The sequence below is a fragment of the Pinus tabuliformis genome, chromosome 8, assembly GCF_031772625.1.
Source record: "Pinus tabuliformis cultivar Carrire ecotype Pingquan chromosome 8, CPIR1, whole genome shotgun sequence".
In the NCBI taxonomy this organism is placed as follows: domain Eukaryota; kingdom Viridiplantae; phylum Streptophyta; class Pinopsida; order Pinales; family Pinaceae; genus Pinus; species Pinus tabuliformis.
In genome coordinates, this window is record NC_142294.1 from 51,847,962 (window position 1) to 51,992,140 (window position 144,179).

Below are 144,179 nucleotides of genomic sequence, written 5' to 3' on the forward strand. Positions count from 1 at the left end.
ATGGAGTTGTTTATGGAAGGTATAAATTAATTCAGATGGTAGATTTCTCGCTAGAATTTTATTAAAAAAAAATTCAGATTATTGGAATGTTTGAATTTTTTTTTTCATGGTTGAAATGGATTTGGTATTATCAAGAACTTTTGAGGCACCCAAAATCTTGAAATTTGACAATCATAATCTAGATTTTAAAAAATTTATGTGGGATTTTGTCATAATCTTGCCAGAATTTTCATTCTTTTCCGGGCTAATTTGTGGCGTCTTTAGACTACACTAATATAAAATGGTGTCTTGCCGGAATTTCCATTATTTTCCGGGCTAGTTTGTGGCATCTTAAGACTACATTAATCTAAATGGTGTTGTTTATCGAGGCCACAAACTTGCATGGACGGTAGATTTCTTGCCAGAAAATCAAAAATCATAATGTTGCAGTATTTCAAAAATTGGTAGTGGTTCCTATTCAATATTTTCTTGGAATGTGTCTTTTTGCTAAAGTTAAATTGGTATTGGTTGAAATTGGTTATTATATTTACTAGCAATTGCCCCAAAAGGTGCAAAGCGAGGCCCATAGATTTTTTAAATTGGAAAAATAATATAGAATTTGGAAAAATGATACAAATGTATGCCCTATACCATATATATTGGCAAAGTTAAATCTTATACAAATATTATAAAAAATGATATTTTAATTTTATGAATGTTTATTATATGAAATAAGTTGTATATATATATATATATATATATATATATATATATATATATATATAACTAGAAACAATAATTTATATACTTATAACAAAATATTAAAATAGAAAATATTAGAAACCATCATTTTAATCATTTTAATATTAAAAATAGAGTGTTAAAAATCACCATTTAAATTTAATTAAAATAATTAGATTATATTATTATATTATTAATTAATATTTTTTTAAATTGATTAAAATTTATTTATAATTGTTTTTAAATGTATATCTCGATTGCAGTTTTTCCTCATCAAACTCCTTCATTACAAAACTATAATATATCATCTATAATATATCATCATTATTGATGTAGTTAAACTCCTCCATCACAAAACTATAATATATCATCATTATTGATATAGTTAAACTCCTCCATCACAAAACTATAATATATCATCGTTATTGATATAGTTAAAATTATTGCTTACTTATTTTCAATTATATATATCATAATTACTAATTTAAAATAATAATAATAATAATAATAAATAAATAAAATCAAAAATCAAAACTTTAAAAACTCTTATATTATAGCGATTGCAGTGGCTGTTTTTAGAAATGCTATTCATTATAAAAGTTCACACTTGTTTTTAGAAATGTTGTTCATTATAAAAATTCATACACCTTGAAACTTCGTTGTTATCTATGTTTACACACCTTGAAACTCCATTGTTATCTAATTGAAATGAACTACATCCTATATTGCTTTCCAATTCCATCCTAGATTGCTTTCCAATATTTTGGTACACTAATTATATTTCAAAAGTTATTCAATGCTTGTGCTCAAGATATTTAAAAGCTATTCAATGCTTCTACTTAAGATATTTATAGTTTTGTTGCAGCCATATTTTTCAAAAGCTATTCAATGCTTGTGCTCAAGATATTTAAAATCTATTCAATGCTTCTACTCAGGATATTTATAATTTTGCTCCAGTCTATCTATCAAGTGATTTTACATATGATGTCTTAGTATAAATTACCTATATATTTGCAGCATAAATTATAATGTTACTTTGTTTATTTATTGTGGATCCCTGAAATATTATAAGCTTTATTGGACAGGGTGGAAATGAGATTTGAATTGGTGGTTCTAAACTTGTATAGATTACAAGTATATATATATATCTTAAAAATCAGAATTTTCACATTTTTATCTTAGTAATGCACATGCAATTAATAGGAACAAATATATTAATGGATTACCACAATTCACATATTTTGGTGATAATTTATTTAGGATGTTGTATGCATAACTATAAGACAAATCTTGACAAGAATTCACATATTTTGATGATAATTCATTTAAAATGTTATATGCATAACTATAAGACAAATCTTACACACCTTCAATGTATCTTTACACTTTTAAAAACAATTACTAATTTTTACTATTTTGAATTTGAACTATACCCTAACATACACGCCCATTAGAAATGAGATTTGAAGTGGTGGTTCTAAACTTGTATAGATTACAAGTATATATATCTTAAAAATCAGGATTTTCACATTTTTATCTTAGTAATGCACATGCAATTAATAGGAACAAATATATTAATGGATTACTACAATTCACATATTTTGGTGATAATTTATTTAGGATGTTGTATGCATAACTATAAGACAAATCTTCCCAAACCTTAACAAGAATTCACATATTTTGAAGATAATTCATTTAAAATGTTATATGCATGACTATAAGACAAATCTTCCACACCTTCAATGTATCTTTACACTTTTAAAAACAATTGCTAATTTTTACTATTTTGAATTTGAATTGTACCCTAACATACACGCTCATAAATCCAGTAACTAGAATCCACTTATTACAATTATTGCTTGAAAAGTTATCTACAATTCACTTATTACAATTATTGCTTGAAAAGTTATCTACAGAATTGCCACTACGCAGTTTTAAGAATAGATACAAAATTACCATAGAATAATAATAATAATAAAGTGCTAGATAAAATCTAGCTGAGTTGCTGGGTCGAGTCTCCCGTTTGAGCTTTCCTGTTGTCCGTGCAAATTGTTGCTGAGTCCAACTCATGTGATATTGTTTTCACATTGTGGTTATGGTTCTGTAGAAGGGCATAATTGTATATGTTCGCCCATTATGTAATGGCTTCTGTTACTCATTGGTGTTTTCAATTCATTGACATTTGAAGATGGCACATGTATGGTGCAGAGAATGGCTAAAGAGATTTTTGTTGTCCTCCTCCAAGTAAACAATAAAGCGCTTCCGGAAGGAATGGTAGTTCCAGCGTTGTTCAATGACCTAGTTGCTGAAATGAGAGCTCATCATTATGATCCCATGACATTTGCCTTAAAGTTGAAGGCCATGGTATGTTCTTGTTAAATTCAGTCTTGGACATTTCCACCAGTATTTCATATGCTATTTTCGGTTTTTGTTTTTTGTTTCGACTCCCAAGTAGAATAATGAGATTGAGATAGATATAACAGATATATCAATGCAAATACAATCTGCAAAACTGTAGGAGGTAACGTTCTGATAATGTCTCAGACTCTCAATTGTATCTAAGACCAATGCATTACAAGATATACTTAAAACGTTTAATTGAAATCATTCCATAATTCACTGAAAATTTATGCGCTGTCCTTCAGACTAGTTCATGGTTACTTGCAGTTTGTACAAGTTGTCATTTTTTCAACAACACAAGATAAATTTCATTCATCTCACAAGAATGTCACATGGCCTGTGGCCATAACTGTGTGGAAATCAGAGCAACCATAATTGTGGGGCAATCAGAGCTGATCTTTTCAAAGCATTTTGATTTAATTTCTTTTTTCTATTTTACTTCCTCTACCTCTAATTTGCTTTAGCTTTTTCCTCACTGTACCATGGTAAGTTGTTGCAATGCTGATATATTTACTTAACTTGGCATGGTTACAAAAGGTTGTATGCTTTACAACTGAAAATGACTTTAAAGGTGACCATAGTGTTGGCAATTCCTGTGTTGTATATCCCATAAGAACAAAATTGTACAACCTAGCCACACATTAAGAAATAACAAAGTGAAAAGAGTCTGCATGAACTGGAGTCTGTGGATCGAAGGTTGCATGTTGGGATTGTTGAAGGCTAAGTGCTGGGAAGGCTGTTTTTGTTCAATTATTGTTTTCTCAGCTATCCATGCCCTAATTTTCCATAACGAATACCGTTTCTCCCCTTTGACGTTCCACCAGTGTCATGATTTAGAGTTCATTCTTCGATGAGTGCTGCAGAACTGCAAATGTTTCACAGGACCTAAGGTAGGCGTTGTTATAGTACTCCTCTTCATTAGTCACATGTTGCCCTGTTACAAGGCCGACAGATTGAGCCTCTGCAAAGCATAAAATAAGTATTGGGGACACTCTCACAAGTCACAACCAAGTAGATTGCACCTGCAAATCTGATTCTAATGGAGGAAGAGATATCTGAGAGAAACTTTGTTGATTAAACATCTGAAATAAAATTTACAAAAACCACTATTTATGCAAAAAAGAGAATGAAGCCCTAACTTAGATATGTTTCTGAATTGAAGCAGTTATGTTTCTGAACTGAAGCATTGAAGGATCTGCTGGAGTCCTTTTTTCAACTTGCTAGAAACGTTGGGTTGGCTGATCCTCCAAAGAAAATCATTTAGGTTAAAATCACATGAAAAAACATAAAATAAAAAATAAAATAGTCAAAGTGTGGGACCTTAAAACACTATCTTTTGCGTATAAAGTACCCCCCTCCCCATCCTAAAGTACACAATCAATGTTTCTCATTGCAGTTCGTATTTTTTAGATTTGTGAGAGTGATTTGGAGCAAAATAGATAAAAGAAATATGAATTCTCTATGTTTCTGGTCCAAGTGTCTATTTTTCTTAATATTTAGGTTTCTCATAAATTGTTTCCCCATATTCAGATCCAAACTTGTCAAAAAATTTGGTGGATCCATCTCTGTTTGCATTCAACTTAGGACCAAAATAAATCAATAGGATTGAGATGATTTTGTCGTCTGTTGCCGCCATTTAGGTTCTTGAGCCATGGTTCAAAAGGCTGGAGCCGTGTATCTTGATGTGTTCTGAAGTAATGGGCGGGCAAGATTGAGGCGAGCTCCCAGGCGTTGGCTTGGACGAGAAAGCTCCTTCCTTCGGCTATGTTCTTGGTAACGCCGTAACCGTCCTGCAGGCAGTGGCCGAGCTCTCGCAAGGCGTTCACGTGGCCAAGAAATGCTAACCTGGCGCACAAGGCTTCCCCGGCTTTGAAATTCTTGTCTTTCTTTGTGCCTCCATTTCCGTTGAATTGAATGATGGCTAGGGAGTATAGGGCTGCGGCGTGTGATGAAATGTGATGAAATGGTGGCCTTGGCCATCAATGACGCTCCGCCGCCTCGGTTTTCAAGATAGTAGAATCGGATCTGCACATGAAGGGGAGTAAATTAAGGTGGCTCTCTGGAATCGTAAACGTTTAAATAAAGTAATCTCATGGGCTACTACGCGGACTTTTATTAAAAAATCGGCGCGCTTACCATGCCGAGAGTGTAGCAGGCTTCGATGTTTCCTGCTTCGGCACATCGTTTCATAAAATTGTGCGCACCGCTTGACCAGCTGGAAGCTTTGACGGCCTAGAGTATTGAATCTCTTACATTTGCGTAAAGAAAATGAAATCTGTAAATATCAAATTTAGTTTACTTTCGAGAATCAAAATGAAATCAGCAAATCTAAAAAAATTATCAACGATATACATTGTTCTTTAAAGATTGAAAACACTATATTGAAATATGTATCTGAAATTTTTTCTCAAAATCTGCGGAAAATAATGAAGATAAACTACAGTTCGCCGGATTTAATATTGCTCTGGCGCTGAAAATATTTCTTAAATAATAATGATCCAGCTACAGCGGGCGAACCCTTGAGAACGCTCCCTGATTGAAGACTCTCAGAAAAAGAAGAAGAAAGCTACGAAATATCAGAGCCGACTGATAAGACGTTTTTTTTTCTCAGATCAAATTTGTTCAACCTATCAAAAGAGGATGCTTCTTCCAAAAGAAAAGGAGGAAAAAGAGGATTATCTTCTAAAACTACAGAAAGTTATTTACACCAGGAAAAGCAATAGAGTTCAAGCAATCCACCGGCAAGGAATTTCCTTCCAAAGGAAAACATAGTTATTTACGGTAGAAAACCCGAGAGTTTAATCAATCTACCAACCAAAAAAAGAAAATTTCCATTCTAAAGCAAATGAGGGTTATTTACAGTGGCTTTAACAACGGGTCTGTTTCCTTTTCCAGATTGTGAAAACTTTATGCCGTTTGCATTTGAGTGGCAAATACAGGCATTGATTTATTTCCTCGCCCACCGATCTTGTGGCTTAAGTCTGGCTTGAATTTGACTAAAAATCTCCCAGGATCTGTATTAAGTTTCCCTAATCGAAATTGCCGGAGATTAAAGCTCTGCAAAAGAAACAGATTACCCGCTATTCTTTCTTGACTAAGAAGCACTCAAAGCAAAAACTAACTCTATAATGAATTCAAACTGATTCTTCTGTAAGTTCGGCGGTGCGCACAAATGTCAATAGAAATTTGTGTATAGATGTCAAAAAGAAATCTGTGTACAGATGTCACAAAGATATGAGATATTTAACTTGAACAGATGTCAATCAGATCACATAAACACAGGCCAGATGTCAATTAAACCAGATGCACCAGATGTCTATCTGAGAATCAAAAGGTCAACGAAAAGCTCTTTCAAAGGAAGGCCTATCGGCCTAATTAAGTAAACTTATTATCCAATAGACTCGGCATTAATGATGTTGCAATACTTCTCTGCAATTCAAATCTCATTCTTGTATAATTTTTTTGAAGATATAATGTTTTTTTCAAAGTTTAAAGTTATTATGTCATTGCCTAAGCAATGACATATACCATTTAGTTTATGTATTAGTTTTGGTCACTGTACAAAATATGTCGTTGAGTTTCTAATGTAGGCATTGGGGTTTTGGTTTCCCAAGGTGGTGATGTATGTCCGCCACCACCACCAGTGATCCAAAGCCCAAGGTGATGTGTCACATGTCCTGCAAAACATTAAACATACAACCGAGAAATAGTCATACAAAAACCTCATGATAAATGTTAGGGATAAATGCACAAAGCATTAACATTATGGTTTGAGTTGCAGTGTAATGGTTCTCGGTACTACAGTGTAATGGTTGCAATAATGGCCATAGAGAATCACATAACCTATGCATGTTTGCCATATGTTTTTAATAGATTCATAGTACCAGGTTATAAATGTATCATAGTGCTACACAGGGAAAGCTATGTTAATTTGGGAGTTGTCATGCCAATGCATTATGTGTCTGGAGTTGAGGGCAGTCATTGCACTGTTGTTAGGTCGTGTATCTGGAGTTGGGACCATCATATATCTTCAGTTGAGGCGCATTGTTGTATTGTTGTTGGGGCAGTAAGTTTGAATATGTTTGTCTCATTCCGACAACTTTATTAAAAAAATGTTTCAGACATTGTGATTTAGGGTAATTTCTTGTGTCTTCTACTTGTTCGAACTTGGAATTGTTAGCTTTGCATTTTTGTCTACATTATTAGCTTGACATTTGCTTTGAACATTGTGATTTAGGGCAATGTCCCTGTGTCTTCTAGTTGTTCGAAGTTCAAATTGTTGGCTTTGCATTTCTAAGGTGTTTGCACAACCATACGTTCAAGGTCGACGACTTCAAGTAACACATATCTCCATAAGGCGGAGGGACTGCAACTGTTATGGTGTCGACAGAACCCCAGAAAGCCTGCTTGTTCTCCTTCCAATTTGTGTAGAAGGTCTACAACCTTTTACATAACATATCTAGGTTGGAGCATTCCCATTCCTGGATTCTGCCATGTTTTCAACCAAATCCCTAACACATAAATAGTTTTGACTCCCCTAGGCTTTGAAGCGAGGATTTTGAGAACCTTTGACGACATGGATTTCTATGGATATATGAACTGCCAATGGAATATAATTTATGGGTTGGCAGAGGAATAAATGTTGAAATGATCGAGGAGGATATTGGTGGCCATCTGCCTATTCCACCTAGACCTCTAGCTAGTTTCATTAGTTTCCTTGATTATAGCAATGTTTACTATTTTTAGCAGTTTTTTTATTCTTGGGCTTCCAGAGCTGTTTTGACCCCCTAAACGATTTTTTTTTGAGGTCCGCAGCAGTCCGTAGTCATAGGCAAGGGCCTGACGCGAATCCTATAGTAATTAGAGATATCTTTCCAACGAGGTATTGTACGTGCCAAACGAAGATCATATGACCTACGACTCGGGGTAGTTGGCTGCCCAACGAGGCCCACAAACTCTTGGCATTCCATCTCCTAGAATTAGAGTTTGGGTTGTTTAGGGTTTTTCCTTGTTGTTCAATAATAAAAACGCCCCTGAGCCTCATTGTAACACATTTCAGAGGCATGTAACTGCTACATCTCTTCTCAATGATAAGCTACAATCGTCCGAGTTAGTTTATTTCCATTTTGTATGTAAGCATATCTCAATGCTTTGATATTAATAAAATGAATTTTTATTTCTGTTGCATCTATGTGTTTATGTTTGTATATGTATTCGATTGCATTTTTGTATAATTCGAGATCATTAGTATCAGAGCGGTCTATTATTTCTCTGTTTGTTTTTGCATATCCCCAATGAGTTCAGGGTATAAGGAGTTAGGGCTCAAACTGGTTGAACCTTTGCAAGACCAGCCTTGCAAACCCCGACGATCTCCCATGGCAGAAGAAAATAAAGATGAGGCAGCAGGAGATCCTTTCAAAATATTTAGTGAAGAAGCCCTCGAGCGACAAAGGAATGCCATGATCAATAACTTTTCCCAGATCCTTCAGTAGCTACCCACAAGCGACGCATCTTCATCCAACATCCACTCTAGAGCCGTCACTCCCTTTAAGGTACAAGTCAACTTTGACATTCTCATATTTTAAGGCAGGATAGATGCAGACATTGTAGATAGATGGTAAAATCTGTTGGAAGGATATTTTATGGTTCATGACTTTTCCAATTGGGAAAATATCACTTTTGCACTTCTCAAAGCCGCCCCCCATGTCAAGGACTGGAGGGAAACCTACTGTGAACAGAAGGATGAGAGGAAACCCTCATTATTTTTAGCTGCACCCACTTGGAATTCTTTCTGAGACACCATTAAGGAACAATATTACCCTATCAGTGTTGTTCAATCGGTGATGTTCAATTGTTGTTCAATCTTGCGTCATCTTGCGTCATTTTTAGGTGAGCCTCAAGAAACATGCCAAAGCCATGGAAAAAGTGGAAAGGTAAAGTTAAAAGAAATTTATGTATATTTCTATAATAAAGCGGATTAAGGGCAATTAACCATGGTATGATTAGTGTTGAGACCATAGTAAAATGGTATGGTTAATATGCACGGGTTTAAGAATTAATCAGAGTTTATGAGGATTGATTAAAGTTTCCACTGGAGTGATTAATTAAGCTTTAGACCATTGATTAGTTTTTGAAACATTTCCGCATGAGAATTTATTAAGAGGTCTTAAACCTTTACTAGTGAAGGTTTGACTAGGCAGGATGGAATAAACGAGATTATGCATTTTATATGCATACTGTGGGTATTTTCAGCTTAGGCTGGCATCACTTGATGTTTCAAGATAACAAAAAAACTATATCAAAGAAGCAAAAAGAGCTTAAAGAAGTCATCTGCAGCAAAGACAGAAATTTCACGCCTCAGAGATCACCGAGAAAAACTACTTGAACAAGTCAAGAAAGTTAAAGCATCAAAGAAGGAACTCAAGGAGCGTTTGTTAGAACAAGAAGAAAAAAATTTACGTTTAAAGAGCCTTAACCAAACATTAGTAGAACAAATCAAGTGTTTAAAAGACGAGAAGTGTGAAGGCCAAAATAAAGTTGACTCAGAGAATGAGGAATGCTTACGTCTCAAAAATCATAATCAAAATCTGCTCAAACAGATTAAAAAACTTAAGGATGAAAAGAAATCATTGACAAATAGGTTCAAAGAACTTGTCGCAAAGGAAGCATCAAAATCTCCAGATGTAGCAGTCCAAACTAAAGAAACAAACATCAATACCACTAATCTCGCAGTTCAGGCAAATCCAAACCCTATTGAAGTAAAAACGTACTCAGAGGTTGTCGTTCAAACAGAGGACACCCCAAATAAGGATTCAGTAGTTAATTCAACAACAACAATGCCTGGTGGAAATCAAGAAACTGCTATAAAAACGTTTAAGGAAACTCAAACAAGAAAAATTCCTTATCTACATCTGAGTCACAAGAGTAAATGCCTTAATAAATCTACAAATCTATATCACGCATAACATAAACAAACTTATGTTCTGAAGAATAATGAAATAAGCTCAATCAAGTCATACGATAACTATTCACCACACATCTCCAAGGGTCAGAAGATTTCCCAGAAAATTAATCTAGGATGGTTTGATCCGTTTTCAATACAACAATTCTGTTTATCGCTCAAAACATCATATCGTCTTGTATCAACTAAGATGAAAGCTCAGAAATAAGAAGATATTCTGATCAACAGAGGAGAACCAATCCTTCATCACTAAGCTTTGAGAACAAATCTTTTTGAAGGGGAAGGCAATGTAACAAACTAAATTTATATAAAAATAAACACAAATAATGTAAAAGACAACAAATAAGGTTAATGATTAATTAATTAGCAATTAATGAAAAGGTATGTCCCTAAGGACATAATCATTAGTGAAAGGGTACTTACCTGGCTATATATACAGGACCATCATTCTCATTTGTATCATCATATATCAATTTTTTAATGCAATATACATTTTACAATTACTGCCCTACGATGGATGTCTTTGTCGTGTATATGACTTTTGGTCGTCACACATTTCCTCCCATGAACTTCCAATCATAGTTCCTTCAACTTTGTCAACCACCTCATATTTCATATGAGGACATATTATGTTGATTTCATCTAGTCAATGTGTGAACAATGCCTTCATGCATCCTTTTACAAGAGGAGATCCTTTATTTTGATCATGCTTTTGAGGTAGAGCACCCATTCATGATATCTGCAACCATATGTCATGACTCTATTTTATCAAGTACAAGCATACATACCTCATCTCTTTATTTAGGTCATCTAGACTTCCTTCAACAACGTCCTTGATTGAAAGAACTTGAATCCCTTGACCTGCTTCACTTCGTTTGACATCATATCATCATCCCATGAATCCCATACAAGTTGGAATTATTGGCAAGACACTTGCTTTTTCCGATAGGTGAACCTTCCAATGAAGATTCCAACAGAGGATCTTGATCATCCTCATCCTGCAAATGCTCCATTTGAATGATGTATGATGAGCTCTATACTAGATGACTTTCTTTTTCCCATAAGTACTACTTATGCTTCTAATGAGGTTACCAAGAGCTACATCCTTCTATAGGTGATTGTTATAGACTTCTATTTCAACTATCTTTCATACTTTTATATGATTATGTCACGAGCTCTTGCTTTCAATTGAATGCTTCTATGACGCCATCTCCTAACATGATGCATCCTATCATGCTTCTAATGATTACTATCATGATAGTTATACTTTACAATAAAAAACATAAACTTGAAAAGAACTAGGTGAGGAAGACTTATCTCAACAATAGTAGACACCTTTTACTTCCTCCTTGGATTTCTTCTTTTCAGCTTCTTCCACTTCTTCAATGATATGGGCTTCTTCCCTTGTTTGTTGTTGGCCTTCTTGAGGCTATGACAGTCTCTCTAGTAGTTCCCATATTCATGATAGCCATAGCATTGAACCTTTGACATGTTCTTCTTCTTTCTCTGATGACCAAGCTTCCCAAACTTCTTTTTTTCTTCTAGCCATGGTAGAAAAAAAAAACTTGAGTTTCCTCGTTTGATCCTACATCGATTTTTACCTTCAGCCTAGTTTCTTTGATTTTGCACAATGACCATAGTTCATTGAATGGAGTAGCTTATTTCTTCCCATAGATTCTTGATGTGAAGTTGCCCCATTCCTCTGGAAGTGCATTGAGCACTATGGTATTCATTTCCTTGTCAGGCATTATTTCTCCCAACTCTTGGAGTTGGTCTTCTTATTTCTGACACCCTCATAAAGTATGAGGTTATTCCTTCTTCTTTTGATATCTTCATCGTGTAGACCTTGAGCTTCTTCATTCAACGGTTTGATAATTAAACCCTTAACATGACCAACGACTTCATTTTTTATGAGGATCAAATCTATCCTCTTCCATGCAAAAAAAAATTGACGACCCAACCAATTTGTTGTTTTCCTTGCAAAATGAAGTCATCTTTGATAGATAAATATAGATATAAAGATACTTACTTGTCAAGTGAAGATACACCTAGATGATGGAATCTTCAGCTTGACGCCTTCTTGATTTTGATGATGATGTAAATAATAGAAGATGTCTTCTTAGTGAAGATGTCTTCCTTCAAAAGTGATCCTTGGCTCACAGGGAGATCACATTGATTCCTTAATGATGAAAACGTTTTTTCTTGTTTGTCTTCCTTCAATTCAACGCTAGTCAAACTTGTTTCACAACCTCAAATTATCAGCCCTTCTTCATAATTTCGGCCTATTGTAGGAGGTCTACAATTTCGGCCTTTTCTGCAAAAACCCTAGGTCACACGTGTGGCTGGAATATGGATAGATTTGCCTCCTTTGACTTCGCTTGACTTTGATTCCTCTTGACAATTCAGCTTTCCAAATAGTCTTTCATTGACCCAAACTTTGGCTCCTTTGAGTGACTGCAATTTTCGGCTTGCACTGCTACAATGATGCCCTAACCTTCGCACGTGTGGAGGAGAATTAGCCCAAAACAGATCCAAAAATGCTTCTCTTCTTTATTCTTCTTTTTTTGGGTATTAGATTCCTTTCTCTTCCTTGATCAAACTCTTCTTGATGATTGATGCTCTTGATGTTTCCAAGATGATTTATTCATACTCCGCCCCTGAGTATCCTTCTTTGTGTTGCCCTTCCTTGATGTAGTCACCTTAGCTCTGATTCCATGTTGAGAAATTTAGGGCAGCTAGATTAGGTGATTTTTCTTACTTTGATAATTGTTTGTGACGTATTTTTACTACTTGATTAACTTCTTCTTTCCTTTATTATCATTAGTGTTCTCTATCATCAAACAACTATCAAATCATAAATAACAGTGAGACAATAGGACACAAAATGTAGGCAATCAATTAGGGCCAAAACCTTTCCAACTTAGAGGAAAACCCATCAGAATTGTTCTCTTCTTATCAAACTTCAATTGACGAATTCCAAGACCTATAATCCTTGACCAAGACCCTCCAAGACCAAGTCAACTTTTTCCTTGTTGAACGGCTTCCAGCAACAAACTTCGACCTTCCATCAACTTTTCCAACAACTTCGACCCCAGCAACAATTTACGAAAGTTCGACCTTGATGCAGCTTCGAACTAGCAGCTTTGGCCTCAAAGCAACTTCACAGCTTCAACCTAGAAGCAACTTCATAACTTCGACTTTGCAACTTCACAGCTTTGACCTTGCAGCTTCAGAATTTCATCTTGCCCAGTAATTGCAGAAAACCTAACAAGAGAGAGAGAGAGAGAGAGAGACCCAGCACTTCGAACTTGTTCTTCTTCTTCTTCTCCTTCTTCATATTTTTCCAGCGTCTATCTTGTGGAGATCTAACTTGTCTTTTTGAGTGTCCAAATGAGGTTGAATTCCTTCTTATTTATAGGCTTGTGAGAGGTACGAATTGTTATCTTGATGTTGACTTGTCCCTTCTGTTGATTTTTGATAGCTTGGGAGGTACTCCAATCCCTAGGGTTTGGGGTTTGGAGGTTGGAGAACCACAATAGGTCATTGTGTGTAAGGACCTGCAGTCCTTGGCACGAGCTCTCGGCATGAAGTGCGACTTGAACGAACGAGTTGTGGCAGCTCTACGACCAGCACGTGAGGAGACAAGATATGGAATGCGTAGAAGGATAGAGCGAAGTTTTTTATAGGCATGGGAGCATGGTAGGATAACCCACAGCCGACCCATACTTGGAGCAAGGCCGACCTATGTTTTAGAGGTGTTTGCGAAGTGAAGGGGTGTGTAACCATGTGGAGGACGAGTCGGCTTGGGCAACTCGACTCGCCCTTCCACTCGTATAAGTAAACATAGCGTGGATGGCATTTGAACATCACATCTTCGACCTTCAAACAAGAAGTAAGGCGCAGTTCAAGAAGATATGAGGTGCAGGTTTAGTGTGTAGTCGGATGCGCCCAAGTCTTGGGCAAGGTTGCACGGGTTAAACGCATGGAGGTATCGGGTGAACGGTGTTGGGAGAGGAGCATCCACCGGTCGAAGAGAAGGCGTGCACAGGTAAGGCGTGGGCGCCCGGTTGTGCAAGGCGTGCACGGGTGAAGGCGTGGGCACCTGGTTGTGCGAAGGCGCACGGGTGAAGGCGTGGAAGACCCGGTTGTGCGGTTGTGCGGTTGGGTGGTTGGGTGGTTGTGCACGGGTTCTTGGGCAGCTCGGGTGAGCGCCCGCCCGTCGTGCAGAGGCAAACACGAAAGGTGTGCACGGTGGAACGAAGTGAAGCCGGTTGTGCAAAGGGGGTGTCTTGGTGACTTGGTGGAGTCACCCGCCCGTCGTGCACGAAGACAAGGTTCGGTTGTGAAGTGCGGAAGGCAGCTCGTGTGAGGGTGCACCTGCCTGCCTTGGGCAAGGAAATCTTGGTTGTCACACGGTGGTGTGACAAGGTTGTAAATTTGGCTAAGTATGAAACTTGGTGTTTCCAAGTATACTTGTAAAGCTTTGTAACTTTGTAAAGATTGTATAATATATATTTCGGGCAGACTCATTGTTCAGGGAGTTGCCCCTCCCTTTATACTGTGCAATTGTGTTCTTCGTTTATAATTGTTGATGATAATGAATGTGTATGGGTGTTCATTGGTATAAAGGAAACATTAATAATACTTGGTTGCGAAACACAAACTAAGTAGGATAAGTGGTTAGGCGTAGTCCACGAACATAAGTATTGGTGAAAAGAAAGTGTTCGGTGGTGCCGCACCTCGCCAAGCGCGGTTGAAAGACTACCGCCGGCCTGGGGGCGTGACAGTTGGTATCAGAGCTAGTCTGAAGACTTGGAGGAGTCTTGCAGGAAGCTGGGTGAAGCAGGTGTGTAGACACTTGACAGTTGGTGACAGTGAAGCAGGTACTTGCAGGTGAAGGAAGCTGTTTCACATACAAGTGGAACAAGAGCTGGTTCATGGTTGCAGGGAACTTGGTAAAGCTGTTGGATGGTGGAAACTAGATCGCAAAGAAGAAGGAAATTGTTAGCAATGGCAGTTGAATCTCCGATTGGGTCTAGTCACGATGCAAAGGATGCTACTATGGAATTCATTGAAAAGGTGTTGGAAAAGATGGAGGACTTAGAGGCTTACTGGACTAAGAAGATGGACTTGGTCAAGAAAGATCAAGAGGCCAATTCGAAGATGAGGGAAGAGCTCGAGGAACTCCGGACTCAACACGAGTACATTGATCTTATGTGTACACAACTTGAAGTAAGGGTCAAGGAGATTGAAGAGGCAAGAGACCGAGGCTTGGCAGAGATCGTGGACTTGCAGAAATCTCTTGACGAAGCCAAAGATGAGATCGCGGTGTTGAAGAAGGCCATGAGGCATAACTCAGGTGGAGGAGTGCCTCATGTGAAAGTCAAAGAACCGGAATCTTATGATGGTACAAGGAGTGCAAAGACTCTTGGAAACTTTCTATGGGACATGGAGCAATACTTGGAACGCTTGGGTCTATCTGATGATGAGATGAAGGTGAAGGTAGCTGCTCAGTTCTTGACAAAGGATGCTAAGATGTGGTGGCGAAGGAGGATGGATCAGATTGCCAATGGCAGTGCTAGTGACATTACTTCGTGGGACGAGATGAAGAAGGCTTTGCAGACCCATTTCAGTCCTCAGGATGAAACGTGGGAAGCAAGGATGAAGATAAAGTTCATAAAGCAGACAAGGAACCTACAAACATATCAGCGGGAGTTTGCAAGTGCGGTTTTGGAACTTCCCAACATGGCGAAGAGGGACAAGGTGTTCAACTTCATTATTGGATTGAAGCCTTAGGCACGCAATGAAGTAAAGAGGCAGAAGATTAAAACACTTGAAGAAGCTTTTGCTGTTGTGGACAGGTTGGTGGAGCATTATGATGAGACTTCTGATGATAGGAAGAAGAAGGATGATGCTTCGAAATCGGATGATAAGTCGAAGATGAAGAAAGCCTTGAAGTGTTGGATATGTGTTGAACCACATACGGTAAAGAATTGTCCTTCTAGACCGAAAGTGGCTGCGATTGCACAATCTAATGTGAAGAATGAAGAAGCTTCTATGGGGATGATGTAGATACTTGGAGTTGTTGCTGCTACAAAGGTGATCTCTCAGAGGGATCCTGAGAGGAACAGTTTGGAGTATGTTCGGATGAAGATTGGGGGTGTCGATATACTCACTATGGTGGATGGTGGGGCTACTCACAACTTCATGAGTGAAGATACTGCAAGAAGGATTGGGTTGAAGTTTGTACCGGTGAAGGCACAAATGAAGACAGTGAATTCTCCTCCTGATTGTGTTCTTGGTGTAGCTGAAAAAGTGGACACAACACTAGGTGAGTGGACAGGGAAAGTCGACTTCACTATAGTGCGGATTGATGACTATGAAGCTGTGCTGGGGATGGAATTTTTGAAACAATTTGATGCTATGATTGGTCCACATTTGAATAAGCTATACATTTACGATGGAAGGGAAGATGTACCCATTGGTGTTCCAACCATTGGAGTGACAAAGCCTGGTTGTAAGTTGGCAGTGATGCAAATGGAGGATGAGAAGCGCATGGAAGGCATGAGTAAGTAGTTGTCTATGGTTGAGACAAAGCTTACCGAGCAGTCATTGGTCATCAGGACACTTTCTGATAGTATCTTGGATTTGTCAAGAAGGCTAGAAGTGGTTGAGGATGATGATGATGATGATGAGGCATGTGTGAGGCCGAATGTCCGGGAGGAGGATTGGGTCACTTATCTACAGAGCATGGAGATAGAGAATCCTGACAGATGGATTGAGATGATTAGTGAGGGTGAGACTTCAGGCTCTACTCCCTCCACATCTTCTTAGATGACAAAGAAGATGGGGCTCATTGTTAGTTTCTCATGGTAGTGAGTCCTTAAAACAGGTTGAGCAGGTATGACAAATGGTGCAGGGATGGCTTGGCATCAAGAATCATGACATGTTGCAGATGGGATGGAGTTTCCATGGACCTGAGCATGGATGAGATTCTTGGTGAGTCCAGGATGTGGCAGAATCCGAGATAGACTGGTGAAGGCATAAGGATGTTCACTCTCATGGCTTGAGCGTGACAGTTGGATTAGCTACCCAACTAGTTCAAACATGGGGTCCGGAAGTGTGCAGAGATATGTTGACATTAGGTTGGGCCGAAGCGATGGTTGACAGAGAGATGTTGACATCAGGCAGGCAGGAAGAATGATAGTTCACAGGATGGGATGACACATGATGGAGATGGAAGTTCTACATATGTTGCAGGGATGTTTGCAGTATGTGGAGGAGTTGACATGATGGACTGAGGATGAGACAAATATTGATGATCTTGGTGGATAGCTACCAAGGATGGTATGTTGTCGAGGACGACAACGACTTCAGGTGGAGGAGGATGTAAGGACCTGCAGTCCTTGGCACGAGCTCCCGGCATGAAGTGCAACTTGAACAAGCGAGTTGTGGCAGCTCTACGACCAGCGCGCGAGGAGACAAGATATGGAATGCGTAGAAGGATAGAGCGAAGGTTTTTATAGGCATGGGAGCATGGTAGGATAACCCACGGCCAACCCATACTTGGAGCAAGGCCGACCTATGTTTTAGAGGCGTTTGTGAAGTGAAGGGGTGTGTAACCATGTGGAGGACAAGTTGGCTTGGGCAATTCAACTCGCCCTTCCACTCGTATAAGTAAACATAGCATGGATGGCATTTGGACATCACATCTTCGACCTTCAAACAAGAAGTAAGGCGCAATTCAAGAAGACACGAGGTGCAGGTTTAGTGTGTAGCCAGATGCGCCCAAGTCTTGGGCAAGGTTTCACAGGTTAAACGCACGGAGGTATCGGGTGAACGGTTTTGGGCGAGGAGTGCCCGCCGGTCGAAGAGAAGGCGTGCACGAGTAAGGCGTGGGCCCCTGGTTGTGCAAGGCATGCACGGGTGAAGGCATGGGCGCCTGGTTGTGCGAAGGCACACGGGTGAAGGCGTGGACGACCCGGTTGTGCGGTTGTGCGGTTGTGCGGTTGGGTGGTTGCGCACAGGTTCTTGGGCAGCTCGGGTGAGTGCCCGCCCGTCGTGCAGAGGAAAACGCAGAAGGTGTGCACGGTGGAACGAAGTGAAGCCAGTGGTGCGAAGGGGGTGTCTTGGTGATTTGGTGGAGTCACCTGCCCGTCGTGCACGAAGACAAGGTTCGGTTATGAAGTGCGGAAGGCAGCTCGTGTGTGGGTGCGCCCGCCCGCCTTGCGCAAGGAAATCTTGGTTGTCACACGGTGGTGTGACAAGGTTGTATATTTGACTAAGTATGAAACTTGATGTTTCCAAGTATACTTGTAAAGCTTTGTAACTTCGTAAAGATTGTGTAATATATATTTCAGGCAGACTCATTGTTCAAGGAGTTGCCCCTCCCTTTATACTGTGCAATTGTGTTCTTCGTTTATAATTGCTGATGATAATGAATGTGTATGGGTGTTCATTGGTATAAAGAAAACATTAATAATACTTGGTTGTGAAACACAAACTAAGTAGGATAAGTGGTTAGGCGTAGTCCACGAACATAAGTATTGGTGAAAAGAAAGTGTTCGGTGGTGCCGCAGCTCGCCAAGCGTGGTTGAAAGACTATCGCTAGCTTGGGGGCGTGACATTGTGGGCTTGGAACTCAAGGTTGAGGTTTTGTACCCAAAGAGTTTGGGCCAAAACCATGGAGCATTTTAGACATGTGATGGATGGAAATGATAGAGAGCATTGAAGAGAATCCAACGCAACAAGAATTGTTGAATTTTGAGTTGTTTAGGATAAGATATAAATTTTTGAAGATAATGGTGGGTTTTTCGACAGACAAGTCATGTAGGCATGATGTAAACTTGTCCAAAAGACATGTTTATTCAAGGAATTTGTGGAGTCTGTTTTCGCACAGAATGTTTAGGCATTGCGGCAACAGCTTAGATCGAGGGTTTTCACCTTGATCCCCAATCTCTCTGTTTAAGTTGTCTCCCAACAATAGGCTAAGGGGGGTAGACCTTACAAAAATGGAATGACCTTAACAATGTAAACTTTGAAACGGGAACTATAAACTCAAAATGGGAACTCTGGCCCAAAAACCTCGAAAAAACATGAAAAACAGTGCTAAAAACGAAAAGTGTATATACTGGAATGGTGGTTTTTTCTTTTAGGGTCAATTTTGAACATGTTTTAAAAATGGCAATGAAAACGATTTTTTTATGGAAAAATTGTGCAAAAAACACCCTGAAAATGAAATGTGTTGATACTGGAATGATGGCTTTTTTTTAGATTCAATTTTCAACATTTTTAAAAAATGTTAGTAAAACCAAATTTAAAATTTAAAATTTCGATTTAATTTTTTTTAAGATTGTTAAAAAAGTGATTTTAATCAGAGCCAACATAACAATAATAATGTAAGGGCAGGATCCGCGCGCTCTGCTCCCGCGCCCTGCTGCGCTCCTGACCTGAACCCTGAGCGTGCCCGCGCCTGGCAGCTTTGCTGCTGGGCTGCAGCCTCCTGCTGCTGACCCCCCATTGCCCAGGGCCTTCTGCCCTCTCCTCTACTGGGCCTCCTGCCCTTTTACCCTTCCCGTTCGTTGGCGGAGCGCCCCTGCGCTGCACTATGGATCCACCCTCTCAGGAGCAGGCAGAACTGGAGAAAGCTTTTGCATCTCTCATTCCAGAGAACAACACGGAAAGGATCCGCCCTTCAGCCTCAAAGTTTGTCAAAAAACTTGATGCAATCCCGGAAGTATCGCTCCCCCCCGCCCTTCCAAGGAGAGCTGTTGTGGCTCTTGCTGAACGAGGCTTGGTTGGCCAGTTCACGGGGTTATGGCCTTCTCCTCGCACGGTCCAACGTTGGGTTGAACGAAACTGGAATGCAATGGTCCAAGGCAAGATCGCAATAAGGTTTTGTGGAAGGGGGTTCTTCACCTTCCTCTTTGAATCAGTGGAAGATCGTAACCTCATTTTCAGAAATGGTCCCTACTTCATGGACACCAGAGGCCTTTATCTCAACCGATGGACTCCCGACTTCGATCCAGAAATGGACGTCCCCAACGCGGTCCCCGTCTGGGTCCGCCTTCCACATCTGCCGCTCCACTGTTGGGGAGATGAATCTGTGCGAGCCATCGGGAACGCGGTAGGGAAATACATCGATAGATCGGAGCCAAAGGAGAATATGCATGCATGCGCTAGGATATGTGTAGAAGTGGATTTGGGGAAAGGATTACCGGAGGCAATCAAACTCAAAGTAGACCAGTGGACGCACATTCAGCAGGTGGACTACGAGCAGCTGCCATTCAAGTGTAAGGTATGTCATGAATACGGGCATTTTGCTAATAGGTGTAGCAAATCTAAATCAATAGATAATAGCAATGATGAAGCCCCGGAAGAAGCTTGGGAAATCGTCAAGAAAAAAAAGACAAACCCTCCCCCTGTTTCATCAGAGCCCTCCTCTGAAACCCCAATCCTCTCTTCTCAACCCTCTGGATCTGGCCCTCCCTTCCCTTCCTCCTCCAATCCTTTCGAATCCTTGGCATCAGAGGAACCCTTATCCCCCCCTCCGTCTCCCAAGGGCCCCAGGGCTTCCCCTTCTTCCCCCCTCCAGGCCTCCCCCCCTCCAACAGTGGAAAGAATTCTAACTAGAAATAAAACAAAGGAAAACATCTCAGCCACGGACCCCCCAAGAAAAGTAGGAAGGAAATCAAACAAAGAGATAAGAGATGAGAATGCAGCAAAAGAAATGGCTACAGGGACCCAACAGCCAATGGATACTTACCTTGATAAGAATAAAGGAAGCAGGGAGAAGATGAAGGAGAAGAGCGGGATCCACAACAAATCAAGTAAATGATGATTTTGGTCTCTTGGAACTGTAGGGGGATGGGCTCCTCCCTAAAATCAAATGCAGTCCGAGACCTTATTAAAGCAGAACATCCAGACTTCCTCCTACTCCAGGAGACCAAAATCAATGAACAAGAATTCCATAACAGTCTTAAAAGAAGTAGAAATTATGAAGGACTAGCCATGAGTGCAATAGGAGCCTCAGGAGGCATAGGGGCAATCTGGAATAAAAACAAATGGAAACTCACAGACAACAGGCAAAACAGATGGTGGATCAGACTAGATATGCAAAGCACAGCCAAGATGGAGGAATACACAATTTATAATGTCTATGCTCCTCCCCATTTCAGAGACAAAGCCTCTTGCTGGGATTCTCTCATCACAGATCTTGTGACTGCCCAAGGGAGGAATATTTTCCTGGGAGGAGACCTTAACTTAATAAGGAATGCAGATGAGAAAATAGGAGGGAATTTTTTGGTCGATCCCTCAAGAGACAAACTGGAAGAAATCATTCAAACACACAGTCTTATTGACATCCCTCCTCAGAATGGCCGCTACACCTGGTCAAACAAAAGAACAGGCAAAAACAATATCAAAGAGAGACTTGATCGAATTCTGGTTCAGGAGAGAATTGTTGCCAACTTCTCGAGGATTCGAAGTACAATTATACAGGGCTTCATATCAGACCACAAACCAGTGGCGCTGCATTTAGACAAAGGGGAAGACATGGGTCCGCTGCCATTCAAATACAACAGAGCATGGGATTCCAGTGAGGACTTCAGAAACGTGATAAAAGAAGCCTGGGCAACGGAGATAACAGGCTCCCCACACTTCATTTGGGAATCGAAGCTCAAACTGCTGCGGATTGCCATAAAACAGTGGGCTAGGAATCACGCGTTAGAGGAAAGGAAGGAAAAAACCGACCTGCAAATGAAATTAGAGCAATGGAATCAGGAAAAGGAAGCCGGCCAAGATACAGAAGAAGACCAAAGGAAAGAAAGTGAGCTGTATAAGGCGCTCTACAACTAGCATCGTAAAGAAGAGGACGAGCAAAGACAGAAATCAAGATGTCTCTGGCTCAATTCTGGGGACAAAAACACCTCGTTTTTCCATAACAGTCTTAAAGTAAGGAGAGCTGGAAACAACATTGAAAGGATAACATTTGAAGGCAGAGAGCTTATGGACCAAGGGGAAATCAAGGAGGCGGCATCTAGACACTTCCAAACTCTTCTTACAGCAGACCCTCACTATCAGGAAAATCCGGAATTCCTCAATATCATTGAGAGAAAGATCTCTGAAGCACAAAACTGTGAGCTGGACAAAGAAATCTCAAGGGAGGAGATTGAATGGTCAATCCATAGTATGCCCTTGGACAAAGCCCCTGGGCCTGATGGCTTCAAGGTGAGCTTTTATAAATCTCACTGGGATATCATCAAGAAAGATTACATAAGAATGGTGAAAAATTTCCACTCAAAATGTAAAATGGGCAGCAGCATCAAATCTTCACATTTAGCGCTAATCCCAAAAGAGCCCAATCCCCAATCTTTTGACAGGTTCAGACCTATTTCATTGTGCAATGTCTCTTACAAAATTATCACTAAGATCCTGGCAAATAGGTTAAAAAAAATCCTTCCCTCACTCATTTCCGAAAACCAAGGAGGATTTGTCCCCAAGAGACATATAACAGATAATGTTATTCTCATTCAGGAGGCGATACACAGCAGCTTAGCCAGAAATGAAAAGGGTATGATCATCAAGCTGGACATGGCGAACACTTTTGATAGGGTAAACCACTCTTTTCTGCAGGCAGTCCTAAAGAACTTCGGTGTCTCAGAGCTCTTCATCAGCAGGGTCATGGAATGCATCTCCTACAATTGGACAGCCCCTTTAATTAATGGTAGGCCCTGCAGCGCCTTCAAAAGTTCAAGAGGCCTGAGGCAAGGATGTCCTCTATCTCCTTTCCTCTATATCATCATGGCAGAAACACTAAGTTTGCACCTGGAAAACAAGCGAAAGCTAAAGGAAATAATAGGAGTGGACATTGTTCGTGGAACCAAGGGGATCAATCACTCCTTATTTGCAGACGACACCCTTCTAATCGGCGGTGCATCAAGCCTCATGGCCAGGAGATTCAAGAACATCCTGGACCTCTTCCTTCAAGCCTCTGGGGGAAAATTAAACAACAATAAGTGCATGGTCTATACCTGGAATGTACCAAGATACATAACTCAAAGAATCTCTATGATCATGGAAATCCCAACCCAATCAAATTGGTCCCACTTTATGTACTTAGGGCTGCCACTAGCTAAAGAATCAATCAAAAATGAAGTTTGGGTAAAGCTAATCGAGAAATTGAGAGGGAAACTGCAGAGCTGGGGGATGTATTGGCTCAACTTGGCGGGCAGAACAATACTCATCAAGGCCATTCTATTAGCTCTTCCTATCTACCAATTTGCCATCACCCTCGCCCCAGCAAGCATCCATAAGCACATGGAACTGATTATCAGAAGTTTCCTATGGAAGGGGGGAAAGCAAGACACAAAAAAATTCAGCTTGGTGAAATGGGAAAAGGTCATCCTTCCCCTAGAAAAAGGAGGACTGGGAATTAGAATTCCAAGACTGGCAAATATGGCAATGGGCTTCAAGTTAACTTGGAGAATCCTCAACGAGAAAGGGACCTGGTGGGCAGAGGCCATCAAAAGGAAATATCTGAATGGGATCAACAGAAACATCCTCTCTGAAGTCATCACTAACAGACATTGTACACCTGTTTGGAAATTGATCAAAAAAACTCTTCCCCTCTTCAAATCTAGCATATCTAAAGCCCCAGGTAACGGAAGACATATCAGCATATGGGAGGATAGAATTATGGGCACGGAAGCCAGGGAAAAGTCCACCAAATTCAGGCCCCTTCATCAGTGGATGACAGAAGCTAACCTCAAAACCCTCTTTGACATCTCCCTTTGGGACCAAAACAGCTGGATAGGATGGAAAGCACTGCATCTCCCCAATGAAATAGAGAACCTCTAGAGTGACCTTAAGCTCTCTCTCACAGGGTCAGCCCCTATAAACAGAACGACAGATGACAATTATGTTTGGGATCCAAACGGAGGCAACTACACAGTGAAAGAAGGTTACAAGGCACTCCAAAATTCAACAGCAATCAACAACTGGCATCTATATAAAGCAGCATGGAGAATTGAAAGCCTGCCGAAGATAAAACTATTCAATTGGACCCTGCTTCATGGCAAAATCCTAACAGCAGAAAACCTTAGGAAAAAGGGTATCCAGGGCCCCTCATTTTGTTTCATGTGCAGGGAGGCAGAGGAAAACATCAATCATCTTTTCATTGACTGTCCAGTAGCAAGGTCCTGTTGGAAGCTTATAACTAGTCCTCTAAATATTGGAGACCTTCCCAATCAGATTTCTCTCCTCCAGAAAGGTTGGGGGAAAAGCTTCCCTTACGCCAACAAAAACATGAATCTGGCAAAGAGGATATGGACCAGCATCCCTTCAAATCTCTGTTGGCAGTTATGGTTAGCTAGGAATGAAAGTATTTTCAAAAATACGAAACCTAGTATATCCAGCATTCTGGCCAAAACAACTGCTCTCATCACAGAAACAATAGAAGCAAATGGAATCTCTCAAGCTGACCCGGACTATACAGATGGCAGGGTGAAGGAGTGGGTTCGGAGATTCAACTATAAACCAAGAGCAAAAAATAATACAATAACAGGCCCTGGACAAAAGGATTGGAAACTGAGAGGGACAAAGGACGAAGTCAACAATTGGATCCAAAATCAAAAGAGGTTTACACTCCACTTTGACGGGGCTTCAAAAAATAATCCAGGCAGAGCTGGAGCTGGGGGAATAATTAGGGATCCTCAGGGGAAAACGATTGTCACATATGAGTGGGGCTTGGGTACCATGACGAATAACAAGGCTGAAGCTTACAGCCTTCTAATGGGGACCTCCATCGCCATGAAACTAGGCATCCAAAATCTTCTAGTACTGGGCGACTCTGCAATCATAACAGCAGCTATGAACTCTGGAAAAGACTTTAACCAAACTGCCTTAAACATAATCAAAGGCAGAATCATGGATCAGATCAGGGGCTTCAGCAAAGTGACATTCAAGCATATCCTAAGAAGCAACAACGTGGAAGCGGATGAGCAAGCAAACAATGCAACAGGAAGATCCACGGGCCAGGTAAGGGAAAACAATGAGTCTTATGAAAGGGATATTCCATAGACAGGCCTCTATCCCCTCTCTCCAGGTTATCGGTCACCTCAGGCATCCGTATCAATGCATTTGGCCCTTCCACAACTTATCTTCATCATTTCCTATCCTTCTCGACTGCCAAAACAGGTGTTACAGGACAGCATATCGCCCTCAGGATCCGAGGAACGCAGGCAGGGTATGGACTCTCTCACTGACCAGCGCAGACATTTTCAGATGGTGTGATCACGCCCATACTGGTGGCAGGCTCCTCGGGCACGTAAAAATCACCTCTAAAGATCTCACCGATACCAAGAACAGATACTCTACTACTCGAAACAAGAAAGAACAAGTCCTCACCGCTCCTATAAATGACAGTGAGCATCTCAGGACCACCACAGTTCAAGGCTATGCAAGACAGAGGCGCGGTGATTTCTACAGGCGAAGGCTTCAGTTAGCGGGCTCCTTCCAGGATCATAAGATCAGCTTTTTGTTTATGGTAAACATCAGGCTCCTCTCGGTTTTCATTAGTCAAACTAATCTTTCGTTCTGTTTTTGCAGAGGTCCAGGGATTACTTATTTCATAGTGGACTGCGCTTCTTCTCCTCCGATCCTCCCTCTCAGGATTTTTGTCCCTCCCTTTGTTCTTCTCCGCCCTGCTACCCTCCTCCACTACCACCCCTCTGTTCTTCACTCCGTTCACTGCCTCATGGAGAACCAAGACCTGATAAATGTCCATGACCCAGCCATCAGGCCAATCGACAGACTCTTCAGCAGAGACTGCACCATGTGTAAAGCTCACACAATAACGATCAACAGTTTTGTGAAGCAGTTTAAGGATTTGAAGGATGATTTCGAAACTGATAGCAGGTCGAAGAGAAAGAAGCCAGAGAAACAGAAGGAAGAGATTGAAAGTCTCAAAGGAAGGTACAGTCACCTTGAAGAAGCCATCGATCAGATTAAAGCACTCTCTCAAAGTTACCAGGCTGAAGCCTCCACCAAGGCTAGTGCAAGGAGGGATCCCAGGCCGGATGATTCGGTCACACAAAAACTCCCTAAAATCTTACATGGTTTTCAAATTCTGCTGGTTAGGCGGCACCTTTGTAAGGCAATATAGCCAATCTCTTTTTAACTTCAGTCATTATAGAGGCAGAATTGAGGAAAATGGGTATGCGTACCTAATTTTGATCCTCTTCGCTCTAATCTCTGACATCTATGTACTAGAATTTTGATCTTAGGGTTTTATAATATGAAAGTAACCGAAGTTGTTAAAAAAAAAAAAAAAAAAAGTGATTTTTATTTTAAAAACAAAAAAAAATACTCACACTACCCTATAAAAATATAAATATAATTATGATTCAAATTAAAAAATTAAAATTATTATTATTATTATTATTATTATTTTATTGATGATGATGATGATGGTTAACGTCCACTGAGACCAAATTGGTCTATCGGACCTACAATTTTCTTAATTTTTATTTGTCTAGCTCCTCGTCTTTCTTGGCGAGATTGGTGTTGTAGCTTTCTTTCTTTTCTCTACGGTCTTCCAACTTCCTTTGTCTTGCATCTCCTTCATCTCTTCTGGTTCTTGGGACATTGGTGTCTTAGCTTCGCGATCTATAGTCGGAGAAGTTTGGTTTAGGAGATCTGCTTTGCTGTTAAATGAAGATTTATTTTCTGCGGTATTCAAATCCTCATAACTGTTGATTTGTTGGGGCGGGCTTTCTCCTTGCTTGCTTTGAGAGTTGTTTCCTTCTTCCTTGATTTCTTGTGACTCAGAGTTTTCTCTAGAATATTCTTCTTTGATAACAGTGTAGTGTTCTTTTTGTGCTCCTTCCCACCATGTAGATCTGTGGTGGTTTTTTCTAGCAAAATTTTTCTCAGAGGCTTTTGGGCAATTTTTGGCTAGATGCCCCGTCTCAAAGCACGATCGACATCTGAAGAGGACACTTTCATAATCAAGCTTCTGGTTCCACACATAGTCTTTACTTGTTAGGTTTATTTCAGTTGGGAATCCGGCGCTGAAATCCATTTCCACACAGATGCGTGCATAGGTGGTTCTGGCATATTCCTCTGTTTCTGGGCACCTGCAGTAAAATTTCCCAATTGCATTTCCGATGGCTTTTAGCGAGGAGAGATTCCAGAGATGCAAGGGTAGGCTTTGCAATCTCACCCAAACTGGTGCTGAGGTTATCACTGCTGTAGAGGGATCGAATGATGGGTTCCATGGCTTCATGAATAGGCCTGATTTTTCCCAAAACCAAGGGCCGGAATCTAAAATACATTGTCTGCTTTCAGGATTTTCAAAATCTACTATAAAGAAACCTCTAGCACAGGGGTAGATATTAATTTCATCGGAAATGATAGGCTTCCATACCTCCGAGATCCAATTGTGGAGTGCTATCAGCCGCGGCCAAAAACCATTGAACCGGCAAATTAGGGCACTTTCGGAGAACTTCAAAGCTTCATCGAGTGAGTCCTGGACCACTTGGATAGTGGGAGCTGGGGCTTCACTCACGATATGGGCAGGAGATTGCCCTCCAGAGGCGGATGAGCCACCAGTTATTTTTGCGAAGCTCGGAGCCATATTTTACGCAGATCTGCACCAGATCGAAAGCCAAACCGCAGATCTGAAGAGATGAGCCGCAGCTCAAACCGCAGATCTAATTGACACGAGCAAGAATTTGCAGATCTATACCGCAGCTCAAACCGCAGATCAGATCCAACTCCCAACTCCGCAGAAACCCTTCGAACCGGATAATAGTAATACGATTATGCCATGTATAATGTTGAGTATTATATAACGTTCATAACATATTTCATTAAAAATATTAACATTATGCGTATTTTTTAAATTGAATGCTTTAGTTTATATCAATACAACATACCCATATATATATATATATATATATATATATATATATATATATATATATATATTCACTCTTTAACTAGTTTAACATATTTTAACAAATATAACTATAAAAAACTATATATATTAATAAAATATAAAACACCTAAATATTTATATTAAGGTGTAGATCTCTTAATATAAACACAGTATTAATTATTCATATTTCTTAATTTTTGGTGATGGCATTTAACAATAAAGTGTTTTATAAGTTGTTTCATTTTGTTGATAAAAATTGTCTTTATTATTTTTTTAATTTAATTAAAATATATTTAAATTAAATAACACCTACTAACTACTATATAAACTTTATTATAAATTTATCTTAATTTATATATTTAAATTCAAATTATTATATATTTATTTTTATTTGAATATGTTATACTTTAAAATTATATAAAATACTTACATTCAAATCTTTCATTCCATTTTTTTTTAATTTCATGCATGTGTAATCGAGATATTTCTATGCGTAAAATAATAAATTTTCATGGAAATTGTCGTTTAATCATTGTAATAGAATCTATATATTTAATTATTCATCGAAATTGTTGTTTAATCATTGTACCACGATCTCTATATTTAAAGTTTTATCGATAATTTTTTAATTAGAATAACAAAATTTCATCAAAACAACCGTTTAATCATTGTACTAGGATCTCAGTTTCTAAAACCGTGTAATCAATGTACTACGATCTCAATATCTAAAGGTTTTCCATTGTCAGAACATTTAATAAACATCTTTTGCAATAAACAAAATATGCCTAGATACGACAAAGGAAGAGGAAGGCTGAAGGTTTAGCTTTGTTATGTTTATCATATTTACAGTGAAGTCATTTAAGAGATAAATGACTTTTCGTCTATTCATTCACTATTAGAGTAATCACCAGAGTTATCCAGATTGTTTTCATTGGAATCATCCAAGTTGTTCTTCACTAATTGAGTAATCACCAGAGTCATCCAGATTGTTTTCATTAGAATCATCCAAATTGTTCTTGGATGATTTCTCAAAATAATGCTCATAATAGATTCCAATATATTTGATAGATATCATATACAATAATTTGAGTTCTGATAGATATAACTTACAATAATTTCAGTTCTGACCACAACATCAATATGGATTTGTTATCGTGCTATCTATGCCTTCATAATAAATTTGAAATGTTTTTAGGGAGAAAATAAATTCAAGGAACAAATAGTTTGACCGAGTAATCTCTTATCAATTACATGATATAGAAGTCCTAACTGTCTAAAAGCTGCTTCGAATCTCAGTCTAGTTGCTTTGTTATTCTAAAAGGCTTGGAGTCTTCTTTGATTTAGATTAAAAAATGATAATACTAAGTCTGTGTTTTCATATTATGACAAATCTGAATGCACCTATTCCTAGCTACCCTATCGCACGCAAGTATTTACACTAGTATTTATTCATAATGTTTTAAATTTAGGAATTTTAATTTGAATCTAATCCCTCTAAATTCCTAAATTTAAAATATATTGGCGTTGGGCGATTCTGAGAATCGCCCAACGTAAACCTGTTGGCTTTTGGGGAGAAAAGATTTGACTTTGTTATGTTGCAATTATTTTTATTTTAAAATAAAACTGGTATTTATTCATAATATTTTAAATTTAGAAATTTTAATTTGAATCTAATCCCTCTAAATTCCTAAATTTAAAATATATTGGCGTTGGGCGATTCCGAGAATCGCCCAACGTAAACCTGCTGGCTTTTGAGGAAAAAAAATTTGACTTTGTTATGTTGCAATTATTTTTATTTTAAATAAAATTGATATTTATTCATAATATTTTAAATTCAGGAATTTTAATTTGAATCTAATCCCTCTAAATTCCTAAATTTAAAATATATAGGCCTTGGGCGATTCCGAGAATCGCCCAAATCACCCAACGTGGCTTTTGAAGAGAAAATATTTGACTTTGTTATGTTGCAATTATTTTTATTTTAAAATAAAACTGGTATTTATTCATAATATTTTAAATTTAGGAATTTTAATTTGAATATAATCCCTCTAAATTCCTAAATTTAAAATATATTGGCCTTGGGCGATTCCGAGAATCGCCCAAATCACCCAACGTGACTTTTGAAGAGAAAATATTTGACTTTGTTATGTTGCAATTATTTTTATTTTAAAATAAAACTGGTATTTATTCATAAATATTTTAAGTTTATGAATTTTAATTTGAATCTAATCCTTTTAAATTCCTAAATTTAAAATATATTGGCCTTGGGCGATTAAACTTGTTGGCTTTTGGAGAGAAAAAATTTGACTTTGTTATGTTGCAATTATTTTTATTTTAAAATAAAACTGGTATTTATTCATAATATTTTAAATTTAGGAATTTTAATTTGAATCTAATCCCTCTAAATTCCTAAATATCACCCAACGTAAACCTGCTGGCTTTTGGGGAGAAAAGATTTGACTTTGTTATGTTGCAATTATTTTTATTTTAAAATAAAACTCGTATTTATTCATAATATTTTAAATTTAGGAATTTTAATTTGAATCTAATCCCTCTAAATTCCTAAATTTAAAATATATTGGCCTTAGGCGATTCCTAGAATCACCCAACATAAACTTGTTGGCTTTTGGGGAGAAAAGATTTGACTTTGTTATGTTGCAATTATTTTTATTTTAAAATAAATTGGTATTTATTCATAATATTTTAAATTTAAGAATTTTAATTTGAATCTAATCTTTCTAAATTCCTAAATTTAAAATATATTGGCCTTGGGCGATTCTCGGAATCGCCCAACGTAAACCTGCTGGTTTTTGGGGAGAAAATATTTGACTTTGTTATGTTGCAATTATTTTTATTTTAAAATAAAATTGTTATTTATTCATAATATTTTAAATTTAGGAATTTTAATTTGAATCTAATTCCTCTAATTCCTAAATTCTTGACTTTGTTATGTTGCAATTATTTTTATTTTAAAATAAAATTTGATATTTAAAAAAAAAAACGAATATTTTATTAAAAAAATACATTTAATTTTTTCATACAAATAATATTTATTTAAAAAAAAAAAAAATGTTTTTCACACAAAAGATATTGCGTCATAAAGGACGGAGGTGTGTTAGGATTTATTTTCCTTCTTGGTACAATGATCTAAAAGAACTTTGTCCTTCCATATGATTGAATACTGGAGGTGTGTTAGGATTTATTTTCCTTCTTGGTACAACGATCTAAAAGAACTTTGTCCTTCCATATGATTGAATACTTTGTTCATTGAATTATTTTATTTCAAATTAAATGTGACACACAAGATATTGGGTCATTTAGAAAGGAGAACGTGGGTTCTGCATTTGAAAATCGGTGGAAAACGGACTTGAATATTATGGAAACAGACTTGTCAGGAACCCACACAAATAGAAAAAAATGAAAGGTGTGTGCATGGAGTTCAAATGTGTTACCATGAAAATGATCTCAATGATATCTTATGCTCGGTCATTTATAGAATCTCTGGTTATATGCACGTAGCTTGTGACCTGTTGTTGTACATGATGGCATAATTCACAACTTTGAAATTCATAAAAGATTAAACTAAGAAAGTGGATGTGATTTATATCTTAAAATGTGTACGGAAAGTTCCCACGTATGCCACGTAGGCCTGGAATTTCATTCTCTCTACTTGTCAAATTTTAATGAAAATTTGATGACTTTTTTTGCATTTTTTTATGCATGTCATTTTACGTTTTAATCCAATCAAATTTGTGAGCATCTGCCTGCTTTTATTTGAAAATTTTCTTTCAACAACTCTTACAAATTTGTTTTATAATACAAAATAATTAAATTCCAGGCTAATAATAACTATTATTTATAAGCATTCATTTTAAATTTCCATCATTTACAAATATTTAATAATAATTTTTTTAAATGAATTTTTTTTCAAAAAATCAATTTTTTTTTCTAAAAAATAAATTCTTGGATTTATTCTGTCGCAGGAAAATTATGCAGCTTGAGTGATATTGTAACACCAGTGTTGTAATTAAAACTGTCGGTTTTTGTGTCTCGTTTATTATTACTAGTGGTTTAATTAGGGATTAAGACTAGTTGATTCTGGTTGGAAAATAATATTTTTTTAAATTAATAAATAAAGTTTGTTGTCTTGTTGTTGAAAATCATAATGGATGACACTAGAATAAATGATACTTTGCCGGAATTTAGAGGAATTAGATTCAAATTAAAATTCCTAAATTTAAAATATATTGGCAGCCGAGCAATTCCGGGAATCACCCAACGTAAACTAGAAAAGCTTTGACCTTGTTATGTTGCAATTATTATAATTGTAACCACTCCAAAATGATGCATGTAGATTTATTTGATTCCCTATTAATGTTTAAAAAATATCATGTTATTTGATTCCCTGTTAATGTTACTAAAGTTACTATTTTATCATTTTAACTCTTGGATTTTTAAATGAGGAATTAATAAAGTGGATTAACAACTTTAGTATCACTTAAAATATAATGATAACTGTTTTTTTTTAAATAAAAATTTTTCTTTTTAATAATGTTAAAAAAAATTAAATCGAAATTTTAAAATTTTTAATATAAAATTTAAAATATTTTTCTTTTAAATGAAAAATATGTTTTCTTTTCTTTTTTAAATTTGAAAATAAGTATTTTTTTTTTTAATTTTAAATGCCTTTTTTTTTAATTTTTTGTTTTGTTTGAAATGTTTTTAATTTTTATTTTAGTAGTTGTTAATTTTTTTTTGTTAATTTTCTATTTTTTTATTAAATCTAGTTTGTTTTTAATTTGTTTTTTTATTTTTTATTTTTTATTTTTTGTTAATGTTTTTTTAAATTTTTCTATTTTTACTTACTTAATTTCACTGTTTTTTTTTAATACATATTTTTATATTTTTTTATGTCAAAAAAAATTGACATAAAAAATTTAACGTGTCAAAAATCGTTAAATTTAGAAAATAATTATTTATATTTCATACATTAGAAAATTTAAAGTCAAAAAATAGGTCTTTAAAAAAACGACATGATGCAGAATCATCACTTTTTTAAATCAGCGTGTAAATCACTAACATTCTAAAACGTGATGTACATAAAAAAAATTAAAGTGCCAAAAACTATGCTTTAAAAAAAATGTGTGTTCTGCATCGCCCCTTTTCAAAATCATGTCACTTTTTCACTATCTCTACGAAACGGGTAACAGTATCAGTTCCCGTTTCAAAGTTTACATTGTTCCTTACAGAAATGGAATGAAGGAGAACTAGTTGGAAACCAACCAGTTCGGGAAACACAGTCAAGTGACCAAGTACTTGTTTTAGATTTAGCAAGACTTATAGGATTTGATTATATTTAAACAATTGACACTAGTGCCTTATGGAGTCAACTATCTTGCTAGGAAATTTAGGATCAAATAATTGATGAACAACTGTTGCTTGGATAAATAACTATCTTATATGAAATGCAGATCCTAAAACTAATGTGAGATGCATGAATTTTGATTAATTTTAGTTAATATCTATCTAATGTTTAACCCTTCGATCATTTATATATTAAGCTTGATTCTATAGTAAATGGCAGAGAGAATAAAGTGAAGCACACTAAGGTGTAATTCACAATACCTCTCCTGAAAATCTAACATACCCAGTTCCTTCGGCGCTACAGAGACTTGTGGCTCTGACGACAGCAAGGCCACCGTTTTAAGTACTAATAAAAACAAATTTCTCAAGCAAAGATGGATGGTACTTATCTTTCTATCAACCAAGTTTATGCTTGGAAGTAAATTTTAATTATAAAAGGCTAACTTAATATGCAAATGCACGAGATGATTAAAAAATGGAGCGAGAATGAAGTTAAATTCAAGGATTGAAAGCGCTTATGCCGCGATCTATATCTGAGTTATATATCAAAGCCCTTAATCGCCAAAATGAATGTTCACCTCACTAGATTGAAAGATAAACTTCTTAACATTATGCTTAAAATATCACAATATAATTCCCAATTAAATCACAAGCTTATCACTTCAATTTATCTAGATTCTTTCCAATGCAATTATAGCTCAAAGATAACAAAAACTTTTTCACAATTTAATATCAATGCCAATTATATAGATGCTCAAAGATACTCAGTTTAGGAAACAAAAGATATGCAATTTACCACAATTCCATGAAAGAGTATTTAAGAATTACTTGAAAAAATCTCAAAAAAATTAAGATGCAATAAATATCCAATAATTCAAGTAATCAAACCATGATCTAAGTTAATTAAATTATGAGCAATCTCAATAGATGTCGAGCATAAAAATGTTCAAAAACCCTTACCATGCAAAAGACTTGAGATATTAAATTTCGAAAATTAATTACAATGAGGAACCATGGAATTCAAATGCTAAACACTTCAAACAATTCAGAATTAAAATGATTTTTCTTAAGTGCTTCAATCCAAAAAAAACTCTTATTTTCCTATCGTGAAACTTTAGAAAATTATTTAAATGTGCCTTCACTATAGAAAAATAAAAAATAAAATAAAAATAAATAAAAAATTAACATCACAAAATTTTCCCTTTAAAAAATTTAGAAGTCTCAAACTCTTAACACAAAAACCCCAAGAAGAAAACTTTAGATAAAAAAAGTTATATTATTCCTTCGGCAAATTTAAAGTAATAAAATTTATGAATGAAGGTTAAAGCTTTTTAGTGGCAAATGTGAAAAAAATAAATAAATAAATAAATCTAATTAAATTTTTAATGGGCCAAAGGCCACATAAAAATTGAGTCAACCACGCAAAACCCTTGTTTTCGACAGCATTTGGTCATCCATAACTCACATTCAACAAAAGCTTCTCTGGAAGGAACTTCACACAATGGGGACCATTGCTTCCTAAGGAGGGAGGAATGATCCAAGTAGAAATCTGCCCATTGTAATGATCCGAATGGAAATCCGCCCATGGTATTTTCCCACCCATGTATTTACCCATGGTAATGTAACTAAAAAAATGTTATAAATAAAGAGCCTCTTTTTGTAAGAGGCGGAGGGTCCAACACAATGTAGTTGCTACTATTATTTTCTGACCTAATAAAAGTTGGTTCGTGATTTACTTTTCTGGTCTGGTTTATTTTCGTTCTTTTCTTGGTGTGGCAATTACTCAAACCTTGGGGCCATCCCCAAGATCCAGATCAACAATATACATTGAGGCTCTAGCTGAATTCTCCATCTGGATCCACCTGCAATACAGGCCAGTCAATCACATGATTAACATCATTAACATACTTCTTAAGCAATGACACATGGAAAACGTCATGGAATTTCATTGTCGAAGGCAGTGCAAGTCGATAGGCTACTGGTCTGATCCTCTCAATAATCCTTAAAGGTCCACAAAACCGAGGTGCCAGCTTGGCACATGATCCAATCCGCAAGGATCTCTTCTTCGATTTGATGCCCAAGTACACTTGTTCTCCAACCTAAAACTCCTTGAACAACCTGTTTTGATCTGCATAGATGTTCTGCCTATCTTATGCTTCTTTCAAATTCTTCTTGATTACTTGCATTCCCTGTTCCATTTCCGCCAACATGTTGGACCCAATCAACACCATGTTAATCAGATCACTCCAACTGATGGGAGTATTGCAACTCCACCCATACAATGCTTGAAACGGACTCATCTTTAAGGATTCTTGATACCCATTGTTGTAATCGAAATCTACCAGTGGAATATACTCTTCCAACTTTCGATGTTGATGCATCATGTACATCCTCAACATGTTTTCCAATATCTTGTTGACCCTCTCAGTCTGTCCATCTATCTACTGATGATAAGTTGTACTGAAGGCCAACTCTATACCCAAACCTGCAAACAACTCCTTCCAAAACTTGGAAGTGAAATTTGCGTCCCTTTGTGAGATAATCTTCTTTGGAACACCTGTGCTACATTGCTAGCTGAGAATGTAGACTTCACTGGAATGAAGTGCGCAACCTTTTTAACCTATCCACAACAACCATGATGGAATCATGTTGTCTCACTGTCATCAACAACCCTATGATAAAGTCCATGGAAATGACCTCCCATTTCCACTATGGAATCATAATCGGTTGTAGCAGTCCAACCAGATGCTTACACTCTAACTTCACCTGTTGACAATCAAAACACCTAGCCACGAATTCTGCTACATCCTTCTTCAGATTCAGCCAACAATAAAATTTCTTCACTGTCGTCAATGTCTTCTGATAGCCTGGGTGACCTGAATATAGTTTCGCATGAAACTTCCTCAAGATCACCTTCTTGAGCTCACTGTTGTCTAGCACATATATCCTATCTTTAAACCTGACCAATCCATCTGCCATGAGACAATAGTCCACATCCTATGCACTTGCACCTGTACCTGTACTTTTACTATTCCCTGTACTAGTACCTGTACTCTGTTGCAACATGTGCACAATCTCCATACACCTGATATCTTCTTCACCTGCCTGCAAGATCCTATCCTATAGATTTGTCCCATAGGAACTCATAGTTGCTATATGATTTACCTGTATTTGTCTGTTAAGAGCATCTGCGACCCTATTCTCCTTTCCTTTGATATACCTAATCTCAAAGTCGAACTCACTGATCGTGGCCAACCATCTAGCTTGCTTGGCGTTCATATTCGACTGGCCAAATAGGTACCTCAATCCACTATGATCACTCATCAATACAAACCTCCTACCAAGAAGATAGTGCCTCCACATCTTCAATGCATGTATGATCACTGCTAACTCAAGATCATGTGTCATATGTTTTTTTCATGTTAATTTAGTTTTCGCAACTCATAGCATACCACCTGTCCATCCTGCATAAGGACTCCACCAAGTCTTTTCTTGCAAGAAGATGTACATAATACAAATTCTTTGTCCGGATCTGCAATCTTCAACATTGGTGCATGTGTCAACCACTGCTTAAGCTGCTCAAAACTGGGTTCACACTCCTCTGTCCATTCGAACTTCTTACCTTTCCTCTGCGATGATGTAATAGGATAAGAAATCTGTGAGAAGTTCCTGATAAACCTCCTGTAGTAACTTACCAATCCCATGAAAGATGTCACCTCATCTACATTCCTAGGAGCTGCCAACTCCATGATAGCTCTTATCTTCTCTGGATCTAGTGTTAAGCCCTCCTTGGAGACAACATGTCCCAAGTAATGTACCTCAGTCTGAAAGAAACTACACTTGTTGAGTTTAACATACAATTGATGCTATCTCAACAATCTCAACACTGTGGCTAAATGCTCAGCATGCTCTTCTTCATTTTTTAAAAATACCAATATGTCAAAAATGAACACAATAACAAACTTGTCCAAATAGGGACACAACACACTATTCATCAAGCACATAAATGTAGTTGGAGCATTAGTCAAATTGAATGGAACTATAACAACAAACTCATAATGTCCATACCTAGTCCGAAAAGTTGTCTTGTAAATGTCTTCCTCTTTAATGTGTATCTAATGATATCCAGATCTCAGATAAATCTTCAATAACACTGTTGCTCCCTTCAGTTGATCAAACAAATCATCAATCATCAGCGATGGGTACCTGTTCTTGATGTTCACTTTGTTCAACTTCTTGTAACCAATGCATAATCTGAGAGTACCATCATTCTTCTTCACAAACAATATTGGTGCACCCCAAAATGATACACTTGGCCTAATGTATCCCTTGTCCAATATTTCTTTCAGCTGCAGCTTCAACTCTACCAAATTAGGTGTACCCGTCCTGTATGGTGCTTTTGATGTCGGAGCTGCCCCTGGTACCAACTCAATAAAAAACTCTACTTCCCTGTGAGGTGGCAACTCTGAAATATCCTCAGGAAATACATATTTAAACTGTTGTAGAACTAGGTACCTTCTCAAAACCTAAAACCACCCTTATAGAGCTTTGTTTAGGGTAGAGTAAGGCCTATGACCTACTCTTCTTTCATGCCTGAACTGCGGCCTCTTGTGCAAGAGACAAAACTCTCCTAAACCACACGAAAACCTCCTCTTCTCTGCTCAGAATTGTGGTTACCCCTGCTCAGAATTCAAACCTACATAAACATATCCTCCACCCAAATCATGCACTGATTTGTCCTCAAACAACGGTTGTTCTCATGTAGCAACCCGGTCCTCTCACACGTGCAATCTCACCATAAAACATACCCAATCATACTCTATCCTCCTCTTGAGCTCGACTGCCTCTGAGATAAATTGCCAATGAGATGATGCTCTTGGATGGTGAAAATGATTCTAACTCACCTTATATTTATACCAATATGAGGGCTATGTCGACCACTATATGTCAACAACCCCATAACGGTACACCCCTTTTTTCGCAAAAGGGATCCATCATGTTCGAGCGTCCATGCCATTCAGACTTCATCATCAACTGACAATTTTATGAATATGTCAACCCATTCTGCATATGTAAAATGTAAATAATCTCAATATGACCGCATCTGTATGTAACAACCTAGGTAAGCATAGTATTTTAGTGACGATTTCTACCCTAAGAGGTTTTTTGTCTCAATGATTCATTTGTCTCTAGACACAAATAATCGATAGAGTTTTTCCTTCCAACCTCACCTCAAAGCTGGGGAGGATTTTATCATCAAGATATTGTTTTTTATCGAGTCATTGTAAAAACAATTTGAGAATAATCCTAGCTAATTGACAAAATTATTTTATTACAAATTGCTTAGTCTACTGGATCATATTATGAGTCGCAAAATTGGGTAGATATTTGAGTCTATAACGAACGAGTGTTCGCCCTTCATGTATTAAATTGTAATAACTTGATGTAAATGATATTTAGTGCATGGTCCCTCATAATTAGACACCATGGCTAAATATTAGAGTTGGAAAAATTATTAATCCCCTCATAAGTCAATTAATTAAATTTTCTGGCAAAATTAAATTAAAATTCTAAGCCAGAAATTTAATTAATTTTGTGTCCTAGGTAAAATTAAATTCCCCAATGGTAAAATTCGTGGGTTTTAAAAAAATTAATTTTTTGAGGTCCCTGACCAAGGGAATGTTGAAGAAATTAAGAAATTTTGGACCCTTGGGCCTTGATGGTTAAATCAAAGTCAATTTTTTAATGAAATTAACTCAAAATAGTTAATTTTGAGTTAATCAAAAATCAATTAAATGAAAAATTGGATTTTTCATCAAAAAATAAATAATTTCGACAGTGATGATTAAAGATTAATTAAATCTTTATAAAAGATTAAAATTAATTTGACAGAGATCAAACCAACTAGTTGTTGGAGATTTTATCTATAATTTAGAGGTTGGTGTTAGTCTATTTTTTCATCCGATCTTTGAATCGTGTACTAAGCTCTCAAGCTCTCTTGTCTATTTTCTGGAATAAATGCAAAAGTCTTTGGGGTTTCAACTTGCGGTGGTGTTCCTCTTCATGAATTTATGGTAACATTGTTTTAATTTCTGTTTAATATTATGTGAAAACTATCAATCAATAGCTCTTTTAAAATAATCTGAATACATGTATTTTATTCAATTTGTTGGATCTAGGGTTATATTTTTTTATCTTGATTGAATTAGTAGGTATCTCTATTTTTTCATAATTTTATTGTTATTTTATTTCTCTACTTGATTTGATGGTTGATCTAGTGTTTGCAAAAGATCTCTCAGATTTTCATTGAGCGTTTGGGGATAGTCCTTAGTTGGACCAACCAACTCTCAACACATATTTTTTTGAAGAGCCTACTTCATATAAGCTTCAAGATTTATCTAATGATTAATTTTTTCTGTAGGGTATTTTTGAGCTAGTACCTCTCTAAAAGAAACCAAAATTTATCTTCTAAATATTTTGTGAAAAAATTGATAGATTTGCCTATTAAAAGCCTTAGATCTTAAGATCTGGGAGCAAAGTTAGACTCATACTCTTCAGATCTTACAGATCCACAACTCTTGTGACAGGGAGATAGTGGAAGCTAAGTCGCAGTTGTGAAGAGGCTTATGAGGCAAATTGGTAAGGCTGAAGTGGAGTTCCATTATGCCCTAACCAAACCACAAAGTTACAGCTGTATTCAGCCTAGCAAGGTATGTATTGGTTGATAAATTCATGTTGAGTTTATTGCTAGTTGGATGGTGTCCATGTGTGGAAAAATTACAGCCTGTGGAAACCAGGTGGATTGGGCTTGACTTGGTGTTTAGAATCTTTTCCTAGGAGAAGATTCTACAGCGATTGTATTATCATTGGATTGTTGGAGGGCAACATATTGGTGTCCAAGAGTAGCCCTTGACAAGCAGTCATAACAAGAGCTTGACACATGAAGTTGGGTGAAGGATTGAGCCTACTGTATAGCTCTTTGATAGACGAAAGAAGCTACTAGATTGGAAGATTGGAGCTCAAGTGTTGGCCAACCTAGAAGCGCAGATTGGATCAACTCGTGTTCATTGGAGTAGAAGTGACTTGCAGCGATGATAGGTGGCAGCCCTCTTGGAGTCTCTATGTGTTGTTTCTTAATGGACTAAGGGCTAGCTAGAGAGAAAAATGGAAGCAAATGATCGATAGGACAAGATACGACATAGAGGCTATGATTGTGCACTAGAGCAGCAAGATTGTCATTGTATCTTATATTTTTGTACTTGTGGATAATTGAGGGCCATTATCCCTTGTACAGAAGCCTTAAACAGTTGTATTACTCAGTTGGTTTAATATAACGAAGATTGGGTTGTTGTACATATTTGTACAATATTTTGTAAAAAGTTGTCGATAATTGTGCATGTGTGACTTACTGCATTATATTGTTCCGTTGTGCAAAGCAGTTTTGTTGAGATTCTTGGTTTGGTAGCGTCAGAGATTTAAGATTCTATCCTAGACCCAAAGTCATGGAAATTCAACATGGTATCAGAATGTGTCTGAGCTACTTTGAGGGACAATGAATCAGAGTGTGCACAGTGAAGTACAACTTAAGAGGGAGTTGGTCACATTGTAGGTGAAGAGCTCACTATAATGTCAAAGTTGCAAGTTGGTCTCCGGTATGAAGACAGGTTGGAAGGATTGTCCAACTATAGTCCTTTGAAGGAAAGGATCAAGTTGGTATTGCAGGTCAACAGGATATGGGAGTTTGTCGAGAAAGAGATCAAGAAGCCAACTGACCTTAAGGAGATGGAAGTGTACGAGGAATTTGATACGAGGGTGAGATTGATCATCCGTGATGGTGTGAAGGATCCCCTAATACTTCATTTTTTCGGGAAGAACACTGCACATGAGATGTGGATGGCTCTTCAAAATTATTTCCAGAAGTTGAAGTCCAACAAGATGATACGAGGTAAAGGAGTGACTTCGTATCTAACGAGGTTGTCGCAGGTCAAAGATGAGTTTGTTTCCGTCACTGTGACTATTTCAAATTCTGATATGTTGAGGATTGCTTTGAAAGGGTTCATCGAGGAATGGAAGCCCTTCATCAAGGGGATTATTTCTAGAGAAAACTTGTCAAACTGGAAGTTGTGGGACGACTTCATTCAGGGAGAGCGAGACAAGGATCTTCATTCGAGAAAGAAGGCTTTAGATGATGGCATGGCACTTATAGCACAAATGAAAGGTAAGTAGAAGAAGGACTTGAGTAAAGTCAAGTGTTTTAACTGTGGCGAGATGGGTCATTTTTCGTCGAGATGTCCGATGAAGAAAAAGACAAGAGATGACGAGAAGAAGAAAGGGAAGCAAGTCGTCAGTGTTGCCACTTCTACTAAGATAGATGCTCTCACCAAGAGGTTGGAGGAGGAGGACTTTGTTATGATCTCTCATTTCTCGCAGGGTACTATCGATGAGGATGGATGGTACGTGCATAGTTGTGCATCAAAACATATGACAGGGTCACAGGGGATATTCGAGATTCTAGCTTAGTGGGACTCAAAGTTGCACATGGTGTTGGGTGACAAGAGTCAAAAGAGGATCGATAGTTGTGCCATTCAGGATGGAGTTAGGACAAGTGATGTGGGTCCAAGATGTAATGTTTGTACCAGGACTCAGATATAGCGTGATATTTGTCTCAGTGATCGAGAAGAAGGGGTTTGAGGTCTTATTCCAGGATGGGAAGGCAAGACTCAGGCCCAGAGGCTCTAGCTTTGCAGGTATTATGCGTGGAGTTAGAGATTATGGTCTATACACGCTAACGGGCAAGCCTATAGATCATGGGAAGAAAAAGCAAGAGGACCAAGTGCAGGTTCCAGAGAAGCAGGTGCAAGAGAATGCTTCAGAGGTGCAGGTTCAGGTTCAAGAAAAGAAGGTCCAGATTCTAGAGGACCAGAGGGAGTCGAGTTCTAACAGGAGTTTGCAGGTTCAAAGGGAGACTTTACATCCCAAGAAGAGCACATGGTCAGTGGGGAGCAAGGGTGCTCCTACAACTGCCAAGAAGGAATCATGGAGAGGGTGGAAGACAATCCAGGAGAAGAAGAAGAAGCAGAATGTTTCCAACGACAGGAACACTTTCGAGAGAGGCGTAGTTCATGCTACAGGGATTGTTGCAGTTGTGAGTGCCAAGGGTTGGGCGAATGTTGCGAGTAGTGATGATGATGATGAGCTACTTCTTAGTCTTGGAAGTACCTCCCTCGCTAAGAGGGAGTGTTGATTTTTGATAGCTTGGGAGGTACTCCAAGCCTTAGGGTTCGGGGTTTGGAGGTTGGAGCACCACAATAGGTCATTGTGGGCTTGGAACCCAAGGTTGGGGTTTTGTACCCAAAGAGTTTGGGCCAAAACCATGAAGCATTTTAGACATGTGATGGATGGGGATGATAGAGGGCATTGAGGAGAATCCAACGCAACAAGAATTGTCGAATTCTGAGTTTTCTACGATGAGATATGAATTTTTGAAGATAATGGTGGATTTTTGGACAGTGAAGTCATGTAGGCTTGAGGTAAACTTGTCCAAAAGACATGTCTCTTCAAGGAATTCGTGGAGCCCTCATATTGGTATAAATATAAGGTGAGTTAGAATCATTTTCACCATCCAAAAGCATCATTGCATTGGCAATTTATCTCAGAGGTAGTCGAACTCAAGAGGAGGAGGACAGAGTATGATTGGTTTTGTTTTATGGTGAGATTGCACCTGTGAGAGGACCGAGCTGCTACAAGAAGACAGTCGTTGTTTGAGGACAAATCAGTGCATGATTTGGTTGGAGGATATGTCTTTCTAGGTCCGAATTTTGAGTAGAAAGGGAAGCCGCAATTCTGGGCAGAGAAGAGGAGGTTTTCGTGTGGTTTAGGAGAGTTTTGTCTCCTGCACAAGAGGCCACAGTTCAAGCAGGAAAGAAGAGTAGGTCGCAGACCTTACTCTGCCCTAAACAGAGCTCCGTAAGGGTGGTTTTGGGGTTGGTTATTAGCCTAAGGAGCAGCGAGTGTGGCAGGGAGATAGAGGAAGCTAGGCCGTAGTTGTGAAGAGGCTTAGGTGGCAAATTGGTACGGCTGACGTGGAGTTCCATTGTGCCCTAACCAGACCACAGAGTTACAGCAGTATTCAGCCCAGCGAGGTATGTATTGGTTGATAAACTCATGTTGAGTTTGTTGCTAGTTGGATGGTGTCCAAGTGTGGACAAATTGCAACCTGTGGAAACCAAGAGTATTGGGCTTGACTTGGTGGTTAGAAGCCTTTCCTAGGAGCATATTTTGTAGTGATTGTATTGGGCATCATTGGGTTGTTGGAGGGAAATGTGTTGGTGTCCAAGAGTAGCCCTTGACAAGCAGTCATAAAGGGAGCTTGACAGCTGAAGTTGGGTAAGTATTGAGCCTAATGTGTAGCTCTTTGATGGACGAAAAAAGCTACTAGATTGGCAAATTGGAGCTCAGGTGTTGGCCAACCAAAAAGAGCAAATTGGATCAACCCGTGTTCCATGGAGCATAAGTGACTTTCAGCAGTGATAGGTGGCAGCCCTCTTGGAGTCTCTATGTGTTGTTTCTTGATGGACTAAGGGGCAGCTAGAGAGCAGAATAGAAGCGAAGGACCGACAAGACGAGGTTATGATTGTGCACTAGAGCAGCAAGATTGTCATTGTACTTTGTATTCTTGTACTTGTGGATAATTGAGGGCCATTATCCCTTGTACGGGAGCTCTGGACATTTTGTAAAAAGTTGTCGATAGTTGTGCATGTGTGATTTACTTCATTATATTGTTCCATTTTGTTGAGATTCTTCGTTTGGTAGCGTCAAAGATTCAAGATTCTATCCTAGACCCAAGGTCGTGGAAATTCAACACCTTCATGTAGGCCGACTTGATCTTTGTGCCATGACGAGGCCTTGGAGGGTTTTTTTTACTCTATTTTGACTCAATATTTTTTTCTTTACAATATGTAACATGCCCAAATGGGTCTTCAATACATGACAATGACTCAATTGATCTAGAAGCACTCAATGGGTGCTTGACCTAAAAAGAAATTCCCTTGAGCATGAAACACATGCCTCAAGAACACAAATAATAAATTTATTTTTCTCCTTTCATTAAAGACATAAAATCACGATTACATATGCCATTATGAAGACCGAACCTAGTTACATATCTCAACATCATAGTCATGCTAGAATCATTTTTACAATAAAGGCCCGCAGGGCTGCAGAATTTGGGTTTACATGACTTGACAGAATGCTAAGAGATAATGATGATCTCTGACTGCTTGAGCATGATGGAGTGCTTTGGAAAAATGTATGCTGCTATAGGGTGATTGACACAGAGTGATCAACAGGTGGAAATCAGTTTGGATCCTATCAAAGGATTCTCATAAAACCATTATTTGCCTTTCTCATTCACATCAGATATATCCATGATAAAGGTATATATTTTATAAATCAGATTCAGATTGCTTTTGATCTTATTTTCCTATATCCGACTTGGATTTGCTCTAGAGATTTGGGATTATATGGTGAATTAACTGAGATATGGGATAGATATGTAATCAATTTATATATGGCTGGGAGCCTGGTATCACTCTATCGAAAAGTGAGACATTTTTACTTGGGATGGTAAAGCTGTTCAGGGGCAGATTTACTTGGGATGGTAAAGTTGTTCAGGGGCAGATCATTGTCAAGGAGGTCTATAGGTATATCACTCAAACACCCTAGAACATAGAGGATAGTTAGTGGTTTAGAAAATCTGGAAATAGAACTTTCCCCTAAAACTTAAATGTTTTGGGTGGCTGATCTGGCGGAATAAGATATTAACTTGGGCAAATCTTTGTAGGACAGGTTTCATTGGTCCTGGTAGATGTGTTATGTGCAAGGATGATAGTGAGGATGTTCTACATCTATTCCTCAAGTATCCATATGTGTTTTCCATTTGGACTGGTGTGCTGAACATTTTAAACATAAATGCTGGTTGGGATACTACATCCATTGATGCATGTTTGAAGGAATGGAAGTTTGTGTACAAGGAATATAAAAATCTTTCTTTTTATATTTTCTGGGGCATTTGGAGAAGTAGAAATGTATATATTTTTTATAATATCCCAGTGGGCATTAGCAGAATTTGCATAAAAATAGATTGGACCTGTGGTTCATAACATACAGCAAGTAAAGATCTGGAGTAGATATCCAGTGGGATTTTTTTTTTAACTATAACGGTTATATTAATTATTTAAAACCGGTTGGGCCGAAACCAAAACAACCATCATTACAATATTCAGAATTCCTTTTAGTTGCAGCTCTCCTTTTCCTTACATAGGTGTAGATTTACTCTAGATTACGGGATCGGGTTCCATGTAGGTTCTTCATCATTCTTGCTTAAGGCTCCTTGTGGCAAGAGGCATGCCAGGTTTGCTTTTGCGTTTGCTTCCTTATTTGAGCCACGTAGAATATGGAAAAGGAGATAGGAAGAGAAGTCTTGGAGCACGTATCTCAGCCTTTGAAGTGTCTTGTTGAGCGTCGGATTGCTAAAGTGGTCCTCCGAATTTAATATCTTTATCAAAATTTCTGAGTCCCCGAAGACTTGTATTTCCTTAATGCCTTTTTCACGTGCTATCTGACAGGCTTTTAGCAGCCCAAGGATTTATGCCTGGTTGTTGGTTCTTTGTCCAAGTCCCCAACTGAAGCTATCTTCACGAATACCCTCCGGGGAGTAGATCACTCCGCCTGCTCCTGCTGTCCCTGGATTGCCTTTGGAGGCACCATCAAAAAAGATTGTTGTTTTACCCTGTTTCCTCCACCAAGCTTGAAAATTTGCGTCCGCTTCTCGTAGTCTCCATACAAGAGTTTTACTGGGGCAAGTGGTGTTGTTTATCCTGTCTCGAAATATATAAGTTCCCATCCATTTTTTTTCTTCCGGGAGAAGCATGTTATCGTTTTTAAGGGGATGATTGGCCACAATCTCGAGGAGTAATGCTTTTGCTTTTGCTGCCACCTTCAAAGGGGAGTTTGGAATGTTGTTGAAGATCTGGTCGTTTCTGGCAAGCCATATTTTCCAGCAGACGTATTTAGGTATTGCTTTCCAGATTCTGTTCCATGTTGTCTTTCTTTGGGTCATGTGAGGATAACGCATTCTCCAGGTGCTAAAAAGGTTAGCTACTTTGACTTGCGATGGGGCAGAGACATTGAGGCCTTGAAGGATGCAGTCCCAGACTTCTTGAGCAAAAGAGCAATCCACAAACACATGCTCCATGGTTTCCTGGGCTTTGCAGCAGAGAGAACACTGATGTGGCCCGTGAATACCTCTTTTACTCAGATTGTCGCCAGTTAGCACTTTCCCATGCATTAAAACCCAGGTGAAGAAATTTATTTTGGGGAGACCGAGAGGGTCCCAGACTTGTTTCCACACAGATGCAGTATGGCTCGAAGCTTGTTGTGGTTGAAGAGAGGCAAATCCATGCCTTGCGTTGTAGATTCCAGTCTTTCCCCATCCCCATTTGTCCGTCAAACGCATGTGAACTGGTGCCAGTCCCGTTAACGCTTCTTCCAGGAGGGTCTTTTGACTGCGCATTTGATCTGGAACTCGTGGGATTTCCCAATTTCGCCATTTTCCGAAGTCGTCCCATGTCGAGATATCTGCCAGGGTGAGGAATCCTTGCTGAATGAGCCAGTTCCTGATTTCTTTGATTGCTTCATTTTTGCTCAAAGGCGACTGTCCCATTATGCTGTCTTGCCACAGCATCATGTTTTTTCCATTGCCAGGAATGTGATACAAGTGCTTTTGGAAGAACTCTATCCCACGGCGGCAGAGATGCCATATCGACGTCCCTTTGATGTTGTTATCTATCTGAATGTTCCTTAGCGATGAGCCTTTTAGATATTTTTTCTTTATGACTTGACTGACAGGGTGTTTGCTGTTTGAGAAGAGGGTCCAAAGTATTTTTCCTCCAAGAGCCAGATTGGCAAGGCCTGGGTCTCTTATTTGCAGGCCTCCTTTAGAGATGGGGCGTTTAACTGTATCCCAATTCACTAGGTGGAATTTTCTTTGGTTTCCTCTTCCTCCTCTCCACAAAAAATCCCTGATAAGTCTAGAGATCTGTTTCGTGATCTTCTTTGGAGCCAGAAGAAAGGAAGCCTGATAAATAGGCAGGGAGGACAAAACAGATTTTATAAGGATGAGTTTGCCAGCATTGGTGAGCCATTGACCTCCCCAAGCTGTAATCTTGGACTTAATTTTGCTTATTACCTCTTTCCACAGCGATAATTTGTTAGGGCCCAGGGTTATTGGTAACCCGAGATATTTGATTTTATCCCAAGAAGTGAATCCCAAAAAGCCTAAGGAGAGGGCTATTCTCTGAATTGCTTGTTGATCCACATTCCACCCATATATTGCACTTTTCCTTTTATTTATAAGAGCTCCTGATATGCTGCAGAATTTTTGAAGAATTCCACTGTAAACTTTGGCTATCTTGATGGAGGCTCCGCCCAAAAGAAGAGTATCATCTGCAAATAGTGCGTGATTGAGAGGCTCTAGCCCTTTCGTCAACCTGACTCCTGGAGCTGGATATCCAATGGGATTTTTTGATGGGGCTGCAAACCATAATATTTGCAGTAGTGAGGCATACATTATCCTAAATTCAGGTCATTATTATCACTACTATAGTGGTTTTGGCACAAACACCCAGGCCGAGATCATTGCTCTGTGGGGAGTGCTGTATTGTGCAAAATGGTTAACTATTGAGACAATCGTTGTTTACGGGAATTCAAAAGCTGTTATTGATTGGGCAAATGGCATCTCTTATTTTGATCCACCAATGCTGAATAACTGGATGAACAGGATAAGGGTGCTGATTGGACAATTCTGTGGGATGTTTATCTTGCACATATACAGGGAACAGAATTATACTGCTGATGCTCTCTCAAAGCTGGGACATTGTTTCCAATTGGGGGAGATCAATTTCTCTACATATCATAAAGGCAAATTTCAACAGAACTGGAAAATCAGATTTACTTATGTTTCCACATTCACATGATGCTGATCTACAGGATCCTATAATTAGTTAATGTCGTACTTTGTTGTGTTTATTTTCATATGATCTTTTGTGAACATTCTACAGAGACAGATTACAAATCTGGAATATATGTATATTCTGTGTTACAGTTAAAGACTGTAAAGACACTAGATATGGTGAATATTAGAATATTTTGTCTTTTGTAATCAGTCCTTTTATAATACAAAGGCTTGTTGGTTCTTTCTTTCCTGAAAAACTAACATAAAAGTGTTTCTACATCTTCAAATATTGAACAGGAAACTGGTATTTTTGGAAAGAAACTGAATTATTGCTCAACATGTAATGTGCTTTGATTGTATAAGTACAAAATAATCGCATGAAAACAAGGCAGAGATAGATGAACAATTACTCCCTGATATACGTCATGCGAATACGAGATTGGTATCACTATTTAGTATTAACAAATTGCATGAAAACTCGGGAGAGATGGATAGACACTTTCCCTTTGATATCTTTGTCATGCGAACTTGATTTTGCTATTGTATGGCTGCTAGTCCGAACATGTAATAGGCCTCTTGCACCTCACATTCACTTTCGTCTAGGAGTTTTATTGCTGGTATAGTTGCTGTAAGATTGAAAACTTACCCCAGCATCTTCATCAGTTTCAATGCCAAGCTCCTCCTGTGAAAAGCAAAGCACTACGTTTTAAAAACTCCTCTAAGATAAATACAAATATGATAGAAGATAACCTCAAACAGAGAACCTTGAACTCTTTCAAGTCTTTAGGCATATTTTCAGTTATTGTATCCCAAAGCTCTTTGAAGGTCCTTTTGCGCTTTCTCCACTGATTGATTTTCTCACTGTACATATCTTGGACCATTTTTCGCTCCTCTGGGTTCACCAATACAGTCCCTTCTCGCAATTTGCTCACTTTTATTTCCATCTTGCTCACCTGACAGAATAAGAGGCATGCATCCCAAAAAAATCAGTTCCATGTGGATGATGTGTTAAAGCACAAAAGGCATCTTGATTCACCAAACAAATCTTGCAGTTAGTCTGAAATAAAAATTAATGTGAAAAAACCAAAGGCAATGGTTATAGGTACTTGCGATTAGGATATAACTATCACATTTAATGGTGACAAATTGTAGGTAGTCCATTCTTGTAAGCATCCAGACCTTTATTTGAATGTTGTTATAACTGGAATTCTTATCTGGAGTGACAGGTTATGGGGGGGCATGAAAGCCCTCTATTACATGCAAAAGAAATGAAGAAAAGTTCAGCTATGGAGTTGGAAATTGAGGAAGCTGCACTTCAGAAAATTAGTACAAACAGCAATTTTGTGTGGTTGTCAACTTTGGGCTCTGCACCTATCCAAAGAGTTTTGAAAAAAAGTTGAAATAGTTCAGAAAGGGTTCCTAGTAGAGAAACTAAAAGTTAAAACACAAACCCCTCACTCTAAGATGTTTTTTTTTTTAGACAAAAGCGGTTAATTTTATTAAAAGGTGCCAGCAATAAGGCAAATGGTGACTACAACGCATTTCTGGAAACTGACCGAGGGCCTGTTTTCCCAACTATTCCAATACACTGTTAATCGGAGATAGAAAGTGTCCCCCTGCTGGAGGCTTTTGGCAGAATTCAACGGAACCATCATCGCTGTTCCTTCGGGACTGTAGCAGTTCGTAGGATGCTGAAAGGGCCCTGTGGCAATAGATCTCTCCATAGCCGCTGACGGGTTCAACAGTCCCAGCACTCCACAAAATGCGTTCTTCTTATAAATCCTTTGGATGCACTTACAACAGAGAAAAATCGCAGGGCGGAAAATCATCATCAAAAGATCCTGGGAGCACTTTTTTAGGGGATATTGCAGAAGCTATCGTTCTGGTTAACTGACAGCGTACTTTTGCTTCTCAGAACGCCTTGATTGGCTTCCATATCTGCTTGGGAGTTTAAGTTCCTGGGGATGTGGTAGAAGGAGATCTTGCGGAATTTAGGCAAAATAAGTCTGATTCTCCTGAGGATGGTTGATAAGTGGAGCTGAGAAGGATTCTTTTTGGATTGCAGAGCCTGGATAATAATTCTGGAGTCCCCGAAGACTGAAATGGAGCGGACATTGCCTTTGATCGCTTGAGAGAGCCCCTGCCACAAAGCCAGAGCCTCCGCTCTGTTGTTGGATTCCTTGCCTAATCCCCAAGCAAACCTTAACACCTCAGTGCCATCCGGACACAATAGAACTCCGCCTCCTCCTGCGCAACCGGGGTTGCCTTTGGAGGCCCCATCAAAAAACAGGCAATGCTCATTCAGAGCCGACCTCCATTTAATGAACTCTTGCTCCTTCAGCCTGATTTCCCAATTGGAGGGAACGTTGATAGCGATGGAAGCACAATCTTTATGATTTGGGACCAAACCATTCAGCCAGAGTTCCTCTTCTCTGTTCAGGGCTTTCCCAGGATTTTTGGCAGAGTTGGCATCCAGTGTTTCTCCTAGAAGAGCTTTAACCTTGGTGATGACTTTGAGCGGGTTGCAGCTTTCGTTTCTAAAAAGTCTATTATTCCTTTCCAGCCACAGCTTCCAACAAACGAATTTGGGGATCCAGAGCCAGCAATTTTTGAGAAGGATGTTTTTGGAGAGACCATACGGCGACAGTTTGCTCCAGGACTGGAAAAGGTTTTGGATGTTCCTGGGGAGCTCGAAATTATCAGAATTTAGCATGAGAACCCCCTTCCAGACTTCTGAAGCAAAAGGGTAGGTTAAGAACAAGTGATCAGTTGTTTCTTCCTCTGACTTGCACAGATTACACCAAGATGGTCCTTCCATTCCGCGCCTACGGAGATTATCTCGAGTGAGAATACTATTGTGGGCTAAAGTCCAGCAGAAGAAATCAATTTTGGGAAGAGAGGGGGAATCCCAAATAAAATGCCATTGAGCCGGATTTGGGGGAACATTCGGGATGGCCATAATACTTTTGTATCCTTCAGCAGCAGAATACGAACCTGTGACAGATCCCCACCCTCGTTTGTCTTTTGCTGAAGCTTTTACTGGGGCTTTCCCTTGAAGCTTGTCCAAAAGAACAGAGGCTTCACCCTCCAGCCACTGAGGGACCTCTCCCAAATGCCAACTTTCCCAGAGACCATCCTCCGACCAAGAGGAGATATCCCAGAGGGTGTTCAGCTTGTGATCTTGAAGCCATTCTCTGATATTGGAGATTTCTTCCACCTGTTTCAACGGTTGGTCACCTAGAATAGGATCATCCCAAATTCTTATTTTTCTCCCATTACCTGGAATCCAATACAGTTTATGACTAAAATGATCCAAAGCTTTGATGTAGAGATTAAAAACAGGAGATCCTTTGGGGGAACGAGGCGGGTGATCCAGGCATCTGAGGCGATTCCCATGGAAATATTTCCTCCGTAGGACCTTCTTGCTCCAACTAATTTTTCCAGAGACTATGTCCCAGAGCAGCTTGGTTCCCAAGGCCAGATTTTGGGTAGCAAGATCTCGGATTTGTAATCCTCCTTCCATAAATGGTTTTTTAATAGTATCCCATTTAACAAGGTGCAGCCTTCTTTCGTTGTTTTTCCCCCCTTCCCACAGGAAGCGCCTGAGAAGAACTTCCATCTTGTTGATGAAGGTTTTAGGGGCCAGGAGGATAGAGTGCTGATATAACGGAAGGCTTGAGAGGACCGCTTTCATCAAAATGATCTTCCCCGCATTATTCAGCCATGAAGCTCCCCAGGCCTGAATTCTGTTTTTGAACTTGTCTAGCAAGGGCATCCAATGGGCTACTTTGGGAATGGTCCTGAAGATAGGGATCCCCAGGTATTTGAAGGAGTCCCAGGCCCAGGACCCTTCCATATGGAGAATCCTGGCAATATCCGATAATTCCTTGACCGAGCAATTCCAGCCATATACTGTGCTTTTTGTAAAGTTGATCTTGCTGCCCGAGACTTCTCTATAGCTGTCCAGCTCCTTGAAGGATTTTGCAGAGTTTATGCTTGCCCCACCCAACAAAAGCGTATCATCAGCAAATTGGGCATGATTTATGTCTTTGACCTGGTGAACCATTCGGAGTCCAGGAAGGATTTGAGTCTGGAGGTTATGGTCCAGTTGAAAGCTGAGAACTGAGGCTTGAATCGCGTAAAGAAGCGGGGACAAAGGGCAACCTTGTCTGAGGCCCCTAGAGGCTTGGAAAAAAGTTGAAGGTCGCCCATTTACTAAAGGTGCAATCCAAGGAGAGGCAATGCAGGCTTTGATCCAGTTAATGATAGCTGGAGAAAAGCCCATTTTTCCCATAACCATAAACAGGAATTCATGCTTTACCCTGTCAAACGCATTTGCCAAGTCAAGCTTAATCACCATACCTTTCTCCTTTCGATGATAGCTTGAATGAACAGCTTCTTGCACCAGCACTATATTGTCAAGAATTTTTCTCCCTTTGATGAAACCACCTTGATTTTCAGGAATAATGGCAGGTAAGATTTTTTTGAGGCGGTTGGCTATAATTTTGGTTATAAGCTTGTAGCTGGAGTTACACAACGAGATTGGCCTGAATCTGCTGAAATTAGTTGCTCCTTTCTCTTTTGGGATCAAAGCCAGAAACGCTGAGTTGATGCCGCCTCCGATCTTTGCACATGATTGGGATTTTTTAACCATTCTCAGAAGGTCAGATTTGATTATGTCCCAACAGGAAAAATAGAATCTAACAGGGAACCCATCCGGACCCGGAGCTTTGTCCGGTTCCATACTATCCAAGGCATTTCTGAGCTCATTCATGCTGATCGGAGCTGTCAGCATATCGTTGGTAGGATCTTGGACACAATGAGGGATCAGGTTCATCGGATAGACCTGAGGATCCAATGGAGGTTCATCCGGGGCTGAGTAAAGATCTTTGAAGTGAGTGTGAGCTGCCCGCTTTATTTCTTCGAAGTCCTTAATCACTACATTTTGGTGTTGAATTTCTTTAACGGATTTGAATTGCTTGCGGGCTTCAGCTTGCTTGTGGAAGAAGCTGGTATTTTTGTCCCCAGCCTTTAACCAGAGAGCTCTGGATTTCTGCCGCCAGAGTTCTTCTTCTTCCCTGCTTGCTTTGTGAAATTCTTTTTGCAGGTCAATTTCCCGCTGAAGAAGGTCTTGTGTGACTTCAGATTTTTCCAAAGACAATTGATGGGTAGCAAGATTGTCCAGGGCCGTCTTTCTGTTGGAGGAGGGAGATTTCAGCGTTCTTGCCCAGTCCTTGAGTCTTCTTTTGAGCCCCCTCAGCTTTTCTTCCCACACATAGAAGGGGGAACCTTGGACCGGTCTGTTCCAGGCTTCTGAAACCATCTCTTGGAACCCCTCCTGCTGGAGCCATAATGAGTTGAACCTGAAAGGAATGGGCCCAAGATTTTCCTCCGTGGAAAGCTCAAGAATAATGGGTTTGTGATCCGAGGTGTTGTTTGGTAGAATTTTGGACGAAGCCATGAGACCACAAGTCAGGAAAGAGGATTGAACCAGAAATCTGTCTAATCGAGCTGCGATATGATTTGGGCCCACCCTTTTGTTGGACCATGTGAACTTCCCAGATGAGGGCTTGATATCCTCTAATTCCCATCCCAATATGAGATCTTCAACCCATTCTCTTGCTTGGTCCCTGACCGGGGATCCTCCCCTTTTCTCATTTGCAGCAAGAGTAACATTCATGTCCCCAGCTATAATAATGTTTTCTGGGTTGTTCAGCGAGAGATAGGACGAAATTGAGTCCCAGCAGAGTTTTTTCTCAGAAGGAAGAACAGAAGCATAAATATTGAACAAACTTACTTGATGGTCGGAGTCTTTGTGGAGGAGCTTCGTGAATATCCAGTGGGGAGAGTTATCTTTTTGAATCAGATCATAGATAGTGCTGTCCCAGAAGGTAGCGATTCCACCGGAGGCGCCTCTTGCACTGACAGCACATCCAATACCTTTTCGCCAGAAGGATTTGCTGGCATTAAGGAGGAGATTTTCCTCCATCTTTGTCTCCTGGATTAGAAGGATTTCAGGCGAATACATTCTGACTATATCTTTGAGGGCATCTTCTTTTAGCTTGCTGCCTAGTCCTCTGCAATTCCAGGAGACGTACTTCATTATTTATTGGCTTGGGGGAATGTGGCTCCTTTTGGAGCCGGGCCATGCTTGCGCCCAGACCTTGTATTCATCATTCCCTTGAGAGTTTTTTGGGATCCTTGGAGAACATCCCTGTAGGTTTTCTCCTCTCTTAGTTTCTTCTTGGATTTTCGACCCCTGGTTGACTTGATAGGAGTGATTTGAGAGCTGTCTGACTCATCGGTTCTTCCTTCTGAGTCTTCATCCGATTCGGAGGCCAGGCTTATGTGTTCTTCATTATCTTTATTTCCTTCAATACCTCCTGAGGCTGGGGGGGTGATTATTTCAGTACCCGTTTCTTTTGCTTCCTTCATTGAGTTTTCAGGTGCTTCTTGAGTCTCGATGGTTTCTGCGTCCCCTCCTGAGGAGGTTCCCACTTTTGGATCTTCATTGTTCTTCAGATTGGACTTCGGCCTCTCCCCTGAACCAGAATTTTTCTTCACTGTTGGTCTTGGGATAGCCTTTCCTCTTTTAATTTCTTTCCATCCTTCCTCGTCTTCATTAGTCCCGGCTTGGGATTTGGGGCAATTCCGTTGGAAGTGTCCGTGTTCATGACATGTTCTGCACTTGAACGGAAGTTGTTCGTAGTCCAGCTTTTGATAGTGATGCCATTCTCCCACTGTGATTTTGATCGCTTCTGGAAGACCAGCCTCTAGGTCAACTTCCACACAGATTCTTGCACAAGTATATTGGCCTTTATTGTCTGCTTTGTCAATGAATCTGCCCAGACCGTTCCCGATCTTTTGCAATCACTGATAGCTCCAGCAATGGATCGGTAGGTTGGGGAGCCTAACCCAGACTGGAACTTCCTTCGGAACATCTACTGATGGATCGAAGTCCGGGGTCCATTTATTGAGGTACAGACCCTGATTTCCCATGAAATACGGTCCATTCCTGAAAACCAGATCCCGGTCTTCTTTGGTGGTGAACTCGAAAATGAAGAAACCTCTCCCTACCGGATAACAGATCACACTGTTCTTCAGCTGAGGCCTCCAGTTGCGTTGAATCCAATCGTCCGTGGTTTTGGTAGAGGGCCAACGCCCCATGAATTGCCCGACCAATCCTCTGTCAGCAAGGGCAAGAGCAATTTTGATCGGCTGATCTTCTTGCAGGGCTATCTCAGGCACTTCCTCGAGTTTTTTAATGAATTTTGGGATATCTGGGGCAGGACGTTTCTTTCCTTTCTGCGTTAATAATCGCCGGAAGGCTTCTTCAGAGGATAGTGGAGGGGTGGGAGAGGATTCCCCACCCCCAGGATCACCCATGATTGCCACACAGGAGCGCAACCAGGGATCTCAATACCCCAGCGCCCCTTTAAATCCAAGAAAGCAAGATTGGAACCAGAATACGGCTCAGTTATACGCCCAGCTGAAGCCGCAATGCAACAGAGAGAACCGGAACACGGGGAGGTGCCCGATCAGCCGCCCAGAGGGCCGAGGCCGCCGACACTGCTACGGGAACCCTAGCAGAGCTTCAGCCGCTCCGTCGCATCTATCAACCATACAATTTTTTTGTTTATTGAGTATAACTCCAAAAGCCCCCTCACTCTAAGATGTTAGCATAAACAGTTATGTTAATTTTAGGAGAAGCATTATGCCAATTTATTACATATATTAACAAAATTAAGCATGTCAAAGTGAACAAATTACTGATGCGAGCAAAGATGCATATCAAAATAAGGGTTGACATCATGATGGGATGCAATGAACTAAAAAATGGCAAAATGAAGAAGAAGATTTGCTGGATGAATTATTGGTTGTTCGATACTTGGTTCAAAATAAGGCAACAGAGAAGATGTGGCAAGACCATACCAATGAAGCACGACCCGCATAAAACCCGCGGGTAAGGATGGGTCCTATGTTGGGCTGGGTCACCCGCATAGAACCTGCGGTCTAGACCCGGACCCGACGGGTTTTTCATAAGACCCGGCTACCCGTATCAAACCCGCGGGTAGCCCATTAAACCCTTATCGGACCCGTATAGGACCCGTCGGGCATGAAAAGGCACAAACAGTCCAGAATTTCGATTTTTTTCTTTTTCTTTTTTGGAAATGAGGTGGAGGGAAAGGGAAATTGGAGGGAAAAAATGCTTTATAAGCACCTCTCTCCCTTCCATTTCTCATTCACTTGTCATTTGTGTGTTTGGATAATGTGTGTGAGTGTTGAGAGCACCTCTCTCCCTTCCATTTCTCATTCACTTGTCATTTGTGTGTTTGGATAATGTGTGTGAGTGTTGAGAGTGAAGCTAAAGGAGGTTGAAGGAGTTGTTGGAGGAGGCTAAAGGAGGCTTCATCGGATCAGACTCAGCTTCATGTAGGCTTCATGAACCTAGTTAGAATGTTTTCCATGTATTCATTTTTTTTTCTTTTTTTTTTGGGGGGTAGGGGTGCCTGTGTGGCTAAGAAATTCAGCCACGGGGCCAAAAAAATTGCAAATTACAAATAACCAACAAAAAAAAAAAACATGCCACCAAAGGGTTTCAGACAGTCTCGTGATCCGACATGGGCACATGGTCAACAAATGGTTGCCGGTAATAACCGCAATATCAAGTGCAATTATTGCAATGTCACAATGCATGCAGGCATAAACAGGCGGAAATACCACTTAACCAGAATCCCTGGGAATGGTGTAAGATGTAGTCAAAGTTGCCCTCATGAAGTCACTACTGAAATGGTAGTTGCTTTGGAATCTATCCACAATCTATCCACCAATAAGCTGTAAAAAAATAACAACAAAGATTATCAGTTTGCAATTCCAAACATATAAAAGGGAACTAGCAAAATCAGTGTTGCGAAAATCACGATATTATCATGATAACATGAAAAAATCACGAGATTTTCAAAATCCCGATAAACTTGCCCGATTACTACGCGGTTTTTTTTCCAAAAAATCGGTGAAAAAATCGCGCTAACTTCAAATAAGCGCGATAATTTCGAAGTTATCGTGGGGGTGGCGGACAGCGCGTTTTTATAAGGGAAAACATGATTTTTTTTGTCATTTTGAACAGACAGCGGCATGGATTGAGAGCTGAGGAGGAGAGGAACCCTGGAAGGCGTTTACTAGGGCAAAGGAGGAGGAAGTTTGGAGATTTTAGCATCCCGAGCAAGAGAAATTCGTCTTTGGATCAAATTTCTCCAGCAACCGTGGTTTCCAGGTATGGGCACCAAATTTGGCCATTTTGTTTTAGTTTTTTTCTTGTTTTTGCTTGGGTTTCTATAACTCATTGTTAATCAAAAAAAATTGAGTGGATTTTATGGTGTGTTTCTTTTCATTTTTGTTGCATAGAGTGGAGAGAGTTCATTTTGGATTGAGTTGAGGTTTTTTTGTTTGTTAAATTGTCAAAAATTCAATTTGTTGTGTCATGTATGTAATTTTTTTTTTAATTTTCGTAACTTGCAATTCTCACTGTGCCATAGGTTCAATTTCAAAGTTCAAACTTCATCTTACATTAAAACTCAAGAGTTCAACCAAGTTACAAACATGCCAATGAAATTGGACCCTCTGTGGGAATTTGGTGAACCTGATGGAGGGTTTGATAGATTGCATTGTCTTGCAAGTTGTGTGGGCAGCATATGTCGGGGGGGTTTATAGATTGAAGTATCACCTTGCACAAATCCCTGGATATGATGTAGGGCCTTGCGACAATACAAATGCGGAAATCATCCGAAGAGCCATGAGATCATTGGAAGAATTAAAGCAAGAGAGAGTGGCCAAAACAGAAATGAAGAAGCAACTAGCAGGGAGGGTGTTAGGCTCAGGTGAATATAGAAGTGGCACTGGTTCTACTTCAGCATCAATGTCTACAACCAACCCTATAGCTGCCTCATCATTTTTTGTTCCTAGAACCACGTCTGGTTCACAACCATCTATCACTTCAATGCTTAAGAAAATGAGAAAGAACAAGCTAACAAGTTATTGGCCAAGTTTCTCCTTTGGAGTGATATGCCTTTCAGCGTTGCAAGGAATAATCCATTTTTCCAGCCTATTGTTGATGCTATTGCAACTGTTGGCCCAGGGTACAAAATCCCTTCTTATGATGACTTTAGAGGCCGCATTCTTCAAGATGAAAAGGTTGACTGCACCAAAATATTGGAGGAGTTTAGGGCATCATGGGCACAAACAGGATGCATTATGATGTCAAATGGTTGGACCGACCAAAAGGGGAGAACCCTTATAAACTTCTTGGTTAGTTGTCCCAAGGGGACAATGTTTATGAAATCTGTTGATGCATCTTCACATATCAAAGATGCAAAAACTTTATGTGATTTGCTGGATGTGTTTATTTTGGAGGTGGGTGCAGAACATGTTGTCCAAGTCATAACGGACAATGCTGCAAATTATATTGTTGTTGGCAGAATGCTTATGGAGAGGCATCCTACTTTATTTTGAACACCTTGTGCTGCACATTGTATTGATTTGATGTTGGAGGACATAGGAAAAATTTCCTTTGTCAAAGATATTGTTGACTCATCAAAAAGCATTACAAAATTTATATATAATCATGCATTTGTGCTTAGCTTGATGAGAAAATTCACCAACAACAAGGAGTTGGTGCGCCCCGCCATTACACGATTTGCCACCAGTTTCATATCTCTTCAATCCCTCTTGAATTCTATGTGGGATGTGAGGAGAATGTTTCTTTCAGATCAGTGGCATGCTTTGACAGTGAGCCGCAAACCAGAGGGAGAGGCCGTATGCAGATTAGTTTCATACCAGAAAGACTTCTGGGCGAGAGTGCAAGAAGTATGCACCGTTACTGAACCTTTGGTAAAGGTTCTTCGATTAGTTGATGGTGAGAAGCCCACAATGGGCTATTTGTATGAGGCCATGGACAGGGCCAAAGAATCCATTCGAGCCTACTATGATGATAAGGGAGATGAGGGGTTTCAGAAACAATTCCTCCTATGGGAAGTGATTGATGAACGATGGAACAACACACTCCATCGTCCCATTCATATTGCAGGGATCTACCTGAACCTCGCATTTTCTTACCCATGTGGGTTCGTATTTGATGTTGAGATCATGGATGGATTCTTACCCTGTGTTCAGAGGATGGTGCGATCTCCAGCAGAACGTGCAGAAAGCTCCAAAGAAATGGAGATATACAGGATGGCAGGTGGCATATTTGACTTTGAGATGGTTGTGACTAATAGGACGACTAAAATGCCAGGTATTTTTTAGTTTGTTTCAAATTTCATTGTCTCTTCAAGTTCATAACTTCATACTTTGCTTCAACTTTCAAATTTCATTTTTTTCTTATGTTTATTTTATTTGTAATTTTGTTGTAGATGCATGGTGGAGAATCTATGGTGCCAGAGTACCCCATCTGCAAAAGCTTGCCATTCGAATCCTCAGCTAAACATGTAGTTCCTCAGGATGCAAACGCAACTAGAGTGTATTTGAAAAAATACACAACAAGAAGCGCAACAGGTTAAACTTAAAACTTAAAATATTGCAAATTTCCAATTAATTTTTTGAATTCATTAAACAATATTTTTTTATAATTATTATTTTATGATCTTTGTACAGGTTGGAGTCCCAGCGACTTAATGACATGGTCTACGTCTACTACAATCTTCGATTGTGGGTGAGGCAACTTGAGAGGATACCTGATATGGAGGCCATCTCATTGGATGGGATTGACACCACTGCTGCATGGAGGGTTGAGGCCGAGAGGCCTCTCATGGAGTCTGCCAATGATTGGTTAGAGCAGGAGGTAGTGGAAGGCATAGAGGGGGAGGAGGAGGAGGAGCAACAGGAGGAGGAGGTGACACCACCTACCCAAGCTACCCATGCCACCAGTAGAGGACGTGGTCTACCTCCTCTAGCTCCTACTTCTTCAGGTTCTAGAGCACAGCAGAGTCCACTACCAACTCCACCAGCATTTACATCTAGAGGGAAAGGGAAAGCTATTGCATTTTCTCGCAAGAGGGGCAGAGGAAATCAGTAGTATTAGACTTTAGTTATTTGGTTCATTTCATTGTATATGACATTATGACTCATGATATGAGATACATTATTATATTTTTTGTTGATATTTTGAGGCTGAGTTAGGACTCAGGAGTCAAGACTTACTATTCAAGACATGATTCACTGTTATGTGTGATGTAGCACTAGAAATGATATTACACATCTTATATATTAGTCCTTTTATCATATTTATGTGTCAATGTATTTATTTTATGTTGTAGATGCTTTAAATATTAAAAATTTTGAAAAAAATGAATATTTTTTTATTTTACGATTTTTTCCAATTTTTCCCCTTGTCGAAATTATCCCGATAACGATTTTCGCAACATTGAGCAAAATTACAAGCTAAGTTCTAACAATTTGCACTTACAAGGCATTTTCTTTGTCCTTGAGACGTTGGCTTGAGCTGAATCCAAACATGCCAGATGCTTCCTTGTACATATCTCGTTGTATGTTGATTTTGTCCTGAATATCCTAGACTTTTGATAGATTTTTTTACAACAGTGCTTCTTCTTGTGAGCGCAATTGGTCAATGTTTGAGCACATCCACAGCAAAAAGAGAAACATGTTGGAGCATGAGGGGTTGGAGAAGTTGGTTTTCATCTACTACAACCTTCGAATGCTCATAAAACAAGTGCAACCAAAGGATACAGATCCAATTTTATTGGATACTAATGATTTAGAGTCTGATTGGGTTGTGGAAGAAGAGGCCCCTGATTTGAGTTGGCTTGATGAAGAGACTGAAGATCTCTCTAGTTTGCCATCTCAAATGGAGACTCCAAATACACCTGCCTCACAGTTGCTTCAACCTTCCGATGTTACCACTAGCTCCATGAGGGCTTATTGTAGGCGTGGTCGTCCATGAGTGATGAGACTCAAGATTGTTATGAGACAATCATTTATCATTTATGACATATTTATTTGAATTTTGAACTTGCTGACATTTTTTATTTTAATTATGGAATCATGAGTCTTTTCTTATTCAGTATTTAAATGTTTTGCTTACAAAAATCGAATATGTTATGTTGTACTTTTATAGATATGAGATGATGTTATGAATTATTGCATATATTGTGGTTTTTATAACTTATAAGGATTGGAATTGTCATTAGTTTCTTTTTTGTGCTTAAAATTTACCATATTTCAAGTTTTTTTGTATTTTGACGAGTCTCATAAGGTTCGTTCCTGAGTCTTATAGAGTCGACGAGTCAATGCCGTGACGAGTCTTATACAAGTACAAGTCGTGCAACATTGGACCATACTGAGAAAATGAGTTTCTATCAATGTGAGATTAACCTAATGATTACTTACAAGAAATGTTCCATGGGGATGCATCTGGGGGGCACGCCCCCCACGTTTCCCATGCTCTAGGGACAGGGGGACACCTACAGAAATGTTTCCCCACACCCCCCTTTGGGGGAAACTAAAGAAGTGCATGGGCATGTTGGGAAACATTCCCTTTGGGGGAAACTCGAGCAACGCATGGCGATATGTTTCCCCAATTTGGGGGATGAATTTCCCCAATAAGGGAACGTTTGAGCCCCCCCTCTCACAGAAGGGGGATGTCTGAGCACTCCTCCTGCAGATTTGTTTTCTAAACCATGAAGATAGAAAAAAAAATTGATGGATAGAGTTTGAAAAGTCTAGGAACTTGGTAATTAATGTAATATTAAATTCTTAAAGTAAAAGTGACAATATCCTTTACCTCATCTTTTCTATCCTTGAAACTTGTATGCCATCTATATGCAACCTAAGGTGTTGCATCTTTGTTGTGATCTTAAAGCTTAGTTCTTGTGATGGGGTTGAAATTTGATGTTTGAATGAACATTTGATGAAAAAAAACCTTTTTTAATGTCAAAAAATGTGAAATCAATCCCCTTTTTTGTAAATTTGGGCCTTGACAGACATCCCTTAAATGATGTGCGTCCTTTAATGTTGCTTACGCACCATTACTCACATCTTTTATCTTGCCTTTTCTATCCTTTTACTTAAATTTTTCACATTACCATTAATTGTTTCAGGATGTTTGAGAGTGGTTCCAACCTCATCAGACTTCATATGTAGAAAATATAATTTCATATCTCAATCAAAATTCAGCAAACTTAACAGTTTTCAAGATTTCAAGATTGGAAGTAGCAATAGATAACTCAGCATTAAACAACAAATGTATATATTTTATTAAATAACTTGGATGATGATACAATTGTGTGAGGCCCTGGGCTTAAATATAGCCTCGAGTGCCTCTTGGGGAATGGGCATGATCAAAGATCAGGCCCTTTGCCTAATTTTACTAATCATTACAGAAGTAACTAATTTTTACATAACATTGCCTTCCTCCTGAAAGATGCTTTGTCCTCAAAGCATACGTAACGATAGATGTTGTTGACGAAATGCTTCCATCTCCCAAGAAGCTTCTTCCTTTGGTAAGTCCTTCCACTTGATCAAGTATTCCTTGATTACTCGGGATCACAGCGTCTTTTCCCTGATGGAGATGATACCTTTTGGTTCTAGAATGACCCTTCCTTCGTCATCTAAAGTCGGAAGTGTTGTTTGCGTTGATTGATGTTCACCAAGTGCCCTTTTAAGGCAGGATACATGGAAAACGTTGTGAACATGACTTTTATCGAGAAGGCTTAAACTGTATGCTACTTGGCTGATCTTTTTGTTGATCTAGTAGGGTCCATAAAAACTTGGTGCCAATTTGTTTTTCCCCTTTGTTTTAAGGACAATTGCTTGTACGGCTGGAGTTTAACAAATGCCCAATCTCCAACTTCAAATTCTCTCTTGGTTCTATTTCGGTCAGCTTGCTGCTTCATATGATTCCTTACATTATTTAGATTTTCTTTTAGAGTTTGGATGACTTTTTGGGTTTCTTCTAACTGGTTTTTAACAGCGAGAAGCTTCGTCTTGATGATAGCAAAGCCTTCCATTTTGGAGGTTCGTAACCGTACAGAGCTTGAAATGGAGTCATTCTCGCTGACGTGTGGTAAGTGGATTCAGCGAGATGTGACCACTAAACCCACTTATTTTGTTTGTCTGTGGCATAACAACGTAAGTAGGCTTTTAAACATTTATTGACAACCTCTGTTTGGCCATCTGTTTGAGGATGGTAAGTTGAACTCATGTTGAGGTAGGTTCCTATATGTTTGAAGAATTCATTCCAAAAATTACCCTTAAATTTGGCATCTCTATCGCTCACAATGACTTTGGGAAATCCATGTAATTTGTAAACATTTTTGCAAAATATCTCAGCGATTTGTTTTGTTGAGTCTGATTTCCTCATTGCAATAAAGTGAGCATATTTGGTGAGACTATCGACTACTACAAGAATTTTATCCTTACCATCAGACAAAGGTAAACCTTCAATAAAGTCCATTGATATCTCCTCCCATTTCTGATTCAGGATGTTTAAGGGATGAAGTAGTTCGGGTGTCATAATTGTGAAAATTCCTAATCCTCAAGGAACCCCTACTGCAGCAAATCTGAATCTACTTCACCTACTTCACTTTAATATTCATTCATCAAGTTATTCTCTAAATACTGAAGCAAATTACTTCTGCAGCCTACACTACTTTAAATTTGATTACATGAAACAGAAAACTTAGCAAAGAACAAAATACATAGGACACAGTTATTGTTGGACAAAATAGTCCCCGGAAAAACCCAATACGGGAAAACCGGTGCAGCAACTCTAAGGGTTTTCTATTATGCAGGAGAAAATTTTGAATACAAATCTAGGATGCTCAACTAGCAATCCTTTACAAAGAAAATACTGGACAAAAGACTGATGAAATGATCTCACCCTGTCGCTGGAGAATCAGTCACTGACCCTTCAACTCTTGGGGCCCTGTGTCACCTTCTGATGGCCTCTGCGTCAAGCTGCGTCACCTTTGGCAGCTTCAGTGTCACCCCTCCTGGACAAAAGACTGATGAAATGATCTCACCCTGTCGCTAGAGAATCAGTGACTGATCCTTCAACTCTTGGGGCTCTATGTCACCTTCTGATGGCCTCTGCATCACCCCGGGCAGCGTCAGTGTCACCCCTCCTAGGTATTACGTTGCCTCTCTGCTCTGGATCTTCAGTTGGCTAAGAAATCGACTTTCTTGCCTCCCAAACTCACACCCTGGCTTCCGACACCTAAACTTCGACTTCCCTCTGCAGAAACTCGACTTCCCCTCACTGACTGCGCTGCCTTTGCGTCAACACTGCATAGGCGCAGGCCCTCCTCTGGACGTCTTTCTGTCCTCTCTCTGCCTTGTATTCTCCAGAAATTCCTTCTCCCAAATTCTCACTACCCCTCTGCTACAAGATCTCCCAAATCGATTTTCCTCCTAAGAACTTCTCACCTCAAAAAATCGATTTGCTCAATCTCTCTGAGTGTGTTTCTAAATGAACCCCAAGCCTCCTCCTTAAACTTTTCTCGTTGAGACTTCAACGGCTAAGATTAAAACATGACTTGATCCGCCTTCTAGATCATTCTCACCATATTTTGATTAATACCCAATAATATTTTAATTTTCCTAAGTTTAGACTTAGGAACCCCATTATAAATATTAATTATTTTAATAAAATACAATCCGAGTGGAATTTCACCAAACGGTTTCTGGGTTCTTTAGAACTCATGTGACTTAGCCTCTCCACCAATTTTCATGGCTAGAGCACATCTGATGCTACCAAAAACTAACAATAATATTTTCGTTTTTATTCCTCTGACATTTATCGCATTCTACTACATATTTTTTAATATCATTACTCATCCCCTTCCAAAAGAATGACTGGTGTGCATTATAATAGGTTTTAAAGAATCCTACATGTCCGGCTGACAATGAATCATGTGACTCTTTGAGAATCTTGTCTTTAAATTTGGAATTTGAATTCAGATAAATTCTTCCCTTGTACCAAAGAATATCGTTCTTCCATTCAAATTTTGAATTTTGAGGCAAGTTATTGATTATAGCACTTGTTTCCGGATCTTTTGCATATTCACTTCGAATCTCATTAAGCCATTCGGGAACAACGACTGAAACTGCAAGTAATGATGGTTCTTTGTCTTTTCTCGACAAAGCATCAGCTACTATGTTATCTTTTCCTTTCTTATGTAATATATCCATGTCGAAGGTAGTGATTTTTTCTATCCATTTTTGTTGTTTTGTAGATAGTGTTTTCTGCTGGAGGAGATGCTGAAGACTATTATGATCTGTTTGTATTAAGAACTTACTTCCCAAGAGATATTGTCTCCATTTGGCTAATGTGTGCATAATGGCAAGCATTTCCTTGTTGTATGTGGACTTGAGACGTTCTTGCTTATTGAGCTTCTTGCTTTCAAACGCGATTGGGTGACCATCCTACATTAGTACTGCTCCTATGCCAAAACCTGAAGCATCACATTCAATTACAAATGGTTTTGAGAAGTCTGGAGTTGCCAATACAGGGGCATTAGACATAACTTCCTTCAAGTCTTCAAAACACTTTTATGCTTCATCATTCCATCGAAATGAGTTCTTCTTTAGAAGGTTTGATAGGGGTGCGGTTATATGGGCATAGTTTTTAATATATCTTCGATAAAATCCGATAAATCCTAAGAATCCTCTTAGCTTGGAGATATTAACTGGTTTGGGCCATTCCCTTATAGCCTTGATCTTATTAGGATCTACTTTTACTCCTTCCTTGGATATTATATGTCCGAGATATTCTATTTCTTCCTTCCCAAAAGTGCATTTGGACTTCTTGGCATAGAACTGATGTTTTTCTAATACAGTAAGAACTTGTTCCAAATGTTGTAAGTGCTCCTTCCATGTTTTACTATAAATTAGAATGTCATCAAAGAATACTAACACAAACTTCCTTAGATATGGACGGAATAGCTCATTCATAGTAGCTTGGAATGTTGTCAGTGCATTGGTTAAACCAAAAGGCATTACTTTAAACTCGTAATGACCTTCATGTGTTCGGAACGCGGTTTTTGCTACATCTTCCAACCTTATCCTGATTTGGTAATATCATGACCTTAGGTCCAATTTTGAGAAGTATTTAGCGCCATGTAGTTCATCCAACATTTCATCGATAAAAGGAATTGGAAACTTGTTTTTAATTGTTATTTTGTTTAGTCCTCAATAATCGATGCATAATCTGAACGATCCATATTTCTTTCGAACTAATACAACTGGAGCAGCATACGGACTTCTACTTTTTGTGATAATGCCACACTTTAGAAGATCTTGGACTAATCTCTCAATTTCAGTGTTTTGATGATGTGGATATCGATACGGTTTGATGTTGATGGGATTTGATCCTACTTTCACTTCTATTTTATGCTCGATTTCTCTTTTAGGAGGCATCTTCATCGACAAGCCTTGGAATACTTTTTCGTGTTTTTGAATTAGCTCTTGGACTTCTGGTGCTTCTTCGTTGACCATATTCGAAGTTAACATTTCTAATTGATGACATTGTATTACATAAGTTGGTGCTCCCTTTCGAATCATTTTCATCATCTAGGATGATGATACAATTTGGTTCTCAGGTGGCTGGAACACATATAACTTGTATTTCTGCCCTTCCCATTTAAATTTTATAAATTGCTTTTGATGGTTGGCAGAGTAAGTATCGAGGGTTTGTAGCCATTGGATACCTAAGACCACATCCACTCCTCCTAATGGTACAGTGTAGAACGGAGATTCTAAATTAAAGTCTTGAATCTGCAATTTGACTTTATGGCATTTCCCTACCTTTTCAATTTTCTTACCGTCAGCTACCATAACCTTCATGTTGGGCATGGGAAATGTGAAAATGTTGAGTCTCTTCGCCATGGTTGAGTCCAAAAAATTGTGGGTGCTACCGGTATCAATCAGAACCATTACATTGTTCTTCTTGATATGTCCTTTTAATTTTAATGTCTGGGGCTGTGATATACCTGTCATAGCCGATAATGATACTTGCAGAATGCTCTCGTCATCTAGTTCTGGAGAGAATTCTGGGGAATCTTCGATTTCTTCTACGTCTGATTCATCACTGTCTGAATCATTAGTTGCTTCACATTTATACAGGTTCTTGGTCTCTTTTCCTTTAGCACACCTATGTTTAGGGTCCCATTTTTCGCCACAACGTTTGCACTTGCCCTCTTTCATTCTTTGCATTTCCAAATTAGTTTTTTCTCCTTCACGAAGATGTGGTGGAACATATTTTGTGTTATCCGTGTTCGCAGCTTGGGAAAATCTTCGTCTCGAATATACTCTTTCAACCTTCGACCACTGCATTTTTTCGTGCTTCTTTTCAACAACTTTTGCCTCTTTCTAGCTACCTCTATAGAAGTGATGATATGAAGCTCAAGCTCAGCTTGGATATAAGTTTTAAGTCTCATGATGTATGACTGAATCAGACGAGTTTCTGATAATCCAAATACTCGTGTGGCCAAAGTTTCCCATTCTCGAGTGTATTCGTCCACATCTCCTTTTTATTGCAATCTAGTGAGTGCTGAGAAGAACTCTTCTTGCTTGACACCTTGGAACCTTTTAAAGAATGCATTTTTGAATTTCCTCCAATTGATAGCAAGTGTCGTCTTTCCCCACCACATATACCAATCATATGCTTCGCCTTCCATTTTCATGGAAGCATGCCTGATATTTTCATCATCATTGTCAATACCGTAAATCTCGAAATATTCTTATGTTTTATTGAACCAAGCAACGCTGCATTTTTCGTTACCATCAAATTTGGATAGCTTAAGTTTTGCTCTTCATTGATATGTAGCTATTGACGAGACAAAGAAAGAGTGTTGATTTGAAAACGGCATATTGGTGTATGGATTCCAGAGCTGCCTATTTTGAACATTCGTGTTACTATTTCCTTGATTAAGCGTGGAAGATGTCTTTGGAGACTCGGGTTCTCATGTGAGTCTGACGATTTTGACGAATCTAGAGAATTGAGATGTTGAGTAGCCTCATTATTCTAGGGTATTTGATTGGGCGTAATCTTCATATTGTCACAAATACAAGTCAACATCACCATCGCTTGATCCACCTTAACTGAAAGGTCTGCTTGATCCTTTTTAAATTCATTCTTGTTCTGCTCGAGCTAACTCTCTATTCTCTTTGTGTCTTGGAGCGCTTCGATTTTTTGCCATTTCCAGTCACCTTAGCCTCAAGATCTACCAAGTCAACCATTGTCATAGATGACAACATCAAACGGGTATGTGGTGGTGTATATTTATCTAGCTTTAACCCTTTTTTTTCTTTTTTCTTTTTTTTTTAACTTGACCCTAAAAAAAAATTAAATAATAATATTAATAATATTTTTTAATTATAAATCAAATATATAATTATTATAACTATATAAAATATATAACGTTATAACTATATATATATATATATATATATATATATATATATATATATATATATATATATCGTTATACTATGTAACGTTGCAATACGGGTTATTCGAGACAAAAAACGTGAGTTTAGCGACAAGCGGAGCAGACAGCGACCTAGGTTGTCGAGAAGTCGCGAATAGTGGCAGGGACAAACACGCGTTGGCTGGCAAGGTTGTCAGGAAGAATGGCGGCGGGGAGGGAGACGGATCGATGGGCGAAGGGCGTGGTGAATGGTGGATGAGGGACAACAACAGTCGACAACAGAGCAACGCAACAGTGGAATGATGACGGGTAGCAAAAGAAGGGCAGAAGTAGCATACGGTGGAAGTCGAGTGCGGGGGCACAGCGGATTTAAGTGACACGACGAGACTATTTGTGCTGGAGTCGAAGGGGGGGGTTCGAATGAGTGAAGGAGGTGAAATGAAAAAGGGACGAACAGATAATCACAGGGAGAATTGACCGCTCTGATACCACATGCAACAGATAACTCAGCATTAAATAGCAAATGTATATATTTTATTAAACAGTTTGGATGATGATACAATTGTATGAGGCCCTTGGCTTAAATATAGCCTCGGGTGCCTCTTGGTGAATGGGCATGATCAAAGATCATACCCTTTGCTTAATTTTACTAATCATTACAGAAGTAACTAATTTTTACATAACAAAAGTATTATAGCATTCCCACCATATTGCACAATGATGAATTTGCATGAGATGAGTTGTTATTGTTGGGATTTTATCATTGTTATTTTTATATTTTATAATTTTATAGAGGGGGTGGCCTATGCAAGGGACCCCCCATTCCCCTGTCCCCCGTGAATTTTCCTAAAATGGGGGTGCTCCCACACATCCCCTTGTGCATTTCCTTGGTCCTGCCTTCCCCCATCCCAGAAACTTGGTAGAACATAGCTTACACGGCACATTAGTGCCTCTAAGAGAAAATCTTTGTGCATAAAAAGCATTTACTTTGGCAACTTATGCTAAGTTTTCATCACCTATATGTGGAGATGGGGAAATGGAAAAATATATAGAGAGAGAAGCCATCTATGCTTACTTTTCAAACAAGGAGAAATTGAGGATGAGGTGCATGTGATGATACAGTGTCTCATGTAAGTCGAAGATAGAAGCACTCAATTTAGCACAAAGATTTGGTAGCTTACACAGCTTGCTGAATTTGCCAACCAAAAAAATGTACAGCAATATTTTAGGATGTTTTAGAATACAGCCAAAACGGTTGTATTGCAGATTAAGATATCCTTGAGATAAAAATACATCAAACTGCAAATGCAAATTTGTTTTATTCTTGGTCCCACATATCCTGCAAGATCTCCCATGGATTTAAATAAAAATATTCTAGTCTATTCTTATAAATTTCTCCTCAACCATCTAGACATGTATTTGATATGAAAATGTCATCCCACATTGGTAACACATTACAGACAGTTTACAAGGATGTTTACTATCACTTTACGGGAGATAATTTCTATCGCCTGAGTGAAAATGTTATGTCGAAGACCATCCATTCATGTAATAATAATTTCAGAAAAAATCAACTATGACAAAATGTGTGAATTGATCATGAGCATGGGTGTATATTTGGATCCTATTGTCTCCATATGACAAAATCACGATGGCTAAGGAATTAGTAATGTGCACCTTAAAGGTGAAATCTCAATTACATATATATCTTAAGGGTTTTGAACCTGGATCGGACATAAAAATACAACCAGTTTTCCAACCAACAAGCCCTTTTGACAACATGTATACATCTTCACATTAAGAATGTCGAAAAGTACATACATTGAATGGTTTAGAGCAAACCAAAGAATTATGTGAGAATTGAAGTTGACAAGATGTTTACATTTTCACATTAAGAATGTCAGAAAATACATGCATTTGGCGGCCTTGAAAAAACCCAAGAATTTGATGCGAACATAGTCACTTCATCTGACATTCAGGAATTTATTTTATTGCAAAATTAGAATCTACCTCATCCTTTAGTTTAGTTTCCTTTTCTCTAATCTGCTCCAAAGTCAGGTTCATTTCCAAGGCCCGAATTTCTGCAAAACCAGCGTAATGTGGCATCTCCCATAAATGTACAGCTTACATAATGTAAACCTCTCACAACCAAAATGAAACTAAAAAGAATTCTCCAGTTTTTTGCAGGGCTTTTATTGTACAACCACAACTTGAAGAAACAAATCCCACTGGACGAACGCACCTGCTTCAACCTCATGTATTGCACTTTTTTCTGCTTGCAGTTCCTTCTGAAGCTTGTCATTTTCTTTCTTCATCTGATCCAATTCTTCAGTGTTGGGAATGTTGAACTGATCTTGCCTAGCAATGTAGATTTTTTGCTTCCCATATTCCTTGAAAGAAATCTGTCCACTTTCTGCCAAGGTGTCCAATGCTTTTTGCACCGCAGTCTTCTTGAGGCTATACTTTTGCAAGGCATCTGCAGCATTTTGGGAATTTAATGGCCTGTTTTGCTGCAGAATAAGTGTTATTTAGGTCATCTAGTCGTTCAAAGAAAAAGACTATCTGAATTTCTTGGTATAAATAAACAAAGGCATCTATCAAAAAATAATTTATTTCCAATGATTTACATGTTCTGATGAAGAGATGAGATAAAGAATTAAACATGAAGTAACTGGATTCCAACCAAGTATCATCCATGATTTATGCTATTAATCTTCAATACTTTATTTTCAAAGGATAAGCTGGAACTTGCATCGTAGCAAAAGGCTTGACACAGACTACAAACTATGAATTGGTGAATAAGAGCAGATTACACATAAGCAGGAATAGACTGAAACTTAAATTTTTTAGATAAATGGCAATGTCAAAAGGATGGCCCTACCCAAAGACACTCCTTTCCTTACAGTGAAGAAAGTGCTAGTTTTTGGATATTATGGTATCATCATACAGGGGTTCTAGTCTCTAAGGTGTCAGAGAGACCAAGGAACATGAGTTATCCAATACCCATAAATGGTTTTGAGAGATATGACTCCAAAACACCTTAATTAAATTAATTGACTAGATAATTAAAATTTCCTAAGTCTAACTTTGGTAAACCTAAGTTGCACTGAAACAAATACAGGAACGGATACGGATATTGTTGATTTTTGGTAACATCAGATGTGCTCTAGCCATGAAAATTGGTGGAGAGGCTAAGGCACATGAGATCTCCAAGACCCAGAAATCATTTGGGGAAAGTCCACCCAGATGGAGAAATATTAAAATAATTAATATTTTTAATGGGGTTCCTAAGTATAAACTTAGGAAAAATAAAATATTAATGTGTATTAATATAATATGGGTGAGAAAGTTCTAAATAACGAGGATCAAGCCAAATCTAATCTTAGCTGTTGTTTAGGGACTTAATCTTGGTCGTTGAATCATCAACAGAAAAAGTATAAGAGGAGGCTTGAGGGTCAGTTGGAGATACACCAAGTTGATCAGTCAATTCGATCTTTTGCGGCAGGGTTTGATGAGAAATCGAGTTAGTGATCCGTTGCAGCGAGGGGCAGTTCGACAAGAGGTCGGGAATACATATCAGAGAGGCAGAGAAAGTGCCAAAGAGAGCGCAGAGCCTAGCAAGGCTGACGCAGAGGCAGCCAGAGCTAACACAGAGGCTTAGAGGACCAACGCAGAGGACGCAGGAGGCCGAGAAGCTAACGCAGGCAGACGCAGAGGTTCGTAGAGTTGACACTGCGCTGTGGTGTTTCTGTGGGGCACACTGAGAGCTGAGAGGCATACGCAAAGCCGTAGAGGGTGACGCAATTCTTGGAGGGTGACGTAGTTCTGGAAGTTAGCTTGGAGCAGCTTTCGCTGTCCAGCTAAGGAACAGTCGAAGTCATTGTGGAGCCAATCATCCAGTTGCTGAATTAGCCGGAATATCTATCTCTGGAGCAAGGTACTTCTGCCAAGGAAAATCTCTGAAGGGTGAGCCATTTCTGGCACCCTAGTTGTATTCAGAAAACTACATAATAATAAAACCCTCATATCTACTACATCGGTTTTCCTGCATTGTGTTTTTTTGGGGACGATTGTCCAAAAATAACAGTGTCCCTTGTGTTGTCTCAGTTTATTCCATTTGTTGATCTATATGTTTGTGAAGGCTGCAATTGTGTTTATTTCGATGTTTATATTATTAAATAACTTGTTAATGTAAAGAACAAGTAGGAGATAGTAAACCAGATATTGCAGTAGGGGTTTCTGATGTGTTAGATTCAAAAATTTCACAGATATGGGGTTTGAAACGAATACGGTAAATTTTCAAAAAATCAGGATACAATACAGCAAGGAAACGGCATGTGTATATATATATATATATATATAGATATATATATATATATATATATATATATATATATATATATATATATTTCATTTTACCATTCATCTTTTAAAATCTAGAATCTATATCTAAAAATACATAATCATTGTCATGAATTCAACATAATCAAATCATCATCATTAGTGATTATTATAACATTCAACATATTATCATCATCATTAGTAATGTAATCAGAAATGCTACAGCCTTTGTGCTTTCAGGTACTCCTTCAAAGAACATGTCATGCATGGCAGATGATATCTATCTTCCTTGCATGGCAATTAAAAGGCCCATGGGATTATTGAGATATTCCGTTAAGACCTATTTGAACACTTCAATCTTCTCAACATCAGCTTGGTCTCTTGATTGTATGCACGGAAAAGACTGGCTAGAGAAGATTTGTTATATTGGAGGGATTTATAAAATCAAGAGCAAAATCAATGACAATTAACAAAACCTTAACCAAACTAAAATTTAATCGCTCAAATAAATCTCTTTACGAAGACATTCATCAAACCCTTTTGCGTGCATTTTTGAACAACTATCTTTTTCTTAGTAAGAACCTTTGATAAATATATGGAGTGTCGTTGTTTCTAAAGATTTAGAAGAGACATTATGAGACTGTGTTTATAGTGAGTTTAGTTGCAAATTTGATTTCTTCATTTTTATTATTTATTTATGGCTATACAAATTTTCACACTTTTTTACATTTTAAGGGTGGATTCCGATCACGATTTTCGTGGATTCGTTCCCAGCAATCAAGAAACGGATCCGAAAAATTTTAAATCCCTTGGAAACGTATCCAATTCCAAATTTGAAGTTTCCGTTTTTTTGAAACGGCATTATTACTGCTCAATATAGCAGGGGACCTATGGGGAATCCTTAAAGGGCAAATGCTAGGCCAAGGGCAACAAATGGAGTCTTCGCCCACTGTCACCTCAGCTAAGGCTCCCTTCTATTTACGGACTTTCACCGATGGGAGGAGACCTGGTACATGTGGAGTCACTAAAGAAGGATAACTCAATGGATATGAGTGACCCGAACAATCCTTTCCCAAAATTTGAAGGATTAGAATTGCCTGCTTTGTAAGCAAGGTACTAGGTAATCTAGGGAAAGGAAAAGAGGATTTGAGGGTTAGGTTTATGGGATAAGAGTTGTGAAGGAATTTCCCAATCCCTAAAATCTTTGTTAGAATTGGTATCCCGGATGGTTCTTGAAAAATGGTCTTTCAAAGGAGTGGGACCACAAGGGGCCAAGTGGACCCAATCTAGGGTATGAGGAAGGAATGTAGCAACCAATGATATTCTTACCCTAGACAAGGTGGAGAGACAATGAAAGAAAATATGATTACTCGAAGATGTTAGTTTGACCCTGGGAAGTGCTAACCTTGGGGATGGCAGGACAAGAAATGGTCCCGGAGCTAGGGCTTGGCTTTTATCCCAATTCCATCGTCGGAATGTCTTCAAATCTGAAGGAGGGCTAGAGGAAAGGCCAGCACAGGAGACCCTAGGAGATCAAACATTTTCAGTGGCTAACTTGTTGGGAAATTGATGCCCTAAGCACCCCAATGTGGCTAGACTTGGGAGAAGGTGAAAGAATAAGTGTTTTGGTGACCACCCTTGGTAGATCAATGCATTAATCCTTGGAAGAACGGAATCTACGTTGATTATGTGTAAGATTTCTTGGTTCTCAGTCAAGGAGGCCACAAAATTACTTCATAAACCCCTCTAGGTCAAGTGACCCTCAAATTATGTAGAGTGAGTGGTTGCCAGCAGAGCATTATACCCCAGCATATAATGTACCAGATGATTGGTGGAAGGAAGTTCTCCTCTCAGAAGGATACAAGGTCCCAGGAACAGATATGGCAGAAGAATATGATCTCGCCCAACTCCACGAGGATCACAGTCGTTCTAACCCAGACCTGCGGAAGTGGCGAGCTGCATGAGGGCATGCAAAAGGCTAGTTGGGGGGAGATGTTGGGCACCAAATCTGCTTATCTTTTCCTTACCTTTTCACCCATCCTTTCATCCTTTTTGCACCAATTGATATGCATTTATTGTGATAAACCCATGAGGTAACCCTTCTTTCTTTGTCTCTTGGAATATTTAATTGATGAAGTAAAGTCACGGGGGTTTTGCCTATGCGAACTACTAAAACTTGTTATTTCCGCAGATTCCGGTGAACAGGTATCGCCTTCACAGCATGTAGCAGCAGTCCCGCGATTCACAACAGCTATTCGACAACACTGTGACAGCATAACCAACTCGCAATTGTTTTCAAGCTTATTTTGGATCTTTTCTATTCTCGCTCTCTCGGCAATTAGTTGCTATTCTAAACTATTGTATATTTTGGGCATTAGTTGCCAGGTTTTGGGGAATATGTTATTACCCATGTATTTGTATAAAAGGGATTTTATTCCTGTGTGAAGGGTTAGCCGTGCAGAGATATGTATTGTAACAGCTCTTTTACAGATTAATAAAATACAAGCAATTTTGTTGTTCTTCCTTTAGCTGTGAATTAACGCAGCCCTGATCAGAGAGTTGGGCCCGCTCTTCTGATCAGGTGCTACGTATTTCTTTTATGTATGTTGTTTCATTCGTTGTGTGTTTATTCTTTATTGTTGTTACATATCTCTATTGATTGCTGTGAATGTCTTTTAAGTTCTGCAATTTATTTCCAACTGTTGTTACAGCGATGTTTTGATTTCTTAGTTGCGAATCCTTGGTTGATGTAAGATTGTAACCTTGCCCCTGCATATACTTTGCGTGTTACCTTGAAAATTGTACGCACCCGGATTGATGAATTAATGTGGAAAAGGGTTGAATAGTTTATTCACACTCAAACGCCAATAGCAATGCCAAGAAGTGTTGGCTTTACCGACTCGAATGAGAGATGAGAAATGAGAAGAATGATGAGGAAATGTCGTTGAAACACCGAGAATAAAATATCTCTGGCAATGGTGCCAAAAAATGTTGTGCCGCTTGACAGGCTAATGAATGGCAGAAAAGATGAGATGATTAGAAAAATGTCATGAGAACCAAGGACAGAAAAACTATATCCCCGCAACAACGCCAAAAAATGTTGTCACACAAAGTGTCTAGGCACCACAACAACGCTCAGAGTAAGGGTTATCACTCTAATCCTTACTCACTCTGATTAGACTCTCTCCTAGACAAATCAAAGGGGGTAGTCCCTAAGGTGAATGAATGAGAATAGCCTATGAAACACAGGCTCTAGTAGACTTCAAGATGGACAACTAGATGAATGTAAATGAGTCCTGATTAACTAAGATGAATAGATTAAACACTAATACAACCAAGACAAAAATCAAATTAAAACAAATCGAAATGAAAAATAAAAATCAAGACCAAATCGAATTTCAAATGAAAATAAAAAAATATTCTAACCCTAACCCCTAACACATATACAAGTAAAAAGAAAGAGCCGAATGCTTTGTTGTGTTTGCAAGTTATGGAGGTTGTGGAAAAGGGAACGACGGCAGCAGGAGGGAAAGAGACTACGCATGGATGTGAATGGAGCTCGAGCTGCAAATGAAGGTCGACGGAGGGGAGAGAAGCAAGGGAAGGTCGCGGAGAGGGGAGGGAACAACGACGGCAAGAGGGAAAGAGACTACGCATGGATGTGAATGGAGCTCAAGCTGCAGATGAAGGTCGATGGAAGGGAGAGAAGCACGGGAAGGTCGCGGAGAGGGGAGGGAGCAGGTTTGAGCAAGGAGGAACCGCGGGCTTGCAAGACAACGGCAGCACATAGATGAGACAACGGAAGGGATGAGGAGTTGCGTGAAGAAAAAGGTCGTGATAGAGAAGGCCACGGATGAGAGGGAGCAGCGGATGGCAAAGTCGCAAGAGGACAGGGAGGAATGACAACAGCAGTGGGGAGTGGAGAAGCGAGCAGAGGAGAAGGGTAAGGAACGTGAAGGGAGGGAGCAGTGACGAGGGTTTTTGAGGGTGGAATAGTGAGGGACATTCAAGAATGAGGGAGGAGACTGTGCTGGGCAGAAACTAGTGATGATGACAAGCAGGGTTTTGAGGAGCTGCAACGGTGCAGCAAACAAAAACAATTTTGAAATTTGCAAAAGGTCAAAAACCTCGAAAACCCCAGGCAGCAGAGAAAGAGAAAAATCGAAAATTCGCGGAAAAAAAAAATAAATAAATAAATAAATAAAAAATAAAAAATCCAGCCAGCAGATCGAAAAACTCAAATGAATGGTAGCCAAAAAACCCCTTAAAATATTTCCAGAAATTTTGATTAAAATGTTAAATCCTTTTGCTTCAGGTTTATTCCTGAAACCCTCATGAAAGTTTCCAGATCTAAAAATTTCACAACCCTTGGACTGCAAAAATTTGAATAATATCCCTGTAAAATTATGTAAATATACCCCAGAGATCCAGATCTTACCCTCCAGGGCCTAGATCTAGACTCTACACAAATTTCTTCTTCAAATCTATAGTTGCACGACAACAACAAAACACCCAAACGATATATACAATGATAAAAACTAAAACCCAGAAAAACCCATGTTAGAAAAATAATTACAGAATTTACAAACTGCACAAGAATGGTAAATCTATCAGATCTAAGGAGTATGAGTCCAACTCCGCTCCGCGATCTAATAATCTAAGGCTCTCAACAACTAGATCTATCAATTTCCCCCACACAAAATTAAATTTTTAAATTTTAAGGAGGTGTTAATTCGAAACCCTTCGTGCATCACCAACAACAACAAAAAACTATGATAAGCCTAGGATTAATTTTACTAGGCTCTTCTGGAAAACACGGATCGAAAGTTCGCTGGTCCAACTAAAAACTTCCCCTAACGTCCGATCATTTTCATCTCTTAGATTGTCTTCTTAGAATTATTTGGCCATGTTGGTGCTTCAATGTACTCTTGCCTCCTAGGTGATAACCCCGGGTATCTCCTTTTAGACCCTTGGGTTGTTTTAGAGTTGTTTGGCCACTTAGGTGCTTAAGTGTAGTCTTGCCTTCTTTTCACCTAAATAGAATCAGTGCAATTTCTATCTCTCACTCTGATCTTTGCTATTGCATTTAAAGATGATCTGAGACCTAAAAGTAAATACAATTATTTTGATTTCTTACTTTTGTGTCATGTCTATGCAGATGCCTTCCTAGTACCATTACCCCTGCCTAAATCAAGGCCTGCACTCTAGCTCTCAATGAAGAAAATAATCCGGGGAAATTTTGCCCAAGAAAGGAAAGAATGATGTTTAAGAAAGGAGGAGGCCTAATTTAGGCTTGCATTTTTTTTTTGCTAGGGTGTTTAACTGGGATAAATCAAATGGGCATCTATGTTACGTATGCTTTGAACCTAGTATGGCCTATATGTGTACTCACATTGAAATTAAAGTCCAAAGGAATTATTGAAACGTGAAGGTTTCTCTTGCAGTCTTTATTTCCCTCTATTAAAAAAATAAAATAAATTGAAATAAAGTTACAGCTGGTAATTTCTACATGCCATCTCTCATGAAGAATTTATTAGAGAGAATTCTGCCCACTATAACACGCCATTAACAAATTATTGATTTCAAAGACGGGCAAATTCTTTTAAAATGGAACTAAACACCGCATGTAGTAAAATAGAAGCATGTGAATAAAACTTTAGTGCTACCTCAATCAGATAACAAAACATAAGATTGAGAAACGCGTAGACAAATGGTATCCATGTGATATTTGCCGAAAAATCTCTCACAAATAAGATTGAGAAGAAACACAATGGTAAGAACACAACTGTCTGGAAACTATTATAAGCATTTATTTTTATATTCACATCCATGTATAGAAATATAAGAATGCTGTTGCCAGTTGACGCAAGACAGCAACCAACGTTTTCAAAGTAGCAAGAGAAATGGATAAGCCAACAACCTCATTGACGAAATTGAGGACAATTCCTGCCAAAAAGCAATCAAAGGATCGTTACAATATACTCCAGGCAGATATCTTAAATGTATTATGTATTCTTACATCATTTTCTAAAATCGAATTTCAACACATCCAGCTTTAGAGCCGAAAGGCAATTGTTATATAATCTCCACAGCAAATTTTATTACAGCTACTATATGGCAAACGTTCATGAGTACTTATAAACAAAATTTCGGTATCAAGCTCAACGTGGAAGTCAAATCCATAAGCTCTGCAAACATTTCCGGCGTGAAAACTGACCTAATGCAATAAATCAAATGAAAGGGTCCAAGGCCAATCGAATGAATTGCCGGACTGGGGCAACGAGGTACAAACAGAAACAAAAGAGAAGCTTGATCGGCACAAATGACTGTTAGTGTGGCAGGTTAGATACTCCAAACAAAGAAATTACCATGATTATGGAGAAAATTAGGAAAGAATTGAAAGAATATTTACCTTCAGCAGTATCAGCCTTAGGCGGCATGGTTTGTTCTTGAAATCTGTGCGAATTACTGTTATTATTATGAAGAGTAGCGCTCAGATGAAATGCTTCATTGCCCGTTGGCTTTCTTCACCTGATCAGAGCGGGGGTTTGCTTCCGCATTTACAATTTACAGAACTGTGTTTCAGCTGTTGGCGGGAGAAGTGCACATCTTGAATATTTGTTTATAAATTTTAATGTAAGGACACTTTGTCGGGTGGTGTAGACTATCACAAATTAATTTATTGGCTAGACTATCAGTTAAGGAGTACGGAAACATAAGGCTCACATTCCATACACACTTAAAAAAGGGTGAGAGAAGGGTGGGAAAAGAAAGTGCCTTACCCCTCTTTCATAAACTTAGTGTCATTAATGAATTGAAGATTTTAAAGATCTTTAGAAAAAGAAAGGTTACAAATCCATTTCAATCTTATGTAATAAAATGAAATAATGAATAAATAGCGGAGGGAAAAAGAATTGTGTTAATCTCTTAGAAAACTAAGAATCTTCTGAATAAGCATCATTTTCCATAATGGAAAAGTGTTTTATAATTTTCTAGGAAGATTCTAAATAAACATGGAAAAAGGTATAATACATTAACATAGGTTCATTTAAATTTTTTAATATAAAATTATAAAAAAATTAGTTTTAAGGATATTATTAAAAAAATATGTGATCATAAATTTTGGACAAATTTAATTTAATGAGTAATTTATGTATTTTTATTTTTTTTAAACAAATGATTTTATTAGCAATATTTACATTTTTTAATTGTTTATTTGGGGTAGCTTAATTGGTAATGGTGGTGGAAATGAAGTCTCACCAAACCGGAAGTCTTGAGCTTAAATCTTGTGTTATCTCTTAAGTTGAATTCATCTATTAATTTTGTTTATTTTAGTTGGAATATTGATACATGGGCATTTCTAGGGTCTTGGAAATCTTACACACCCAAAAAAATATTTTTAATGGTATTTTGACTTTATTTCATTTTTTTTTTACTTTTAGCAATAGCAAAGATCTATTATCTTGATTAGTGCACTTTCATTCTTGGAGTTAGGCTATGAAATTTGGATATGTTATAAAGGACACCTTTTTTTACCTTGTCACCAAATTTCATATAAAAATATTGAATTTAAGTATCATGCATAAGACCAAAGTCAATGCCCTTAGATGAGGTGATTAATATGTGTCAGGGGGAGGGCGCATGGCAGTGGTCCCACCAAGCACTCATGGATGAGTACTTGGCTAAGCACCTTTCCTAATGATAAGCACAAACTTTAACGATTGTACATGGAGTATCGTGTGACAATGACAAATCAGTCAAGAACTTGTAACAATTTGATTACAGAGATCAAGTGGAGATTATAGTAAGTAATTATGTTCAATTTTGGTTGTTTGGTGCCATCATTGAGCATTTTATCAATTTATTCCTCTCACAAAAGATAATAACAATCCACAAGAGAGGATTTTAGTGATTGAAGGTGGTCAAAATATACATGAAGTACTAAGCATTGAAGGTTTGATTATTAATATTGTTCATGGGCATCTGCTCTTTGTTTATGTCAAAGCAATTAGTGGTGTCCTCCCAGGATTTTTCATAAATCCTTTCAATTAATAAGTTAGCTCTTCAATGTTGTTTCTTCATTCTTTTAGTGCTCTCCCTCAATGTGTCCTACAAGCAACAGTGGCTTTGTTACCACTTTCATGTATTGATTTGTTCTTGTAGTGCTTCTTACTTGGCCCACTCCAATCAGTATTTATTGGGCTATCCTTCATATACTATTTTTTTTTCTCTCATAGTAACCTTAACCCGTTGTGCCTTTCTCTTGCTATTTCTTGCTTTCGTAGAAGCTCTTGTGGCTTAGGCTTCTTTCACCCTCACTCCCCCTCGAACCTGTGTACCCTTGCCCCCTTATTTCCACCACCAAAGCAAATTTCCATCTCTTGAGGAACCTTCACCTTCCCTCATTGTTGTTAATGATGCCTAGACAAAGAACCAAAAGTAGGAGAGGGGTGGGTTACTACAGAGGCCATGGAGGTTTGCACACCCAACAACAAGCAAAATATTCAATGTGCTTATATCACACCCAAATGCTACAAAATATACAAAATGAAATTGTTGAAGTAGAACGAGATATTACAAGAGAGCACAATTGTTTGAATGATTCCAAGGTTGTAGGAGAGCATGTGAACTAGGTGCTCGACACAGGGCACACCAAAGAAAGGTTCATTCAATATATGTACATCGTGGAAATTTACTAGCATCTAAAAATTATTTTGAGGAGAGTCTTAATGGATAGAAATGAAGCCAATGAATAAATCCTCTGCATGTTAGATGACTTGTAGCTATTCGTGAAAATTTTGGACGTGCACCTAAAATGGATTGAAGACCACCTCATCCTAACTATGATCCAAGAAGCTCACCTGGAAACAGAAAGGAGCTTATCGCATGGGACTTATCAGATTCTTCCAAGTCCGTATGACTAGTCATAATTTTTCTAGCTCCTATTGTTCTCTCTTTTGATTTTTTGTTTAAATGTTAGATGATAGATTTGGTTGTAAAGGTATATATACCAAACTCTTAATTTCTTCAATATTCTTTTTGAAAACTACATGTTTGGATGTTATAGAAACTATTACCAAAATCTTAATTTCTTCGATAATCTTTTTTAAAACTACATGTTTGGATGTTATAGAAACTATGGCTTTGCCATTATTTTGGTTTCCCAAGTGGCATACCAATGCAAATCCAGCGATAACGTGTCTTCTTAGTGAATGAACAGAAATTTACCTTAAAAAAAAGAGATCAAAGTTAATGCACATAAATTTAATGATTTATGTGGTTACATAGTTTTGGTATTTTGATTAGTATAGCCTCGTCTCTTGTAGTTGGGGTCTAAAATTTGGATACCATATATACAACACCTCCCTCTACCTTTCAAATGCAAAAAATTCACAATTTCTAATAGTGTTTCATTGGTTGACCAATGCTCTTTCAATTCTTTAGGTTGGAGTCTGAAATTTATATATGTTATAGAGAACATCTTCCTCTCCCTTCACACTAAATTACTGAGAGAGAGAGAGAGAGAGAGGTTGCACATTGTTGGGATTATGGTAATCTTCATGTCTAATCATTTTGGTTAAGCACCCTCTTTATCATATTTTTTATTCTCTCTCTTATCAAAGTAGAGGTGAACTTCCTCTTCGTTATTCAACCTTTTTTATGCTTAACATTTTTCTTCTCATGATTTCCCATCTATAGTGCTCGTCTAGATGTTCCTTGTGGATATTCATTCTATATTTTTCACCTGCAATCTTGTTTCAACCACTCTACTGAAGTCGATTCATAATTTCGACAAGTAAAAATTGCGCAAGGGCCCATCTTAGGTCTAAAGTTAGGGTTTTAACATGTTTTAAGGTTGATCCAAGTCTAAAAATTAAGGATTTCACTTTTTTATGTACACTACACAATTTTATAGGTTGTATACCTTCTAATTCACTAGCACCCTTATTCTTTGAAAAAAAAGTTGTCCTTTAAGTGGATTCAAGGAATCATTTTACAAATTCATTCCCTCCTATAGGGCGATGCACTCCATTTTTGCTCTCTTTTTACCAAAAATATATAATTTTTTTTAGGAAGGGTAGGTCCTATCCATCTAGAAGATTGCCTGGAAGTGGCATTTTTTGGATCATTTTTATTATAGTGTTTCAAACCCCTCATTAGACCTTTTGGCAAGCTATCTCAAGGTCTTCATGGGGACTTTTCTTTTATGGATCAAATGGACTACTTCTTTGATTCACATATGGTGATGTACTTTACAAATTGGGGTGTACTAGATTCAAAGGATGATACTCTTGGTCTAGATTCCACCTTATTTGGAGATATTTTTCATACTCCAAGGATTGGTACTTTTATATTGGATATTCTAGTTAGTGACACAATCTCTAGTCAAGTTATAGCAATGATTCATATTGACTCTAATAAACATGTGTTTGTTTGTTTGCGAAGGGGGACCATCTAAGCTCTCATGATGCAACTTCCAATTATGGGTCCTAACCCCCAAATCCGTCCCACTCTACTTTACTATTAAATCACATTATTTTAATGCATTGATTTGATTTTATGGATCTCCAACCTTCACTTATGATAGTTGTCCTCATGTGATATCCCATATGAATCACAATTCAACATTTATTCCTTCTCGGCTTTGCCAAAGACCCCCTTTTTATTGTAACATAGTCATGTTAGTATTAGCACCATGGTATTCCGATGGGGTTTTGTCTTTAGATGATCTACATTCAACTATAAAAGAGGGGGGTTATTTAATGCTTTCTCTTCTTGTGCTATTTTCCATAGCTAAGGAGGATGTTGTGCATAGGGTCGACCCCTATGTTGAAATGGGAGTTCACTAACCCTCTCACTTCTTCAGTTCAATTATGGTTGACTATATTTTCAAGTTGGTTATCCACACACCAAATCTCACTTGTATTTTGGCCACCTATATTGTATGTTTTGGCCATGGCCATTATTTGTGAGGAGTTGGGTACTTATAAGCCCACTCTTTCCAAACTTCATCCTCTTTGGTGCACTTGTGTTGGGTATCCATAAACCTGCAAACCTATTTTATTTGAGTATGCTTGGTCATATTCAATCTCTTTCGTATATATGAAGTTGCATATTCTCAGTCCACTCTCACTCTCACCTTGTTAGTTATTACTAATCTTATCTGAGGTAGGTACTTATATCTCTTTTCCAGTATGAGATGTTTTTTCTCGTACCTATTTATATAGACAGTGCAATACCAATCTCCCAATAGATGCATAGTATGGCGTGGCTATATCTCCACCCTAATTGACTGGGTGAGTAGGTTAGTGATAATTATTTCTAACAAATAGGTCGTTTGGTAACCACATTCATCATCCCTATATGGGATATCACTTCCTACACCTCTTCAAGTGTGAATTGCATTAGTAACAGTCTCGCAATAGATGAGAAATATGGCATGAATATATTTTCTCACCCTCCTCTGTTTGATGAGAAGGAAAATTGTAGTTTTTTCTAATGTTGGGCACATGTGTGGCTACATTATCCATTTCTTTACAAGTTACTTCTTCTATACTCCTTCACCAAATGTGCAATTCAATGGTAACATTCTACCATTAGGTGCACAATATGGCAGGGATATGTCTTCCCACCCTCCTCCATTGAGTGAGCATGTCCATGATAATGATCTCTAGTATATAAGGTGGCAACATTCTCTCAACTTATGGGGTTCACTTTTTTACCACATTGGGTCATCACAAACCCACTCTTTCTTCTTCAAAATACGAATGACTTTGAGTTGAGTAAGCCCACTCAATTTTCTCTCTTATACTCATGCCTCTTTTTAACACTTCCTTATAGATCTTGTATATGGTGATATCAATATCATATGTGCAATTAGATGATAAGTGGTTCAATGGTGACATTTCTTTAGGACTTAAGTGGTTCTATGATGATGGTTTGGTCTCTATATGCCCATCCATACTTTTATTTGAGTTGGGTCATCTCACCCACTCTCCTCTTTATTTTCAACAATGCTTGTATCTTTGTTGTGCTAGGTATGCCCACTCCTTCTATAATTTATCATCTTTATTCATTGCCCATGATAAGATTAAGGTGGAATGTTGAAATGATGTTAATCTTCACACATGGAAATTTATTTCTAAGTGCTCTCTATTGTATTTTGTATATACTTGACCAGGTTAACCTAGTCATCCTCTTTGGGTACGTGCCCTTGTTTTGGGCCCATAACCAACTCTTGAAGGGACACTTTGTAGGAGTTGTGTATAAATACCCAACTCGAGCTCTCATTTGTATCATATCGTTATACTCATTTATAATGATTGATTCTTTTTTTGCTTGTAGGAACTGTTGAGATTTTCTGTTTTAAATAAAATAGGCAAAAATCTCAGTGTGTGACAACAATAAGAATTTGTTGCTAGATTAGCTCCAGGTTGTTGGGAGAGAGTTAATGCATCCTAAATTTGATGCGAGAGGATTTATGAGGCAGTTAGATTCTCCTTGCTATAAAACAAGTATCCATACGGATGGTTTGAGAGGTGTGAGAGTTTGTGAGGAAATTGATTATTTTGTAATCTCCTGTTTGATAATAAAGAATTGTCGATGCCTGTGTTTGGTGGACGTAGCCCAGATTGGTTGGGTGAACCACGTTAATTGTTGGTCTCCTATGCATGATTTTAATAGTTGTGTATATTTGTTTATTTGCTGCACACCTTTGCCTCTAACAAATGGTATCAGAGCAATGTTGGAGGTGAATCGCCAGCGCGCAGACCAGAGAACAACCTGCGTGGAGGTCGTTTGTTCCACCTGCGTGGAGGTCGATTGTGCTGATGCGTGGAGCGTATCTGGGTAAGGAGGATTGTTGCGTGGTTGGGGGCAATCGCCTACCTGCGATAGTCGATCCAATACCCTGCGTGCATATATGTGATTGCGTGGAGGTGGAGAATGCTGAGTCTGCGTGTATATGAGCGTGCGTATATGTGATTGCTGGCGTATGACAAACCTGTGTGTATTTCAACTTTGTGCTGGTGCGTATTGTTGTATGCTGCGTGGACCTGCATGTGCGTGAGGCTGGTTGCGTGCTGGTGCTGCTGAAGATGATTTAGAGTATTGCGTGCTGGTGCTGTTATTCAATTTATTGCTGGCGCGTATGTCCCTTTGCTGCATGGAGAATTGCTGGTGCCAGATGCGTGGAGGTCGTTGTTTCCCGCTGATGCATGGACCTGCGTATAGTTTCCTGAGCCTGCGTGGAGATGGTAAGAGGTCACCACTAAACTGTTACTCTTAAAAGCTGAGTTTGAAACGTGTGAATGGTCGAGCAATGGGGTATTAATATCAATGCATAGAAAGTAAGAATGTGCACATGTTAATTTGCACGAAATAAGAAGAATGCGAGGTAGACCATGATTTCTACCAATGCATTGCCATGGATGCTAAGCATTCCAGCAGAAAAGTGGAATTCGGCATCTGAAACTCACTTGTATACACGTAGTCACAATTGATTAAAATAAAGAATTGCTGAAACCTCTAAGTCGTTGGATTTCAAGTTGGATATAAAAGACACATTTTATAAGGTATTATGATATTTTAATGAGAGTGCGAATGCTTTTTGGTATCATAGCGGGCCAACGATGTTGAAATTTTTATTTGTATTTTTTTTTCCTGTGATGTACAATGGCAGAAACTTTTTTTTTTAAAACAAAGGCAGTAAGGCATAGGCAGTTTTTTATATTAATTGCTGGTATTTAACAGTTGGTGTTTTGGAGATTATTGTGTTTTTTTTTTGGTTGATATAAGATGGCGAAAACTCAGAGTGCCCGTTTTGAAATTGAGAAGTTTAATGGTAAAAATAATTTCGAGATCTGGAAGGTGAAGATGTACGATTTTCTTGTCCAACATGGTGTGGCAAAGGCGTTGTTGGGCAAATCCAAACAGCCTTACAACATCACAGATAATGAGTGGGCCGAGATGGATGAAAGAGCGATAAGTGCTATTCGACTATGTCTGGTTGATGATGTCGTGTTTAATATTGTGTCGGAGACAACAGCTGCTGGTTTGTGGACGAAACTGGAGAAACTGTACATGACCAAATCCTTAACCAATAGGATTCTCCTGAAGCGACAGTTGTACAGTTTGCGAATGAAGGAAGGTACATCGATTGCTGATCATTTGAATGCTTTTAATACTCTTTTGGTGTAATTACAAAGTATAGAAGTAAAAATTCAATCCGAGGATGAAGCTATTACTTTATTGTGCTCGTTGCCCGAGTCATGGGATCATTTTGTTACTTCTATAAGTCTTAGTTCATCAGAAACTATTGAGTTTGATGATGTAGTTGCATCCTTATTATCGGAAGAAACAAGGAGAAGGTCGCATTCAGAAACCTCTACATCAGAAGCTATGATGGTTAGAGGTCGTTCGAAAGAAAGACGCTCCAGTAGGCCAAGCGAGTCACGTTCAAAGTCGAAAGGGAAGAAGAGTAAGCTAAAGTGTTGGTTTTGTGGCAAATCAGGGCATTTAAAGAAGGACTGTTGGAAGCGACAGCAGCAAACTTCTAAAGCAGATTCTTCGAAAGAGAAGAAGGAAGCAAATACGACAGATACAGGTTTGACATCTGGTTCAGGTATGAGTGATGAAGTATTATCAGTTAATGTGTCAAATCATGGTCAACATTGGTTGTTAGATTCCGGTGCATCAAACCACATGTGTATCCATAAAGAATGGTTTAAGACATATAAATCAATTAATGATGGAGTTGTGTACATGGGTAATGATGTAACATGTAATATTGTGGGGATTGGGAGTATACAACTGCAAATGTTTGATGGGACAACTAGAATATTAACTGATGTGAGGCATGTACCAGATTTAAGGAAAAATTTGATTTCATTAGGAGCACTTGATTCAAATGGATATAAAACTGTAATTCAAGGTGGAGTAATGAAAATTTACAAAGGTATTTTACTAGTTATGAAAGCTAAGAAGGTAGGAAATCTATTTCAGTTAGAAGGAAGTACAGGGTCAGATTATGTGTCTACGGTGTCTGAACATGACAGTAGTTCCATTCACTTATGGCATCAAAGATTGGGGCATATGAGTGAAAGAGGGTTAAAAATTTTGGCTGATCGCAAGTTACTTCCAAATCTAAAGTCTGGAAAGTTAGATTTCTGTAAGCATTGTCTGTTTGGAAAACAAAGTAAGTAAAAATTTAAAACAGGCAAACATACTAGTAAAGGAATACTTGATTATATCCATTCAGATGTTTGGGGACCAGCCCCTACAACCTCATATGGTGGCTCGTCTTATTTTGTATCATTTATTGATGACTTTTCTAAGAAAGTGTGGATCTACATGTTGAAAAGAAAGTCTGATGTTTTTTCAGTTTTCAAGCAGTTTAGAGCATTGGTAGAAAACAACACTGGTAGAACAATAAAATGTTTAAGAACTGACAATGGTGGTGAGTTTACTTCCAAGGAGTTTGACAGCTCTTGCAAGGATGCAGGGATCGAGAGACATAAGACCACGGTTTATACTCCTCAGCAAAATGGAGTTGTTGAACGCATGAATCGGACTCTTATAGAGAGAGCAAGGAGTATGTCGAGTAACGTTGGGTTGCAAAAGGAGTTGTGGATGGAAGCGGTGGCAACAACTTGTTATGTGACATACCGATCTCCATCGACGGTGATAGGCTGCAAGATTCCGCAAGAGGTATGGAAAGGACACCCTTGTGACTATTCTAAACTCAGAGTGTTTGGTTGTGATGCATATGCTCTAGTGCCTAAACATCAGCGAACTAAATTAGATCCAAAGTCTAAAAGGTATATCTTTGTTGGGTATGGTGTTGGAACAAAGGGATATAGATTGTGGGATCCTACTACCCGCAAAATCATCATCAACAGAGATGTAAAGTTTAATGAATCCTCTCTTGTACAGTTAGATGTAGATAGTAGATTGAAACAGGATGATGTATCTGACTTTCAGCACATTCAGTTTGATAGCATTTCTAATGATAGTCATGATGACCATAGTTCAGATACTAGTCATGAACAGGTTTCAGAATCAGAACATGAACAGGGTTCAAGTATAGATCATGAACAGGTCTTAGATACTGATCATCAAGAAGTTCCTACAGATGGTAGTCAGCCAATCGAGGAAGCACTAGAAACATCCTTAAGGAGGTCGACAAGAATCAAACGGCCACCGAGAAGGTATGATGATTATGTTACTTCAGTTGCATTTACTGCTAATGATGCTGAACCTCTGTGCTATCAGGAAGCAATAGAAGGTTGGAAAAGTGACAAGTGGAAAGCAGCCATGAAGGACGAAATGATGGCCTTAGGTAAGAATGGCACATGGGATCTGGTTGAGCTTCCGAAAGACAGAAAAATTGTGGGGTGTAAATGGGTTTTCAAGCTGAAACGGGGTGTGAATGATACGGAAGACAGGTACAAAGCGAGGCTGGTTGCAAAAGGGTTTTCTCAGAAAGCCGACATTGACTTTCATGAGATTTTTTCACCAGTGGTTAAAATTGTTTCAATTAGAATTGTGTTAGCATTAGTGGCTTTGCTTGATTTAGAGTTGCAACAATTAGATGTTAAGACTGCATTTCTACATGGAGACTTAGATGAGGAAATATATATGGAACAACCAGAAGGGTTTGTTCAGCATCGCAATGAGAAATTTGTCTGCAGGCTCAAGAAGTCATTATATGGCCTGAAGCAGTCGCCTCGGCAGTGGTATAAGAAGTTTGATTCTTTCATGTTGAGTCAGAAATATGTTAGAAGTGAATATGATCATTGTGTTTATTTTAAGCAATTTAAAAATGTCATATTCATTATCTTAGTATTGTATGTCGACGATATACTTTTAGCAAGCAAAAGCATAGAAGAAATCAACAGGTTGAAGGCTCATATGGCAAGGACATTTGATATGAAAGATCTAGGAGCAACAAGACAGATTTTGGGCATGGAGATTTTTAGAGACAGGAGCAATGGTAAGCTATGGCTATCACAATAGAAGTATATTGAGAAAATGCTTTTGAGGTTTGGTATGAATAACGTGAAGCCTGTGTCAGTCCCTCTCGCTTCCCATTTCAATATTTCTTCGAGTTTATGTCCTAATTCAGATGAAGAAAAGGAATTTATGTCTTGAATTCCATATGCTAATGTAGTAGGGTGTTTAATGTATGCGATGGTGTGTACGCGACCAGATATTTCACATGCAGTTGGGGTTGTCAGCAGGTATATGGCAAATCCGGGTAAAGAACACTGGTCAGCAGTGAAATGGGTGCTTCAGTATTTGAGAGGCACAAGTAGTTATTGTATCACTTACAATAAGAGTAGTGAATTTGTTTGCAGAGATGTTGATTCCGATTTTGCAGGTGATTTAGATAAGAGAAGGTCAACTTCAGGGTACGTCTTTACTCTTGCAGGTGGAGCTATTAGCTGGATGTCAAAGCTACAAAACATTGTTGCTTTATCCACTACTGAAGCAGAATACATTGCTGCTTCTCATGCTTGCAAAGAAGCGATTTGGTTGAAAGGTTTGTTTGGTGAGTTTGGTAGGCTGCAGGACAACATCAAGTTATTTTGTGACAGTCAAAGTGCAATACATTTGGCTAAGAATCCAGCCTATCATAGTAAATCGAAGCATATACCGATCAAGTACCAATTTGTAAGACAGGTTATCACTGAAAGGGGAGTCTCTCTTGAAAAGGTGCATACAAAGGAGAATTGTGCAGACATGTTCATGAAACCAGTTTTGTTAGAGAAGCTACGCTGGTGTTTGGCTTCTCTTGGCTTGCAGAAAAGATAAAATAATAAACAAACAGGGCATCAGGCTAATTGTTGTCAAGGTGGAGATTGTTGAGATTTTCTGTTTTAAATAAAATAGGCAAAAATCTCAGTGTGTGACAACAATAGGAATTTGTTGCTAGATTAGCTCCAGGTTGTTGGGAGAGAGTTAATGCATCCTAAATTTGATGTGAGAGGATTTATGAGGCAGTTAGATTCTCCTTGCTATAAAACAGGTATCCATATGGATGGTTTGAGAGGTGTGAGAGTTTGTGAGGAAATTGATTATTTTGTAATCTCCTGTTTGATAATAAAGAATTTTCGATGCCTATGTTTGGTGGACGTAGCCCAGATTGGTTGGGTGAACCACGTTAATTGCTGTGTCTCCTGTGCATGATTTTAATAGTTGTGTATATTTGTTTATTTGTTGCACACCTTTGCCTCTAACAGGAACTATATCTCATGCTTCTCTTATTCATGGATTCATCTTTTCTCCTCTTTATGATGTGTTTATGGTGCAGGAAAATATGGTTTTTTCATTGTTCCATTGATTCCTTCTATGATTCGTGATATCAATGTTCCTAAGGCCTACACAAAGCACAACAAAAAAACCCACATTGCATTCCATGTGTTCAATTTTTTCCAAGTCTATTTTGACTATTCACACAACCAACCTGGTTGTCTCTAGAATTCAAAGAAGCAACATTAAATACATGTGAATGATATTAATTGAATAAATGTATGGGTTGCTTTAAAAATGAAAATATTTCAGAACTAAACAATTATCACCTCGTAATTTAAATATTTTGGAGATTGATGCAATGGGATGTCTTTTGGCTCTCCTATGTATGAATTTCTTGTAATTGTTGGTTGTATGGGATTTGAAGAACTCATGAGTGGTTATGTGAATGTGATAAGGCTTGAGAGCACTGCCAATAATTCAAAAAAAGTTTACAAAGTCTACTGATGAATATCTTTTCTATTATTTTATTTCATTAATAGATTGTGTATGGAATACTTATTAACATATAGTGCATTTGTAGATTTATTGTATATTATGAGTGCTTTTGTTGTTCAAATTTTATTACAAAACCATAGGCACTACATTGAGTAGCATCAAAGTAAGTGAACCTCAAGAGGTTGGGAGATTCAGGGATGTTTCTAAACTTCAACATAGTTTTATATGCAAAAACTTCATTATAATCATGACCAAGAAACATTTATAAACCTCAAGACAATTTCATATCTAAGAACTTCACTGTAATTACGACTAAAGGACATTTCTAAATTTCAATATAGTTTCATATCTAGAAACTTCATTGTAATTAAGATTCCCAAGTAATGTATTAAACAATTTCAAAAAAGAGTGGAGTGTTGAATATAATTTTTTTAGAAGTAGAGAGAGTGGATCCTAAGTTTGAAGACACCTACTTGTAGTCGACAATTATACAAAATAGTGAACTATTGGGTAGAATTTTCTAAGAAGCTGCATGTGTGAGTCTTTAGAAAAGTGTAGTAGTTTGTGGAAATTATAGAGGATTGCAAAGCTCCAAACGACTAAGTGTAGAGATGTGGAAAAAGATTGCAACGATAAAGAAGAAAATGATGCAGATGGAACATCAATTGAGGCAACCTACAACATATAAATATTTTTATAAAAATATATTGATAAGAATGGACATGGTGAAAAAGACATCACGACAAGAAGATAATTTATTGTGATCCATAAACGACGAGACAATAAAAGAAGTCAAGAAGATTTTATAACAAAAGTTAAAGAATTCATGTTGTAGATTTCGACATAATGAATGCTTGGTAAAGGGGAAGGGTTGCATTCAAGTGGTTCAAAAAAGTGATGAAAACAAAGAGAAGGATGTGCAACAACACAAAATGAACACAAAGATGTTGAACTTTTATGGAACTCTAGGCCTGGAAGAATTGATGGAGCAGATTGAAGATACTCCCCATTATTTATTATGTTATGTGGTTAAGGACCCCACAAGAGCAAATATTTCCTATGGAAGATTGAGTTATTCATTTGACTGGTGGGAACAATTAAATGTCGGTGAAAAACGGAGAGGAAAAGTCAAGATCTAGTATTCAAAGGAGATAATCACCAAGATAAAGAGGTAATTTTATAACTTCTAAGTATGCTTTGGATATACATAGAATATGATTAAGATCAAAGAAATTGAAGCACTGGAATAAATGTGTAGAGTATTGTTTTGAAAAAATTATGAAGCAATAATAAGATTTGGTCTTGTACAAGATAAGGAAGAATAAATTATGCAATTTGTGAATGGTTTGAAAGTGTCATTAGAAAAAGCATGTGTTCATGGAAGATGCACTCGTGAGACTTGGCTTGTTACTTAGCCTTGAATGGGGAGAAGCAAGCGAAGAGAGAGAAAGAAAGTAGGTAAATAGAGGAGAGGGGAATTTTTTTATCCTAGTTGTTAAAAAGAGTAGCGAAAGTCAAAGTGGGATGCATGTAATTGAAAACATGCTAGTGCACACGATGTACAAAGAAGAAAAATCATGTGAGGTGTGATAAGATGCATATGATAGCCATGGAATGAGGAAAGAGTAGGTGTGGTCCATGTTGTCGATAGCATGCCAAAAGAGAGCAAAGAAAGATTTGTATGAAAACACTACAAGGAGAAGAATGAGGTGAAACAGTTTGTGTAGCAAACTAGGAAAAAAAAAGTGATAGAAAGTAGTAGCTTTCCCAAGAGGGTATATATGCAAATTGAATATGTTTTTGTGGAAATGAGTGATTTTGTAACATAAGTCTTTATGTAGAATATAATGGTGTGGCAAGAGAAATGACTTCACAAGTGAACTAAAAGGGAAATTATGATTCCCATAGTGTTTTATGTGTTGATGTCATTGTAGGTCAGATAAAATATGCTCAAATATAATAAATTGGAGTAGACTAAGGAAAAGATGCAATAAGCATATTGATCGTGACAATTTTGATCTTGTTTCAACCAATTAATCACAAACGAATAATCCCTAAAAACTTATAAGCAATCACATCCTTGTTCTTTTGCAAACAATAAAAGGTATTTGCAGGTAAGAAATTTAACGTAGTTTTTCGTGCCCCTACACAAACCCGTCTTAATATCAAAACAATAGTTGCTTGAGAGATGAAGAAACACACCTCCCCGCATCTGGCACCCTCCTCTTGAGAGGCACCATCAAAAAATGCCCACGGAAAATACCTATCAAGATCTTCTTCAAAAATAAGTCTTAGAGCAAGAAAATTTTGAATTTGTAGAAAATGATACAGAATTAGAAGTCCTTTCACAGCCACTCTATCCGAAGAAGAAAGTTTGTTCTGGAAAATCTCTTTGTTGCCGGCCAACCATATACCCCAACATCAAATGAGTGGTAAGGCTTTATATAAATGGGTCGCATCTAAACTATGCTAGACCCTCTACGCATCCTCCATAGTATAACCTTGCCATCCACACGTCGAGTCCAACACCAATAAACATGTTTCCTAGACAAGGGCAATGAAAGGCACTCAATAAATAGGTGAACCACAGATTGTGTATTCATCTTGTAGAGGGAGCACCATCCAGTACCTATTTTTTCATGATTTCACATATTGTCCCATGTTGGTAGCTTATTTTCAAGCATACACCACATAAAAATCCTACCTTTTGCTAGGCACTTAGAACACCACATCAACCAACTCACAAAAATATAGATCAATGACTTAAAAAGTATCCTCTTTGATGGGGAAACCTCCTTTACATTACATAAATGAACAATTCTTGGATGATACAAATGACAAGACCTCTTTTGTATATATAGGAGTCTAAGGGGTCAGAATATAATCAGAGCCTACATAACAATAATAATGTAAGGACACAACAATAACAATAGTGGGCTTCTATGGGGCACCACAATAACAATATGGGGACTACATGGGAACAACAAAAACAATAAGGGGGCTACACTAACAATAACAATAAGGGGGCTACTAGGGACCTAACATGCCCCTCTCCTTAAAAAAAGTGTTGTCCTCAACGCTTGAGTAGTTTTGGATGATTCTGTGTAAAATTTTCATCCTCCCATGTGGAATCTTCAACAGGTAAGTTCTTCCACTTAATGAGATACTCTGAAATTGATCGATTTTGTAGTTGTCGGGTTCTTGTTTCCGTGACTGCTTCAAGCTCAAATATGATTTTTCCTTCTTCATCAAGTTCTGGCAACATTGTTTGAACTGGAAGCTTGTCACCAATAACCTTCTTTAAGCATGAAACATGGAAAACTGGGTGTACTTGGGAAGATGCAGGTAACTCCAATTTGTATGCCATAGTACCAATCTTTTGCAACACCTTGTAAGGACCGTAGTGCTTGGGTGATAATTTATTATCCTTATTATCTTACTTGAGAGACATCCTTTTTTTTTGTAAGCTTAGCAATACCTTTCATTCATTCATCGATAACAAGCAGGTTAGAAATATATGGGTCGTTTGGTGGCCTAAACCTGCCCAGTGGGAAACCAGGTTTGTTGGACACCGAATTGAATTATAATCCATCCAAAACATAAATAGTTTGAGTCTTTTTAGTTAGGCATTATAAGTTTTATAGTCTAGAAACCAACTAATAAACTGTTAAACGCACACATGGCAGAAAGAGTATGAAAGATAAAACATGAGAGTACATTTATTATTAACAAAACATATACATTTATAGTACATGGTGTGACTGTTGGGTTCCACATCCCAAGGTCTCTTGGACTTCCTTTGTCTATTTGAATTCCACACTAACCCTTAGAGGATTAGGTGTCCAACATTCCCCCCTTAATCCGAAGGGTTATGTACGAGTCCAAGAAGAGAGCTGTAATACAAATTGTGCAAAAATGCATGGCAACACTAGGCTGAATGTGCTCTCTTAAATGTTGGTATAAAGGGCGGTGGTTTAAGGATGACCACCAACACTGGAATGCTTAGTGCAATTCCTATAACTCTTCCAAAACTGGCAATAAGTTGAAGTCTTCTGCTAGAGGAAGTGCTCCTATTGTTTTGAAGAGCAAAACCTTCAACCATGAAAGGGAGGTCTCACCCCGCATAAAAGGGAGAACTTCAACCTGAAAAGGGAAGTCTCAACCTGTGATGGTTTAAGCATGACTAACAACTCTGGAATGCTTAATGCAACTCCTAGAACTCTTCCAAAACTGGCAAGAAGATGAAGTCTTCTGCTAGAGGAAGTGTCCCCAATTCTATTCCTGGAACTCTTCCGAAACTGGCAAGAAGTTGAAGTCTTTTGCTAGAGGAAGTGTCCCAAATTACCATTTGAAGGCATGCTCAGGGGCATCTTTGTCTCTGGCTACAACTCTAAAACTGGTGTAACAGGTTGTAGCTCAGGCTCGCTTGTTGTGGCTTTGAAGCTTGTAGATGACCATCATTTCCCCACCTGCCAGATACAAGGTGAGATGATGGAGAAATCTCAACTGCAAGATTGTTCAATACTTTAGAACAAGTTCTGACATGTGACTGGAATATATTCTTGGCTGTTGATGCCCAGTGCCAAGAAGTGATCCATCCAAGATGAATCTTTGTTCTTGCAGGAGGTTTGTTTCTGAAGCATTTGTTTGAAGAATGACTGGTTTTATGACAGTGCTTACATGGATGAAGATCAAAACAGTGATCTTTCAGATGGCCAACTCGGTCACAGTGTTGGCATTTCACAATCTGTTGTTGTGGAAGAGGGGCAAAATATGGAACAGCTGGAGGTGAACTGTCATGAGGAGCAGGTGAACTGTCATGAATGAATCCAACACTTTGAAATTGGACTGGTTTGGAGTAGTCTGGAATATGAAAGGACACGTCCTTCTCATATCCAAGACCTGTTTTGTGCTTGTTGTGGACAAGCTCTTCCCAAGGTCTGATGATGGGCTTGGGAAGTGCAGGCTGAATTTCTGCTTTTGCATGCAATTCTTCTACTTCATTGGGCACTAGATCTGAATCAACTTGCTGCTTATGGGAGTCTGTTTCAATGTTCTGAACAGAAACAGGTTCAAAATTATGACTCCATTGTTTTAATTCTTCTTGCTATAGCTGAGATTCAAGATCCAAAAATTCTATCTTTTCTTGTGTATATTGCAGACAGGTTTTAATATCACAGAGAGTGTTCTTGCTAATTTTCACTGTATCGTGATCAGTAGAATGCATCGAAGTTTTCAAGAATTCTAATACTTCAGTAATTTGAGCCATATTCTCCATTGTCAAAATTACACCTTTTAAAAACTGATCACAACTATGACCCAATGTGGAAAAGTAACACCTACTCACAATACAAAGACACAACAATATCCTCTATAAATGTGCACCAATTGACGAGTGTGCAATAAGAAGCAACAGGTAGAATTCAAAGATGTTGTGACCGGATCAACTTGAATTACTTTACAGGAAGTCCAAGAGAGTCTTGAAGCATACCATGAAGCAACTTAAGTATTCCTTCAACACTATAATTCTTTCTTTCTCAAAACTTGCAAGGACCCAACAAACTAGACAATGCAGATTGGTTCTTATTGAAAACTTTTATATCTCAACACCTGCCAAAAATAAAAGAATGCCAAAATACCAATACGTGTTCCCACTGGAATATCTTTTTATTTGCTGACTTCACTCTTTGAATGACATAAATTTGTTCAAACTCAGAGCCGCTCCTAGAACTGTGACTCTTCTACTGACATAAATTTGTCTTCAATGTACATATAAAATTTATTGAAACCAAATCACATATTTAACTCCATAGTATAACCAACGCACATATAGTCATATAATATAATAGACTAAGTTCTGGCACCCAATCACGTTAGCTCATCAAAACTATCTCTGGCTGAAAGAGTACCTGTTGAATCAAACAACAATTGGGCAAACCCCTTGTGTATATCCCTATAGCCTAATTACAACCCAACCAAATATCTTCTATGTATATCTCTATTTTTATTTATTTATTTATTTTTATTTTTTATTTTTTAATTCAGAGGGGACTCGGCAATGTCTCTCTTATATTTATATATCTATATATACACACAAGATATATCTCTACCGAATCAAATACCCATTTAGACAGATCATCTTCTATATGTACCGTGTATATATATCTACAATCAGAACCACCCACAAAAATGGATAAATAGCATAAATGTGCTCTTGTTTTTTTTTATAGCCTGATCTGAAAACCAAAGGCACCCAGAAAAAAGTGAATAATTTTAGAAATTTCTGCTTCTTCGGTTATCTGGACTAAGAACTAAATACAACCCAAAAAGCTGATTTATCCACATAGATCTAAACTGTAAATGCAACCACAGTCTTGGATAAATTGCACAGAATCCCACTCCCATCGGATTTAAAATGCCAATACATCCCAAACAACCAATAGTTTACAGGTTTTCCTTTGCTTTGGATGCTGGGAGGGCCCCAAAACCTGACAGCAGAATTGAGGTCGCATTTGAGACCAAATGTATCTACCAAAGCTCAAAGAATGGAGAGAACTTTTACCTGGATTGGCTGTTGGATAGAACCTGAAACTGAAACATATCTGAAACGAAATGCCAAGTTGAAATGTATTTCTCGCTTTGAAATCTTCGAAGGGGCCAGAAGGTTGCGTGTAAAGATCGTATCTGACGCCCAAAGGAGAAGTAACTCACATGTTTTGGTTGTTGGGTACTATGCTCAGCAGAAGGGTAGCGAGAATGGCGCTGATATTCCCGAGGGAAGGAGTGTTATATTCATGCACAGATGGATTTAACGCATAGGGACAACGTACAATGGCAAGAAAATAGTTGGAGTTACAATGGCAGACTGCAATGCCAAAAATGGAGGTGGAGAAATGACAGAGGTTGCAGCTAAAATTTAGCTGAGAAAATATTAATGAAATGCAGAACTGATGGCAGAAATGACCTACACAGAAAGGCCATAATACAAATGGCTCAAAGTAATTATGCAGGGTAGGAATACACCTGCTCTGATACCATGTTAAACACACACATGGCAAAAAGAGTATGAAAGATAAAACATGAGAGTACATTTATTATTAACAAAACATATACATTTATAGTACATGGTGTGACCATCGAGTTCCACATCCCAAGGTCTCTTGGACTTCCTTTGTCTATTTGGCTTCCACACTAACCCTTAGAGGATTAGGTGTCTAACATAAACATCAAATTGAAAGCATAAATGGTACCCGACATAAACAACAACAAAAGAAAGCTAAAATTAGCAGTCATAGCTTCGACCCATTAATCATCCGATGATTCCGTCGGAGCAGGATCTTTAGCACTTCATCCTGGTAATTCATAACTGTGGACGACATGGGATGTTTCGCTTGATGCGGCCCATACGAGCATTCTGATTCTGCAGCTGTTAAATTTGGCAACTAGGGCCAAACTCCATTTGGGTCATCTTATTCATGGCTGATAATATTTTTACTAGATTCCTCTCGTCCAGAGGTGTAGGATTGATCTAAAGATCATCCAATTCCGATAAGTATTTATGGAGATATGAATTTATTTTTATTATGGAATAATTATCAAGCCTACCAAAAACTCATGTAGGCTCAGAAGCCCAACAGTCGCATCTATTCAATTATCATCAGATGTGTATAAATACAGGAGGACTTTTCCTCATTTGGACTCACTCAACTCATCACATCTCTCTCTCTCTCCAGCACAGTAAAGAGGCTCTTCTCCCCTGTGCAGTAGGTGACTCTTCTCTCACACGTGTGGAAGGAAGGTGCAAAACCTGAAGCTGCAACTGCAGATCCAAAGTTTGACCAGCGTTGACCATCAGACCTCCTCCTCTGAACTGCGTTGTAGGTGTACCTGGATCTCCTCTAAAGGTCGCATTTTTTGGTGAAGGAATCAAGTTGATCCGACAGTCGGTTTGCGAGATATCGACTGCCCTAGTTTTGATGATGAAGCCGCTAATGCTGATGCTGCTGATCTAGGGTTTGCTACTGCTGATATAAATCAGATTTTTGTACTATTTCTCTCTGCTGAATTATTGAAGATAAAAGAAGATTTGATCAAAGGGTTTCCCCATATTGGGGCTTGTCTTTGGCTAGTCGCCACATCTTGTGTCTCTTGTCTTGGCTTGTTTTCTGTCGATCGTTTGATGTTCTATCTGCACTTTACTTTATGTACATGCGATTGCTAATCTATGGATAATAATAAGAAAGATAAGCAAACTGCTATAAGCATAGAACATACCATAACTTAACGTGGTATCAGAGCTGAGGTGAAGACAAAGCCCGAGCAAGAGCAAGAGCAATCACCAGAGAAGAAGATTGGTAAGGCTATCCTAAAAGAACTATGGGGTCCTCAACACTCTTCCTTGCCGAAGACAAGCTCCGTGAGAAAGCTGACTATCACGGATGGAAGATGTCCATTGATCTAACCTTAGAAGATCAAGGAGTGTTGGACCATGTGAGAGACAATATTGTTGAGCCTCCATCAAATGCACCTACTGCTGCCAGGAACAAATGGAAAACCAGTGAAGTCAAAACAAAGAAGATCATCCGGGACTCTATCAACGAGCACTTGGTGGCCTACATCTCCAATCTGAGCACCTCCAAGGAAATCTACGATCGAATGGTGATTTTATTTAAAGTTAATGATGCAAATCAAGTTCTGTTTCTTAGAAATAAGCTAAAGGAAATTAAGAAGGGAAAAGATGAGTTTATGCAAGAATACTTCTTAAGGATCACTGAGATCAGGAACGATCTCCTATCTATTGGGGAGACTATTACCGATAGGGAAATGGCACTCACAACTCTTGGAGGATTACCATCCGAATGGTACGTGTTTAGGACTACTCTTCTAAACAATAATGTAACTCCCGGTTTCGAGGAATTAATGGATAGATGAATTCAAGAAGAAACAAGGGTTGAAGAGCAAGAAATGCCCATGCCTAAAGGTCCTCCTGCTGCTTTTTCTTCTCATGCTAAGAAAAGGAAAAATTCTGAGACTAAATAAAAAAGAAAGGCTGGACCTAAGGGTGGAAGAAAAGGATGATGTTACATTTGCGATAAAGCAGGTCACTATGCAAGGGAGTGCCCTGATAGAAAGGACTCACACCAGGACGATGATCAAGATCCCTCTCATGACTATTAAAGGAATGACAAATCTAATAGCAGAGGTAAAAGGAGTGCTGGAAGTCAAGGAAGAGGATAATCATTCAAGAAGGCTAGAAATTCCAGGTGTGAATCTAACATTGTTGACAATAAGCAGGATGAATATTATCTACCAGCGGCTCTATCTACCTCTGCTCCTTTAGACTCAATTGGAATTTGGCTCATTGATAGTGGTGCCTAAAGGCACTTCACTGGTTACAAAGAAGTTCTCCATAATCTGATAGAGAAAGAAACTAACCTGGAAATTGTCCTTGGAGATAATATGAAATACCCCGTGAAAGGTGTAGGCAACGTTTCCCTTAAATTGAATCAAGGTAATACGATCCACTTACCTGATGTATTATATGTACCTAACCTCAAAAGGAACATGGTGTACATATCGGCAATGGAAGACAAAGGCTACAATGTGACCTTCAGCGATGGCAAGGTACATATATGGAAAAATAATGTTAAAGATGCCTTCACTCTTGGGTTTCGAGTTGATTCATTATATCAGGTCGGAGGAAGTCCGCTAGGTGCCATGTCTTGTGACACATCTCAAGCCTTGATCGAGAATCAAACCGAAAAGAAGATCAAGATCTCCAGGACTGATAATGGAATTGAATATGAATTTAACGAGTTTCATGACTTTTGTAAAGAGGCTGGCATTAAGAGGGAGACTACTACACCATATACTCCTGAACAGAATGGTGTGGCGGAAAGGAAGAACCATACGATTGTGGAAGCTGTCCATGATCAAAGACTTCCGAAGTTTCTATGGACTGAAGCTACAAACACCACCGTTTATGTACAAAATCGATGCCATCATCAAGCATTAGGTTCCAAGACTCCTGAAGAAATGTTCACCGGTAAGAAACCTGACATATCTCATTTTAGAATTTTTAGAATCCCTGTATATTTTTATGTGCCGAAAGAGAAAAGGAATAAATTGGGTGCATTTGGAAAGAAATGAATCTTTGTGGGCTATGGTGAAAATACTAAGAGCTATAGAATTTATGTAGCCGGTCAAAGGGAAGTCATGATTAGTCATGATGTCACCTTTGACGAAGATATGGCTCTCAACAAGGTGAACAATCTTCCCACAATGAGGAGCTCTCAAGAAGCTGACACCAGGGAACCGAAAGAAAAAGAGTATGATGAGATATTTGCACCTATTGCCAGAAATACCACCATTCGCTCGATCATAGCCCTTGCGGCTTCACAAGGATGGAAACTACATCACATGGATGTTAAGACCACATTCTTGCATGGTTCGATCAAAGAAGAGGTCTATGTGGAGCAACCCGAAGGATTTGAGATTTATGATTGAAAATATCATGTACGCAGGTTGAAGAAGGCTCTCTATGGGCTGAAGCAAGCACCCTGAGCATGGTATGAGAAGATTGATAGCTACTTGATGAAGCTGGGATTCACTAAGAGTGAAGCCGATCCCAACCTTTACTTTAAGGTTGTAGATGACAAACCTCTCATACTGGTGTTGTATGTTGACGACCTATTTCTAACAGGTGCAGACCCTCTCATTCACAAATGTAAGAGGGAGTTGGCTTCTGAATTTGAAATGAAGGACCTAGGACTGATGCACTATCTCCTAGGACTTGAAGTCTGGTAGAAGCCAAGGGAAATTTTCCTATCTCAAGGAAAATATGTGGTGAAGATATTGGAAAGATTCGGTATGGTGGACTGCAAGCCTATTACTACCCTGATGGAGCTTGACTTTAAGAAGTTAAGCGGTAGTGCTACTGGACCTATTTTACGAAATTCCACCGAGTATCGTTAACTTGTCGGAGCATTAATGTTCTTAGTGAACTCCCGTCCAGATATATGATTTGCAGTCAACACATTAAGTCAACATCTGGTTGAACCTCACCACATACATTGGATTGGTGCCAAGAATCTGTTAAGATATCTTCGTAGCACAATTACATATGGGTCAAGATACACTGCTGGAGATGTGAGACTACTTGGATACATTGATGCTGATTGGGCAGGAAGTGTGGTGGATCGTAAGAGCACTTCTGGGTGTTGTTTCTCCTTGGGATCTGCTTCCATATCCTGGATGAGTAGGAAGCAAAAGTCGGTGGCTCTGAGCATTGCCGAGGCAGAGTATATTGCTACTAGCATGGCCTCCTGTGAGGTAGTCTAGTTGCAAAAGCTCTATAGTGAGCTGTTTGGATTTACATTGGATACCACTGTGATCCGATGTGACAACCAAAGTGGGATTTGTTTGTCAGAGAATCCCGTATTTCATGATCGCTCCAAGCATATCGATATCAGGTACCACTATATTCGAGATATGGTGCAGCGGGGAGCTATAAGGCTCCAACATATCTGTACAAATGAACAGGTCACCAACATTCTGACAAAGCCCCTAGGAAAGGTCAAATTTTTTACATTTCGAGAACGACTTGGTTCATTCAGAAACCCTCTGATGAGGGTCTTGTATGATGTATTGAGATCTGGGAGCTCTGAGGGGCGCGGGGTGCTTCTTGGAGTGCCATATGACCATAGGGTGACTCACCATCCCCTGGTGGTGTACGTGTACAGGGTAAAAGAATCAAAACTTTCCTTGTGATACCCTATGGCGACTATGTAGTAGGATGATTAGTTCTCCTGTGAGGTCTAGATGATGTGTTCTCCATGACAATTATGTAGTAGGATGATTAGTTCTCTTGTGAGGCCTAGATGATGTGTTCTCCATGGCAATTGTGGATAGGATGATTCGCTCTCCTGTGGACAAGATGATTCACTCTCCTGTGGAAAAGATGATTCGCTCTCTTGTGGGACAAGATGATTCGCTCTCTTGTGGGAGAAGATGATTCGCTCTCTTGTGGGAGAAGATGATTCGCTCTCCTGTGAATAGGATTGATTAGTTCTCCTGTTGAGGCATCCTACCCATGTAGTTTGTGACTCATGGGAAGTACCTCTCATCTGATCAATGGGCAGGGAAATGAGGATAGGGACCATAGTAGTACCGATGGATGCATCGTTGTATCTACCATACTCCCTATGCTAGGATGACCTTCATTGATCTGGGATCAATGATACTAGTCTGGGACCAGTGGTAGGAGTTGTACCCACTATGACGCTGACTTCGGGTCGGTTGAGACTGGTCTGGGACGAGTGGTACATACTTTGAGACTAACTTCGGGTTAGTGGAGGACTGGTTTGGGACCTGTTATCACTGAAAATTCTGTTGCCAAATTTTTTTAGCCTAGCTTAAAGGACAAGGCGTTTTCGCAGCGCATGAATCCTTTTTAGCAGTTTCGCAGCGCTACCTATTAGGTGATTTCGTAGCGTGATACGGAATTGGGGATTTGCTCGAGTTTTCAGTGGAGGCCCAAAGACAACTGATGCACTGGCACTTCTCAATTTGATGTTTCTGAAACATTTGCGTCCCTATTTGAGCAACTTCAAAATGTTGATCCCTATGTTATGTAGGCAAGACAGGGTGGATGAAGCTTTCAGGATTAAAAGACGAAATGCTGACTAAAGGATATATCTCTGGTGTTGTTGCATACAATGCTCTGATCTATGAATTTTGCAAAACAGGGAAGGCACAACAAGCAACATTGCTGTTAAAAGAAATGAAGGTGAGATCTGTCTTTGCTGAAGACTATACATATGATGTTTTGATTCAGGGACACTGTGTGGAAAACAATGTATCTATGGCCATGGAACTTTTACATTAAATGTCACGACAAGGTTTCACTCCCTGTCTTTCGACATGCAATTCCCAAGCGATTACACCTACTACATGCTCATCAATTATCAATGCGGTAATGGTGCTATCAACAAAGCTCTGGAGCTGCATTACTTAATGAAAAAAAAAAGAGGGCCATGTGGCAGGCAGTGTTTCTCTTAATGCCTTGATTCAAGGGCTTTGCACCACAGGCAGAATAATGGAAACAGAATATTTTTTACAAAAAATGTTAGAAAGGAGCTTCATTCTAGATGATGTCAGTTGTAATCTCTTAATTAAACAATATTGCAAACATAAAAGCTTGGGTAGAGCAGTCGATATGCGCAATATGATGCTGATGAACGGCAGCATTGCCAGTGATGGAGACAGATGTCGACAGAGAGTGTATTCCATTATCTTCTTTATTATTGAATGTTTCTCCGAAGATATTTCTATTGTTGGAAATCTATAAAATACCAATTGTGTTCCTTTGGAGAAAGATTTTCTACTTCGTAGCCAGCATTCGAGCATGCTAAATGGATTACAGGGTTTGTATCCAGTTTATGGGCCAACTGTGCGGCTTGCCAAAAGATGGATTTGTTCGCATATGTTTTCTGGAATTTTGGCAGATGAAGCGGTGGAGCTATTGGTTACATATCTGTTTGTCAGGCCATTCCCATTCTCTGCTCCTTGTTCACGAGTGACAGGCTCCTTAAGGTTTTTGCGCCCTGTTGCTTATCATGATTGGGCCTTATCTCCTTTAATTGTTAATGTCAACGAAGACTTAACAATGAAGGAAGCTTCCTTTTCAAAGGATGCGGCCTAAAAGAGAAAACGAAAAGAACCTAATCCAACAATTTTTGATGTGAGAAATATATTGGAGGAGGTTGCCAATGCGGGTACTAGTCTTGTTAAGACTGTTCATCTTCTGAAGTCCCGAAAGCTTGTTTTCATGAAAAAGATTTTTTTTGAATCATCGCTATCATGCCAAGAGGTGTCTGTATCTCATAGTGATTAAAAAGCATCTGAGCTCGTGTTCTGTTGTTAAGAACATTGGCTGGTCAACTTTTCAAGATGGTGCCAGAAAACCAATTTTGATTATACATACAGGTGAAATGTACATAATGCTACCGGGTTTCAAATCGATATGAGAATATGATGGATCTTAATGTTGAAATTCAAGGAGATGTGGCGTCTTTGGAGGACGCACTAGAGCAATTTACTACACTTGAATGGCTAGATGGGGAAAATAGATACAAGGGTGTTGGATGTGACGCTTATCTGAAGGCATTGAAACGATTTACTGTCCATCAGGCTCTTAATATTTTTACAATTGCACTGAAACGATTTCAGACTGGGAGGTTTGGCAAGCTGAACAAGAAGGTAACATTCCCTGAAACACTAGATTTGTCACCTTAGATGAGTGGAAAGGGAAATGGTTTGCTTATATACAAGCTTTATGCTGTTGTAGTGCACGTCGATATTCTTACTGCGTCCTTTTTTGGGCATTATGTTTGTTATGCAAAGGACCTGCATGGATCATGGTATAGAATACTGCTCAGTCATCAACGGCAGAACCAAGAACACTCAGTAATGATAAAGACTTTGTTGACTCCAAATTTAATTTGGCATTAGCAACAGATAATGATGTAATGTCATGTGAATCAACTAAAGATGCAGAGGAATTTCCTATTGAGGATGGCATGGTGGAGGGACTTGCAGATTCCACATCAGAATTAAGGTCATTTGAACACCAGCACTTAAAGGAACACAGTGATACATGTCAAAATGAGCAGAATGGATGTCTGGAAAATACACAGGGTGCAATGTTAGAAGGTTCTGCTTCTACTAATGAACTTCCTGTTGGTCCACTAGATTCTGGTAAAATTGTCACTACCTGCGGTAATGGTAAACCGATCAGTACACAAGCAAAGGTTACAGCAAGAAATGCAGAGCTATTTGTTATTACAACAGAAATTGAAGGATGACAATGAACTTTGTTTTAACCTCTTATATCAGGCAGCTATTGAAACTCCAAGGATTCTTAATCTCTCAAGGAGTGAACACTTTAGTGGACCTTATGGGGAGGGTTTTGTTTTCATGGCCAATGATTGGCATACATTTCTTCTTTCAGATTTTGAGGTGAAACTGAAGAATGGCAACAACAGCTATTCAATTTTGTGAGGAGTTTAGAGGAAGACTGTGTTTTTTAAATCACACAGCAGTTTCGTAGCGCGCTACGAAACTACTGTAGGTGATGTTTTCAATGCAGAATAAACAGTTTGACCGGGAATGTTAGAAGAGAGACACCTGTACATCAATACAGCCTACAACTCATCTGGAGACATGGTGTTTGGTAGCAGCGTTCCATACTTTGAGTTATTAAAGATTTGGGAACATGCTGCTACATTTTCGGAGGATGGTAGGAGACAGGGACCTTAAAAATAGGTGTTTTGATCCTGATGATAAATGATCCATCAGCGCTTACAGGTATCCAAAGTCAGCGTTCCTTGCATCTATAGCTCAATCATCTTGAGCCTAACCAACAAAAGACAGCTGTCAAAGATCAAGAAAGGAATCAGGCATACGAGGAGATGAAGTTAGAGTTTTAGTGTGATTAGGACTCTTTGTAATTACAACTCAATACTTTATGTATTTAATGAGTTTGTTTAAAAATAGATAAGGGTAGTTAATGATAGGTCATCGAGCTCCCCTCATGCTTGAGGAAGAGACTCAAAGTGGTTTAGTGGGTTTTCCTATATATAGTGAAAACTCTGATGTAATGAGGGTTGGAGATTTATGAAAAAAACAGAGTTTTTATATTGGCTAATGTAAAAGACTTTTGACAGTAATAGAAAGATTACTTTTTCTTCCCAAGATTCATCTTGTGTTCAAAGGCTCAGAATATATGTGGTTTTGTCTTTATCCTTTCTGTTTTACAGCTCAATAGATATGCAATCACTCTGAATTCACCTAGTGCTCAGACTTCCTGTGTATGTTTATGAGTTGAGGTTCTTTTTGAGAAATGTTATGAGTGTTTGAACATTATATGCCTTGGCTTTCATGATTGAGTAGTTAATAGTTTACTGCAGAGGTGTTTGACTCCATGAGCCCAATGGAAGAAGTGTTATTTTGTTGTTCCAACCAGCTTATTTTCATGTACTATTTGAAGAGTTAGCCATCTTTTCTTGTTATTAATTCATATCAAAAATCTGTGAGAGAGCCCTCTCTGACTAAGGAGGCTAAGCCTTAGTCTAAAGCCTGGTTTGAAATAGTTGCATGAGATCTTGCTAAGTAGCAGCCCTTAGTACACGATTTTGTGATAACATTTTGGTGCGTCTGCTGGGAGTCTGAAGTCTATTCATTCCCGAAATTATAAGCTGAACTTCTGAAGGTAGCAGGAGCTCAGAAGGTTTTTGAGGCTGCAAATATACCTTGGCGACTCCATTGTTGAAGAATTCAAAATTCATACATTCATGGTGATTCCACTGGAGTTATGAAGGACCCAGAAGCTGCCATTCTTAGTTCAAGGTATGCATGCATAGATTTCTCAGGAATTCATGGTTTCCCAAATCATTTTCCCAAGGATGCATATTTTCTAAGGAATGGTCCAAAATTCAATGGAGAAGACTTGAGTTTAACGTTGAAGCATATATTAGATTTCTGTCATTTTACTGAGCTTCTTAGAGTTAAACATGAGGATGTTTGCATCATGTTATTCTATGATTCACTTCAAGGGAAATGCAAACAATGGATTGAAAGTTTTCCTACCAAATCTATTAAGTCACTTCAAGACTTTTGGCTTATGTTTTTGGAGGAATGAATAGATAGGTCAGAGGTGATGGCAAACTCTCCTTCAGTTCAAGGTTTCAAACAATGGAATAATGATCATAGCAAAGGAGAAACAAATGAACATTTTTCTTTGTCCTTGTCCTCATATCTAAAATCCTTTGACTGCAAGTCAGAGGATAAGATGAGATTTTTGAATGAAGTTGCTGAGGATATTGAGAAAGAAATTGAAGGTTTAGAAGGTCAAATTCAGGCATATAGTTTTCATAATCATGATCATTATTTTCAGAGGTTTTCTATGGCAGAACGCAAGGAGAGAATGCTGGTTCCTTTCTCTTTCACGATTGAGGAACTGAACACTGCTGTTGAAGATCAGTTTGCACAGCTGGAAAGTTACAAGGAAAAACAAGCTGATCATGTATTCTGGGATCCTGTAGCTGATTACATGGAAGAGTTTTACTCTCAAGTTTTTCAGTTTTCCTATAAAGATCAGATACAATTTCAGTGGCAGGGGTCATCACACTATCAGATTGGCTCCGAACTCCGATGCAGTCAAAGAAATCAAATATCAGATAAAACAGAGGATTGGCTACATTGGAAATTTCATATTGATTGAGCAGAAATAAGTTGAAATGGTTAGGGTAGGTAGGTAGAGGTAAATGCAAATAAGCTCAAGGTTAACTGAGCATTTCTTTTTTCAGTAGATGTAGCTTTCTTTCTCCTACAGTCATGCTTGTCAAGCAAATTTCTGTTTGTCACAAATGGATAAGGCACTGGAGCTGCATGTTCTTAGTGTACCACAAGGGCGCACTATCCCAAGTGGAGCCACTGTTATCACTGAAAATTCTGTTGCCAAATTTTTTTAGCCTAGCTTAAAGGACAAGGCGTTTTCGCAGCGCATGAATCCTTTTTAGCAGTTTCGCAGCGCTACCTATTAGGTGATTTCGTAGCGTGATACGGAATTGGGGATTTGCTCGAGTTTTCAGTGGAGGCCCAAAGACAACTGATGCACTGGCACTTCTCAATTTGATGTTTCTGAAACATTTGCGTCCCTATTTGAGCAACTTCAAAATGTTGATCCCTATGTTATGTAGGCAAGACAGGGTGGATGAAGCTTTCAGGATTAAAAGACGAAATGCTGACTAAAGGATATATCTCTGGTGTTGTTGCATACAATGCTCTGATCTATGAATTTTGCAAAACAGGGAAGGCACAACAAGCAACATTGCTGTTAAAAGAAATGAAGGTGAGATCTGTCTTTGCTGAAGACTATACATATGATGTTTTGATTCAGGGACACTGTGTGGAAAACAATGTATCTATGGCCATGGAACTTTTACATTAAATGTCACGACAAGGTTTCACTCCCTGTCTTTCGACATGCAATTCCCAAGCGATTACACCTACTACATGCTCATCAATTATCAATGTGGTAATGGTGCTATCAACAAAGCTCTGGAGCTGCATTACTTAATGAAAAAAAAAAGAGGGCCATGTGGCAGGCAGTGTTTCTCTTAATGCCTTGATTCAAGGGCTTTGCACCACAGGCAGAATAATGGAAACAGAATATTTTTTACAAAAAATGTCAGAAAGGAGCTTCATTCTAGATGATGTCAGTTGTAATCTCTTAATTAAACAATATTGCAAACATAAAAGCTTGGGTAGAGCAGTCGATATGCGCAATATGATGCTGATGAACGGCAGCACCGCCAGTGATGGAGACAGATGTCGACAGAGAGTGTATTCCATTATCTTCTTTATTATTAAATGTTTCTCCCAAGATATTTCTATTGTTGGAAATCTATAAAATACCAATTGTGTTCCTTTGGAGAAAGATTTTCTACTTCGTAGCCAGCATTCGAGCATGTTAAATGGATTACAGGGTTTGTATCCAGTTTATGGGCCAACTGTGCGGCTTGCCAAAAGATGGATTTGTTCGCATATGTTTTCTGGAATTTTGGCAGATGAAGCGGTGGAGCTATTGGTTACATATCTGTTTGTCAGGCCATTCCCATTCTCTGCTCCTTGTTCACGAGTGACAGGCTCCTTAAGGTTTTTGCGCCCTGTTGCTTATCATGATTGGGCCTTATCTCCTTTAATTGTTAATGTCAACGGAGACTTAACAATGAAGGAAGCTCCCTTTTCAAAGGATGCGGCCTAAAAGAGAAAACGAAAAGAACCTAATCCAACAATTTTTGATGTGAGAAATATATTGGAGGAGGTTGCCAATGCGGGTACTGGTCTTGTTAAGACTGTTCATCTTCTGAAGTCCCGAAAGCTTGTTTTCATGAAAAAGATTTTTTTTGAATCATCGCTATCATGCCAAGAGGTGTCTGTATCTCATAGTGATTAAAAAGCATTTGAGCTCGTGTTCTGTTGTTAAGAACATTGGCTAATCAACTTTTCAAGATGGTGCCAGAAAACCAATTTTGATTATACATACAGGTGAAATGTACATAATGCTACCGGGTTTCAAATCGATATGAGAATATGATGGATCTTAATGTTGAAATTCAAGGAGATGTGGCGTCTTTGGAGGACGCACTAGAGCAATTTACTGCACTTGAATGGCTAGATGGGGAAAATAGATACAAGGGTGTTGGATGTGATGCTTATGTGAAGGCATTGAAACGACTTACTGTCCATCAGGCTCTTAATATTCTTACAATTGCACTGAAACGATTTCAGACTGGGAGGTTTGGCAAGCTGAACAAGAGGGTAACATTCCCTGAAACACTAGATTTGTCACCTTAGATGAGTGGAAAGGGAAATGGTTTGCTTATATACAAGCTTTATGCTGTTGTTGTGCACGTCGATATGCTTAATGCGTCCTTTTTTGGGCATTATGTTTGTTATGCAAAGGACCTGCATGGATCATGGTATAGAATACTGCTCAGTCATCAGCGGCAGAACCAAGAACACTCAGTAATGATAAAGACTTTGTTGACTCCCAATTTAATTTGGCATTAGCAACAGATAATGATGTAATGTCATGTGAATCAACTAAAGATGCAGAGGAATTTCCTATTGAGGATGGCATGGTGGAGGGACTTGCAGATTCCACATCAGAATTAAGGTCATTTGAACACCAGCACTTAAAGGAACACAGTGATACATGTCAAAATGAGCAGAATGGATGTCTGGAAAATACACAGGGTGCAATGTTAGAAGGTTCTGCTTCTACTAATGAACTTCCTGTTGGTCCACTAGATTCTGGTAAAATTGTCACTACCTGCGGTAATGGTAAACCGATCAGTACACAAGCAAAGGTTACAGCAAGAAATGCAGAGCTATTTGTTATTACAGCAGAAATTGAAGGATGACAATGAACTTTGTTTTAACCTCTTATGTCAGGCAGCTATTGAAACTCCAAGGATTCTTAATCTCTCAAGCAGTGAACACTTTAGTGGACCTTATGGGGAGGGTTTTGTTTTCATGGCCAATGATTGGCATACATTTCTTCTTTCAGATTTTGAGGTGAAACTGAAGAATGGCAACAACAGCTATTCAATTTTGTGAGGAGTTTAGAGGAAGACTGTGTTTTTTAAATCACACAGCAGTTTCGTAGCGCGCTACGAAACTGCTGTAGGTGATGTTTTCAATGCAGAATAAACAGTTTGACCGGGAATGTTAGAAGAGAGACACCTGTACATCAATACAACCTACAGCTCATCTGGAGACATGGTGTTTGGTAGCAGCGTTCCATACTTTGAGTTATTAAAGATTTGGGAACATGCTGCTACATTTTCGGAGGATGGTAGGAGACAGGGACCTTAAAAATAGGTGTTTTGATCCTAATGATAAATTATCCATCAGCGCTTACAGGTATCCAAAGTCAGCGTTCCTTGCATCTGTAGCTCAATCATCTTGAGCCTAACCAACAAAAGACAGCTGTCAAAGATCAAGAAAGGAATCAGGCATACGAGGAGATGAAGTTAGAGTTTTAGTGTGATTAGGACTCTTTGTAATTACAGCTCAATACTTTATGTATTTAATGAGTTTGTTTAAAAATAGATAAGGGTAGTTAATGATAGGTCATCGAGCTCCCCTCATGCTTGAGGAAGAGACTCAAAGTAGTTTAGTGGGTTTTCCTATATATAGTGAAAACTCTGATGTAATGAGGGTTGGAGATTTATGAAAAAAACAGAGTTTTTATATTGGCTAATGTAAAAGACTTTTGACAGTAATAGAAAGATTACTTTTTCTTCCCAAGATTCATCTTGTGTTCAAAGGCTCAGAATATATGTGGTTTTGTCTTTATCCTTTCTGTTTTACAGCTCAATAGATATGCAATCACTCTGAATTCACCTAGTGCTCAGACTTCCTGTGTATGTTTATGAGTTGAGGTTCTTTTTGAGAAATGTTCTGAGTGTTTGAACATTATATGCCTTGGCTTTCATGATTGAGTAGTTAATAGTTTACTGCAGAGGTGTTTGACTCCATGAGCCCAATGGAAGAAGTGTTATTTTGTTGTTCCAACCAGCTTATTTTCATGTACTGTTTGAAGAGTTAGCCATATTTTCTTGTTATTAATTCATATCAAAAATCTGTGAGAGAGCCCTCTCTGACTAAGGAGGCTAAGCCTTAGTCTAAAGCCTAGTTTGAAATAGTTGCATGAGATCTTGCTAAGTAGCAGCCCTTAGTACACAATTTTGTGATAACAGGGCCAGTGGTAGGAGTGGTACATGCTATGACGCTGACTTCGGGTCAGTTGGGACTGGTCTGGGACTAGTGGTACGCACTCTGAGACTAACTTTGAGTCAGTGGAGGATGATACTGGTCTGGGACCAGTGGGAGGAGTTGTACTCACTATGACGCTGACTTCAGGTTGGTTGAGACTGGTCTGGGACTAGTGGTACATACTCTGAGACTAACTTTGAGTCAGTATGATGCATCCTCTATCATTTCTTCTTCTTCATAATTCAGACAAAAGCAGATCAGAAAAGAACAAAGCAGAGCAGAACATAATAGAGTAGTGTAGATCAGTACAGGGTAGAACAGAACAAAGCAGAACAATACAGATCAGTACAAGGCAGAACAAGACAAAGCCGAACAGGCAGAATAGAGCAGAGCAGGGCAAGGGTCAAGTTGTACAGGGCAGTGCATTTGATGGATGAATAGTATCGACCGACAGACAGATTACAGATGGAGTTCTCCCTAGTTGAGAGGGAGTGTTAAATTTGGCAACTAGGGCCAAAATCCATGTGGGTCATCTTATTCATGGATGATAATATTTTTATTAGATTCCTCTCGTCAAGAGGTGTAGGATTGATCTAAAGATCATCCGATTCCGATAAGTATTTATGGAGATATGAATTTATTTTGATTATGGAATAATTATCAAGCCTACCAACAACTCATGTAGGCTCAGAAGCCCAACAGTCACATCTATTCAATTATCATCAGATGTGTATAAATACAGGAGGACTTTTCCTCATTTGGACTCACTCAACTCATCACATCTCTCTCTCTCTCCAGCGCAGTAAAGAGGCTCTTCTCTCCTGCGCAGTAGGTGACTCTTCTCTCACACGTGTGGAAGGAAGGTGCAAAACCTGAAACTGCAACTGCAGATCCAAAGTTTGACCAGTGTTGACCATTAGACCTCCTCCTTTGAACTTAACTATAGGTGTACCTGGATCTCCTCTGAAGGCCGCATTTTTTGGTGAAGGAATCAAGTCGATCCGACAATCGGTTTGCGGGATATCAACTGCCCTAGTTTTGATGATGAAGTCGCTAATGCTGATACTACTGATCTAGGGTTTGCTACTGCTGATATAAATCAGATTTTTGTACTATTTCTCTCTGTTTAATTATTGAAGATAAGAGAAGATTTGATCAAAGGGTTTCCCCATATTGGGGTTTGTCCCTGGCTAGCCGCCACATCTTGTGTCTCTTGTCTTGGCTTGTTTTCTGTCGATCGTTTAATGTTCTATCTACACTTTACTTTGTGTACATGTGATTGCTAATCCGTGGATAATAATAAGAAAGATAAGTAAACTGCTATAAGCATAGAACATACCATAACTTAACAGCCACTGACATTGGATAAGTTGGAGCTCGTTTTGAATGTCTTGTAGATCGACTCAGCCTCACTTTGTGTCGTTCTGTTGGTGGTCACAGCCATTTCTTTGGCCACTATGCACTTCATTAACCAATAAAGATGAATGGATTGTCTGAATAGGCTAAGACGGTCGCGCGTGTACCTAGGGTTTGTGATTAGTTCCCCCTAGTCTTCGACTGACGGTTCAAGCTCAGCTTGCAAATTCAACTCTGCCTCCCAGTTTGCAATCAATTGTTTCACTTGCACTAAGGTCCCTTCGTAGTAAGCCTTGACTATGGCCTCAAGATTCTTAGGATTTATTTTTCGACCCATCTATCGCGCATTCCCCAGTCGTGCAATCCCTTGTCACGCAGTCCCCTTCCTCGTAGTCTCATGTCGCGCAATCCCCCCTCTGCGTCGTCCCTTGTCATGTAGTTCCCTATCGTGGAGTCACCTGCCGCGCAGTTCCCTGTCGTGGATTCACCTACCGCGCAGTTCCCTATTGTGCAGTCTCCCGTCACTCAGTCCTCTGCCACTTAGTCCGACCGGAAGATGGATATACATCTTTTCCTTTATCTTCCTGGTGTCTTTTGCCTCTTCTGCCTCGACCGGAGGCTCCACTACGAGGTTGAGACTTCACCATATCTACTAAGGTCGGGCTCCATTTCTTCACCCTTCTCCCACTTTCCTGTGCTTGTGACCCCGCCCATTGTACAGAGACTAGAGGTGAAGATAGCGTGGGTGGACTTGGAATATAATTTGTACAGGGAACCACCCGAAAAAAAAAAAAAAAAAAAAAAAAAAAAAAAAGAGGCAAGCATTAACTTAGTGAATGGTTAGGAGAACAAATGCAACGCCAAATAAAACTGTGTTCCTTCATAATTCCACCACCCAAGTCAGCAAGCATATATAATTAATAACCCTCTGAAGGTGGGAGGTATCACCAGAATAAGAACGATGTCCCCCATACCCCCTGAGCCCTGAGTCCGTAGACTTGGCCCTGATCATTTTCCAAAACCCTTGCTCTCCACAGGACTTTCCCCGACAATTCAGGCTTAAATCGGGAAACCAAATTATCAACATGCAGAGAATGTAGAAAATCTTGTAGATTCACAAGCTCATGCAATTTAGTAAAGCATGGGACAAGAATCTACTTCTACTTTTAACCAATGGAAGCCAATAGATCGATGAAAACAATAATAGCAAGAGGAAGACAAATCAATGACACATAACACAATATTTATCTGGGGAAAGCCACAACTCAAAACCCCTACTATCTATATTGCACTAATAAGAAATCCAAGATGATAATACAATGCTTGTTTTCACAAGAACAATCCCAACACTCAGTATGATCAATCTCCCAGCTCACACGCAAGCTCATGCCAAACCTTAGCCTCTTTTGTTGCTCTACAAGCGCCTATTTCCTTGCGCAATTTCTATGGCTGATTAGCCCATATTAATGGGAAACCAATGCATCCAAAATGGCGCAATCCAGTCTAGGTCCAGTTCCTGATTGCATGCATGATATATACAACTCAGTAAATAATACAACTGATAGTACATTGTCCCTACACTCTAGTCTCAACTGGGTCTTTCTCAGAATCGACATGCATGAGTTTCTAATGAGGGAATCTCCAGTTAACTAGAGTAGTACTAGTTAATGCATTAATGCACCAACTGACTGTTAACTCACTATTAAACTCATCCTGGACCCCTAAAACTTAGGGAGAACATATACATGACTTTCAAAAGACTTCCAACTCAAAATTACTAAGTTAAATAAGTTAATTAAACTTAATTAACTATTTAAATGTTGCCATGAGAATGAAATTCAATTTTAATTTTCAGTTTAATTCATAGATAAATTAAATTGAAATTTCTCGATTCCATTTTTAACATTTCTTGTTGCTATTTTCAACACTCCCTCTCAACAAGAAAGAAATTCAACTCGATCTCAATCGTGAACCTTTGGAATGTTTTACGTGCAACACTTCTCTCAATTGTTGTTGCTACAACAACTACAAAAATTAAAAAACATCCAACCTGAATCAATATGATGCATCTGTCATCAAAGTCTCTGACTGTTATTGCCTTCGTCGACTGAAAACTCTGCGCTTTTGCTGACTCTGCCTTAATGCATTGTTGTCAACCCTTCTCTGCACTCTTCAGTATCTGACTGCTCTAGCCTCTATCACTAATCTCTGACTGCATCAATCACCATTGGTTCCTCCCGTTACTATGTACTTTGGGCACCCTAAGCAAGGTACGATCCATGAGATAAAACCTCTCAATGGACCCTGCCCAATTTCAGCCCTCTTGGGACCATCACTTCACATTGCCACACCTCACACTTGGAGGTATGGCTACATGTGGTCCCTCAGCCCACTTGGCTCGAAATTCCCCACTACTGGAGGTCTATGTATGAGTGGATGCCTCCACTCAGTCTCCTCTCAACTTCTCTAGTTGTGGCTACTCCACAACTTCCTGAAGCTACTTTTGAGACTGCTCCTTCCAGGGCTGCATGTTGAGAGGTAAGTTACTCTCTCTCTGAACCACCAAGTCTCTAACCTTTTCCTTTCTCCTCAAGGCTTTTCATGCATCTTGTACCTCAAGTGCATACAGGTTCTTGGCTAGCACACCAACATGTTTCATTTGTTCTGTCGTCACGATTTTTTTGGAAAAAGAGCTGATTTTAAATCAGTGATATCTCTCTCATCCGAACTCCATTTCGACCGTTTTTTTTTTGAATTTGGGTATTTTTTCGTAAGGAATCTAGATATGCTATTTGTTTCTGAAAGTTTTCAACAAAAAGTTTCAAAAATTCTCTGCAAACTCGCCGCCCAAAAAACATCCTGCTCCGCAATCTACCCACTAGTAGCCTTCTAGCTCCATTAAGAAGTCTGCACATAGGGTCTTTTGGATCTTCCCTGAACTAGACCTCCATCAAATTGTAAGTAAAAATTTGAACTCTTCTCTTCTATATTGTCTTCAGCTCCGATACCATGTAGAAAATCGTATAGATTCACAAGCTCATGCAATTTACCAAAGCACACGACAAGAATCTACTTCTACTTTCAACCAACGGAAGCCAATAGATCGATGAAAACAATAATAGCAAGAGGAAGACAAATCAATGGCACATAACACAATATTTATATGGGGAAAGCCACAACTCAAAACCCCTACTATATATATTGCATTAATCAGATACCAACTTCTCCATTTTTGCTCTCTTTCAACCAAAAATCTATAATTGTTTTTAGGAAGGGTAGGTCCTATCCATCTAGAAGATTGCCTAGAAGTGGCATTTTTTGGATCATTTTTATTATAGGGTTTCAAACCCCTCATTAGACCCTTTGGCAAGCTATCTCAAGGTATTCATGGGGACTTTTCTTTTATGGATCAAATGGACTACTTCTTTGATTCAAATATGGTGACGTACTTTACAAATTGGGGTGTACTAGATTCAAAAGATGATACTCTTGGTCTAGATTCCAACTTATTTGGAGATATTTTTCATACTCCAAGGATTGGTACTTTTATATTCGATATTCTAGTTAGTGACACAGTCTCTAATCAACTTATAGCAATGATTCATATTGACTCTAATAAACATGTGGTTGTTTGTTTGCGAAGGGGGACCATCTAAGCTCTTATTATGCAACTTCCAATTATAGGTCCTAACCCCCAAATCCATCCCACTCTACTTTACTAGTAAATCACATTATTTTAATGCATCGATTTTATTATGTGAATCTCCAACCTTCACATATGATAGTTGTCCTCATGGGATATCCCATATGGATCACAATTCAACATTTATTCCTTCTCGGCTTTGCCAAAGACCCCCTTTTTATTGTAACATAATCATGTTGGTATTAGTACCATGGTATTCTGATGGGGTTTTGTCGTTAAATGATCTACATTCAACTATAAAAGAGGGGTTTTATTTAATGCTTTCTCTTCTTGTGCTATTGTCCATAGCTAAGGAGGGTGTTGTGCATAGGGTCGACCCCTATATTGAAATGGGAGTTCACTAACCTTCTCACTTCTTCAGTTCAATTATGGTTGACTATATTTTCAAGTTGGTTATCCACACACCAAATATCACTTGTATTTTGGCCACCTATATTATATGTTTTGACCATGGCCATTATTTGTGAGGAGTTGGGTACTTATAAGCCCACTCTTTCCAAACTTCATCCTCTTTGGTGCACCTGTGTTGGGTAACCATAAACCTGCAAACCTATTTTATTTGAGTATGCTCGGTCATATTCAATCTCTTTCATATATATGAAGTTGCATATTCTCAGTCCACTCTCACTCTCACCTTGATAGTTATTACTAATCTTATCTGAGGTAGGTACTCATCTCTTTTCGAGTATGAGATGTTTCTTCTCGTACCTATTTATATAGACAGTGCAATACCAATCTCCCAATAGATGCATAGTATGGCGTGGATATATCTCCACCCTAATTGACTGGATGAGTAGGTTAGTGATAATTATTTCTAACAAATAGGTCGTTTGGTAACCACATTCATCATCCCTATATGGGATATCACTTCCTACACCTCTTCAAGTGTGAATTGCACTGGTATCACTCTCGCAGTAGATGAGCAATATGGCATGAATATATTTTCTCACCCTCCTCTGTTTGATGAGAAGGAAAATTGTAGTTTTTTCTAATGTTGGGCACATGTGTGGCCACATTATCCATTTCTTTACAAGTTACTTCTTCTATACTCCTTCACCAAATGTGCAATTCAACGGTAACATTCTACCATTAGGTGCACAATATGGCAGGGATATGTCTTCCCACCCTCCTCCATAGAGTGAGCATGTCAATGATAGTGATCTCTAGTATATAAGGTGGCAACAATCTCTCAAATTATGGGGTTCACTTTTTAACCACATTGGGTCATCACAAACCCACTCTTTCTTCTTCAAAATATGAATGACTTTGAGTTGAGTAAGCCCACTTAATTTTCTCTCTTATACTCATGCCTCTTTTTATCACTTCCTTATAGATCCTATAGATGGTGATATCAATATAATATGTGCAATTAGATGATAAGTGGTTCATTGGTGACATTTCTTTAGGACTTCAGCGGTTCTATGATGATGGTTTGGTCTCTATATGCCCATCCATACTTTATTTGAGTTGGTTCACCTCGCCCACTCTCCTCTTTATTTTCAATAATGCTTGTATCTTTATTGTGCTAGGTATGCCCACTCCTATTCTTTATCATATTTATTCATTTCCCATGATAAGATTAAGGTGGAATGTTGAAATGATGTTAATCTTCACACATGACCATTTATTTCTAAGTGCTCTCTATTGTATTTTGTATATACTTGACCAGGTTAACCTAGTCATCCTCTTTGGGTGTGTGCCCTTCTTTTGGGCCCATAACCAACTCTTGAAGGGACACTTTGTAGGAGTTGTGTATAAATACCCAACTCAAGCTCTCATTTCTATCATATCGTCATACTCATTTATAATGATTGATTCTTTTTTTGCTTGTAGGAACTATATATCATGCTTCTCTTATTCATGGATTCATCTTTTCTCCTCTTTATGATGTGTTTATGGTGCATGAAAATATGGTTTTTTCATTGTTCCATTGATTCCTTCTGTGATTCGTGATATCAATGTTCCTAAGGCCTACACAGAGCACAACAAAAAAACCCACATTGCATTCCATGTGTTCAATTTTTTCCAAGTCTATTTTGACTATTCATACAACCAACCCTGGTTGTCTCTAGAATTCAAAGAAGCAACATTAAATACATGTGCCTGATATTAATTGAATAAATGTATGGGTTACCTTAAAAATGAAAGTATTTCAGAACTAAACAATTATCACCTCGTAATTTAAATATTTTGGAGATTGATGTAATGGGATGCCTTTTGGCTCTCCTAGGTATGAATTTCCTGTAATTGTTGGTTGTATGGGATTTGAAGAACTCATGAGTGGTTATGTGAATGTGATAAGGCTTGAGAGCACTGCTAGTAATCCAAAAAAAGTTTACAAAGTTTACTGATGAATGTCTTTTCTATTATTTTATTTCATTAATAGATTGTGTATGGAATGCTTATTAACATATAATGCATTTGTAGATTTATTGTATATTATGAGTGCATAAAGTCTTTCAATATGCCTTTTAGAGCCCTAGATTCCCGAAGGGAGACTTGACATAATAACATTTTATCATTGGCAAATTGTTGGTGGGATAAGGGAAGGTCATTGCCCCACAAATGAATTCCTTTTAAATGACCAACTCGAACAATTGATTTTATATGTCTTCCCAGCCCTTCTGCATCTAGGATGAAGAGGAAGGGTGAAATAGGTTCACCTTGACGGAGGCCTCTGGACACATTGAAGGTGCGGGAGGGAGAGCCATTTATGAGGATCAAGAATACTAGGGAAGAGATAAGAGAAGAAATCCATCGTTGGTCAAAGCTAAAGGATTTCAGTATGTTCTTCAAAAGGACCAACTCAAGTGATCATAGGTTTTGGATAAGTCCAATTTTATCACCATACCCTTTGATTTAAGGCTATTGAGAGAGTGAATTGCCTCTTGGGTAGTGAAAATGTCATCCAAAATTTGGAGGCCTTGGACAAAACTGGTTTGCTAAGGAGAAATTAGGGCAAGAAGAAGGGGTTTAAGTTGTGGGATGTGCATTGTAATGCGCTTGATTGCTTCTGATTTATCCTGATCCAGATCTGACAGGAGGTTATGAAAATGGTCAACTAGAAGGTTTTCCATGTCTTCATGTTGTACAAGTCAGTTCCCTTCGTCATCCAGGAACGAAAAGATACAGTTGTGTTGTCTATGCTGGATCATAGCTTTGTGAAAAAAATGAGTATTTATGTCCCCTTCCCGCAGCCATTGAACCTTGGATTTTTGTTTCCAAAGTAGCTCCTCCTGCTTTCTTCGTTCCTCGATCTGAGTTAGGATTTGTCCTTCTTATACTATTAGGGGCCCTGAATGCCCTTGGTTGATCATATGTTATTGTACCTTTTGCATGCGGGCTTGCAAGATTTCCTGGTCTTTCTGAATGTGACCAAATTTTGATTTATTCCATTTTTTATCTGTTGCTTCAGATCCTTCAGGCGGAGTTGAAAGGTGTGCATATAGTTATGTCCCTGAACTGTACTAGAGGTCCACCAATCCTTTACTTTGTCCAAAAAGGATGTGTCCTATAACCAAAAGGACTCGAACCTGAAGGGTCGATTACGTTGGCCCAACTTAAGGTCCATTTCCAGCCGAATTGGCCAATGGTTAGATCCCAGACAAGGTAGAATGGAGGCTTCGAAGAAAATGTCCTTACTGATAAGGTCTTCAAAGACCGGGAATCTATCTAACCTAGAGGTGACTTGGTGGGCTCCACCTCTCCGGTTGTTCCATGTGAATATCTCGTTGATGGTTGGAATGTCTACTACTTTTAAATCCGCTATCCAAGTTTGGAAGAGATCCATTTCTAGCTCCTGCCATCTTATCCCACCCTTTTTCTCTTCTAGCGAGGTTATGAGGTTAAAATCTCCCCCAATCAACCAAATTTTTTCCTCACTCATTGTGCGAAGCTTTCCTAAATGTTGGAGGAAATCTTCTTTCTCCCCTGGAATATGAGGACCATAGACTGTCGATAATAATACCCACTCTTTAGCCCCAATATGTTTGAATCTTCCAGATAAAATACAGGGCATACTAATCCAATGGTAAAAAAGGATCTTGCTAGGGTTCTAGAGTATGGTAATGCCCCCTGCACTACCCCTTGCATCTAAAGCTATTACTTCGTACCTAGGACGCATCCGACTGAGCATTGCTTCAATTCTTGCTCCTGTAACCTTAGTTTCCTGGAGCAACATTATTTGGGGTTTCTCCCTTTTTAGGTGATCCTGCAGATATCTTTTTTTACCTCAGTTGTTGAGGCCCCTCACATTCCAAGAGATAACAATCATTGAGAAACTTTGTTAATTTGGTGGAAAACTGCCGATAGCGGTACCACCTGTCTAGAATTGACTAATGAATCTCCTACCATTTGGATCGATTCTTGAAGATTTTTCCTTCCACGTTTCTTATTTTATTTGTTTTGACTTCTGGGTTCTTGTGAACCTCCCAATTGGGAACCGATGATATCTGGTGGATCTAGTGGTTTTTGACTCTGCTTCGCCTGATATTGCTAGAACGTGTCCCAGTAAAGCTTCTTTTGATCCTCCGAAATGAACCTCTCATCTAGATTCCTCCATTCATGCAACAATTTCTTCAAAATCTGTTCTTCGGTGCTCAAATCCTCCTTTGATGTATCAATATCCATGATATTGAGTTCCATGGATTTCTCTTGTTTTGCCTTCTCTGAGGGTTCTATTTGGGCTTGGGATTTGTTTTGGTTGGTTCTCTCCCTTGTGCTGTTTCTTTTGGCTGATTTGCAGGTTTGGAACTTCCCCCCATATCCTGCAGAACCCCAAAACGATTTTGATTCTTTGGATTTCATTGCTTTGTTGCCGAATGTGTTTGGGTCTGTTTCACATTCTTCTTCTTATGTGATACCTCTTGAAAACCTTCATTATCCTCTTGTAGCAAAGTCTTCTCTTTGTCTTGAGACCCAACTTCGGGTTTTGTTTGATTCAATGGGAAGGATTTATACAAGTGCCCATACTCATGGCAATGGTGACAACAAAAAGGGATGTGCTCGTAATCCAAAGGTTGCTTCCAGATCTCATCTTGGTATTCCAATTCTACAAATTCAGGGAGGGGTTCAATGATATTCATATAAATGAAGATGCGGGCATACGAAGTGTATCTCCCCTGATGGGTCGATTCAACTACTTTCACGAATCTTCCAATGGAGTTGCATATCCCTTCTAGAATATCCGGATTCCAGAAATCAATCGGTAGAGCGAAGAGGCGAACCTAGATAGGGGCAGCCATAAACTGTTCCCGATCTGGATTGTAGTATTCCTCCCAATATCTCATAAAAACCCATGCATTGTAGTAAAAGTATGGTCCATTTTCAAAAACCCTCTCCTTGTCCTCTAGGATGGAGAATATTACTGTAAAAACCCTTGAGCTCCAAGCTTCAGATCTATATGGACTTTTGGTTGCCATTTTAGATGGATCCACTTGACCAAGTCCTTTTCTGATGGCTAATTCCCAATAAATTTACAGATGAGGTCATGATCCTTCATGTACTTGCGGTATTTCTCCAGTTTGTTGGAGTGTATCATGAATCTGGGTTTCTTGGTTGCACATGGGAGGCATTGCCCACAGATTCATGCTTGCCATTGGGCTCCCATTATAGGTCCCTCATTAGAGGTGGCTCCTTGGCCAAGAAGTGTACCTTTTTTCCACTAGTTTCACCTGCTGTTATATTGCGATAGGATGTGATCTCCCCCCCCCAGCTGGGGTGCTCATATCCCCCTGTCAGAGCCTTCTAGTATGAAAGCGATTGCAAAAAATGCAAATCTAATGCTGTCAAATGCTTCAGTATTTGCTCGTAACCCTAACAGAGCTCATTAAGGGAGATATAATTTTGGAAGTAGTGAGAGAAGGGAGTTTTAGCTTGCTTGAGAGACATTTGTTTGTATGTTTGTAGCCTTGAAATACCCAGTCACCTACATCAAAACTTATTTCAGTGTGATGTTGATCTGCTTGTTGTTTTATGCGATTTTGCACCATAGTGAGGTTATCCTTTCAGAGTTGGTTGTTGATGCTCGATGTGATCTTCCATTGCTTGAACCTTAGAATTTTCTCTTAAAGATGATGTGGTGGATGATATCCATAAAGTGCCATAAATGGGGTCATTTTTGTTGCAGTATGGAAGGAAGTGTTATACCACCATTCAACTAGAGGTAACCACTTGACCCATTGTGTTTGTTTATCAGATACAAAGCAACGAAGATATTCTTCCAAACATTTGTTCCCTATCTCAATTTTCCCATAAGATTGAGGATGATAAGATGAGCTATGAGCTGGTTGAGTACCAAGACAATAAAATATTTTTGCCCAAAAAATTTCAGTGAAAATGGGATCTCTATCACTTACTATAATCTTTGGGTTTCCATGAAGCTTTTGAATTGTTTCCATAAATGCAGTAGCAACTGTACTGGATTTAAAAGGATGAGATAATGCACAAAAGTGTGCATACTTGGTAATTCTATCAACTACCACCATGGTGACATTCTTTCCTTCAGACTTGGGTAAACCTGTGATAAAATCCATTGGGACCTCCTCCCAATGATGACTTGGAATGGATAAAGGTTGTAACAAACTCGAAGTCTTAACTGTCTCAACTTTATTTTGTTGGAAAACCAAAAATTTTGCCACAAACTTCTTAATATCATATTTAAGGCCATCCTAAAAAGATTCCTTCTTGACCATATGGTAAGTTTTTAAAAATCCTAAGTGCCCTCCTAGGGGAGAGGTGTGCAATTCCAAAAGAATATTTTGTTTTAGTTGGAAATTCTTACAAATATATAAGCGACCTTTGTACCATAATGAATCATTTTTCCAGCTAAATGTATCAGATGTACTGGGATCTTGCTACAACACAACTTTTGAATAAGTGACCACACCTCTTCATCATTCTTCCATTCATCTCTTGCTTCGGTTATCCACTCAGGCTAGATAATAGAATTGGCATAAAGCAATGCTTCGACATCCTCATCCTTTCTTGAGAGTGCATTTGCAACAACTTTTTTCTCCCAGTCTTTGTAGATGATTTCAAAGTCATAACCCAACATATTTGTCACCCATTTTTGTTGCTCTTCTAAAGATAATCTTTGTTCCAAAAAGTATTTAAGACTATCATGATCTAGTTTTACCTTGAAGTGTCTTCCCCTTAGGTAAAGTCGTAATTCCTTTAGTGCATGTAGTATTGCAAACCTTTCCTTCTCATAAATAGGTTTGTGTAAATATTTTCCTTTGATTGGCCGACATTCAAAAGCAATGGGTCTTCCTTCTTGCATTAAAACATCACCAATTCCATTTCTTGAGGCATCACATTCCACAAAAAGTTTTTGTGAAGTCTAGCGCAGCTAATACCGGTGCTTGGCACATTGCCTCTTTAAGATGATCAAAGGCATTCGTTGCTTCTGGAGTCCAAGAAAATGCATCTGTCTTCAGTAATGATGTTATAGGTGCCTTTATTCTCCCATAATTCTTAACAAACTTGCAATAATACCCTGTAAACCCGATAAATCCTCTAAGATGCTTTATGGTTGTGGGGATTTTCCATTCCTTAATGGCTTTAATTTTGTTAGGGTATACGTTAACACCCTCACGAGGTACAATATGACCCAAATATTCCACCTCCTGTGCTCCAAAGAAACATTTGGAGGTTTTTGCATATAATTCTTTCTCCTCCAATAGTTTGAGCATCCTGTCAACATGTTGAACATGATCCTTCCAAGACTTGTTGTAGATTTGTATATCATCAAAAAATAATAACACAAATTTTCTAAGAAAGGGTTTTAAAATGGAATTCATCAAACCTTAAAATGTGGAAGGTGCATTAGTAAGGCCAAAACACATGACCAAAAATTCATAATGACCCTCCTAAGTTATGAATGTTGTTTTTGGAATGTCTTCAGTCGTCATTCTAATTTGATGATATCCCAAACAAAGATCCAGCTTGGTGACGTAAACTGCTCCATGTAATTCATCCAACAATTCATCAATGACATGAATGAGAAATTTATCTTTAATAGTGAGCTTGTTGAGCTCCTTGTAATCTGGACACATACGCCATGATCCATCCTTCTTGTGCACCAATACTATTGGAGAAGAGAAAGAACTTTGACTAGGTTGAATTATACCAACCTCTAACATTTTTCAACCATACATTCAATTTCACTCTTTTGGGAATAACAATATTTGTAAGGCCCGATGTTTGGAGGAACAATTCCTGGAATTAAATGAATAGCATGATCATGATCACGAATAGGTGAGAGGCCTTTGGGAGTCTCAAACACCTTGGTAATATTTTACAATACTTTTTGGAGATCTTGATAAATAGATGATTTGGATGTTTGAACCTCTAGTGAGAATAATTGCGCAATTACGTCGTGTTGTTCTTTCTTCATAAGCTTTTTCATGCCATTAGAGCTAATTATCTTTCCTGGTTTCCCTGCAATACCCCTTAATTCAACTTCATTTCCTTCCCAAAAAAATTCAAGAAAATTTCTTGAAAATTAAAAGTTATCATCCCCAAATATTGTAACCATTGGACTCCTAGTATAACATCAACACCACCCATTGGAATGGAAAACATTGGACTATTCAATACATATTCCCCATGGTTAGCTTGATATTATGGCACTTTCCAGAGAAATTTATAGTTCCTCCATTTGAACCCATCACTTGATACTCTAGTGTTGGATATAGGAAGCAATTCAATTCCTTGGCTACTTACAATGAATAAAACTACGAGTACTACCCAAATCAGCCAACATTACTACCTTTTCTTCTTGATATACCCTTCTATATTGAGAGTTTGAGGAGTGGTAATTCCCACAAATTCATTGCTAGATATGGTCGTATTAATTTCTTCCTTTTCTGGGGTTGGTTCCTAGTGTATATCCTCCTCTTTTAATGTTTCTTGTTCCTTTTCTCCCTCCTCTTCACAACCTATGTAGAATAATTTCTTCTGAGCACACTTATGACCATTAGTGTATTTGCTATCACAATTGTAACATAGTCCTTTTGCCCCTTTTTCCTCCAATTCTTGTGGTGTCAACCTTGTAGGTTGTGGAATACTAGGAGTAGCAACACTTCCACCTTTATAGTTGTGAGTGATAGACTTCCTTGTCGCCATAATTTTGCTTTCAATTTTTCTTACCACCCTGAATGCCTTCTCCAATGAATCAAGTTCCCAAAGGTGAACCCCATGTTGGATTTTCTCTTTTAAAGTCCCTATGAATACATCAATCCTATGCTCCTCTAGAATATCGGTTACCCTAATATTCAATTTTTGGAAGTCTTCAATGTCCTCTGCCATTGAACCCTTTTGTTTGAGATTTATCAATTGGCTAAAGAAGGTGTTGCTCTTTATATATTCATATAATGTGCTGTCATTTCCTTTGTAAAAATTGACTAGGTGACAAGTGGTTTATGAGAGAAAAGCCATCTATACCATACCAACTGATTGGGTTCTAAATATAGAGATGCAATACATACCTTTTGTGAGGGTTGCACATCTTGAAGATTAAAATATTGCTCCATCTGTAGCATCCATATTACCGGATCCTTGCCATCAAACTTCCTCGTATCTATCTTTTGAAGGTGGTGGTTCTTAAGCCCCACATTGGAGTTTCTAAAATTGTAATTCATATTCCTTTTCTCCTCATCATGATTTTCATGGATTACCTTGTCACCACCTGGAAGCCTTTCTTGCAACAACTTTTCCAATCCTTCCATCTTGATATTCATCATTGCTTCCATGTCTGCTTTTAAACCATCCATGTCGCCTTTCAAGCCATCCATGTCACCTTTTAAGCCATCCATGTTGCCTTTTAAGCCATCCATGTCCCCTTTTAATCCATCCATGCCATCTTTGGTTACTCTTTGCGAGAGCGAAATTTGTTGCACTTGGTCCCATAATTTTGATATATCATGCTACAATTCTTCATCTTCATGCATCATAGTAGAGTTTTATGAGGGCTTAATGGGTGTAGAATTTTTTTTTTTTGGAGGCATTTTAGAACCAAACACTGATATATGTGCTTCAGTATGCCATTTGAATCACTTCAAACTGATTTTTCAAACAAAATTTATGCAAAAATTAAAAAATACACACCTTTTTCTTGCTTTTTAGGAGCTCTATATTCAAAATGTTGTATCTCTATAATTTCGGATTTACAAGGTCTTACATTTGGCTCTGCAGTAACCCTATGAATCTTCTTTCCAATGCCATAAGTTGGACCAATATTGGATGGTTCAATATAGAGTTATGAAAAATCTCCCACGGTGACGTGATTATGGACTGATTCAGTAGAGCGAAGTTGTACGGGATGCCACATGTTACTATTTCAACCTTCGGCCCTAAAATTTATACCAGAAAAAACTATAGTCCATGCATTTTCAACCACTTTTTACAGAATTCAAATCCGATGTTTGAAACGAAATTTATGATGATTTTCCCTAGGTCACCTGTTTGAGAAGTAATTCTGGAGCCTACATAAACCCTAAATTATTTAGACCATATATAATAAAATATAGCCAAACAGGATCTGAAATTAAGGCATAAAGTTCATGAATATTTTAGATACACGTCGTCACAATTTCATCTTCTGAAACTTCGTAGAAAAAAAGTTATAGTGAAAATTCCATGATGACCTGTTTGAAGCAGCGAAGCCCTATAATCCAAAACTCTGATACCAAATGCTATGCAACCAGCGCACAAAAAGATAGATCAACTACTTAAAAAGTATCCTCTTTGAGGGGGAGACCTCCTTTACATTACATAAATGGAAACTTTTTGGATGATATAAATTACAAGGCCTCCTTTGTATATATAAGAGTCTAAGGGGTCATAATATAATCAGGCATACATAACAATAATAATGTAAGGGTGCAACAATAACAATAGTGGGATTCTATGGGGCACCACAATAAAAAAATGGGGGCTACATGGGCACATTAATAACAATAAGGGGGCTACACTGACAATAACCATAAGAGGGCTACACTAGTATTATAGGGACCTAACATATGGAGAACCACACCTCCTTGCATCGGGTACCCTTCTCCTCAGAGGCACCATCAAAAAATGCCCACGGAAAAGACCTATCAGGATCTTCTTCAACTATATGTCTTAGAGTAATAAATTTTTGGAGCTGTAGAAAATGATACAGAATTGTAAGTCCTTTTGTAGCCACTCTATCTGAAGAAGAAAGTTTATTCTAGAAAATCTCTTTGTTTCGGGCCAACGATATACCCCAACATCAAATGAGTGGTAAGGATTTATATAAATGGGTCGCATCTAAAATATGCTAGTACCTCTATGCATTCTACATAGTATAACCCTGCCATCTACAAGTCAGGTCCCACACCAATAGACAGGTTTCCCAGACAAGGGCAATCAAAGGGCACTCAATAAATAGGTGAACCACAAATTGTGTATTCATCTTGTAAAGGTAGCACCATCGAGGCCCTATTTTTTCACACTTTCGCGTATTGTCCCATGTTGGAAGTTTATTTTCAAGCATACACCACATAAAAATCCTAGCTTTTTCTAGGCACATAGAACACCACATCGATTTCCACCACCACTTCATATTTAAGTTTAAATGAGCAATGTTAAGTTGAATGTATCACAAATTCGGTGTGTAGCTCCCATATGGAAAAAAGGACTAGACCAACTCATCCTGTCTATCAAGAATATGAATACGAACCTTAGTTACTGCAACCATTGGTCCTAAAAAGTTTCATCTAGCTCAATCTCACCTCTCGATTTCCAACCCTGCATCCAAATGAAGGTGCAAAGCAAATTATTCGAATGTGAAAGTCTAGAAGTGCCCCTATCACAAAGGAAATCAATCAGGGGTTGGGGTAACAAATGTTAGATATGACTCTTAGGTCATTGGTTGACTCCAATTCTTAGCTTATGGCCATTCCCAACCCTCCAAGTCAGAACTGACCCAATCAACTAAAAAGAATTGAGAACTGCTTGCCAAATAATAGAAATATTAGCATGATTTTATCTTGTATTCTTACTCATTCCACAATCGAGGTGGGGGCCATGTACCTATTGGTAACCGCAAAGGTCCAAATAATTTCTAATGAGAGAAGCCTCCATCCACATTTATCTGCCAGAGCTTTTGTAAAGAGATAAATATTTTGTATTTTCCATCCTCCAAGGAGTGTTGGAACAACAATTTTCTCCCACTTCACCCAAGGGAGAACAAAACGATCGTACATCCTAACCCGCAGAAACTTGGAACATATTCGATGAGTTTTTTCCATAATAACTTTTGGAATCTAAGCCATAGACATCCAATAAACCAAAATGTGTAGAGATTTGATAGAAATTGCTTCTACTCAAGATTTCAAACTGAAAACAGGAGACACGATTCTACTCTACTAATCTATGGAATGTAAATCACAATTTAGAACAACATGCGACAAGCAAAACCACAAATACATTGTGATTTCTAGGGGAACCCTACTTGGAAAAACCCCTCAAGCCTCTCTGCATTAATGAGTTGAATAGAGAAACTATTACAATTGCATGCTCCAGTTCTGAGAACCACCTGCAAAAGAATAATTGCTCTCACTGCTGAATGAGAGCCTTTATCCAACACTTAACCAAATTATGCCTCATCCAACCTCTTATTTCCTTGCACAAATCTAAGAAAATTTGAGCTCCTAAACAATAGGGATGTCCCTATTTCCGTGTGCAATTACCAAGGAAATGATCTCCTGACTCATGTAACAATTGTACACTTAACTAATATATAACTCATGTTACACTGGCCTTAAATCCTCCACCTCAACTGAGAATTTGAATTCCATTCATGCATAGGATATTTTGGGTTGATTGATCAATCAATCGACATGTCTTTGAGTTATATTGTTGTCCCATTGCACCACTGGCCTTCAATTGACTCTATCAATAGTTAGAGGTCAGTTAACTGAAAATAACTGAATTAGATTGCTAAAATTTAGCAATCACACATGTATGATTGAACTCCAAGCCCACTAACTCGTATTTACTGAGCCAACTAAGTGACAAGAGCCATGTCACACTATTTAACTTCCTCCAAGTTGTCCTGTTGATGTTGAAATTCGATTTACTCAATTTGACTAAGGCTAAAGTCAAATTGAGCCTTTCTTGCTACGCTTTTTAACACTCCCTCTTAACAAGAAAGGGATTTTTCACCACCCCTATGTTGCACCTGTGGAATTCAAATTTAGCTCTTGACAATTCCTTTGTCAAGATGTCAGCGTCTTACTCGTCAGTTGGAATGTATTGTAGAAATATAATTATACTCTGCATACTATCTCGCAAATGATGATATCAGATATCAATGTGCTTGGACCTATCATGAAATACCATATTCTCAGAGAGCTTAATGCAACTTTGATTATCAAAATATATAGTTGTTAGATCCATCTCCTGACTGAAAAGACCCACAAGTATTGTCGTTATCCATAGGGCCTTACATGTTGCTTGACTTTCAACCATGTATTCAGCCTTTGCTGAGCTAAGTGCCACAGATTTCTGCTTCCTCATGTACCAAGAAATAGTTGTGGACCCAACACTAAAGATAACACCTGAAGTATTTTTCGTATCTGATGGACTCCCTGCCCAATCTGCATTGGTGAAGACTTGGAGCTTCACTCCCTCTGTCCTCCTATACCATAGTCCATACTCGATAGTGCCTATGAGATACCATAACACATGCTTTGTTGCCTTCCAATACAACTTGGTAGACCTCACCATAGCTGGAGAAGCTGGTTTACTGCATAACACATTGAGTCTTGTGTTCACAGGATACATCAAAGACTCCACAGCTGCTTGTAAATGGTAGCATCAACCTCTTCACCTGAAGTGGTATTCTCCTTCCTCCATTTTGTGCTAGAGGTGTGTCCATGGGCTTACAATTCTCCATGTGAAATCTCTGAAGTTTTTTAGAGGCATACTTCCCCTGAGACACAAACAATTCACCATCACCTTGCCATACTTCCAACCCAAGGAATTAATGCATTAAGACCATGTCTTTCATCTCAAATTTCCTTGCAAGATCCTCTTTGCAATAGAAGATCAATTGCTCATCACCCGTCAATATTAAATCATCAATATACATAAAAAGAATAAGCAACTTACCATCTACCAAAATGTGATAGAGGTTTGCATCTACTTCAATTTTGGTGAATCCTAATCCACTGAGATAATTGTCGATCCGAGTGTACCATGCTCGAGGTGCATGTTTGAGGCCATACAATGCTTTCCCGAGTCCACACACATGTGACTCTCAATCATATGTCTCAAATCCATTTGGATGCTATATGTAATTTTCCTCCTCAACAACATCATTGAGAAAGGTGATCTTCACATCCATATGATGGATTTTCCACCCCATCTACGCAACCAATGCTAGAATAGATCTAATTGAGGAATATCTTGCAACTAGTGCAAAATTTTCCTCATAGTCCACTCCCTCTACCTGAGAGAATCATTTGGCCACAAATCTGCCTTTGTACTTCTCTATGCTCCCATAAACTCTTTGTTTCACTTTGTAGATCCATCTGGAACCAGCCATTGATTTCCCTTCTGGTCTCGAAACCACCTCCCATACAATATTCTTCGTGATATATTCATATTCTTCTACCATGGCATCAACCCAAATAGGTTGAGAAATTGCTTCCTAAAATAAGGAAGGATCTAACTCAATGAGCTATATCATGAGAGCCATGTAACTAGTGTACCTCTCAGGTGACCTCCTCTGCATGTGTACTGATGCAAGGGATCCCACATTCTCCTTAGCATCCTCAACAATCTATCAACTTCTCTGGTTCTCTTTCTCCCCTCTCTAGAAGATTCTGGTTGAGTGGGTTCCTCCACTCTGCCTCTTGTCTGCTCCGTTGCATGTGGCTTCTCCACAACCTCCTGAAGCTCATCCTAAGGCTCCTCCTTTGGAGCTAGAAGCTCCTGCTCCGGTGGGATACTCAACTCTCGTTCCAAAGAGCATCTCATAGCATTGTCCTCATTTGTCTCTCCTTACAATTGTCATCCTTAGTGAAGGTAAATACACCTAGTAATTGTGTGGAGTTTCTATGTATCCTACAAAAACCCCCAACTCTGTTGTAGGCTCAAGTTTCTTCCTCAAATCCCTGGAGACATGACAATAAACTGAAGATCCAATTTTTTTTTAAATGAGACACATAAGGATTTCTCCCAAAGAAAGCTTCCTCTGGTGTGATCATACCAAGTATTCTATGAGGACTCTGGTTCTGCAAGTAGACTGCGGTGTTGTATGCTTCTTCCCATAGATGTAATGGAAATCCCTGATCATGAAACATGACCCTTGTTTCTCCCACTATGCTTCTATTATTCCTTTCAGCTACCCCATTATGTTGTGGGTTATGGGGTTCTATCAATTCTCTTTGAATACCTTATTTGGCACAATAGTCCTTGAATACATTCAAAACAAATTCACCTCCATTATCGCTCTTGAGAGTCTTCACCTTGTTCCTAGTCTCCTTGTCAATAAATGCTTTGAATTCAACGAATTTTGAGAAAACTTCATCCTTCTTTCGCATGAACACGATCCAACATTTTCTAGAGAAATCATCAATAAAAATAACATAGTACTTATGTTTTGTTGCGGAGGTTGTACAAAGGGGTCCACAAACATCAGAGTGGACTCGCTCCAAGATTGCATTTGCTCTAGTATCTTTTCCATGGAATGCGTATTTGACATATTTCCCCAATGTGCAACCCTTGCAAGCATCTTGTTGGTCAAGGGGAGCCTTTAGGGAGACCGATGGTAATTTGTTGCATGATTTTTAAGGCACCATAGTGTAGATGACTCAAAGTTCTCCAACATCTCGACTCTGCACCTTTTTAGTCTTGCTGCTCATTGCAATGTAATCTCCCACCTTAATTTTGTATGGGTTCTTCACTCGAACTTGAACTAATTCACTTTCCCGGTAGTTATGTGTCTCAAAAAGGATTTCCCTTTACTAAAAATAAAATCACAGCCTCTATCCTCCAATACTGCTACAAATATTAGGTTCTTCTTCAACCTAGGTATACACATAACATCTTTGAGGCGAAGAGGATAGGATTTCTCCCTCTCAAAGGTGATAATATCAATTCCTGTAGCATTGTACCTCCCGTCATATCCCATTTCAATATGCATATGAAGATTCTTCTCCTCCAGGCAACTGAAAAACTCCTTGCACCCTGTCACATGGAACAAGGCACAAAATAAAGGTACCACACACTCCCCATAACACTGATGGCCATGCATGTTATCAGGGTGATGTCTAATTCAAATTATGAAGCCAATGCCTCATCTCCTTCTCCTCCTGAAGGCTTCTTGTTAGACTTCTTGTGTCGACATTTTGTTGCATAGTGCCCGTATTCGTGGTAGTTAAAATAGTTTATCCTTCTCAAGTATTTCCTCTTGCCATTATTTGGGCTGGAATCAGGTTTTCTTTGGGTGTTCTTTCCTTTTCCCTTCTTCCCCTTCCCAACCAAGGCAAAATTATCTTCATCCTCTGCTTTGGATGATGTTCCATATCTGGTATTTCTCTTGAACTCTTCTTGAACCAAATCGAACCAAAATCTTTCCCAAGTCAATAATTTTCCCCTTCCATTCACAAATTCCTGGTAGTTGTATTAGGATTTTGTAAGGCCTAGAAGAGCTAGGCTCGCCAAATCATCTTCTGCTACATTCACCCCAACCCCTCCAAGCTATCACAAACTTGAGTAAATCTAGAGAGATATTGTGGTATGGTATCATTCGTTTGCATCCTAATGTTTTGAAAATTTTCTTTCGGGGCCAATTTTTTATCGTCACTACTATTTTCGAATAGCTTAGTCAGTGTATTCCACATAACATGTTTCCATGAATATTTGAGACCACATGGTCCCTCACACCTTCTAGAAGAATTCTCCTGGCCTTTGCAACATCCTTCTTCCCTTGGTCTAATTGTTGTGCATTTGATTGTTGGGGTTTTGCAATGTTAATTTTAACATATTCGAACACACCATTATCATCAAGCACTACTTCCATTTGATTCTTCTAGGCTATGAAATTCTAGCTACCTTCAGGGCATGCTCCAATCTCAGCCCGTTGAAAGACATTCTCCCAATCCTAAAGAAAAACTATTGCACTGAAGTTGCAACTTCAAAATTCCCGAGGAACGAATTCGAAATACCAGTTCTAGTGTGATTTCGGGGCTCTAATAACATGTAGAAATTTGATAGAAATAACAATTGCTCAAGATTTCAAACTGAAAAAAAGAGAGACACAATTCTACTCTACTGATCTACGGAATGGAAATAATAATTTAGAACAACATGCATAGACATGCAACAAGAAAAACCACAAATACACAATGATTTCTAGGGGAACCCAACTAGGGAAAACCACTCAAGCCTCTTTACATTAATCAGTTGAATAGAGAAACTATTATAATTGCATGCTCCAACTCTAAGCACCACCTACAAAAGAATATATGTTCTCACTTCCGAATGAAAGACTCTAGCCATTACTTAGCCAAATTTTGGCTCATCCAACCTCCTGTTTCCTTACGCAAATCTGAGCAAATTCGAGCTCCTGAACAATAGGGAAGTCCCTATTTCCTTGCGCAATTCCCAAGGAATTAATCTCCTTACTCATGCAACAACAATACACTCAACTAGTATACAACTCGTGTTACACTAGCCTTAACTCCTACACCTCAGTTGAGCAATCTGAATTCCATGCACAAATAGCTTATTTTGGGCCGATTGATGAGTTAATTGACAAATCTCTAAGTTAGATTGTTGTCCCACTCCACAACTGACCTTCAACTGACTCTATCAAAAGTTAGAGGTCCGTTAATTGAATGCAACTGAAAAGAAGCAAACTAGATTGCTAAAATTTAGCAATAACACATGCAAGACTAAACTCCAAGCCCACTAACTCGAATTTACTCAACTAACTAAGTGACACGAGCCATGTCACAATAGGTAACTGCCTCCAAGCTGTCCTGCTGATGTGGAAATTCGATTTAATCAATTTGACTAAGGCTAAAGTCAAATTGAGCTTTTATTGCTACATTTTTTTAATAGAATGGCCTCCAAAACTAGTTTAACAAGGACAAGTCTGCCATCCCTAGAAATGCATCGGAATTTCCATCTTTTTAGCCTTTTCTCTAATTTAGCAATCAACTAAAGTCAATACTCTCTAGTGTAACAATTTGGTTTCAAATGGAAACCTATGTATTTTAAACCAAAATCTAGAAGTTTTATTTCATAGGGGAACAATCTTTTGAAATGAGTAGTTTCTTGTTCCTCTAAATTTTGGATCAGGGTAATGGATTTCCCTTCATTGATGATCTTACCTAAAGCCTTTCAAAAAAGGGAGAGAATTTCAGCAATCTTTTCCACATCATGTTGCATACCACTATAGAAAATAATAATATCATCCACAGAGAGGAGGTGGGTGAGGATCAGGTCCTAGAATGCAAACACACCTTTAATCTCTCCTCTTTGTTTAGCTTCGCTCAACATTATAATCAGATACTCAGTCACTAGGAGAAATATTAGTGGAGAGAGAGGGAAACCCTTCCTCAACCCCCTCTAAGCATGGAAGAAAGGAGAGGGCAATCCACTTATCAAAACCACAAAGGAAACTTGAAGGTGATAACCCATTATCCAAGAGATGAAGACATACGTGAACCCTAAGAGTGTTAAAAGAAGGCGAATGAATAACCAACTGACTCGATCATAGGCCTTTATACAAATATATGTTCAACACTGGTCCATTGAATATGTGCATTTTAACATTGTGCATCCCTTCTTAAGTAACCCCAATAGCTTTCATGGATTTGTCTCCCTTCCAGAAAACCAAATTGCTCCTTCGAAATAGCCCTTGACAGGATGGGTTTGATCCTTCTAGCAACGAATTTAACAATCACTTTATAAACAATATTCCAAAAAGAAATTGGGGGCAAATCATCAAAATGTTAGGGATGATTGACCTTGGAAATGAGAGCAATAAAAATTGAATTGAAAGATGGAATAATTATGCCAAATCTCCTAGACTCCACTCTTAATCAATATTTCCCCAAAATGTCAAAAATACCTAGAAACATTTCCACTGCCCAACCATCTAGGCTTAGTTTTTTTATTCTTTTAGAATCTATGGAGGACCGCAAATAGTTCTTCTTCTGTAACATCCTCCATGAGAGAAAGATTGTCTTATTTGTTTATGAAAATTGGGAAGAAATGAGAAAATCTTATAACTTTTGCAATTGAAGCCCCCTCGAATTCCTTAAGAGAGTCTGAAAGTGATTTCTTCCTAAATTAGCCAAACCTTCAAAGTTAGATGTCTCCCTACCCTCCACATTATGAATGCTCAATATGGTATTGCATAATTTACGACCTTTTGCAAAATATTCCAAGAACAAAGTGTTTTCGGCACCAAAACTAAGCTAAATTGCCTAATTTTTAGTCTCCATAGTTCTTCCTTACCTGTTAAAAGAAATTTATTTTTTGACTCCAAATTGAACATTAAATTCCGAGACTCGAAATGTTGATAGGTTGTTGTCATTGATGTTAAACAAAGTACCACCAGGTGTTGCCCCGCCTTTTTGTCAATCAAAATGACATGGTAATCCATGGAATCTCTGGTTAAGATTATTCTAAATAGATTCTTCTCGCCAAGATGCTTCTGGTGGTATGCGACATGCCACGTAGTTCTTCATAGTTTGAGAGATTTTTAAGGTTGAAGCTGGGGACCCCAATTAGAGGGCTAAAACCCCATGGGGTAGTGACATGGCAATTTGTCATTGGCTATTAATTTCTAGACATCTAGTTTAAGGACTTCACACCATGTTTCATGGAGATAATCACTTTAAGTATGGGCATCCCATTGGATTTTGCAACCTTAAGAAATATCCCTCACTAATTGAAAAAAGGGGGAAACCCATATTTGTCTATCAAAAGGGACAATGACCCTCCTTCCTTAGACTATAAGGCATACATTATTTGAATTTTAAAATTTCCAACTCTTTTAATGCTTAATTTGTTGAAACCCCTACCGAACTTCCAACATTCATCATCTGAGCCGAATACAAGTGAACCTTACCTTGCATATTGGTCATGCACTTTCAACGAATGATCTGGGGTTAATACTTTTGAATTTATCTCAGTCATCCTTAAGAATATAACGCAGACATCTTCAGGAAGGGTTAGGTTTTAATTTTCCTTTTGGTTTTTTTGTGATTAGCTTGGGTATGTTTTCAATTATAGGTACATGACTATCTTGAAAACTCTCGACCCTCATTGGGGCATTTATTCAGGTCATGAGACAAATCATATAATTATTTTGTGAACAAAATTAGGATAGCGAAGGTTTTTATTTCAAGATATATCGACCTTGAAAGATTATATAATCTAGAACAATGAGATTCAATCCAAGGATTTGTCAAAATTTTGATGTTGTCTAACACACACAATATTGCGATTAGGTCGATCTTATTATGCTTTAGTTGGGTTATTTTGCACCTGAAATCATCTTAATAAAATATGCCTTCCAAATTTGTGACGATTTGAGAAATGGTCATGAATGCCTTTTGATTGTAGCTCTTGGTCCTTCTAGGCCATCTGAATTCAAACAATAACATTATAAGATCAATCTCCAAAGGTTGCAGCCTATTATGAAGTTTCTACTCCTATGACAACCCTAGATAACATATAATGCTAGAAGCAAGTGGAAGTCTTAGTCACTGTCTTAACTAAAATACCAAACTTTGTGGCAGTTTTTACTTGACTATCTTCTGAGGCGTCGATTTGCAGCCTGTGTACTATGTCAAGCATTTGAAGACTTCAACTAGATTGCAGTGGTTCTTCTCTGTATGTTGAGTACAATACATATACATATACAAAAATTGAACCCGACATCAATTGAATAAAGGACCTTCTCATGATCATCCTAAGGCATTTTTATATAAACTATAATTAAAGTTTAGTTTTCATCAGATCAACAAGTCCTCTTTTGAAGGAGTATTTCAGTATCAAACATTTACTACAATGAAAGGACAAAGTCATAATAAAAAAGTGTGGCAGTGAAGGCATCAAAGGGTCATCATCAAAGGTAGAGAAATCTTTACAGTTGCAAAGGCACTCAGTAGGGAAAAACATATTCATCATTGAAGGAAGAGAAAATACATTAGTTTCATCATCAACATAGGTCATTGTATAAGTTGTTGTACATTGTTCAAGTCTTGCAATTTTTTTTAAAGGAATTGTACTATTGTACAAGTCATTTGGTTTGGTACAAGGGTTTGGGCAAGGGTTTGTTGGTTTAAGAATTGTTGAGTCTAGAGTTTTTTGTTTAGTCAAATAAAATAATTATATATCGTTGTAAGTGGATCATTGTCCCTAGTACGGATTCCACAATTTTTCTATTTATTTTTTGTCTTTTAGGGTGGTGGGGTGGAGCTAGGGAAATTTGGTGCTTTCTAGGGTGTTGATGCATCCATTCAGTGGATTGCTAATAAAATCTAGGGCGTTGGGGCGTCCTTCCAGTGGGTGCTGGAGAAGAATTATTTTCTAGAGTTATAGGGAGTTGTAGCTTTCTTTTCAGTTGGGGTTGAATATTAAAAGAAATTATTAGAAAAGTGTTCGGTGGTTTTTGACCTGGAGGGGGTTTTATAGCTAAAAATATTTGTGTTCATTGTGTATTATTTATTTACTATTTTAAATACTGCTGAAGAATAACTAATGCTCTGAAAATATTAATAAGTTACTAATTGCTAAGAAATATCGATTCACCCTCCTCTTAGTATTTCGTAAAAATGGTATAAGAGTGGGTTCCTTCAATAACAATTTAGCAACTGGAAGGAAATCATGGAGTGGCATAAGCCAATAATCCCTGTACTAAATGGAACCAACTATGCATCTAGGTTGCAAGATGTAGTCATATCTTCAAGCACAAAGATTTGATGTTTGGAATGTTGTATTGACCAAATACACAGAGCCATCAACTCGTCCCTCAGATAATGATGGACAAAGGCTTTACAAAAGCCAAGCTAAAGAAAAAAAATTGCTCCAGACTGTTGTGACAGATTTTGTATATGTGAAAATAATGCACTGCAAATTAGAAAAAGAAAATTGAGACAGGCTTCAAAATACATATGAAGGAGACAAGAAGGTAAAGGAGGCCAAGCTCCAAACCCATGAGGACAATTTGAGCAGCTGAGAATGAATGAAGAAGAGAAAATTTCAGCATTTTTCCTTTGTGTTGATTAAATAGTAAATGCTTTAGAAGAATTGGGAGAACCTATGGATAAAAAAGTAGTCATTCGAAAAGTTATAATATCTCTTCCAGAAAGTTTCGATGCTAAATTCTTTATGTTAGAGGAAAGGGAAGATTTGGAAAAACTCACCATGGACTAGTTGCATGGAATACTAACAACATATGAAATGAGGAAAGAATCAAATGGTCCATCTAATCGAGAAGCAACATTCACAACATCCAAGAAGGCCGAGAAAAACAAACAAGAATCAAGACCAAGCTCTAGTTGCTGTGAAGAAGAAGAAGAATACTTAGATGAAGAAATAACTAACTTTGTGAGAAAGCTAAAAAAAGGAACAGGTAAGTTCAAAGATAAACTTCCATTTATGTGTTTTGATTGTGGTGATATTGGTCACTTTGTAGCTAAATGTCCTCATAAAGGAAAGAAGGCTCAAAGAAGATTCAACAAGTAAGGCAAGAAGAAAGGATTTAAGAAAAGCTTTTTCTCTAAAGAAGATAGCTCCTCATCTGAAGAAGGAAGTGATAGTGAGGAAGAAAATAACACAAGAAGAGTGTTATTCATGGTTAAGGACAATAGGAAAAAGTTCTCGAAGAAGAAGAAGAAGATAAGATGGATGAAATCACATTTCAAAACAAGATGATTTGATTTGTAAAAGATCTTAAGGATGAAAGAGGAAACATCAATTTTTTGAAGATGAACTGAAAATAACAAAAGAACATGTCAAGAGCCTCTATGAGAAGAATCGAGAATAAAAGGAAATCATTATAAGCTTTAAAGCTCAATTGTAAGAAGCTAGAAAATATGAAGAATCTCTTAGAAGAGAACTTTAAGAAAGCAATAAGGCAAGGGAAGAGTTAGAATCAGAAATAGTCTATATACGGAAGGAAGCAGAGAAAAGTGGTAGCGTTCAACAAAACTTTACAAACAACTCTAGAGCATTAGATGAGATTCTCAACAATCAAAGGACATATAGTAACAAGACTAGTCTAGGTTACAGAGAAAGATTCGAAAAGGGTTCAAGCTCCTTCATGACAAAAAAAAATAAATGGACAGAAAGCTTATGCTGATACTGCTAAAATATCTATCAAGCAAGGAAGCTTCCCAACATAAGCAAAAGTTAAAGATATACAAAATCAACAAGAAGGACCTTGGATAATGACTCCACAAAGAAGGTTTCCTCCTCTCAGGTATCAACCCATCTTTCCTAGTTTTTGTTATTCGTGTGGAAATTTTGGACATTAAGTTGTAAATTGTCAAGCTTATGATTGGAACAAAAGCAACCTTTGAATACCATTTAGGAATGGTTATACCAAAAGTTCGTGATCCAGGTGGCTCCTGACACAGTCAGAAGTCCCAGAGGACTTAGAAAGGGGCAAGATTCAAAGTGGTTAGATTGCTCCCAAACCAACACCAGATCGAAGTGCTCGTCGCCCTGATTCCAATAGTGTGAATGACACTCAAATCCAAGCTCGTATGAGGGAGAAAGAGAAATTCAAAGTTTTGGTCAAAGTTGGGCAATGGGCCAGATTTAAGTCTCCAACAAATTCAACGTCAACCGACGTGGGAACCTAGCTCCCGAAAGCGGGTGAATTTGTTGGATACTTAATTTGTCTAATATCCCTTATATTAGACAAAATCGAAAAATAACCCTATATTATAAACTCGAAAAATATATATGAATAAGGGTGGCGGGCCACCACCCCTGCCTTCCCCATTGATTGCATATATTATAAAACCGATTTTTAAATTAAAATGGTCGACACCCATCAGCCCCCAACCAACACACCAAAAAAATATTGTATTAACGTATGGGGTGGGCGAGCCACCTCCGGTGGACCCGACCCACACCCCAACCACTATGTTTAATACAACGCATTATGGAGCTAGCAAGGATTGAACTCGCCTGGCCCATGTGGGCCGGCCCCCACTGGGCGGCCCCATATGGCACCACGTCGTAACCAACCCATTTAAAGTCAACAAAATGTAACATTCAATGGTTAGCAAAAATAAACCACACAAAATTAATTCAAACGGTTGCAAAGAATGCACTCATGTATGTAATGGTTACCAACCACAAAACAAACCGCGCCCCTTTTTATAATAATAATAATAAATGTGTGTAATTTTGGTGGAGGCGAGTTTGGAACCCCCAACCTCCCTCCTATTCGCCTCTGCCTTCTAGCCTTCTCCACTACCAATGAGCCACAGGCTCAGTGGTTGTTTTATCCGCCCACGAAGTTTATAAAAACCCACATTTCTTCAGTGCGAGGAGGCCAAGGAGAGCACAAAAATCGAGATAGTATTTTTTTTGCAGGTGGAACCATGATTGAGCCCAATTTTCAGGAGGGCAAAATTTTTCCAGTGTCCAAATTGGACAAACTTTATGTCTATCCTACACCTCTTAGCGGCACGAACTTGGTGGTGCAGACAAAATTTTGATCTGAGCAGCAGATATTCAGATGATCCGGAAGAGGGAATCTTGAGGAATATAGGGGGAATCTAAAAGATTCTTGTAGCCCCAGATTTTCACTTTGTCAGAATTCAGAAATTTGACAGTCGATTTTACACTATTCGATGCCACGAATCTGATGGTGCAATCAGATTTTCCATTTGATCATTCCATTTTTCGGCCACTTTTCAAAGTGGAGTATAGGTGTCAGCACTCAGTGTGCGAGCAATCATTTCCATGATATTCAACGCCGCGAGTTTGATGGTACAACTAGATCCAGCAGTTTATCATCCTCTTCTTCAGATAACTCCTTGATGTGAGGTATACGCAATGTGATCAAGTACTTCTTTGTCTCTTTGCTTGAGATGCATGGTGATGTATAGATCCCTGTTTGATGTTTGATGTGGGATCTTGTTTTTGTTCTTGATGTGAGATGTACTTATTGTCATGTTTTGATTGAGATCCCTTTGTCGTCATGTTGATGGGATACTCATGTGTCGCCATGTATGTTTGAATTGAGATTCCTTTGATGCCATGATGGCGGGATGCTCATTATTAACATACGTGAAATCATGTCATGCTGATAGGAGTCCTTTTTGAATGAGAGCTCTTGCAGCGGAACATCTCTTGGAGCCACCGTGAGGGAATATTCCCTGTATGATAGAGAAAACACATGCATGTACATCATCACCCTTTCCAACACTTAATGCAACGGCCTACACCATCTTGACACCAGGCCCTAGAGACGTAGTCCCTCCTAGACAAACTCCGTTATCAATGTCTTGTGTTTTATGTTGATGATTCTTGTCATGTTCCCTATTCTTTACAACATGCATATATATTCCTTTATGCTCTTTTAAATGCAATTCTAATCACATCACGGAAGCAAAAGATGTTGGTTAAATCCAGGAGTTGAGTCAACTCGGATCAGTTCGCAAGAGAATCACAGGGAAAATTATAACAAGTTTGATTACTTAAGCAATGAAGTAGAATGATAAATGCAACAACTTTGTAAATTTGGCTAAAGATTGCAAGTTAACTTCTCCCCCAAGGGAATCACAACAAAATCAGAATGATCAAGTCTAGAAAAAGAAAATTGAAAGATG

At 38.6% G+C, this 144,179-nt stretch overlaps 3 protein-coding genes across 3 annotated transcripts; 2 read left to right on the forward strand and 1 right to left on the reverse strand.

Moving 5' to 3' along the window:
• Positions 1-20,947: 20,947 nt before the first annotated feature.
• LOC149234101 (uncharacterized) lies at positions 20,948-21,937 on the forward strand. The gene has a single exon (XM_089368153.1). The coding sequence runs from the start codon at positions 20,948-20,950 to the stop codon at positions 21,935-21,937; it is 990 nt and encodes a 329-aa protein (XP_089224279.1).
• A 2,448-nt stretch (positions 21,938-24,385) lies between these two features.
• On the forward strand, positions 24,386-25,159 carry LOC149234102 (uncharacterized). The gene has a single exon (XM_089368154.1). The coding sequence runs from the start codon at positions 24,386-24,388 to the stop codon at positions 25,157-25,159; it is 774 nt and encodes a 257-aa protein (XP_089224280.1).
• A 23,811-nt stretch (positions 25,160-48,970) lies between these two features.
• AHP2 (Tat-binding protein 1(Tbp-1)-interacting protein (TBPIP)) lies at positions 48,971-80,103 on the reverse strand. The gene is made up of 6 exons (XM_089461110.1): positions 79,591-80,103; positions 79,099-79,124; positions 71,080-71,347; positions 70,848-70,918; positions 49,161-49,349; positions 48,971-49,078 (listed from the first exon to the last, which is right to left on the reverse strand). The coding sequence occupies exons 1-6, from the start codon at positions 79,616-79,618 to the stop codon at positions 48,986-48,988; spliced, it is 675 nt and encodes a 224-aa protein (XP_089317236.1). The 5' UTR covers positions 79,619-80,103; the 3' UTR covers positions 48,971-48,985.
• Between the last annotated feature and the right edge of the window lie 64,076 nt (positions 80,104-144,179).

Bases quoted from the DNA above. Each gene is read 5' to 3' on its own strand.
- AHP2 (XM_089461110.1), bottom strand. From the start codon at position 79,618: ATGCCGCCTAAGGCTGATACTGCTGAAG. The intron at 71,348-79,098 runs GTTGTTGGCTTA...CTTATTCTGCAG, and splicing joins TCCTCAATTTCGTCAATGAG to CAAAACAGGCCATTAAATTC. The intron at 70,919-71,079 runs GTGCGTTCGTCC...CTGGTTTTGCAG, and splicing joins AATACATGAGGTTGAAGCAG to AAATTCGGGCCTTGGAAATG.
- LOC149234102 (XM_089368154.1), top strand. From the start codon at position 24,386: ATGAATCTGGCAAAGAGGATATGGACCAGCATCCCTTCAAATCTCTGT.
- LOC149234101 (XM_089368153.1), top strand. From the start codon at position 20,948: ATGGGCTCCTCCCTAAAATCAAATGCAGTCCGAGACCTTATTAAAGCA.